General features: G+C 40.7%; 5 protein-coding genes and 1 long non-coding RNA gene across 6 annotated transcripts in view; 4 read left to right on the forward strand and 2 right to left on the reverse strand.

The window, feature by feature from the left end:
* The window catches only part of cacna1ib (calcium voltage-gated channel subunit alpha1 Ib), a 151,925-nt gene extending 95,990 nt beyond the window's left edge, over positions 1-55,935 (forward strand). Inside the window, exons 12-38 of the mRNA XM_088302635.1 lie at positions 1,952-2,137; positions 3,301-3,418; positions 4,638-4,793; positions 4,929-5,016; positions 5,538-5,707; positions 9,192-9,262; positions 9,429-9,900; positions 10,779-10,879; positions 16,721-16,844; positions 17,808-17,876; positions 21,779-21,957; positions 22,055-22,181; positions 23,076-23,201; positions 23,291-23,380; positions 26,249-26,441; positions 27,798-27,949; positions 31,106-31,215; positions 34,667-34,800; positions 38,587-38,657; positions 39,395-39,473; positions 40,537-40,658; positions 43,185-43,625; positions 43,918-44,052; positions 44,113-44,247; positions 44,319-44,508; positions 49,965-50,143; positions 53,161-55,935. Of these exons, the coding sequence (XP_088158761.1) occupies positions 1,952-2,137; positions 3,301-3,418; positions 4,638-4,793; positions 4,929-5,016; positions 5,538-5,707; positions 9,192-9,262; positions 9,429-9,900; positions 10,779-10,879; positions 16,721-16,844; positions 17,808-17,876; positions 21,779-21,957; positions 22,055-22,181; positions 23,076-23,201; positions 23,291-23,380; positions 26,249-26,441; positions 27,798-27,949; positions 31,106-31,215; positions 34,667-34,800; positions 38,587-38,657; positions 39,395-39,473; positions 40,537-40,658; positions 43,185-43,625; positions 43,918-44,052; positions 44,113-44,247; positions 44,319-44,508; positions 49,965-50,143; positions 53,161-53,523 (4,381 nt within the window). The 3' untranslated portion in view covers positions 53,524-55,935. The remainder of the gene's footprint in view (positions 1-1,951; positions 2,138-3,300; positions 3,419-4,637; positions 4,794-4,928; positions 5,017-5,537; positions 5,708-9,191; positions 9,263-9,428; positions 9,901-10,778; positions 10,880-16,720; positions 16,845-17,807; positions 17,877-21,778; positions 21,958-22,054; positions 22,182-23,075; positions 23,202-23,290; positions 23,381-26,248; positions 26,442-27,797; positions 27,950-31,105; positions 31,216-34,666; positions 34,801-38,586; positions 38,658-39,394; positions 39,474-40,536; positions 40,659-43,184; positions 43,626-43,917; positions 44,053-44,112; positions 44,248-44,318; positions 44,509-49,964; positions 50,144-53,160) is intronic.
* Positions 55,936-65,482: 9,547 nt separating this feature from the next.
* LOC148331795 (arf-GAP with dual PH domain-containing protein 1) lies at positions 65,483-76,376 on the forward strand. The gene is made up of 10 exons (XM_088303593.1): positions 65,483-65,781; positions 67,901-68,031; positions 68,141-68,232; positions 68,593-68,675; positions 70,652-70,764; positions 71,555-71,701; positions 71,785-71,868; positions 72,645-72,707; positions 73,635-73,706; positions 74,984-76,376. Exons 1-10 carry the CDS (start codon positions 65,709-65,711, stop codon positions 75,275-75,277), a joined length of 1,152 nt encoding a protein of 383 aa, XP_088159719.1. The 5' UTR covers positions 65,483-65,708; the 3' UTR covers positions 75,278-76,376.
* Positions 76,377-77,870: 1,494 nt separating this feature from the next.
* uts2r4 (urotensin-2 receptor 4) lies at positions 77,871-78,884 on the forward strand. Its single transcript, XM_088302275.1, has one exon. It carries the CDS (start codon positions 77,871-77,873, stop codon positions 78,882-78,884), a length of 1,014 nt encoding a protein of 337 aa, XP_088158401.1.
* A 1,334-nt stretch (positions 78,885-80,218) lies between these two features.
* lgals2b (galectin 2b) lies at positions 80,219-82,653 on the reverse strand. Its single transcript, XM_088303075.1, has 4 exons — positions 82,515-82,653; positions 81,425-81,498; positions 81,178-81,337; positions 80,219-80,569 (listed from the first exon to the last, which is right to left on the reverse strand). The coding sequence occupies exons 1-4, from the start codon at positions 82,515-82,517 to the stop codon at positions 80,423-80,425; spliced, it is 384 nt and encodes a 127-aa protein (XP_088159201.1). The 5' UTR covers positions 82,518-82,653; the 3' UTR covers positions 80,219-80,422.
* Positions 82,654-83,166: 513 nt separating this feature from the next.
* On the forward strand, positions 83,167-93,951 carry LOC148331798 (GTP-binding protein 1-like). The gene is made up of 14 exons (XM_088303696.1): positions 83,167-83,266; positions 83,672-83,863; positions 85,009-85,120; positions 85,199-85,379; positions 86,650-86,833; positions 86,915-87,079; positions 89,201-89,324; positions 90,042-90,156; positions 90,269-90,413; positions 91,373-91,555; positions 91,654-91,789; positions 92,064-92,242; positions 92,315-92,437; positions 93,382-93,951. The coding sequence occupies exons 2-14, from the start codon at positions 83,672-83,674 to the stop codon at positions 93,508-93,510; spliced, it is 1,968 nt and encodes a 655-aa protein (XP_088159822.1). The 5' UTR covers positions 83,167-83,266; the 3' UTR covers positions 93,511-93,951.
* A 16,315-nt stretch (positions 93,952-110,266) lies between these two features.
* Positions 110,267-118,535, reverse strand: LOC148331799 (uncharacterized). Its single transcript, XR_015844601.1, has 2 exons — positions 117,446-118,535; positions 110,267-117,356 (listed from the first exon to the last, which is right to left on the reverse strand). It is a non-coding gene; the product is annotated as an uncharacterized LOC148331799 (long non-coding RNA).
* Between the last annotated feature and the right edge of the window lie 3,361 nt (positions 118,536-121,896).

The following is a 121,896-nucleotide window of genomic DNA, read 5'->3' on the forward strand; positions in this document are numbered from 1 at the left end:
AGTCTGGATGATTTTGAATGTTGACACATTTCTTTGTAAACATTATTTAAAATTAATAAGTCCTGCAGTTTTTAATTAATGGAGAGGGTTTCAATCAAGGCATTTTACTTCAAATTAGGGTTTGAAGCCGAGGTTTTGGTTTAAAAAAATTGCTCGAATATCAAATTTGCTTTACAAAACAATAAGCTTTGTTTGAAACCATACCAGGAGGAACTCTCTGAAGCGCCCATGCATGATGCATCCTGGCGTTTGAACGCTTTTTTTTTTTTTTTTTTTTTTACTGCCTGAGCTCCATCTGGTTGAAACCTTGTCAACTGTTTGAGTGTCAGAGCGTCAAAACACCCCTTTTGGTCTTTTGTCAGGCTTCAGGTGCTTTTCATGCATTTCCTGTTTGCCGCCATTCATTCAATAGCCCCCACCCATCAATGACATGAAAGCCCCCCGAAAGCTCAGCGTGATCAAATGAGGCCGTCATGCCTCTGCGCAGCCTTCAGCGTTTCTGTATCGCCGCCTTATCTGCAATTTGCCGCTCTTGGCCCGCTTCAGTGTGCTCGCTAAAGCGTACATAGCTCCATTGTGTCCGCCCTATTCTCTTGTGATGAAGGAGGCAGTCTTTGATGGCGACCGGATAAACCGGCAAGAAGAGGAGCACCCCGCCTTTAATGTTCATCACTCAACGTTTGCTTTGACGATTTCAAAGATTCAGGATAGCCCCAATTTTCATGGTCACTCGAGGGTCTCACTTTTTAGCATTTTGAAGATTCCTAACTAAGGCCTGACTGATCGGGATTTTATTTTTTTTAATTAAGATAATTTTTTTAGGCTGATTCCGCTATTTGGCAGAATAAAATTTCTATAATCTACTAATTGGATGGTTAATTAAATAAAAAAATATCTATCGACATATCTATATCTACATATCTATATCTACATATCTATATCTATCTATCTATCTATGTATACATATATATGTGTACATATATATATATATATATATATATCTATATATATATATCTATGTATACATATATATGTGTACATATATATATATATATATATATATATATATATACATAGATAGATAGATAGATAGATAAAAAATTTGATTTTTTTACAGATTTTATACTACATGTCTTGTGTCTGGTTAAATCAGCCGGCTACTTAATTGGTCAGTCCCTATTCTAGACCTGCCCAATGGCTAATATTCATGGCTACATCAAACTTGATTTGTCTTTCAGAGATGTTTAAAATTGTGTTTTAAGATATATTTGAAAACCTGGTTAGTATATAGTTTAAAGCCAAGGTTCATGATTCAGATGATGGTTTGAAACCAGCTGTCCAGGTCTGAAGCCTGGGTGAGGGTTTGAAGGATTTGTTTAGAGTTTTAAATTAATGTTTAATGCTAAAATTTCCCCATTGTGGGACTAATAAAGGACATCTTATCTTAATGTTGGATTTCAATTGAGGGTTTCAGGGCCTGGTTAAGGTTTCAAATTAGTGTTTGAAGTCAATGAAGGGGTTTCAAATGAAGGTTTCGGGTCTTGGTTAGGGTTTGAAATAAGGGTTTGAAGAAAATGTTAAAAAGTTCCACCCTCACTCATTCAAATGAGTGTTTGTGTCTACGAATTAAGGGTTTGTGGTAAGGTTCAGGTTTTAAATGAAGCCAATGTTGGGGTTTCAAATTAGGGTTTCAAGTTAGGGTCAGGGTTTCGGTCACTGTTTATCGTTTCAAAATATTATTTAAAGCCACGGTGCCAAGCATGGGCATTATGTAAGAGTTCGGCTATAGTTTACTGGTTGGCCGTTTGGTCTCACTGTCCCAACACTACGACATTCATGGCCTTACATTAAAAAATAACACAACTTTTTTCACCTTCTATTGCCCGATTGCAGCCATTAATATCGATCAGCCCGTTGTCTCCATTTTCTCCATCCTCTGCTTTGCGTCCAGCGTCTGCGAGATCGTGGGTCAGTCTGACGGCGGGCTATCGGTACTGAGGACCTTCCGTCTTCTGCGGGTCCTCAAGCTGGTCAGGTTCATGCCGGCTCTGAGGAGACAGCTGGTGGTCCTCATGAAGACCATGGACAACGTGGCCACCTTTTGCATGCTGCTCATGCTCTTCATTTTCATCTTCAGGTAAGACCAATCAATCAATCAATCACTTTTTCTGAAGTTGGGCTAAAGACCTGGACATGGATCACTTGTTGCTAGGCGGAATTCATGGGGCTCTGTATAATCCATATACCGTATAATCTGCCATATATTGGCAATTAGTGGGTGAGTGAGTGACTGACTGACTGACTAGTGACCGTCGGCCAGTAAATGAATGGGTGAGTTGGTTAATGTGGTAATAAGAAACCTACATGAGTTAGTAGTTCGTCAGTCTATCAGTCAGTCAGTTAGTAAAGAAATTACACAAAAATACAATACAATACAATACAACTTTATTTATATAGCGCATTTCCTATACAAGTCATACATAGTGTATTGTTATAGTTAGTTGGCAGTGAATGAGTGAGTTATTTAACATAGTTATATTAAAAGTATGTTAGTAAGTTTGTTTGTCAATTAGTAAGTTTGTTATATTAAAAGTATGTGTTATTTAGTCAGTCATTGAAGAATTTAAGTAAAAACTGTAAAAGTTATACATACTGTAGTACTCTGTATGAATAAAGTTGTTTTGTATGGTATTGTATAATCATATTGTATAGTTAAAGTTTACTAATAATAAAGAGAGTTCGTTAATATCGTTATATTAAAAGTACGTAAGTTAGTTACTTAGTTAATTATCAACCTTCCATTTTTGTGCAAGGGACATTCGAGGAGAGAGGTAAAGGCGCTCCAATTGTTGGAATGGCCTCGTTAGTGTTCCAATACTTTTGTCATTCAAGTGCATTTAGTCTCTCGTACCGAAACACCATCAGACACACATCTTTTAATTTTTTTCCCCAATTTCAAGTGTTTTCTGCCAGCCGCTATTATGCGTAGAGTGTTTTTGTGTAACTCGCCGCCAAGCCAGCCTTGGAGGTTCACAGTGGCTGACTATTAGCGTCGGATGCAATGAAACGAGCAGACACTTGAGGTCAGTTGAGGCTGTGCGTCACGCTTTAACAAGTAGACACTCCACGAGCAACGAGTGGAGAGCAGCAGCAGTGGCCTAAGGGCCAACGAGCTCCTACACTGGACAGCATGAACAGCAAGAACGATACTTGGTCTTATCCGTAGATGGAAACAGTCAGAAGATATCCAGTGCATGCATGTTTATTATGTGTTAACGAGTGGTGGTCTCTGTGCGTTAGTATATTGGGGATGCACATCTTTGGCTGCAAGTTCAGTCTGAAGACCGAGACGGGGGACACGGTGCCGGACAGGAAGAACTTTGACTCTCTGCTGTGGGCCATCGTCACTGTCTTCCAGGTACTATAGTCACACCTGCGCGCACATGGGCCGCTTCATTAGGGACACCACCATGTCACAGCCAATACAAAAGATGTATCAAACAAAGCTGATGTTAATAAAACAGTCATGGAGGTTTGGTTCATTAGTGAGTGAATACATGACTTGGTTAAACAGGAAATCAGTGAGTCAGTGTTCAAGACAATGACTAAGTCAGTGAGTCTGTGAGTGAGTGAATGCATGACTTAAATAGCCAGTGAGTGAGTGAGTGAGCCAATGAGTTAATTGTTATGTCTTTTGCTTGGTTGCTTGTTACTTAGTGTGTGTGTGAGTGAGTGAGGGAGTGTTAGGGGCCAGTGTGTGAGTGAGTTAGTGAGCCAGTGAGTGGGTGAGCCAGTGAGTGAGTGAGTGTGTGAGCCAGTGAGTGGGTGAGCCAGTGAGTGAGTGAGTGAGTGAGTGTTTGAGCCAGTGAGTGGGTGAACCAATGAGTTAATTGTTTAGTCTTTTGGTTGGTTGCTTGTTACTTAGTGAGTGTGTGAGTGAGTGAGCCAGTGAGTGTTTGAGCCAGTGAGTTGGTGAACCAATAAGTTAATTGTTTAGTCTTTTGGTTGGTTGCTTGGTACTTAGTGAGTGAGTGAGTGAGTGAGTGAGTGTTTGAGCCAGTGAGTGGGTGAACCAATGAGTTAATTGTTTAGTGTCTTGGTTGGTTGCTTGTTACTTAGTGAGTGAGTGAGCCAGTGAGAGAGTTTTTTAGCCAGTAAATGTTTGAGCCAGTGAGTGAGTGAGCCAATGTTTGAGTGAACCAGTAAGTGAGTGTTTGAACCAGTGAGCGATAAAGTGGGTACAATACAATACAACTGTATTAGTAAGTGAAGGACTTCACCATGGAGTGATTGCATGACTTTGCTAGCCAGTGGGTGATTGAGCGAGTCAAGCGAGAGAGTCAGTGAGTGAGCTACTGAGTGAGTGATTGAGTTAGTTAGCCAGTGAGTGAGTGAGTGAGTGAGTGAGAAGATAAAAGCGCCAGAGAATGAGTTAGTGAGTGAATGCATGACTTAGTTAACTAGTGAGTGATCAAGTGAGTGATGGAGTGACCTGGTAAGTGGATGACTGTGACTTTGTTGGTGAATTTGTGAGTGTGAGAAACTTGGCACAATCACACAAAACCTATCTGAGTAAGCGAGTGAGCAGGTTAATTGACAGTAAAGTAAAAGAGGTGTTGTCTTCACTGTTGTTTAAGATCCTGACTCAGGAGGACTGGAACGTGGTCTTGTACAATGGCATGGCGGCCACGTCGCCACTTGCCGCACTCTACTTTGTGGCTCTCATGACATTTGGGAATTACGTCCTCTTCAACCTGCTGGTGGCTATCTTGGTCGAAGGCTTTCAGGCAGAAGTAAGGCATGCATCACCACATCCATCACCTTGTGTCTCGTTTCTCTTCATTAGGCGACATCAAAGTTAGTGTGCCATGTTATTTGGTAAAGCTCGTGTACAAACTCTCCTCTTCACTTTCTCATGTGGCCACCAGGGTGACGCCAATCGCTCCTATTCTGACGACGACCGCTCCTCCTCCAACTTTGATGAGAGCGAGAAGCACGATTCGATAAAATTATCAGGTGAGATTTTTTAAAATTATTATTAGTATTCTCTACACAATTTATTCATTGTAGGATCTCCACATTTCCCAACCATTTCAAACTATTCCAACATAAAAATATTCAGCATGTTTAGAACATCTGATAAAGTATTTTTTGCGTTCCATCCTTCCATATTGCTCTGTTTTTTCGGCTGATTTAAACCAATACATTTTTAATAGGTTAAAACATGGGAAAATATTTGTCCAACTCCAAAAAATGCCACAGATTCAGAGTTCCACATTTTCCAGGACAACATTCTCATTATCAATGCAGACTTTTTACATATTGACCGATTCAAAACATTCTCTTTCATTTCATTTCACTGTCAGCTTTTAGCATTTTCCACGAAAATTGCATTGTCCAGTATTTTTACTCGAAAGTGGCAATGTTAGTCCTTATCAAAATCCTTCCACTTTGTGTTTTACTGTCACATGGTCAACAGTAGCGCCATTACAAATTGATGTTGATAAATTCCTCCTTTTTTTGATTTCTTTTTCCAGACCCCAGGATCTGCACCTTGACGCCCAACGGCCACCTGGAGCTGGGCACCCTCGTTGGGTCCCGGGTGGGGTCACACTCCTCCGAGAAGCGGAGCTTCACCGACGAGTCCCGAAACAGCAGTGTGATTAGTGGGGGAAAGAGGAGCCTGGAGAGACGCTCCCTCTCACTGGTATGTTCAACATCCATTACTTGATCCTGGTACTGCACAATATGTAGCAAGTTAAACTAATCCAGTAGTCTGCATCATCACTCAGAGCTAATTCTTGTCAGGACAAATGTGTCATGTGTTCTCAAAGGCAGTCTGTGAACGGTTAAACGTATAGCCAAGGATCCAAAAAGAAGAGGTATAAACGTAGCAAAGTAGAAACAGCAACAGCACTTCAGTTCGCTTTGACCTTCTGTTAAAAAGTTATTTAAAACAGCGCAAAACAACAGAAACAGCCAAAAAAACACCTTAAATACTTTTGGTAAAGGTTCTGTAATGCCAATTTCAAAGAGCAAAAATTACTTTTAAGAATGTCGTAGGAGGACAACGTGTTGGACAGCTAACCATTAAAAACGTTTGGGCTGTCAAATCAATTAATCAATTGTGCAACACTCCCTGAAAGTGTGTGAAAACATAAATTTAATCGTGCGTTAAACAGTTATTTTATAATCTTTATTTTGCAATGGATGTGGATGACCAAAATAGCAAAAATCCTGGCCTGGAATGTGACATCCTCGATGTCCCTAGCCACTAAAAACCTGGGCTTGAAATCAAATGCATCCATGTATTACCATCCATCCAGTGGCTTGCATAATGGATTGATGTATGCATTATCTGTTCCGCTTCTCCTCACGAGGGTCGCGTGGGTGTTCGAGAAGGCCCAGCCATCTTCGTACAGTAGGCGGGGTTCACCCTGAACTGGTTGCCAGCCAATTGCCGAGCACACAGACAAGTAACCGTCCACGCTCACGATCACACCTAAGGACAATTTAGAATGTTCAATCGACCTGCTATGCTGCATGTTTTTGGGATGTGGGAGGAAACCGGAGTACCCGGCGAAAACCCACGCAGACACGGGGGGATATACAAACTCCTCACAGGAAAGCCGTAGCCTGGGATCAAACCCTGCACCTCTGAACTGTGAGGCGTAAGTTTACAACAATAAATGTCCAGATGCCACTGAAACAGCATATTTCTAGCTCGTAAATGTCTTGATGTTGCAGGGTGATAGTTTTGGAAAGCTCAAATGAAATTGGAAGGTCATACTGCTGTAAAAACATTGTTCGGTTTTCATTTTATATCATATTTGGAATGGAATGTTATCAATCTGTAAAGACACACGAAATCCCCACCTACACAATGTCGTAGAAGGATGGAGGTACTACCTTTATAAAGATCATTCATAAAAAACATGGGAAGACAAGATCAATCAATCTTTCGACTCCCTTTTCGTAACAATGTTATTTCCAGTTCTACTAATCCACGGACCACAGAAGCAACCAAAACCTTGACAGGGACTCCCAGACTTCAAGTTGCCAGTGAATTATGAATGATTAAATGTGTTCATCAATTTGGAAAGCAACTGCTCATCGCAATCGTATTTCATATGACACTTGGTGGATTGATTGAAACATAGCTGCATTGTGATGCATTGCGCAATCTCGGGTTTTAATCACCGCTTTGGTTATGTGTCTGGCACGCTGAAGGTCAGGCACTGATGGATGATATTTGCATGATGATGCATGAGACCACACGCGTCATCAAATGAAGTCAAATAAGATTGGCTCGCATGTTATCCTAATTAGGTTGAAATAATCCCCATGCTGATGACAGCCGCTAGGGGGAATGTGTCATGGGATTATCCCTCCAAATACTTGATTTTTGATTGAATTTTACACAATTATTATTTGGGATACCGATGGTGTGAACGAGCACAGTATTCAAACGACACCTAAAATTGTTGTTTTCTTTATGAATTAGGTTTTTATCAAAAGACAGTCTTGTTGTTGAAGGGTGTGCTATTACATATTTAGAAGAGAATGAAATACAATAGAATACAATTAAACGTAGTGCAACAAAATGGAACAGACATAATTCATCCAATAGACCAACTGGATAAGACAGAACAGGAGTCAAGGAGGAATATTAAAGTCCACCTAGAGAGAGCAGGCTTCACAGTCAAGAGTGCGCCACCACATCCCATTCTGCAGGTGCGCTATAATAAGAAGCGGGAGGGGTTCATGCAAACCAACAAAGGCATTGACAGATGCGATCATGTGAGTGCGTCTGCATGAGTCTGTGTCCTCAGCCCAAGTGCTATGTTGTGCCATGTACTTTTTCTGCAAGAAGTTTAAGAAGTCTTGTTTGGCTGAATTACTATGATCATAAATGTCCAGTTTAAGCTCCTTGCTTCAAGTGGGATTAAATTAAACTCGAATGTAAAGACAACAGCTGTTACGCATAACAATTTTGCAGATTCACGGACGTTGTCAGTATCCTCCCAAGCACTTTCTCCCACCCGTGAACAGCACATACTGGGCTTTTGCTGATGTACAGGTTAGATGTGTGCGGACGTATGTTCATAATGCTGACACCTTATATCCACATACGAAAGAGGTCCAATTGTACTGTTCACACTGCATGAAAACAATTAGATACATGTCGACAAATACGTGGGCAAAAAAGTCAGAAATCAGATGCATTGTGAATATAAAATGCATCTCGTTGAGTTGTTCAATTATATGTATCCAGTTATTAAAGGTATTACACTTTTTAGCAAGAAATTCAAAATCAAAATCATGCCTCAACATTGAGTTACTGTTGTCGTATTAGTTGTCGCCTGTGGGTTGCGGCATACAGTGTGGAACAAATTATCCTGACGGCAAATTGCGGTGTCTAAAACACACTTTAACACACACGGGACTTAACTTCCCGTGTGGCGCACTTTATTACTGTTTCCATAGTGACGGCTATTTGGATTTATTTTCTCCTTCCACCGTACCGTAGCGGCTCAGGATCACGCCTTGGTGAAGGGTAAAACATATAATTAGGTCCATCATGCTGAGAGGATTAGACACGCCAAGACAAACGCGACTGTCTTCTCTTCCTAAGAAAAACATAAAATAGGGATGACACTTGCTGGGGTTGTGCATTTTAAAAGGCACAGTGCTGAGGGCAACCTCATTTGAAACGGCGAGTTTGTATTTCCCTTATTTATTCAGAAATAATTGACCCACTGTATCAGACCTCATTTTCTGTGGAGTTATCCTACTGAGTACTGAAAATCTTCAATGATGACCAATGACTAATAAACTTAACCTGGAAATGGAAAAAAATGAACCAGCCCTTGAAATGGCCTGTGTTAGCATTGGTGACTGATCTGAGGTGCCTTCTGGAGAGCATCAGTCCAAGCAGACCTGGGCATAGCAAAGCGTGGTCATTGTACATACAGTGGTATGACCATGGCACGTAAATGATCAACTTCTCCTACTTAAGAGTCTTTGCAGAGGTAAATAATAAAAGTGTAGACTAAAAAGCAAACATGTGTTTGCAGTGTCAGTAGCCATCATGTCAAAGAAAAGTGATCCACATTTGGTGGCTGTTAAAATCCTGAATAACGTATTTTGACCAGTGTGGAATTTCTTCACCATATTATTTCCTATTTTAGCGACATGGGCGCAGTTCCAACTACCACAATTGGGGGCGCCCATTCCATCCTCATTCTGCTTGGAGCCGCAGGTAAGAAATAACTATTAGTCGACCATTCTCCTTCATGAATTTTTAAGACGTGTGTAGCTGTTTAATGAATTTTAAAACCTTTTCTGGCACTAATAAGCCTGGAAATGTAAGGCCTAATAAAACAAAATTGTGTCAATGGCTTCTGTGTTTATTCATTCATTCAAAGGTCCAGCTCCAACAGCCTAGGCCGTAGGAACTATGGCTTTAGCGGGGCCCCTCTGGTGGGGGGTAGCCTCCGCGTACATAGCACTCGCACCCCTTACTCGTACCCTCAACCAGCCGAACAGGAGTCCCTCCTCACCCGGGCCCCGCAGCCCCACCATGCACCACCCCCTCATGGTCCTCCCACGGCCGGACTACTGCTGTCCAGGAGGGACCGTCGGGCTCTCTCGCTGGAGCTACCAGAGCTTCTCCGAGCAGCGGGTCAGCGGAGCTGCCCACCTCCCATCACCGCGGACTCCGGGAAGAGGAGCAGGGGGTCAGTCACGGGGGCTTCCGGCACGGGGAGCGGAGTCGGGATGGACCATCGGGACTGTAACGGCAAGGCCCCGGGACCCCACAGCCGACTGATGGTTGATGTTTTCCCACAAGTCAACGCACGCAAGGAGCGAACAGACCTGGATGAAGAGACAGACTATGTGAGTGGTGAACGCTACTTTGACAACTTAAGCCTTTTTTAAAACCACTTTATACCCCAACTGTAAACATAAAACAAAGAACACGAATTGGTGTATAAAACCTAAACCTTGGTTTTATACACCAATTCAAAATCCTACCTTGAACTGTTTACCGTTGCTTGAAACCCTCACCTTAGCATCACACCCTAACCCGGTTTTCTAATCTTAACCCTGGTTTAACACCGTATTTTAAACCCTAACCAAGTCTTGAACCACTTCTTTGAAACCCTCACACTTATTTCAAACCCTGAACAAGTCTTGAAACCCTAACTAAAAATTTTATGGCATGAAATATTTATATTTATATTTTGAATCAATGCCTGAAACACTGAGCCTCGTAAACATAATTTGAAACCCTAATCACTTTTTGAAACCCTATCCATGCCTTTAAACCTGAATTTGAAACTCTCATTATGATGCTTAAAAGCCTAATCTATGAAACTTGAGCCCATTGTCCATTGTTTGAAACGTGAACCTTGCTTAAAACCCTAACTTGATACCCTAAACGATGTTCATATATCCACGCAATTCTGGAAAAACCTCATTTGAAACCTAATCCCTAGCTATAGAATCCAAATTTGAACAACTAACAATTGTTTGAACTCATAAACAAGTCTTGAAACCCTGATCCAGGCTTGGAACCCCATTTGAACCCAATAAAACATTTTTTTTTTTTACAGTAATGTTAGGTTATGCTGAAAATGTTGGAAGCCTCCTCAGGCCACTTCCACTTTATAAAATCATTAATCCACCCCAATACTCTCAACATTTTATCGCAAAGTCAGTTATTCTAACTGGAAGTAGTCAAACGTTCTTTTTCTTCTTCTTCTTCCGTGCAGAGTGTTTGTTTCCGCATGCAGAAAATGTTTGAGGTGTACAAGCCAGACTGGTGTGAAAGCCGAGAGGACTGGTCCGTCTACCTCTTCTCCCCGCAAAACAAGTGAGTGAGACATTTGTTGCTACGTTCTCTTTTCATCTTGGTCATTTGTTTGTCTCTCATACACGTACAAGTCAGCACCAAAACACTTGATATTCACCACTGGAGTGCACTGGTGGTAGAGCTTTGGGCACCCCAAAGTATGAAGTTCTCACTTGAATGTCAAGGTCACAGCAAGGTCCAAGAATAAACACAAAATATTCTGCAATTTGTTCTGGAAATGGCAACAGGAGCAAAAATGAGTGCAGTTGTACTTTTTTTTTTTTTTTTACTATTTCAGAATCAGAATCAGAATGCCCCTTGTTGTCATTGTACTCAGTGTACAACAATATTGGAAAGCTCCCTTCTTCAGTGCAACATAACAAATCAATTAATTAAATATATCAATTCAATTAATTAAAGATTAAATCATGAAATAAAAATAAATATGAACGTAAGTTTGAACGGCCTGTTTGTTTTGCTCCAGTATTTACTGGAGGAGTGCCTTTAGCATTGTCAGTCACATCCATCTTTCCTCCGTCACATTTACGGAAATTGTGAACTCATTATTTGGCCCCTCGTCTACTTTGGCGAAAATGTAAGACTTTTAAGTTCGCCAGTTGGTTGTGAAAATACAATATTTTGATGTTATTAAATCGGAAAAATTAGCCAAATTTCAGAATTGGCTCTAGTTTTGGAGAATTGTTTGAAAAAGCCGCTAATGATATGCAAGTTACGACATTGGTATTGTCTTTATGCTACAACTTGTATGAAGTATCTATTTTTTCAAGCATGTCTATATAGCATTTTTTTTGACAATATTGTGAAAAACAGCAATTGTTATTGCAGAGAGTCTTTATCTATGCAAATGTTGTGTTTCTTGGCAAAATCAAGGACCAATTCAGAGAATTTGGCAAAATTAGGAGTAAGCAGCATACTTCTAGTAGCGATCAAACTGAAAATTGTAAATTACCAAAGCATTTGAATTATTAATTAATTAAATGAAATGATCCATCCATCCATGATCCAAACTCGTTATGCTCATGAGACTCGTGAGTTTGCAGCCAATCACTGGGAACACACAGTCACCTTGGGACAATTTAATTCAGTCAATCTATCATGCAAACTTCACTCAGAAAGGCCGGAGCCGCATTCAAATCCACAAGCTCTGCAATGTGAGCGGGGCGTGCTAACCAGTTGGCCACCATGCTGCCTCATTAGAAATTAATTGGCAAAAAATCAAATAAATTAGTGCCATTTCTAAAATGACCTAGATACCATTAAAATATTTTTGGCAATTTTTTGGGCCACATGTCAGGTTCAGACAACCTAGAATATTTGATAAAATAACAAATAAGGAAGGAAGACAAGTGTTTACAGAGGAGAAACTGACAACGGTCTGCTCAGTTTCAACTTTTGGGGGAAAGCAAAATAACGCGTAAATGATTCCAAAACAATAGAGTAGAGGTAGGCGTAAACTTTTAGTAAAGTTCAAATTCCAACAGTTTAGGCCTCAATTTTTTTCAGTCATTTTCCTACCATTGTTACAATTACACCAGTGTGACAACAGGCACACTACCTTTTGGTGCTCCGGTGATACAGCGGTGTCGCCTGCTTTCCGCTTTTCTTGACATACGACTTCTCAAACATAGGTCATTCTGTGGAATAATTTTTTTGCAAAACTATGGGATAATTTATGTACATTTATTCCAACACCATACCATTTTATCAAAAGGATAAGGTATGATAATAATATGAATAAAAAACTCAAAAGTTGTACTCTTATTTACTTCGAATGTGAAATCAATGTGAAACAGTAAACTCAAAACTTAACCCTTGAAATCAAAATTTGAAAACACAACCTTTCCTTGAAATTCTCATGTGACACATTAACCCATGTTGCAAAGCCTAATCAAGTGTTCAAAGGCTAATTTATAACCAGAGGCATGAAAAGTTGAAACCTGGTATGGATTGAACGGGACAAGCTCTGTCTGGATGGACGGGAGCATAGTCTCGAAAACAACTCAGCAGTAAGCGACGTTGAGTTATCTCCCGCCCGCACTAATGATTTGTTAAAACCCAGCCACTGTGCCATCTGAAGAATTTCTTCCCCTCCACAGACTGATATTGACTCACGAGATCGTCTGCACTTTTTTTTTCCCCTGCCGTCGGGAATGCCCCCCCCCCGAAGGCACGGCACGATGGCCACTTAAAGAAAGCCAGGGGGGAGCTGAGATGTGTTTTGGCTAGCTGGCAGGTGCCATCTGTCAAGCAGTGAGTGTGTATGTGTGTGCGTGTGTTTGTAATATTTGCACAGTTTTATAGCATGTTTGTCATTTGCCGTGCTTACATTGTATGTTTATCCGTGCATGAGAAGCGTAACAGCAAACAATTTATGCAACATCAGAGAGAATGTCAGCTCAGGCTCGATACCCAGAGATAAATGAATGGCAGGTCCCGAGGGGAAGTATTGCTGGTAAACTCAGTGATTGGCTCATTATTGCTGAAAACGATACAATAGCCTTGCCGTTATGTATTCAAAATCCTCTTAGCGACTGGTTAGCACGATGGCCTCACAGTGCACAGGTTGTGGGTTTGATTCGGCCTTCCTGTGTGGAGTTTGCATGTTCGCCCCGTGCCCAATATAAAGTATATAGTATTGGAAATTGGTCCACGCTTAAGGCACTCCGCATTATAATTCGCCTTATTGGTGGTAAAAATACAGTCTATGCGGTGCTCGATCTTTGACTTTATCAACTTTTCATGTTTCACTCAGCAATAATATATAAACACTTCTTCCTATATAAACAATATATAAATCGATAATATACATATAGAATATATATAGAATATACATAGATAAAATAAAGCCTATCTACAGACAGAAATGAAATTGTATTTTTTGTCATCCAAATTGCAGCCTTTGAAAATTCCATTCCTCTACATTTACAATTTGAATTTGACTAATTCTTCATCTGTAGTCCAGATGGTGAAAAACACCATATGCTCTTCTGTAATCTAACACAAATGTGTTACTGTACACAGTTGGAATTGACTTTTCACAGCAATCCTCCCCTCCAAAAAGATCAGTCTGTTTTGTGTGTGCATTACTTTTGTGCATAATACGAACACAATCCAGGAGGCTTGGAGGTCGGCGTGGAGCTACTTAACATGCATAGACACTTGTAAATTGTCACTGGGGGGCAGACGACTATGTGGGATTGCCTTTGTTTAAAGTGCTTACAAGTCACCCAGGCCTGGCCTGACAGGCGTGGGTGCTCTCAGTATCTCGCTTCACACCTGCACTGCATTTCGCCTTTAGGAAGGAATCTGCTACGAGGCCAGAAGTGCTTTTTGTTGTTATTGCCTCTCCTGATGAAGTGATGGTTAGAAGTGGATTCCATTGCATCGTATCAAAATTAGACTTCAACCTTTTATATGACATTATAATTGTAGTGTGTCGCATTGTGTTGCGTATATACTCCAATTTTAAAGCAATGCGATTCCCTCCGAATGTTTCAAGATGATTTCCTCCCATGATGAAATCAGATGTTTAATTTCAGGTACAGTACGATGAGGTGCAATTGCATCCAACGCAGACTTTTGTGTCAAAAATAACTCAATATGGGTCAAGAAGGGACTAACACAACTTTTTGGGTTATTCATATTACCCCCAAAAATAGGTCCAAAGTAATGTGGGTTGGTTTTGTACTAAACAACCCACTGAATTGGGCCGTCTTCCGGGCGAGTCATTTGACTGATTGTGTGGTGTAAAATTGTAAAATCAAAAAGTTAGGTCAGCCCCTTTTTGATTTTGGGTTATTTTTTTCCCCAACTATTTTTAGAGTGTACGATGCGCCTCAATGACAGTGCTACGCGACGCAGCATGATAAAACAAACTCCGACTGTGCTACAGTTCAATATAATTCACTCATGTTTTACTCCAATGCGATTCTATGATTCACTCCGTGACGCAATATGAGTCATTCCAAGTACAACATGTCATAATCCACACCGCTCATCCTGTACAGCAGGGGTCTCAAACTAAATTTACCTGGGGGCCACTAGAGGCAGACTCTGGGTGAGGCTGGGCCGCAACAGGTTTTCCGCAAGAAAAAAATCAAAAAAATCTAATCTTCTCAAATGTCTTTATTTTTATTTTTTAACGCATAATAAGATTTAAAAATAAATAAGGAATTAATAAGAAAATTAATCAGTAATAAATAATAATAATAATAATAATGAGTCAAATGTCTGTATTAACAGTTCTTTAATCTTCTTCTGAACAATGAATTGTCCTGAACATGAGTGGAACATTCATCAATCAAACCCTTACTAAAACATCGAAAAAAAATTACAATCCTACCCTCGTTTTAAAGCTGAAGATGTGCCCAACAATAATCCGCGGTTCAATTTTATCCACTGTGACCAGGTAATCCTACATTTTATAATTAGTCCCGTCTGTGCTAGTGCTGATGCAAAGCTCCGTCAGACTGGACATCCTGTTCGCGCATGGGTCTCCTGTCAATCAAATCAAAATCTTGTCAAATAGCAGCGATCCTAAGCATAAACCATAGTTCTGGGATGAGTAGGATTACTTCTGTAGTTATAAAGCTTTAATTACACTGTAATTAAAGCTTTATAACTACAGACTGGCACTTTACACTGTATCAAATTCGCGGGCCGCACGAACATTAAACTTTCCTAATAAGGCGGGGGCCGCAAACTATCATCCCGCGGGCCGCAAATGGCCCGCGGGCCGCGAGTTTGAGACACCTGCTGTACAGGGTCGCGGGAGGGTACTGGCGCCTATCCCAGTTTACTACGGGCGAATGGCGCACTACACCCTGAACAGGTCGCCAGCCAGTCACAGGGCAGACATAGACACCGTCACCAAGTGGGAACTGAACCCATGTTGCCCGCACACAAATCAGGAGAATGTACCACTACACCATCGGTACAATATGTTTGACTTAATTACAATACGTTAGGTCACTAGTCCCTTTACGTTCACCTTGAAAATTCACTCAATTTGAGATTTGTACGAGTCATTCCAGCAACAAAGCGATCTGACACGCTACGCTTTGTAAACATTTGGGTTAAAAATATTCCAATTTGAATCAAAAATTGACCGATCCACTTATTGGCTTAGTTTGATCCGCCTTTTTTTAGTACAAAACAGCACAACTTTTTTGGGATGGTTTAGTACAAAATTATTCATTTTTGATGTCGACTTAAAATTACATCACAGTTGCTCAGGTTTCAGGTCACAACCAATCACCAGCTCACCTGCTTTTTGAAGCTGAGCCGTGATTGTTCGATGGAAAAACAGGAATTAAATATTAATCAGAATGCCATGTTTAGACTATTGGAGGTGCATAGAACATTTTATTGGAAATATTTTTGGGGGGGGGGCTGACTTCCCCTTTAAACCCAAATTAAGACATGGTGCATTTAATGTCAATAACGGTACAATGATCACAACATGATATGATTTGCATCAATTACAATGTTATGTAATCCAAATACTTTGCCAAGAAAATCTTGCATTGTTTTGTGTCCTTTTCAGACCATTCATTGTCGTATTTCAGTCTTTAAGTGACTTTTCTAAGCTTGATTAACTCTTTTGTTTTGGAACATTAAATATAAGACTTCCTGCAGACAGGCTTTAAAGCAAATGAAACAATCTTTTGAGACACAGCTGGCGACACGAGATGCAAAACTATGTCGAATGTACTCTGCCTCTTCTCACCTTCCAGTAAACGATAGCATGGTTGAGTAATGCTAGAAACCCCCCTGGATGCCGCCTTGGACGTTATTAAAGGAACAAATCTTACATGGTCTCTTGTTGTTTTCCTCTGCCAGGTTCAGGGCTCTCTGCCAGTCCATCATCGCTCACAAGCTCTTTGACTACGTGGTCCTGGTTTTTATCTTCCTCAATTGCATCACGGTGGCTCTGGAGAGGCCCAGGATCCTCCAAGGCAGCCTGGTAACATTATTTACGAATACCAGCTATTACTTTTGCATTTTGGATGCCTGCAGCATGCTAGGCGGGGGAGGCAATGTATGTTAGTGCTTACTGGCTGGAGGTCGGGCTGTTGTTATCTACACACTAAAAATTCCGGAATTGGCGAGTGTATCGTGTATGGCGTAATCGCAAAGATTGAAAGCTACCAGTCACCCATGCCAGTCACTGATGCAATCTTGAGAATGATCTACTATTATGAAGTAAAGGACAGGACGGTTTTCTAAGTCAACTGCATTCATGTCAAACATCTCAAATGTGCAAAAGATCTGGAAGATTATGCAATTATCACATTGGTTAGTTTTAGCCCTTACTGAGTCAAATTCTCAACCCAATGCGCTTGGTATAATTAACCCAGCATTGGCTCTGCCCCCTTAGGGCCCTGCATTATTTGGGTTACTTGTACCCAAACCTACCAATCCATGTTTCCAACCTTCTTATTTGAATATATATTATGAAACCTCCCACATATGGCGTTGGAAAAAAATACCGCACAACCCTTGTTCTAAAGAGTTTTGTTGATTTTTAAGCCATGGCCTACCTAAAGGGGCATTTGTTTGGACAAATCTATTGGAATGATGACAACAACTATAGCTCATAATAGTTTAGGAGCTGATATATACCAAATTTCCTTTTTTGTTGTTATTGTTGAATATAATCAAAATCACGAAGTATACAATTAAGCATAAAAGCATGCCAAATAGAAAATAAAATATTATGAAATCAGCTATATTTTGTATTCAGTTATTATAACTTCTACTGGACCACGCATTAAAATGAACAGAACATTTTTTCCGTGACTGTGTGTACCCATCTACTTCCTACTTTGTATTTTCCGACCAACTTTTCCTTTCTAACTCTTTGTCCTTCCGACTTATATTTTGTGCCTAGCTACCTACCCCCCTATTTTTCCATCCTGTGTTCCAGGAAAGGCTTCTCTTGACCATTTCCAACTATGCCTTTACTGCCATCTTTGTGGCCGAGATGACCCTCAAGGTAAGAAACGCCCCTCCTTGCTCTCCTCTTTGACTCTAAATCTTCTTCCTACTTTATCCTCAACACCGGTTCATTAGTGGTGAGATAATCAAGTTAAGTAGTGGGATCTCATGCCTCAGAGGTCTTTAGCTTCTCCTGGTCCTGGTGCGCCTCCCATCTATGCAAACACTCTTTATTCTTCCAAAATGACGTCAGGAAGTGCGATATCTATTATTCATTTATGAAGGGCCTTCATTTCATGGGTGTTCATTTCTTTCCTTCGATGTTCATCATAGTGGGAGGTGAGGCAGAGTTCACATGTTTCTACCAGTTTCTTAACATGTTCTTTTTCCCCCTTTTGAGTACCATTTCCCTGTGCATGTTTTTTCACGTTATATTTCCCCTTTGAAGCTTTGTTTTAATGCCGCCTTCTTTTTGTAACGTAACAAAGCAAGCTCGCATTGTTATTCGCGTTTAAAGGTGGTAGAGGTGGAGGTTTTCTCAAATAGTCGCTGGGAAGGTGCCCTGCTCTCTGGCTGCCTACATACGTGCATCAAAAAACAAACAAACAAAAAAAAGTTAACAAGATTCCTGTTCATCCATCCATCTATTCTCTGAACCACACTTCAATGCGGTCGCGGGCCTGCTGGAGCCTATATCCCAAGCTGTCTTTGTCCTGAACTGATGGTCAGCACAAAATTCACACCTAAGAACAACTTAGACTCTTCATTGAACCTACCATGCATGTTTATGGAATGTGGGACCTGTTCTTTCAGCCTACCCATTTATTTTTCCTGCCTACATTCCTACTTATCCATTTGACTTTGCTGTTTTTCCATTCCATCTATTAATCTTTTTTACACGCAGCTGTTTCACCTCCCGCTTCCTTTTTCTGAACCACCTATCTCAGGGATGGGAAACTTACCATAAACGATAGAGGGAGCCACAAATTTTCATCAGCACTACTGGAGGGGTACAAAGGATCTAAACAGATATATGACAAGAAGCAGCATTTTAAATTTAGACTAAATACGTGCATGTCTGTTTTGTTTTATTGAACCAATGTACATCAAGTGTCATGTTATATTCTCTTATTTATCTAATTTATATATTTAATTGAATTATTGTTGTATTGCACTGGAGAGGGGAGCTCTCTAATCTCGTTGCACACTTGAGCACAATGACAATAAAGGGATTTCTGATTCTGATCTAGCCTTCAACAAATCAAGGGTTTGAAAAATCCCAAAATAATTGCACATAGCTCTCGTGCATAAAAATTAGACCTCATGTGAAGCAAAGTTGGCCAACCAGGTTTTCAGTAATACTAACGGTGAAAACAAATTTGAGCATACAATAGGGATTGTTTACAAAGTATAATTACCCCTCACATTTTTTTTAAATTAATCTTGGGGCCACTCAGAGTGAAAGCGGGTGCCACATACAGCCCTTCCCTTACCTATATTTTGCATTCTTACGACCTACAATTTGTTCGCATCTAGAAATGCTTTTTACTTACCTTATTTTTCTATCCTCCCTACCATACTGAGTTTTTCAGACCTATCCATCCACCTTTTCCTGCCTATACAGTTGAGCTTGTGTCCATTGCATTGGCTTCAATATCTGCACATATTACGTCAAGATAGTGTTTATATATCACACACACAGACACACGCCCAAACACACATGCGCACACGCGCATAGACATAGACAGCAAACTGATCTGTGCAACCTTGACCACAGGCTTCTAATTAGAAACAGTGGGACCACATTTACCCCCCTTTGAAGTCAGAAATTCATCATGATGAAATAAAAGATCTCCAGCATGCTTTCATTTCATGCTTTTCCTTTTCTTTCAAGTGAAAAGCAAAGAAAAGGCCATGAAAGATGCCTGAGGGAGTGTTAAAAATGTTAACACATCCGCAAGCCAAAGTAAAATGTGTTAATGGTCATTGAACTGAGCTCTTGTAATAATGCACATTTGAAAGCACGTGTTCCAACATGTACTTCACCCAAAAAAAAAAGTTTAGCTGTTGTTTCCCGAAAAACCTCCTGACAGAATTACTAGTCCTTTTCCGCTATTCTCTGTTTCCCCTTGAGAATGTAAGCAGCGTTGTGTTCCTGCGTGGCAGTTTTTTAGCAAGCAAGCGTTGGCAGGTGTCAAATGACGCCCCTCTGAAACATCTCACAAAAGCTTTTTTTCTTCCAAGCTTTTCTTTTTCCCCCTCAAACGTTTTCCCCTGTCACAGTCTTCAGCCCGCCGCCCGCCGGGATGCCCGCATTCCTCCCCGGGATATTCTTATTCCTCGCCTTTGTCATGTGAGCTAAATGTTGATGGATTTGTAACATGGTGGATGTCTTGCATGAGCTTGGGAAGAAAGCTAGAATGAAAAGAAAACTGCGCCCACTGTGAAACATGGAGCTGTTGCTGCATCTGGAACAACAAGCTGTGTATCTGTGCTGAGTTGAATCAAAGCCGGTTCAGTTGACATGACCGACGTCTGAACAAAAGTAGTTGCTGCATTGAAATGGAACAGACACAACCCGTCCAAGAGACATAGAAAAGACAATGACCAACAGTTACAGCATCCCGTTTTCGCAGAAGAAAGGAAAAAACACAAGGGAGTGGGAAAAAAAACAACCTCATATTGAGTTCCCCTGAGGGCAATGTAGTATGGATTTCCAAAGAAAAACATCAGTAATCATTCATACATAAATACACAACACACTGATAAGCATAATGTGGAGTTGTGGTGGAGTGTGTCAGGCGTGACATGCTTCACTGCCAACAAGGCACCACCAAATCACGTTCTACAAGTGTGCCATAATAGTGGAAGGGCCAGGGTGGGTTGGGGCTGAAACCAGCAAAGGCATTTAACGCAGAATCCTACTGCATCATTCAGTTGCTCTTATAGCAGAGCAATAAGCTTGCTACTGCTCTGAGTAAAATCTCAGACAGAATTGCTTTTAAACGAAATACAGTATTAGTTTTCATTTCTGAGCTCAGATTATAAACATGCCTACAGGGTGCAGCATTCCATCAGCGCTAACTCAAAAGGATGACGATTAACCCAGAGAAAGTGACAAGAGGCAGACCACTAGATTTCATTGCAGCCTTTGACATCATTGATCATAAATCTTTGTTAGATATATTGGAATGTTATGGTTCTACTACAAATACAGTTCCAGAGCGGTATCTGACAAACTGAAAACAGACGGCCCTCTTTTATTGGACGTTTATCAGAGGTCAGAACAATTTATTGTGGACTTCTAGAGGGAAATTCTTTGGATCCATTTACGTTTTTCAATATTTACTGATGACCTGCGATTCATCTGAAAGAAAACTGAGATATCTTTATTTAAGGCCCATGGTGGGATCCTTTCTTCTGTGATGATGTGCTAAACGTGTACATATAATATGGTACAGCGTTTGAATTTGGCTTTGCAAAATATGCTAATTCAATTTTTGAATTTTTGAGTTAAAATATATAATCTAAAAATTAAAAAAAAATAATAATAATCTTGAGTTCACGCTTTAATTTTGACAGCCCCACCGATTTGCAACAGTGAATTCTGAAGATTTGAATTTTCCAATCATAGGGTACAGGCAGATTATAGCAGCATAGTTTTGGTGATTTGCTAAAATTACCATAACTTGGCTCCCTAACCCAAAGTGCTGCATATGAAAAATGGTAAGCTCTGCTTTCATGTCTCTTTCAAACTCCCACGATGAGTTGGATCTGCTCTGCGTCCATCTTCTAGGAGCATGAAACAAACAAACAAAAAAATATATATATATATTGAAACTGACTAAATGGAGAGAAAATGAGCTTAATATTAAAAGACGTTAACATGAGAACCCCCGCTGAGCTTCCTGTGTGGTCATCATCATCTCCTCATCTTCCCTGCGCCTTTTATCTCCACAGGTGGTGTCCATGGGTTTGTACCTGGGTGAGAAGGCCTACCTGCGGAGCAGCTGGAATATTCTGGATGGCTTCCTCGTCTTTGTGTCGCTCATTGACATCGTGGTGTCCATGGCGGGTGGCGCTAAAATCCTCGGCGTGCTCCGCGTCCTCAGACTATTGCGGACATTGAGACCACTCAGGTTGGTTTGGGGGAACTACAATCTAAACCTCTACCCCAAAACTTGGAACCACAGTTATATTGCTTTGTCTTTTTTTTTCCTCTTCATCTTCTGGCAGGGTCATCAGCAGAGCTCCTGGTTTGAAGCTAGTGGTGGAGACCCTCATTACATCCCTCAAGCCCATTGGCAATATTGTCCTCATCTGCTGTGCCTTCTTCATCATCTTTGGAATTCTCGGAGTTCAGGTATTTTCGGCATGCTTTTAAAGCTTAATGGTTGGTTAGGTGTTTGGGTCAGTGTTAGGTTGTAGTGTTGATGTTTACTGTTTTGGTTAGGGTTGAGCTACTGTAATTATCAGGGGTGAGGGTAGTGGTAGGTCTTAGGGTTGGGGTTGGAGTCACGGTTAAAGTTAGGGTTGTGAGTTCATCTTTAGGGTTGGTTAGGGTTTGATGTTCAATACTTTGAGTTCGGGTAAATGTAAGGGGTTTAGTTTAGGGTTGTGGGTTAGGTTTCTGGGTTAGGGTGTTGACTGTAGGGGTAGTGTTTGGTATTTGAAGTGAGTTTTAGCAACTGGGCAGGGCTTAAAGTACAAGGAGTTATTTTAGGGGTTAATACAGGGGCTGTGAGTTTGGTTTATGGGTTAGGGTTAAGTTCAAGGGTTAATTACAAATTGAAGGGTTAGGGATGGTTTTAAATGTTGTAGAGGCAATATTGGGGCTTAGTGTTAGAGTGTGTATTGGTGCTGAGATTCACTCTAAGTGTTAGCTACTTGGGTTAATGTTAGAAAATGTGTTAAGGTTAAGTGTCTGCGTTAAGGGTACTGTGTCGCTAAAAGGTACTGCTTGAAGCCCTTTAACAAGCGTCTATTTTCATAGTCCTGTTTTCATCAATTCAAAGTTTCTTTTCCTCTGCAATATCCTTCTTGAGCCTTATATTGTTCTCAGTGTACCCATCATGCAACACTTGTGAATGACAATTTTCCTCACGAGGGAAAAGCAGGCTGTCAACAACTGGTGCAGTCAGACTCTTTCATGTGTGTGCTGGAGTTGCATTGGGTGCTAATTATAGAAGCACATCAGAAAAGCATATCACAACAACAAGTGCCTTGATGGAGGCACTTCTGTGTGTGCGTACGGCAGCTGTTCAAAGGCAAGTTCTACTACTGCGTGGGGCTTGACGTGAAGAACATCACCAATAAGTCCGACTGCCTGGTCGCCAACTACCGATGGGTGCATCACAAATACAACTTTGACAATCTCGGCCAGGTACAAAGTGCTTTTAATCAATCAATTGATTCCTAAAGAGCGTTGTCCCAATCCTTGAGTCCACCATATTTTTGTATATCCTCCGAAAGGCTCTGATGTCCTTGTTTGTGCTGGCCTCCAAAGACGGATGGGTGAACATCATGTATCACGGACTGGATGCAGTGGGCATCGACCAGCAGGTAACACACTTCATCCAAGAATGTCATTTGCAAAGACTGTAACATTGAAAATATTGCCACAATGTTTGGTGTTAGAAGTCGGCTCCAAAGATTAACCACCTTCATATATTGACCAACCAAATATTTCATCCTTATTTACCCACGAGTGCCCCTTTCTACAATGCTGCATTATTTTGAGACAGAAGTGGGATCCAGAGGGTTGAAGATCAGGACATTAGCTTTGTGGGACGCAAATTACAGAATTATTTTATTAATCCTCACAAGAGCCTTTGACGGTATAATGAGATATTGCACTACTTGGGAACTTGACACTTCTTGTGTTTGTAACATTAGCTATTACTTTAGAATATCTTGTCTACCACATCAGAAAATGGCTCCAACGGAAATATACAATTTATTATTAACCATGCAAATGGGATCAGTATATGTCAGGTTTGGTATCAGAAGTATAATCTAGAGCAGGAGTGGGCAAACTACGGCCGGGGGGGGCACATGCAGCCCGTTAAACGTTTATATACGGCCCTCCAAACTTAAAAAAAAAATTAAATGAATAAACCTTGTCAATGTTTTATTTTCTTAATACGCCAGTGTGTCAAACACAGATATTTTGTCGTCATGCTTTTGTTCATTTTCATTTTAAATAAATGTATTTTTTTTCTCAGATGAGGTGATGTTACCAAGACACTGCTCCTGGTCTGGCCCCATTGTCAAATTTTAGAACCCATTGTGGCCCACCAATCAAAAAGTTTGCCCACCCCTGATCTCGAGGATTCGATAAAAGTTAATCATAAGATCTTTTCTAATATATTATCTTGATATTTGGTGGTAGAAATGAGATCCACAACATTGAGCGACTGAATAATATGTTGGCTAATTTATTTAGATACACAGCAGGGTCAGAAACAGACTCACCGCATCATTTGGTGTCAGAAGTGGGATCCAATGGACACTGTAAACAATTGTATGTTATGGTCGCAAGGCTTTTTGTTTATTGAAGCTTGCTAGTATAGCATGCAACCATACTGCCACAACATTCTGCATGGTTTTAGAAGTTTGCCTAGAGATTAAGTGCATTTCTTCAGCGCATCAACTTATTTTCTCCTCAACCAAAGTGTCGATTTTTTTTTTTTTGCCTGGCACTTTGTGTTGCCCACAGGCGCTCACACTCCATATGTAATAAGTCAACTGACGTAAAGAGATTCTCCCTCGCAGTTGCTTTCATTTCAAGGCCATTAAGTAATCTACTACAGGGAGATTTTCTCCTTTCTTCTGGATGATTCCGTCTGGCAGCCACGGGGAGGGAAAACGAAGGAAAAAAAGAGACTAATCCAATTTTAGCTTTCAGCTCTTTTTCACACAATTGCACGGCTGCTGCTTTTTTGTGACACTTCAACCGCAATTGTTGTTTGGTAATAATAACTTCTACCTGCTCATTTTTCAATCTTCTGGATGTATTATATATTTATCATTTATATATTTATACAGCATATGTATTTTTTGTGCAGAGCTGGCTGCTTGGCTTTAGATAATTGGCTGACACTTCTATAGAAACCAGACAGTGATCTGACTTTTAAAAATATGAAATACGGGATAGCATATTATATCCAGCATACTTCAATAAGTGGTGGTCTTCCTGGCACAACCACTTCATGGAGAACTCCTGCATAGTCTGATATGGTGGAAATTTAGGACAATATAAATCAGATATCAAGAGTTATGATTAGTGCTTAAGCTTAGATGTTTATAATGTTCATGCAAGTGTTAGTGGTTAAATTAGATTTAGGGAACCCAAGAGGTAGAGCAGGTTCTGGACCTGATATTTATATAATGAAAAAAAAGTCATCTTTTTACATGTTTGGTACTTAGACAAAATAAATTAAAAGAAAAAATGGGAAAAAAAAGAGGGGCAAATGTGTTGTCTTTTTCGAAAAACACATAACTAAAAACAACCACAGCTTCATAGAGAGCAGTGCTGTGCATAAAGTAAAAATCAGACATAAAAGCAAAGGCAGTTAAAATAATAAATAAATAAAATCTAAGCAGTAAACACAAACAAAAAATTCCTCGTCTTATGCTTAGTTGCAAGTCAAAGAAAACAAATGGTGGTTTAAGATGTGTTTCTAAGATGGAGGAACCATCCATTTTATATCTAAAATGCTTTTCCTCACAAGGTTCACGGGGGCGCTGGAGTAGGCAGGGTAAACCCCGAACTGGTTGCCAGCCAATCACAGATGAACAACCATCCGCGCTCACAGTCATAGCTAGGGAAAATTTAGATTGTTCAATCAACCTATCTTGCATATGGGAGGAAACCAGAGTACCCAGAGATAATCCACACAGGCACGGGGAGAACATGCAAACTCCATACAGGAAGGTTTGAAGATTTGAACCCTGCACTTCCGATCTGTGAGGCCATTTTGCTGACCAGTCCCCCACTGTGCCTCCCTGGCTTGGAGGTCACTCCGAATAATAATTAAAAGATGAAAAATCCGATTAAATCTGTGGGTCACATCAAAGCCAGCAGTGCCATTAAAAAAAAAATCATATCCTCGATTAACTCTCTTTATTAACATTTACCCAAAAAGTACTTGTATTTATCAAAATTAGAAAAAAATAGAGGGTGAGGGTTGGTTATTTATAGTGAAAAATCAAATGATAGCCAGAGTTATACAAAGAGGGAGGGAGTAAGGGCTAAGTTAGCATTTGTGCTAGTGCTTATGATGAGGGCATCAAATAACGGATAAGGTGGTGTTTGCAGTGTGGATTAGCAATTACAATTTGCGCTAGAGTTAGGGGTTAAAGTTTGAGTTTAATAACAGTCATTAACATTTTTATCCTCCCACTCATCATTGTCATCCCCACTTACAGCCGGTGATCAACAACAACCCATGGATGCTTCTCTACTTCATCTCATTCCTGCTCATCGTCAGCTTCTTTGTACTCAACATGTTTGTGGGCGTGGTGGTGGAGAACTTCCACAAGTGTCGGCAACACCAAGAGGTGGAGGAGGCCAGGCGGCGCGAGGAGAAGCGCCAGCGACGCATGGAGAAGAAGAGGCGCAGTAAGAAAACACAGAAAAAAAATGATCAATGTGATGCTAATGCTAACAGGGCTCCATTTTATATTAATTTAAAGTCAAGATATGAGGCTGCTTGTGAACTGATTCCAAAATATTGGTGATTTTTTTTCCCTCTCCAAAAAGATGTAGGGGGCAGAGAAAAAGAGGGCAATCGTTTCATGGCATTGCCAAATGCTGGCTTCATGAAAACTGGGAAAGTTGGCAATTCCCGCAAGAAACATGTCTGTGTGACATTAAAAGGGATGAAATAAGAGGTTAGGATGTCAAGAGTGTTGGTCCGACCAACATGCCAAATGTTATGCTATGCTAATGCTATACTAATACTAATAGCTTTGCAATTCATCAGTACATGAAAAGCGTTCTCATTTGGGAATGTTCCAAATTATTAATATATATTAAAATGTTCCTGAATTGAAATCAAAGATAACATGGACAAAAAAAGCAATGATGTAGTTTCATTGCCAAATGCTGTGTTCAATACAATACAATATACAATACAATACATTTAACATAAAAAAATAAAATAAAAATAACTCAACAGAAAACATTGACAATAAGGCAAATTAAGTTTCTGTTCGGGCGCTGGGTGTGTGGAGGACCCAATAGCAAAGATGGAGACGGATTAGCAGAAAAGGTGATTATTTTACTTAACCAAGGCTGCAGCAGGTGATAGCAGTTCAATGAAAGCAGTCCCAGGTCAAGGAAAACAATCAAATTGGTTGCAGGGTGGCAAGCAAAGAGCACAGAACAATCTGAGGAATGCAGGGAATAAGGCAGAGTCAGGACTCTAAAAACCACTTGGTGGAAATACAAGAAAAAATGCCTGGATGTACAAACTCATAATGGAGAGTGTTGATTGGGACACGAGGTGGAGCCTTGGACTAGCTGATAAGTACTGCTGATAAGTTCTGTTGATAAAAATTGGTTGCACCGGGTTCCAGCACCACTTTCTCTTCTGCCCTGAAAGATGCCCCCCAATACACACACGCACACGCACCCGCACCGGCACACACACGCACACACGCACACACACAGACGCACCCCGGCTCAGTCACAAAAAGTGTAAAAGATGTCATTAATTATCTATATTTAACCATTTTTTAATTTCAACATTAAATTGGTTTGTGACAACCGCGAATTTCAGATCATAGTGGTTAGCTATGTTTTTGGTATGCACATAAACTGAAAACTTTCACGTCAAACCATCGTCCTTTTATTGTGCGAATCCCCTAGGGCGCATATTTTGTAACTAGATATATCAAGAGCTCAGAGTAATTTATTCCCAATATCCCATTTTACTAAAAAGCAGCATTCTTATTACTATGTACTCATGTGCAGAGGCTCAGAAGCTCCCTTACTATGCCTCCTATGGCCCGGCACGTCTGGCCATCCATACCTTGTGTACCAGCCACTACCTGGACTTGGTCATCACCTTCATCATCTGCATCAACGTCATCACCATGTCACTCGAGCACTACAGCCAGCCTCAGGTAATCAATCGTGTGCATATAACGTATCTATGATGTCATGTTTTAACATTCATATATAGCATACTAACACCTTGCATGTAAACAACGTGGACGCCTGTTTGTGTTGAGTCACAGAAAATGACCAATTATATAAATAAATATGAAGCTCATTCAATAGATGATTAACGTGTGAAATAATTCCATGAATTTTACTCATGGTAATTCATGAAACAACAATTTAATAAACAAGCACTGATAACCATTTACTAAATTATTATTAGCAATATTTTAAATGAAAGAGAAATAAAATGGTAGTTGAATACATGCAAAGATCATTAAAATGTCATTAAATTGAATTAAGAAAGCCATATGATGAATTTGGAATTTTTTAAATGAAATATCTTGAAAAAAAATCTGTATAGATTGTTCATTTATCTGTAAAATAAATAATTTTGAAAATGATTACGTAAATAAAATAATACAATTGCATAATTTTAAAAGTGTCATGGAATATATAAATTGTTCTCCAAATAAATATTTATTATTATATTTTATTGATATAGCATTTTAATTGACGGATAAATGATTTCATCCATCCACCCATTATCTGACGGTTATCCGGGGTCGGGTCGCGGAGGTAGCAGCTTCAGCAGGGAAGCGCAGTCTTCCCTCTCTCAGCCATGTCTTCCAACCCCAGACGTTCCCAGGCTAGCCGGGCGACATGGTCTCACCAGCATGTCCTGGGTCGTCTTCTGGTCCTTCTGCCGGTGGGATATACCCAGAACACCTCACCAGGGAGGCATCCTAATGAAATGCCCGAGCCACCTTATTTGGCTCTTTTCAACGTGGCAGAGGAGCGGTTCGACTCTGAGTCCCTCTTATCAAGCTTATCATCCTATGTCTAAGGGAAAACACCCTGGAGATGAAACTCATTTCGGCCGCTTGTTTATTGTTCTTTCAGTCACAACCCACCCTATGGTCATAGGTGAGGGTCAACCGGTAAATCGAGAGCTTTGCCTTCCGGCTCAGCTCCTTCTTCACCAATACAGGGTCTGCTTCACAGCGGACATAGCACCAATCCACCTGTCGATCTCACGCTCCATCGTGCAGTCACTCGTGGACAAGACAAGAGATACTTTAACTCTTCCACTTGTGGCAGGATCTCGTCCCCGACCTGGAGAGGGCACTCCAGCCTTTTCCGACTGATGACATTGGTCTCAGATTTGGCGGTGCTGATTTTCATCCCCACCGCTTCACATTCGGCTACTAACCGCTGCAGTAAGAGTTGGAGTTCACAGCTTGAAGAAGCCAACAGTACCACATCATCTGCAAAAAGCAGAGAGGCAATACTGAGGCCTCCAAACCAGACCCCCTCAATGCCTCTGCAAAATGTATATCCACACCTCTCACCTCTCACAACTTCCCGAGTGGAAGAGTGTCCAACCCCTCTCAAGAGGACTGGTACAAGAGCCCAAACTGTGTGTGAAGGTGAGCCCGACTATATCGAGTCGGAACTTCTCTGCCTTGCACACCAGCTCGGGCTCCTTCCCTGCCAGAGAAGTGACATTCCATGTACCAGAGGATCGGACCGCCAAGATCTCTGATTTTTTGCCATTGCGCGGCTCACAGCGCACCCGACCCCTTTGGCCGCTCCCACATTTGAGGAGCCCATGGGAAAGGGGATCCATGTTGCCTTTTCGGGCTAAGCCCGGCACTCGCCAACGAGCCCCACATCCAGGCTTGGCTCCATAGTAGGGCTCCAGTGACCCATGTCCCCAGCAAGAAAAAATGAGGTCCATATATTTGATTAATTTTCAGGGGTCTGACCGCGTCGGTGGCTTAAATAGTCCGCAATCAATGTCTTGATCAGACGCAGCTGTGGCGTTCGTGAGCGCGTCCCGCTCGTGGCCGATTCCAGGAGCGGGTGCCGTCGGACCACGCCCACTCTCTGCAACCACAACAGACGGATCGTGACACAAGCAGCAGCTTTTTACAACCTTAATTAGTTTACAGCTTGAATTTTTTGAGGCATGTACACATTAATAAGATTATAGAACATCCAACTGCGATTAAATTTTGCACCACCAGTTCATTAAACTTCAAGATCAGCCTCGAGATTAAGTTCATCTGTGACAGGCTCTTTGACGGCCTTCAGCAGCATGTTTCTCCCCATTGTATTTGCATTTCTGAGATGCTTAAACTATATATAAATACAAAAACAGATACTTATACTAAACAAATTTCCCTCTTCTTGAGCAGAAAGCATTTTTTTTAATGTAGAAGGTTGTGAAATCAGAGGCGTAAATTAGCATATTGCACTGTGCTAAAGAAAACTTAAATAAACACTTGTATTGGGTTTTGATTGTTTTTTTAATTTAACCTTTATCCAAAACCTTTCTTCATGTCTTAACTAGTATAGGGAATTTAATAGTAGTAAATTTGTTTATGCAATCAAAGAAACGGGGAAACAAATCTTTAATTAAATAATAGGAGAAATATGTTTTTTAAAAATGTTGTTACCACTATAACGTAGTATATTGCAGTAAACTTAATTTTGTGTATTGTTATTGTAATGTGTTGCCAATGAGGGCTTGTGGCAAATATTTCATGTTCCTTTACTAAGGCCTCCTTAAGCCATAGTAGGCGCTAGTGTTGCAGTTACATCACACACACATCGTATCCTGCGTGCGCTAACTACGACTAGCTTCCAGACACAAATGTCCCTGTGTCAGAAAAAGAATAAATGAATAAAATCAGGCATCAGCCACAACATGCTCCATTCCTGCCATAAAAGTGAGGTTTGCATTGCTAGTATTGGCGGGTGAAATCTGCCGTAACTTTAGGACTGTGTTGCGAACACCAGGTAGCCATGACACCCCACTCCATTACTCCTAATGCTTCTGTTTACATCACGGATTACTCAAATCACCACTACTGTGGATATGCGCCCTAGACAGGCCTATCGAGCCATCGAGAAAAGCGTGAAATGAGACCGTTTCGAAAGAAAAGCAATGCGCCGAATAGATACATGAATATACGACGCATTGACTATTTAAATTATTTGTCGACGTGTTTTAATTTTTGGTCCCGTGAGTCAATCATTATAGCAAAACATCGCAAAAGGTGTTATGTTGTTGTTTTTTTAATTGTTTGTATGTATCGTATTGTTTGTCTTAGTCTCTTGAGACTGCGCTGAAGTACTGCAACTACTTCTTTACATCCACCTTTGTCATTGAAGCGACACTGAAGCTGGTGGCCTTCGGATTTCGACGCTTCTTCAAGGACAGGTATGAGAAGAGCGGAGGCGCCCCATACAATATTTGGATAATTCACTTCCCAACATGATTTTTGGTAGACCGGTAAATCGTGAGTTAGACCCACAAAAAAGTCACAAGAAGTCATGCCTGAAAAAAAACAAAGAATCGTTTGCCCATTTTCTGATGTCCTGCAAAGACAAAATCGTCCAAGATCGTCTGAAGAAAAATTCAGTCTACAATGCCACGTTGACATAGCGTATATTTGATAAGCTTCTCTATCGTAGGCAGTCACATCAAAAAGGCTCAAGAAATCATGCCTGACAAAACACAGAAATTTGTTTGCTTTTTTTCCAGAGGTCCTTCAAAGACTAACTTGTCCTCGATCATGGAAAGAAAAATTCAGTTCACAAAGCCTGTTTCACATGAATTTGATAAGCTTAATTGTGTATCATGGACAGACCCACCAAAAAGGCTCAAGAATTTCCAGAGGTCCTTCAAAAACAAATTTGACCGGAAATATGTTGACTTTCATTTCGCTGCGGACTGGTTCTAACAACTCCTTAACTTTTGCGGACTGGGTGCTGGCGGCATAGTGTGACGAGCCAGTGGGGTGCGTGCGTTGTTTCCCGCTCTGTGACAAGCGCACTACTTACGTGCTATCGTTACTCTTATCGCTCGCTTGATAATGCTAAATTACAAATATTATTTGTTTAGAATTGCAAAGAATTGCACAGCACGTATTTACTTTGCGCTAGCGTTGATGTTGCATCAACTGAAGGAAATTACTCTGAAAACAGACTTACTTGTAGAGGGTAACCTGCTGTTGCAGAGGGAGTTGGTATTTATCTGGTATAAGTCAAAAATGTCCTGCCTTTCCACATTTGTGCGCTCCCAAATTGCTGAAGTGAAATGTTTGCCACTAACTAACACGCGTCGTGGAAGTTGTTTGGGCATATTCGGTGCATAAATAAACTCAAACTCCTCGGATGTAGGAAGAAAAAAAATATAATTGTTGTCCTTTGTTAGATTAGGCTAAATGCTATAAATGTGAGTGTGATGTGTGAGTTAGTGCCATATAAAACTGATCAGCTAAAACAGCCCGTTTGAGCATGAGTTGTTTTTCTCCCATCTTTGGGGACTTTAGTCAGGCTGAGGGAATGCTTATTTATGATGAAAACCTTAATATCATGTCAGGGTCCCTTTAAAAGGTCATGCCTGAAAAAACATTTTGGCCATTTTCAAGTTCCTTTGAAGACAACTGAAATTTGCTAAGCTTGTCTATTCTGGGCTGACCCACAAAAAGGTCTTGAGAAACCATGTCCAAAAACACACTGGAAAAATACCCTGTTTGTTTGAAGCAATGATTTTTGGAACATTTCAGTCCTTCATAGATTGCTAGTTGCTGCCAAATTTTAATCACTAATATACTCGACAGATTGGTGATGCTAAATTGGGAAGAAATTGAGATTTAGTCATCGTGTGTGGGCACAGTGACGTTTGATGACTTGGCATAAAATATTGCATCAAAAAAACTGTGTGACCATGAAAATTCAGACCCCAAAACAGTTCTTTTTGTTGCTTTCTCACGTCTATCATAGGTACTCACAAAAAAGTCTCAAAAACTGTGCTATTTTCTTCCATTTGGAGGGTTATCAGGTGCGCTTCAAAAATAATTTGTCCGATTGCTACCAAGAAAGATGGGCAACACCAGATTGCAAAGTTTTTTAGCGTTCATCATTGAGTGTGGGCAGAAAAGACGAAATTCTAATCATCAGCTCCCTTGACATTTGCAGGGCTGCTCGATGCTCAAATGTTTTGCATTTGTTCTTCATATTGAGAGATGGATGGCTTAAAAAACATGTTTGTCCACGCATGACTAATTCATTTGGACCAAAATGACTTCTTCTGTCAGGAAACAAACTGGTGGTGACATTTGTGTGTGTCTATTTTTTTTCCGGAATAATATATATTTTTACACCCACGTTAAAGCTGTGCAGGTGCAAAAAATAGAATTTAATGGATATCAATATCAGCAGAGTCCTCTTCCGTCCAGCGCGGCCGCCGTGTGGAGCAGCTGCTGCTGCACATTACTTCAGCAGTTCCCATTGAGGAAATATTCATTATGACATCAGCTGCTCAATTTTTAGAAAGGTAGATGTACTGAAGGAAGCTTTTGACATATGTCTACTCCCCTTTGCATCTATCTGTGACAATACCCATTTTCTATACTTTATACTGCATTAGTATCCCGTTTTCTGCTCTTATGAGTTTTGCATTTCTCTGGATTTGAGGGTGTTTTTTTACCAGCTGCACTATTTTATATCCTCACCTGAGATAACATCTGGTCAGAGGAAACGTTTACTCCATTTCACAATTCGGCAGGGAATTGACTTCCCCAAAAGAAAGTTATGTTTTTGTGATTGCTTTTCACTTATTTAGATGCTACAACTCATGTCTGGCTGACTGGACCGTGTTTTGGTCGCTCATTGTCACCGCCCCTTTCACACTCCCCTTAATGGACACTTTTTCTCTACACTGCCTTCCATAAAATGTAACATTCCTGGTTACAATGTGTTCTTTAGCTTCAAATATTTAATCTTTTTTGACATAACATACGACCCCCCAAATGCATATCCAATCCATTTAACACATCCTAACAAGAGTGCCAATAATAATGGAGAACATGACCATAAGTCGCCAAGTAGCAAACAAAGACCGAAGTGGTGATTTCTAAATGTGTTTCAGAAAGACTTGGGCCTTCCCCACATAACATAACCAGGATTAAGTGGACAAGGCCCCCCGCGCTCTCCAGGTAGCAGAACAGTCCCAGTGGCCTAAAACCAGGGAGTACTTTTTGACTACCCAAGAGACTACCAAGGCACTCATTCCTAATCCTTAACTCACACCACTTTTTCTTAACCCACACCTCTCACTCCCAAGATATGCCAATTATGCCTTACACCTAACCCAAATTACGTACACCAAACCTTTGGCGTGTAAATTTACCTAACCCTGACCACTTAACATTAACACTTGACCACTAACCACTTTCCAGAAACTGTACAGGCAATGGGTTAAATAACATTTGCACATCCTTAACTGTCATACACACGAAAAAAGAATGACCCTAACCCCCCTTATTCTATCTTGGACTTTTTTAATAAAAACAACACTGACTCAAATGTAATCTATTTGGAGGAAGAAGTAAATGATAATGAGGTAAGTGTTTGGTCCTCGGCGGAATTGACGGCCAACTCGCCGCGTCGGTGTAAATATTCATGAGAGGAGAATCGGCCCTCAGGTGCGATGCTACTGGTGAGAGAATCATGCAAATGATGAATGAATTTAGCATTAATATTCATTGGTGAATTAGCATAACATAGAGCCGTTCGCTGCCTCGAACCTTGATGACACTCACAATTCACTTGCGGCTACTTCTGCTGACAATGACAGGTGTGTGTGTATGTGTTTGCGTCCACAGGTGGAATCAGTTGGACCTGGCCATTGTGTTGCTGTCTGTGATGGGCATCACATTAGAGGAGATTGAGATCAACGCCTCCCTACCCATCAATCCAACTATCATCAGGATCATGAGGGTGCTCAGGATAGCGAGAGGTACACAAATACCACATTGGGATTGAATGGATTGGCGGTGAGATATATATATATATATATATATATATATATATATATATATATATGTCATGTCATGTCATGTCATTATCCACACTGCTTATCCTGTACAGGGTCGCGGGAGGGTGCTGGAGCCTATCCCAGCTGACTACGGGCGAAAGGCGCACTACACCCTGAACTGGTCGCCTGCCAGTCACAGGGCAGATATATATATACATATATATATATACATATATATATATATATATATATATATATATATATATATATATATACAGAGAGAGAGAGATGTATAAATAGATATATGTATATATAGATATATTTATAGAGAGATATATATGGGGCTGACAAGTGTTCACGCTGGAGATTCATTTTTAAAAAATTAACGCAGTTGAATGTTTTGCATACTTTGCAAAGCCAAATTCAAATACTGTTCAATATTTGCTGTACGTCTTTAGCACATCATGTCAGAACAAAACACCCTGGTCAAATTACCTCTGGGCCTTGCAAACCATGTGGGATGCAACAAAATGTATACATTTGGTGAAAAATGCCTGTACACAATACATGAGCAGGCAACAAGGCTTGTCACAAACCTTAGGCCTAGATCCTGTCGTAGCTCTTAAACCGAACTATTTTCCAGAAATTGAACAGATCTTTTAGCTTATTTCAATGTTTTTAACTGCAGTACAAGTATGAAAAGAGTTCAACACAATTAATAGAAAAACAAAACCGTGTCGATTAATTTAGTCACTGTTGTGGACGTATATATTCGTTTGTGTGTACCGCCACCAACTTATGTTTGTCAAGTCCATTTATCAATGGATAGAAGATCTCGCCAAACACTTTTTACAAATTCCTATAGATAGAACCATTGCATTGGTTTTAGGCATGTTTTAGGCCCCGATTCGGTTCCGGATTTTGATTCGATTTTTCGGAATCGCTGCCATGCTTATCTCTGTGCAGTCGTTTGGTGCTGCAGCCATCCACAAACGCAATATGGATTGATGTTTGATTCAAGCGTGTAAATGTTTCGTGTATTTTAAATGGAACCAAAAATTAATTACAATGCTGTGTTGCACTAATAATAGGAAACTGCCTAGAAATACTAAAAGAAATACTTGTAAACATATTTCACTCTACTTGGGCACCAATACATTTTTTGAATGTAGATGGAACTGAAATTATATGAATAAAATTTGGGAACTTTTTTTAAATTTTTGATTGTTTTTATTTAAACTTCATATAAATCATTTGTTATCCTTCTTTATTATGCATACTATAATCTATAGATTCAAAACGCAGTATGTACCTGAATCATGCTGTTTTACACCGCCGTGCGGCTATGACAGGGAGGTTTACATTGTATTGCGTAATTTGGTGAAATGCGCCCACTTTCAGACTCTGTTGCTAATGGTAACACAGTTAGCCATGAAATTCTATTACTCATACAATGCCTTATTACATCACAGATGACCTGGATTAACACTAACGCCCGTGTGCGTTGCAGTTTACAACAGAGACATCAGTGAGCGGCTTTAGTTAACAAGGCGTTGCGTATCGACTCTTTTATTATTTAAATATTTTTTCAGCCGTTTAAATTGATATTATATTGATTTTCGATGAATCTTGACATCCCTAATTGCTTAGTATTTGACATCAGCACGGCTGTGGAGAAGATAAACCCTTGTCCATGCATAGTTGGATTTTTGTTAAACAAAATTTCCTGCCCCCTTCATCTAGAAACAAAAAATGTCACAGAGAATTTAAAAAAAAAAAAAAAAAAACTTGATCAATATCAGTGTCCTGCCTCAGATGTGGCATGGTGGAAAGATGTTTTAGGTGCTTTACTGTACAATATTATTGCTTTAAAGAAAAAATCACTCATAGAATTATTCACTTAAAAGTGACTTTTGCATTTTTCAATAAATGCAGTACCCTATTTCTGAAAAGTTTACTTTGTGCTGCAGTTCACCTCAAGTACAGTTGCATTGAAGCATGGAGAAACTGAGCAGGTCGCAAGGTTTAAGAGATTAGGAAAATGCTACAGTCCCGAACGTCACGATTTCTCACGTTTTACAAATCTGTGATTCTCAGTTTACCTGTTCAGTGTCTTTTAATGGAGTGCAAAATGCTCATTTTAACTCACAAATTGCGATGCAAAACCGCTTGTATTTGAGTCCTTTTGTTTTTTGGGGGTGAGAAACGGGTGTTTTCAGTCAAACTAACCCATATTCTACGGCTGATTATTAATGAACAGAAAAAGCCAGAACATTTTTTTGTTTTGAAAAATACGGTACTCTTTCTTTCAGTAGGTTATCATGTGACAGAAAACAGTATTCTGTGGGTCTTGAAAAATCAATGAAAAAACTGTATAATGGCTTGCAAAATGTGGAAATGCTAAAACTTTGAAAGCGACTGGCAGAGAATGAGGGTTGACATATCATCTTCCTTCCTCTGCTGAGAGAAGTGTCACAAAGAAAAAAAGTCATACGCCGGATGATCCCCTAGATGCTCAATGAGCTGAGGTCTCGCGAGATAAACTGACAATGTGCTTTTGTTCCATTTCCTGCGAGTGAAGCATTAGAATCCCATTTCCAAACTCTTCTCCACCCCGCATGAATCCGCAATTGGCATCTTGGCGCTTTGGGCCCTACCGCTGTAACTCGGAATGGAATCGGATAAAAGCTAATTACGCCAATCGCACTTTATTCCGCGTCTTCCAAGCCATCCCCCCACCGCGACCTTTCACGACAAGCACCGAATTGGGCCCACCGCCGCCACGCACTAATCAAATGGCAGCTGGCGGTAATTAACGAGCGAGCCGGGTGGCGGTTTGATGGCTCGTTGGAGGCTAACCGGCGACCCAGTTCGTGGTTTTATCATCCACGCTATTGTTTAGCGTCTGTCTGTGTCAGAGGGAGACCGAGTTAGCAAGCTCTTTCTTTGAACAACTGATCCTGCAATTTTTTTTTTACTGTTTATCGAACGTGCATATTAAAAAGAAAAGGTAGCTGATCGGGGATATTATGCTAAATTACCCACTAACCTGCAATGAGTATTAGGGTTACCTCCACAAGACCCAAAAAAAATAATAAATAAATAAATAAACGAATTGGATCACTAGAAAAGTTTGGAATGAGAAAGTGTGTAATTTTTAGAAAAGTTGTGATATTATGAATGAAAGTAATATAACAAAATATAAAATTAAAGTTATAATTATGTTAGAATAAAATCCACATTTTAAAAAAAATAAATAAATAAATTCTCACAAACATACTTTGCTTAAAATGTTATATTTTTTGCAATATTTTATTGAGGATGCGTCTAAAAATTTAAATCTTTCATAACAATTTTTTGCTCTACAGATAGTCGTGTAAAATTGTAACTTCATATCTCTAAAATTACAACTTTCATCTTTTAATATATATATATATGTATATATAATTTAACATATTAACATATTTTTCAATAAAAAAAATAATAATACATACAAATAAACTATTACTACGTTAAGTTGTACAAAAAGACAATATCTTCAAAAGATACTCTTGAACTCCAAAGCACCTCCCAAGTGGCTTTGAATGTTTCTCTTCCCGTTCTTACTAACCATTGGTAGCTTTTGGAAATTGGGCCTGCGGGAATTGGAGAGTGTCCATCTATTGATCACTTGTAATCTCCCTCTATTCCCGGTTCCTCTTATTCAGCTTTATCGAGCCAGTGTGTGATTTTTCTTAGTGAGTGTGTGTGTGTGTTCTCTCTTTGCAGTCTTGAAGTTGCTTAAAATGGCAACGGGGATGAGAGCTTTACTGGATACTGTTGTGCAAGCTCTGCCTCAGGTGAGCTCGCACGCACACCCACACACACGCACACCCACACATTTAATAGAACTCCCAGGAGTTGATTAACATTTGCAGAATGGTTCCCCCTTACAATAGTGACCTTCAGGCCAACATCTTTGTTGAAAATTTTCTTACTTTTCCCGTGAACTTTATTCACTTTGGAAAGGGCATTACAGATATTTTATTTTATTTTAGTTTTGTTGTAGAGTAGTCCTTGTAAAATTGGTTGGTCCTAATATCCTCACCACCGTCTGGATAGATAAGTAGATTCAAGATGTTCCTTAGTCTTGTCCACAGTAAATAAAACAAAAAGAAAACAGTAGTAGTCTAGTTAGTGCAAAAAGAAAATGTATACAATATGCAAAGATGCAGGCAGTTGACTATTCAAATATTGCAGGTTGCAGAGCTATTGCATAGCGTAAACATTCAGGTGAGCAGCATTACAAAAAAAGTATTGCTCAGTGTGGTTGACAAATGTAGGTAGATAGAAGCTTTTTTCTTAGTCTTGTTCTATTCTGTTTTACATCAATCTGTCTTTGGAACTATATGGCTTTTTCCTTGAAAAAACAAAAACTGGTACTGTTTTTCCCCATTTATTTTCATTATTTTCTCACAACTTTGTGTTGACAAATTCTGACATAAAGGGCATGTGTGCCATTTTGAAGCTGCCAGCAAGATTTGAATTGCTGCAATGCAAATCAAGCGACTAATGTGCTTGCAATTTTGTGTGTCAGGTGGGAAATCTTGGCCTGCTGTTCATGCTGCTCTTTTTCATCTATGCCGCTCTTGGTGTGGAGCTCTTTGGAGAGCTGGGTAAGAAGTTGCTCGCCCCCCTACTGGTGGTATTAATACTCAAATACAAATTGAACTATGTACAATTAACTCTGATTAGATTCATATCCACAATTGAGGTACTGTCATCATCATCTTAATTGGATGAATGCCAGTCAGTATCATCTCAGTTGACTGAAAGTAACTGCCAAGGTGAAGTAAACATTTTTCTGAGGCAAAATCGTTTGAACGTATTTAAATATGTTTGAACCTATTTGCAAGTACATTTGATTTTCGCTTGCTTACGTATGTATTGTATTTAAATACTTGCAAATGTGTTCAAACAAATTTGCAAATGCAAATATATGCATGAACGCATTTAAATGCACTCAAACATACTTGTTTTTTCCCATAATGCTACTGTGTATTGACTTGCGCAAGTGCAAATAAAAAAGATATATTACATATATAATTTATAATATAATATAGAATTATTACCTATTTATTATTTATTTATTATTTAATATTTTATTGTAATTATTTTTTTATTTGCCCTACATTATACCAACACGTTCATAAATGAAAATTTTTCTTTATTTTAATTATGGCTGCAGTGCATTTTTCCCATTATCCCGTCAGCACAAGTCAATACCTCGTGGCAATTTAGGGAGAAAAATTCAAACATTTTTAGCATCCAGCCTACATTTAATCGTACTTACAAATAGGTTTGAACTGATTTGCAAATTGGTCCAACCTATTTGCCAGTCAACAATGTTTACTCCACAATAACATTGCTTCCATACAAATATGTCAGTAAAATATGAATGAAGATAAATAACAGCCACTTCTACGAACATGCAGATACACGACCGCACCCAAGATAAATCTTTGTCAGTCTTCTTTCTCAACTACACTTTCTGGAATGTTACAGTCAAAATTGAATAAAAAAAAATGCAGTGCAATAATCAAGTGCATTAACACCTTTTCTGCAATCATTTCCTTACATTTATTCAAATGAACAAAAATGACGCTCATCCACTCTTGTTATCAGTGGCTCTATGAGAGCGAAAGAAAGTTTTTAAAAAATCCTTTTGCCCAAAAACAGTGTGCAACTTCGACTATCCGTGCGAGGGCATGAGCCGTCACGCCACCTTCGAGAACTTCGGGATGGCCTTCCTCACGCTCTTCCAGGTCTCCACGGGCGACAACTGGAATGGCATCATGAAGGTTTGAATTTGATGTTATTCACGGTTGCGTACAAATACCTCCATTGCAACAACAGAAAGATAAAGTACTTGGTGGTAAAGTCAATGTTTTTGCTGTTTTCTCCAAAAAATGACTTTGTTTTTCTTAAAAAGAAAAAAAAATCAGTTTTCCCTTTTTTAATCTTTTGAGATTACAATGGAAACATAAGATTTTTTTTAGCAGAATATTTTTACTTTTATCTTAAAAAGATTTACTTTTTTAATAGTATAAAAATTATACTTTTCAATTCATAATACCAGGTCTTTTTCTCTAAAATATTACTTTATTCTTGAAAATTAGGACTATTGTTTTTTTAAATAATAACCAGATTTCTTCCCAAAAATATCCCACAAAACACAACTTTTAATTCTATAATTTACACCATTTTCCTCTCTAACAAATGTTACTATTACTTTTTCATCCACCTTCCTCCAAATTACAGCTTCATTCTATTTTTTTTCTTTAAAAAACAGTTTGTTATATAGCAAAATTTGTAAAACACAACAATTATCAAATATTTTTTCTAAAAACACTCTGTGATATTAGAAGGTATTTTGTACAAATTATGAATTTTTTTCTTGCAAAAAACTAAACTCAACTTTATTTATAGAATACATAAAAATATTCAGACAAGAGCTGTATATGGTAAAAATTAAAAAAAAAATTAAAAAGTAATTAGACAAAAACAGACTTTTATTGTAGAAATTAAATTAAATTAAAAATCCAGAGAATAAATTGTGTTTTGAAGGTCTAGTCAACCAACAAAAGGTATCTGCAACAAAATGTTCAATGTGCCTTCTCTAGTCTAAACACTTCATTCTGATCCTGTTGTTGTGGAGTATGAGTGAAGCAGCAAAATGCACCTGTCTTTAGCCATTTCATTTTGTCACTTCTTTTGACTGAAAATGCCATCACACTTGCTCAGGGCTCAGGTAACAACCAATCACAGCTCCCCTGTTTTCTGAAGCTGAGACATGCGTAAAACATTTTCTTGCAAGACATTTTTGGGGTTGACGTCCCCTTTAAAATGAGTTTTAAAAATTGGGTACAGAGTAACGTTTAACAGGAGGTTATTACAAAGAGAGCTAGACGGATTATTTATTTTTAAAAAATATATATGATCAATATATTAATCAATTTTTTCCCCTCATAAGTCAATTTTTTTTCCTGGGGGAAAAAAAGGACAAATTTTGTCGAAATTGTCATTATCGTGGTTGAAGTGTGCAATGGTGTACAACCAAAAAGCATCACCCTCAGAGCTCTGTGTGTTTTGTTCTCAATCCACACTTTGTGAGAGTGGCGCCGAAGTGATTGAAAGGGAAAAGGTCAAACATTGGTTCACCCACAACAAACAGGTATCCGTGCCGGATGGAGTGAATAATGAAAACAAAGACGGAGTCAAAAGGCGAAACAATCTCTCAAGTACACAACACACTGAAGATTACTAATCAATGGTTCGCCGTTCAAAACATTCTGCTCATGTTCTGCTACATGACTCAACCAGTGGTGAAATGACGGAGGAAACTTAAGATGCTAATGGGGGAACTTCAACTTCTCATGTACAATATGATACTAACGATTGCGGCTGCTAAAAGCCAAACTTCCAGACATGACTCTGATGTCATGTTAAAGTATGTCTTTACACTAGAATTAGAAATCCCTTTATTGTCATTGTACTCAAGTGTTACTTTTTACTAATTTTTACTAATTTACTAATGCTACGTGCTGTTATTATGCTGACATTAGTTATGATTTAACCAGGACCGGCTTGGTTTTGAGCTTTGTGTCCCGTGTCCCGGCGGATCCTGCCCCATTGTTTTGCCCACTTTTACATTTCCTGTGTTAAATGCGGGACCGGCGCAAGATAAACACAGCCATCTTCCAGTAGTTGCCCAAAAAAAAAAAAAAAGGTTGGATAATGGTGTGTGCATTGACTTGTTTTCTGTTGACTTGCTGTCAACCAACATAGCATTTTGCATTAGCTAGGGCTGTCAAAATTAAAGCGTTAACTTGATTTTTTTTTTTTTTTTAAATTAGCCAATTAAATACTAACTCAGTCAACGCAATTTTATTTCCTTCAAAATAATTTGTATACTGTGCAAAGCCAAATTCAAATAATGTATCTTATTAGCTGCACATCAGCTCAGAACAAAATACCCAGCATAAGTTACCTGTGGGCCTTGCAACCCAACACTGCTGGAGTGTGGCGCTTAAAACTAAATGTACTGTAGAAGTTTTGAAAATTGTTTCTAAGAATAATTCCTGAAAAGATGACTCCGTTTAGATCGTATTCAAGGATCAATGAAAGAAGGAACAGTCTCTGATTTGAAATATACTTCATATTTGGCTGTTTTACATTAATTACAAGATATTATTCGAGTAAATACGTGACGCTCATGATAACAGGTGACTTTTTTGGTATGATGCAGACATAATGCTAATATTGACTTTACGTTACTCTTGACTTTTTCACATAACTTAATGGTGTATCCTTCTCTCTCTCCTCAGGACACTCTCCGAGAGTGCCCTCCGGGGCGTCCAGGCAGCGACTACGGCTGCCATGCGGGGCTCCAGTTCATCTCTCCATTGTACTTTGTGTCCTTCGTGCTGACGGCTCAATTTGTCCTCATCAACGTGGTGGTCGCCGTACTCATGAAGCACCTGGACGACTCCAACAAGGAGGCGCAAGAGGATGCCGAGATGGACGCAGAGATTGAGCTGGAGCTGGCGCAGGGCGGCCTGTGCTGCATGATGGGAGGCATCGGGGCCATCGCCGGGGCAACCAGCGTGGGTGTCGGCGCAGTGGGCGGCGGAGCAGGGGTGGCGGCGGCTGTGATCGGGGATCCGAGCGGAGCTTTGATGGTGGTGCCAAAGGACGGAGGCGGTGGTGTGGGGGGCCTTCAGGAGGGACACACGAACCACAGATGTCGACTTTATTCTCCTGCTCAGGTACAAATTATTTTGCTTCATCGTGATGATTATTTTTAATTGAAGCTGCTAGCCGTTTGTAGATATGCCGCAGATGCTAGAGTTTCAAGATTCATTTTAGGTTTCGCTACTGCAGCTCCAGATCTAAGTGCCCAGGCCTGCTCGGCTTCCCCCTGCCCCGTCAAGATGGGCTTTGGATCGTGTCCCTACTGAATCCTCACTCTACCCTGACAACCAAACCAGCACAAAATCAAATATTGACAACTTGTACAATATTCGTGTGTGTGTGTGTTTGTGTGTGTATGTGTTAAAGGAGAGTCAGTGGCTGGACAGTGTGTCTCTGCTTATCAAAGACTCAATGGAAGGTGACATGATTGACAACCTCTCCGGCTCTGTCTTCCATCATTACTCCCCCGTTTGTAAGGACTGTGATGGACACACACAAGAGGTACACACACACTCACACACGTAAACACCTATCGGGGGCTCACTATGTTGGGGGTCTTAGGTCCGTCTGGCAGAGGTGGAGCGGACCTCACTGATGTCGGAGCAGCTGTCTGACAAATCATCATCTCTAGCACTTCCCGATGATCTCAGTCTGGATGAACATGCCAGCTACCAGATGCTACTAGGAGGAAGCCAGGTCCACACACAAGGCAATATGCGCACACACGCACATGAATTCCCAACCTCACTTTCTCTCCTCAACTTCAGGGGAGCAGCAGTGGTGACTACCATAGTTCGGATGAGTTGCCCACCGAGGGGCAATACGGGGGGCTCCCTCGTTCATCTGCCTTCAAAGGAGAAGAAAAAGAGGAGGTGGTCCACCAGCTTTTTGAGGCGAACGTCCATTCTCACTTGTGTCCGCCCTCAGTGGAACGACAAAGCCCGACGCATTGCTCAGGTACCAGCACACTTGTGCCCTGTAAAATGTTATCCATCCATCCATAATCCAAGCTGCTTCTCCTCACAAGGGTCACGGCTGTGATGGAGCCTATCCCAGCTGTCTTCGGGCAGTTGGTGGTAGGCCTGCACGATATGCGCATGCGCAATCGTCACATCTAGGACGTGCGATGTTCCTATGTTTTTGGGGGGGTTTTTTTAGAACACGGAAACTTCTTTTTTTTTTTTTTTCACAAAAGCAGCACGCTACACTATGCTTTACAATCAGGCGTGGGCAAACTACGGCCCGGGGGCCACATGTAGCCCATTAAACATTTTAATCCGGCCTGCCGAACTCGTAAGAAATTAAATGAATAAACCTTGTTAATGTTTTCTTTTCTAAATACTGTGTTTTTTTTCAAAGACATATATATATTGTTGTAATGCTTTTTTTCACTTTCATTTAAAATTAAATTTTTTTTCTCCGACGCGGTTAACCAAAACACTCCATCCATCTGCTCCTGGTCCGGCCCCTCTGTCAAATGTAAGAACCCATTGTGGCCCGCCAATCAAAAAGTTTGCCCACCCCTGCTCTACAGTGTAGAGAGTACACAGACCGTCTTGCTCAATCCAATGCTAATTAGTCCCCCCCCCCCCGCCTCCACTCTCACAACCACTGCAGTCTGCCTTGAAAAGAGGAGGAGAGGACGGCAGCAGAAGCGCCAGTAGATTTAGTCCCAAAAGAAAGTCAACATCTGAAATAGGGATTTATTTTGGCTATAAAAAGGAATATACAAATATACAAAAAAAATAAACCTCCGCCGACAGTGCCTCGCCGTTGTTGCTGCAACACGAGGTAATACAACAAACGTGTCCGACCATTTGAATCCCTATTACAAGCTCCTGTATAACCAGTTCAAACTCATTAGTGGGACCCGAGGTGAAACCAGCTACTCAAAAAAACAATGGCAGACGCCTTTGCCATTATAACACCTTATGATAAGAAGTCCAAACAGCATTGACAAATCTTGACTGCATTAACTTTTCACGCCAAGACACCAAGCAAGCAACTCAACGCAGTCACGAATGAGGGGTTTAAAAGAATTATCCGCACGCTCGACAAAAGGTATAAAAAGCCGTTGCGCACGTATTTCTCTCAAGTGGCCATTGCAGTGCTGTATAAAAAAACAGAAGGTACACGTTGAAGATGATCTATTGCCAGCAGCGCATTATGCAGTTACAACGCCGGACATTAGCGCCATACATCCGTCTGACAGTCTACTTAATTAATAAGATGTTTGAACTCAAAAGTCTCTGTTTGCAAACTGGATTTTTCACGAATCAGTGGACACATGCACCTCCTCATTTATTTTTTTACATTTTTGTTCTAATTTACTTACAACTTTGCTACAGTAATACACCTGCTTTTTAATTGTTTTATATTTTAGTTTAAAGATGTTTATAACTGTTGCTGCTTTTGAGGTTTTTTTATTTTCTTCTCTTTTTTGTAAAGGAGGCAACGAACAAGTGCACCTGCTCTTTTATTTATTTTTTTGTTTAAAATATGTTGAATATTTTGCTGCTGTTTACATTGAAGGGGGAAATACAAATATGTGAATATCTGAATTATTATATGAATCCAATGGTGTCATGGTGAGTTACCCAAATTCTTCCCAAACAGAGCTATTTGAGTCATCTGGTTAAAATTTTTCTAGTTTCAATATCACAATATACATCGCAACCTTCCCACAAATCGCAGTGTCAGTTTTATGCAATACCGTGCAGCCCTAGTAGGTGGGGTACGACTTGAACTGATTCCCAGCCAATCGCAGGGCACAACCATCCGCGTTCACAGTCATACCTAGGGGCAGTTAAAGAGTGTCCAATCAACCTACCATGTATGTTTTTGGAATGTGGGAGTACTCTGAGAAAATCCATGCAAACACAACACAGGAAGGCCGAGGCTGGATTTGAACCTACGACCTCCGCATTGCGAGGCGGACACGGTAACCAGTCGATCAGCGTGCCATCCATCCATTATCTGTACCGCTTCTCCTCACAAGGGTCGCGGGGGGGTACTGTAGCTTATCCCAGCTATCTTCGGGCAGTAGGCGGGGGCCCTGAACTGGTTGCCAACCAATTGCAGAGCACACAGAGACAGACAACCATTCGCACTCACACTCATACCTAGGGGCAATTTAGAGTGTCCAATCAACCTGCCATGCTTGTTTTTTTGGAATGTGGGAGGAAACCGGAGTACCCGGAGGAAACCCACGCAGGCACGGGGAGAACATGCAAACTCCATACAGGAAGACCAGAGCCGGAATTGAACCCACAACCTCTGCACTGTGAGGCCATCATGCTTACCAGTCGGTCACCGTGCCATCCTCGGTAAAATGATGAAACCACAAAATGGCATAACATGAACTTATTTTAAGCAAAACAGCAAAAGCTGACATGTTAAAACATCAACCAGTGAAATATGAAACAGCGAAACATTGCTCTGTAAAGTGCAGAAAAGTGGATCATCAAATGGAGTAGCAAATTCTAAAATAGCAAAATGGAAAATGGCGAATAATTAAAGGAAAACAACAAAGTAGTGAGACATGTAACAGCTAAATGTGACACTGTAAAATAGAAAAAGGTAAAATGGAAAACCCTGAAACGGTAAAATATGCATAAGCAAAATGGAAATTGTGAAATAGCAAAACTGCAAAACCTGAAACAGTGAAACCTAAAATAATTCCATGTTAAATAACATGACAAAACCTGAAGCAGTGAACGTGAAGCAGCATAATGTGAAACTGCAAAACTTAGAATGAAATATTGTGAACGCAAGGAAATTGAAACTAGTAAAGTAAAAAATGGCGAAACCTGAAATTGCAAAATCCAACAGTGGACGTGAGCTTATGAAAAATGAAACGGCAAGAGGTGAAATGGCCAAACGTGAACTAGAAAAAACGTCCAGCAGCCCAATAGGACAGCAAAACTACGAAAGGGAACAGAATTTGGAACAGCAAATACTGAAACAACAATTCATAAAACGGTCAAATGTGAAGTAACAAAGTGTGGAACAGCAAAACGTGTCACAGTTAATTAAAAGAAAATACAGTAAACCCCCGGTTATCGCGGTTAATGGGGACCGAGACCACCCGCGAAAACTGAAAATCCGCGAAGTAGCGGCGCACCTTCAAAAATGCTTAAAAAAAAAAATTATATATACATATATATATATATATATATATATATATATATATATATATATATATATATATATATATATATATATATATATATATATATATATATATATATAAATATATATATATATATATATATATGGGTAGAGAGAGAGAGAGTGAAATTCATGTTATAACAAAAAAAAACAAATTATTAATAAAACTTATTTTTTTATTCCCCAGCCATTATTTTTGTATTTATTCAATTACTTCTTTTTGTATTTATTTAATTACTTCGACTTTTACCTGCTGGTACGCCGTCCGGTGTGCCCTGTGAATGTTATGATCCTCCAGCAGAGCTGGAGGATTGAGCAGGACTCTCCAAACGCAGACACGGGAAAAAAGGTGGTGATACAAAGATATTTATTATAATCACAATATAGTCAGTGTAATCAGCGCGTCTCGCAGCAGCTGACGGCATGGCGCGAGACGATCGCTGGAGGAACGCCCACACAGCTGAAAAAACAAAAACACACGCGGCATGACAGGCACGGATCATGACAGTGAAATGAAAGGTGGCATTCTTCATTTATTTATTTATTCATTCATAACTGACAGCCTCACACTCCGCTCGTGCCCGGGCGGAAGAGGTGCTCCTATTCGGCTTAACTGTGACACACGCCCGCCCTCCTCCACCGGAGCTTCCATTCGGTGAAACTTATGGGCCGCTTGGAACCCCCCGTGCCCGGGGAAGGTGCTCCTCTTCGGCTTACTGTGACGCGAGCATGCCCTCCTCCTCCGGAGCTTCCATTCGGTTAAACTTAGGGGCCGCTTGGCACCGCCCGTGCCCGGGGAAGGTGCTCCTCTCCACTGCCTATATTGAGAGAAGGCGGGCGTGGCTAAGATAAGATAAGATAAGATGTCCTTTATTAGTCCCACAATGGGGAAATTTGAGGTGTTACAGCAGCAAAGATATAGATCACACAGAGTCGGCGGCGTAATGTAGCCGTTAATGTATAACATTAGCAGCAGACATTCATAAAAAGCATGCAAATATACACAGTATAAACGTATCTAAGTGTAAGGAAACACTCCTAATGTTTGTCCATTACACGGAGGGGGAAACGCTGTAATGATAAAAACTACTGAATGATTGAAAATACTGCAATCATAAAAATATTGCAATGATAAGAGTACTGTAATGGTAAGAGTACTGAAATGATAGAAAAGTACTGCATGATAGAAAATACTGCAATGGTAAAAGTACTGTAATAGTAAAAGTACTGCAACGATAGAAAAATACTGCAATGATGAAAGTACTGCAATGGTAAAAGTACTGCAATGGTAAAAGTACTGTAATAGTAAAAGTACCGCAATGATAGAAAAATACTGCAATGATAAAAGTACTGCAATGATAAAAGTACTGTAATAGTGAACATCCTGCAGTGGTAGAAATACTACAGTGATAGAAGTATTGTAATAAGAATACTGTAATGGTAAACAAAATACATCATTGGTCAATATTTAAGTACACCCTTGGCTGAAAGTACAGTAGTAGTTAATATTGCATCCTAGGACTGCACAATTGCACTAATGCCCTCCCGTTTGTAGGCTAATGACAGCAGGCGGACGTGAGAGGGGAGATGGGCGTGAATGACAATGCAAAGGCACGCCCCCAGTGCAAAGCAGCCCCCCCATGCCCCTATATGGGCAAACGTGTCTGCTAGCTCTGTTGTTCGGGCTTTCGCAAAAGCCGGCATTATGAGGAGCCGCACGCAGCAGCGACACAGCGACACGGGGAATCTGACAATGACAATGACGAGAGGGAATCTGGTGTGTTTCTGGCAGAACTTGCCCAGCTGTTTATTTCTGATACAGAAGACGATTTTGATGGATTTGTGGATGAAGACTGATTAATAATAATGTGAGTACATTGTTAAATAGTTCAATAAAATACAACCAAACTCAGTTTTGCTCCTATTGTTGTTAAAAGCTAAAATAAAGTACCACCGAACTCCCGCTGCCATTTTAAAAACACGCTAGCGCGACTGAGCAGCCAGCACGACTGCTCGGTTGCTCAGTTCTGTTTGCGCCCAATGATACGGTGCGTATGTATCAAATACAGAAATAGCACCCTCAACTGGTACTGCGCCCTTTGATACGGCGCGTCTTTTGGCCGTACAAATACGGTAAATAAATGACACAATATGTGAAACATTGAAAGTTGAAACACTGGAACAGCAAATAAATAAATGAAAATACTGTATGTGAAACGATGACACTTGATTGTGTTTTGCAGATGAGCGCGTAAGCTGCATGGATGGAGGCCTCAGGTCTTCGTCGCTCCTCCAACTCCCGGCTGACTTCTTTCACCCCACGGCCAACCCCGGAGACGGGCCTGCGCCCCGGCTGGCTTCCCCGGCCTCCTGGGCATCCCTCCGCTCACCCGGAGCCAACAACGAGGCGACGCACTCACGGGTATTAAGACCGGATGATTGGCTTGACGAGTGTGTGCACGAATGGATGGGTGAAGAGCTGACATCTGCATCAATTTGTCAAACTGTTCGAGACAACATGCATTCCTTTTCCGGGGTCAAAAATTCTCAAATTGTGCAAGTGTGTGCATCCAGGAGAAAATATAATTTTGATTGGAGTACTGCGAAGTAATTGCCTCAGTACAGACCACTGGGATTTTTTTTTAATTCAGCCTCTGCAGCCATTTACAGTCATCAATACAAAAATGGAAAGTATGCATCATTAGAAACCACACCAAAAAGTCTAAATTTTTCTGTCATTCTGATATTTTGGTTTAACCCCCAAAAATTATTTCCTTTCAATTTGAATTTCATGAAATGTATACATAGTTGTTTATTGCTCTCAGGGGCGAAAGGCAGCTTTTGTGAAAATTCAGCCCACTGAGCAACATGAAATTTGTTATGCATTCACACCATCAGTAGACCCACATCAATGTCTCAAGAAGCCAAAAAAGTTGCAGGACAGGACAGGGCTGAGTGCTCCATGTTGCGCACCTTCCAATTTCGCTTTTATTATTATTAACATTTACCCAATCCAAGCTGTATCCACATTGCCTCGCTTCCCTCCGCTGGCATGTGCACAAAACAAGAACAAAGAGCTTCCCAGTCTTTTTTTACGCCTTGTGTATCCATGGCGACCCATCCCTTCCTCTCTCTACCTGGTGGCTTTGTAAAGCTCAGTGCCTCTGTGATCCGGTCTCGCTCAGTGGCGCTGAGCTAATTAGCATGGCTGCCGCTCAGCTTTGTTGGCTGCCATCGTACTTGGCTCGCACTTACATTCACATTCTTCTCTCCGGTTACCATGTTTTTCCTTAATCTCGTTACATCTCTTACGGGGTTTATTCTTTGTGGTCTAAAGCTCTTTTCTCCCCACCCTGGCTGTCTGCTTTTGATTGTTTTTGCACCAATCCCTCAATCTCGCCCCTCTTCAAACCCCCATCTGACCTCCATGCTACATGTCAACAAGAGCGCAGAGGATGCGGTGTGTCTTTCACAATCCTGTGACACCAATATATCCAATAGAAAGCATTTTTGGTCAAAGAGATCCTTTTCTTAGATGTCAGTGCGTGAAGCTAAAACCGAGTAAGGTACATAAATTAAGATCAGATGAAAAATATGATGAAAATGCATTTCCATGTCCATGATATTCAATCGATGGGATGATTTAAAGCTCCAATTAGTTGCTGGTCACTCAATCATTTGTTTGTTAATTAATTTTGGTCGTTACTTTTGTTGCTTGATTAGCTTTAGTCAAGTCAAGTCAATTTTATTTGTATAGCCCTGAATCACCGACAGTCTCAAAGGGCTTTACATAACCACAATCGACATCCCCGATCTTAACCCCCAGGAGGGCAAGGAAAAACTCAAAAAACCTCATTAGGGGAAAAGTGAGAAACCTTGAGAAGGGACCACAGATAGCGGTAATGCCATTCCAGGATGACCAGGCTGCAATGGTGGCTAATTGGGCTACATTTTACACATAAAATGATGCTATCCAATGTTAGCTGAGATAATGTGAGAGTCTATCAAATGGCGTAATGCAGAAAGATGACTTTAGTGAAGCGTGTCCTCGTCCAGTTGATCAGGGCCGTAATCTCCATGGCAGCACCTCCGAGGATGTAGTCAGCCTTCAATCTTTTACCGGTCAGTTGCTGTAGAATCAGAACAGCTACTTCCAAGTGAAGCACCATCTCCTAATTCCCAAGCCGGGGGACTGAGGACAGAAAAGAGAACAGAAGTAGTAAGCAGGCCAACAGGTAATTCAACTAAGTGCTGAAATATGTACGTAAATCAGATGAAGCGCTGCACAAAGACGACTGTGGCAGAGCTGGACCCTGCCGGTTGGTCAGTGCCGTAATCTTCAGAGGGCGTCACCATTACCTAATTCCCAAGCAGGGAAAGAGGGGGCAGAAAAGAGAAGAAGCGGCAGTAAACAGGCCAACAAATAATTCAAATAGGATGTTAAAGTACAGAAATAAATTGATCAGAAAACGCGCTGCAGGAGGATGACTTTGGTGTTAGTTAGTTAGTTAGTTAGTTAGTTAGCTTCCTTGTTCATTTGTTCACTTGCTGCTTTCAGTCTTTGGTTGGTTAGCTGGTCATTCATTTCATATTTAGTGAGTCCATTTTTTTTTTTTGCTTGTTTCGTCCAATGGTGTGGTGAGAGATTTTTTTTTCTTTTGGTGCCCCTTCCAGTGTGCCACCATGAGAAGTGAGGGGCTATGCAATTTAATGTGTAGTGTTGATTTAGTTAAGTTTAATTCCTGCTGCCGCTACCAATGGACGTGCGCTAACAGCATTTGATGGTGCTAAATTGGCCACGAGCATATTGTCATCTGTGCCTGTTTATCTCAGTTAATTTCCCTTATATCTTTTTAGTGTATTCAATAAGCACTCACTTGCCCATCGTTTGTCCAGTCTGTTTCATTTATTTGTCCATTAATTTGTTTCTTTGTTAATGTGCTAATGACTTTGTTTGCAAGCGAATGTCGGAACTACAAACCCCTTCCCACAAAACATGGGCCAAGGAAGAAATTAATCACTAGCCAAGTTGACATGGAGCTATGAATTCCAATTACAATGAATCGGAATGACCAAACGGAATGAAAATATATCGGAATAAAAAGGCAGAATCGAAATGGAATTTCATTCAAATTCCCAGGGGTTGGCTAAAACAATGTGTGAACTCAGATAAGTCCCATGATCACATTTCCATTGATCGTTGCATCATCTTAGGTCACATGTAAACAGTGACCGAAGTTCTTCGGAATGATTTCAATCAGAATGACAAAAAAACTCTTCATGTAAACCCTGTTAATGTTGACTGACGTAGGTCCAGAATGGAATGGAATGGTATCACACATCTCAAGTCACACAGTCAGATTATGGATTGTTTGGCTTTGGCAGAGATCCAGACTCAAAAGTAAACTCTTATTTTTCTGCATGCATCACCTATCCCAGAGTGACTCGTCATTGAATGCTGGAAGTCCGGAGAGCAGCCTGCAGATGACACCAGAAGAAAGCCTCAGCTTCAGCATCTCGCCACCTCGGCATCTGGATCCCCAGTGTCACTCATCAAACCTCAGTCCTCCAATCCAGTATGAGCACTCTACTGCAAAGAGCCATGGCTCTACTTCGCAACCCCCGGCCACCAAAGAACTCCAGAGGAGCCCTGGCCACCCCCACCAGGACTCTGCGAAGCCCCCCGGCGAAGATGCGGGGGAGAGTCTTTCCGACACCCTTAACAGCTTCTCACTGACCTGTCAGCAAACAAACACAAAGAACAGCCGGGAAAGAGACGCAAACTCGCGAAAGAACAGATGAAACTTTTTTTCATCCCACAATGCTCAGAACTCTTCCAACTCATTCTGGGTCGACCCAACTCGCTCGTTTGTTCTCTCTCGCTCAGCTGCTCAGAATTGGTCGTCTAAAGAGCGACGTGTTTTTCCTAATTCCGAGGTGATGGGTAAAGAGTTGAGGGCCATGGGATTTGGGCTCTGAAAGATGATGGGAAAATGTTCTTGAAGCTTTGAAATCTGCCAGTGATTCAGAACCGTAGTCGTTCGAACTGAAGCCGCCACTGTCAGACTGCAGCCGGTGTCCACAGTTTTTATAGCGCCGTCACTAACAATAGCATTGACCGACAGATGGATTTTGTCGTGGCCAGGTTATTTGCTGTATGTGAACGTCCATGTATTTGTCCTCCAAAGACACATTTCCATCAAGCAGACTGGCCCAGTTGGTGGATTGGAGAGTAATCTGACACCCTGACCATGCACTTTAAACAAGTATTGACAAAAGACGCTATGTTTCATTTTCTTCATGGTTACCTTGAGACTTTAGACAAAGGAAAGCCAAACCGTACTGCTGCTTGGTGGAAATGGCACTTCAGGTATTGTTGGGTCTGAAAGTGAACCCCTAAAAGTTGTTCGGATCATTAATGTTTGTATGTTAGCCAAGCTTCATGGTAAGGTGGAGTCTCCGGACAATGTTGAGACTTTAGGTCACATAAACCCAAAAAATTGTGTACTGTACCGCTGTTTAGTGGAAACAGGAATTTGGAGTTCGTCTAGTCTGAAAATGAAGCACTAAAAGTGGTATGTATTAATTATTTGCACCTTTAGTTTCCTTCACAGTTAAATAGAGCCCTCAAAAAACAGTAACCCAAGTGTGCCGAACTGAACCAAAACCTTATTGCTGCTTTGTGCATACCAAGTTTCAGTGTCTTTGTTGGGTCTAAAAGTAAACCCCAGAAAGTGGTTTGAACCAGTTATATTTCAGTTCCTTTCTATGGTTGGGTTCAGACTCAGAAAAACTGAGACAAAAATATATACAAACTGAAATGCACTGCTGCTTTTTAGAAAGAGGTATTCATTGTCGTCATAGAGTCTGGAATAAACCACTAAAAGTGCTTTGGATCAATAATATGTCAGGACCTTCCATTTCTTTCACGGTTAGGTAGCGATTCTGGACAATGGAATCCCAATGATTATTATATTTGACTTCCATCGTGGTTAAGTTGCGAAAACCCAAATAATGCATTCATAACGGTACAATACTGCTCAGTGGTTGAAACAGGACTTTGGATTCCGTTCGGTCTGAACGTGGACTACTAAAAAAAATACATGTGGGCTCCTCGGCCGTGCATGCAACCCCACGGAAAGGCAGGAAAAGGGCTAGAAATGTGCGTTAAAAGGAATGCAGTCGTGGGCCACATACTGTTAGCATCAGTCTTTGATGCGCAAACGTGGTACGGTAGGTAGGGCGTCAAAGGGGTTACGTGGAAATTTATCTCCCTCCCATATGAGACCCAAACAGTTTTTACACAATCCTAGCTAGTTTTCCACCTTTGCTCGTTTAGTTGACCTGCGTTGCGCCCTCTGTCGGCGTCCTTTGAGTAGTTCCACGCACAAATGGTGGCCTTGCTGGTCTGTCCCTCTGCATTTTTCAAGGGAACATATTATGGAAAAGGGACTTTTTAATAAATTCATATCACTCTCATTTCATAAAAGCTGAGCAGAGCTGCACCGATCCTGGATGCACAAATAAGAATGTTGCGGAAAAAAAGCAGAAGAAGTCTGCATTACAACTATGAACCCAATGCTGAAAACGATCCGTCACGGTTTTTCAAACTCTCATCTGACTCAGATCTGCCGACGTGTAGCAAGAGAACAAAATCTATGCCAAGCGGCGCGAAACAAATGACTCCCATTTGTCTCATCGGTTATATTGTATTGCTGGTGGCATGTCGGATCGGGTCCAAGCCTCCTGGCTGAGTGTTTTTTGCAAAGCGCCATTGCGTAGACCTCTGGTGGACACACACGCACGTATGTTTGATGAGCGGAGACTTCATTATCGGTCTTCCTTGGAGAAGCCACTAGGATTAATTAAGTCTTGAGTCCCCCCCCCCCAAGACCCCATACCCCACCCTATCCCTACATGCAATATGCAATATGTTCTAGTAGCTGTACAGTTAGATGTCTGAGAATAGAGAAGACAATATTTATGTAATAGAATACAAATGACAGTTGGATTGAAAGGTCACAGAAAGGATGCTGTTGTGTTACATGTGATGTGTATCCGAAACTTGTCCCCCTGGACCACACCTCCCACCTCCCCCAAGCCAGCAGACACCCTCACCTCCTGCCCCTCCACTCCCCAAATTGCATGTGCGGTTCTGTTTCTGTTATCCTGAATGTCACTCTGGTGTCATATAAAATGAGCTTTTCAGCATTTGACCGTCTCCTAGCCATCATTCGCGGCTTACCGAGACATCGGTGTAGGTCTCTTGGTTCTAGGCAGCACTCAAGCAGCAGCAGAGACAACAAATAGTTCTCCTAGTTCTGTGCAACCCTACTGCTGTAGTTTTCTACACACTGTCAGAGTATTGGTAGAACAAACTAAGCTCATATAAAGTATTTGTTTAAAAAAAAAAACGCAGTCCTGGTAGTTCTCGTCAGCACTCGAGCAGCAGCAAGAGCATCATTTTGGAGACCTTCAGCAACTTGATGGTGGAATCAGCAAATTATTCTATCAAAAAAACACAGTTCTCCTAGTTCACACATGGTACTTGAACAGAAGTAGTCTGAAGGCATTAAGATACTTGCTGGTGCAAACTAAGCAATTTTTTTTCCCTAAGTCCTAGTTCTTGTGTGTGCTCGAGCTGTATTATGGAAGGTTCCACAGACTCGGAAGAGCATCTTGTAATTGCAGTCTAATGACAGAAAGCCAATATTTAAAGACATCCTATAGTCAGCACTTGAGCAGCAACAAAGATTACGAAATAATTTCTGATAATTATATTCAGTTCTCAAGCAGCAGTACTGTAAATACTGTCATAGATTTGGTAGTGCAAACCACATTTATTTGTTTAAAACAAAAAAGGATGAGGGCCTGCTGTTTCGAGTCAGCATTCAAGCAGCAGGAACAGCAGTATTTTGGAGACCTTCATCGACTTAATGGTTAAACTATCAAAATAAGAAGTTATAGTGCTAGTCAGCACTCAAGTACAAGTAGCAGCATTAAAAATTAAAGCAACTGGTACCATGGTACCATCTAGTACGAAACTTTTTTTTTTTCAAGTCCTAGTTCAAGGAAGCACTCGAGCAGCAACATTATATCAATAATCACAACTTTTAGCAAATGTTCAAGTTTATGATCAGTCTTCATCGGTGCGAGAAACCATCTATTTTGAACGTTAGCCGAAAACGACCACATTTTTAATTTTGTATTTGTTTTCTTATTTAAGTAATCGCTGCGTGTTTACAAACTGATGTTGAATGGCATGCTGCATAGAAAGACACTTAATATGCGCGGCACCATCGAAAGAGGCGGGGCCATGTAATTAGCCTCGCTGCCTCCGCCGTCGAGTGTGTCTCAACGCTCGAGCCCCCAGTGTGAAACGATGTGCGACAATAAAAGAAGGTTCTAGAAGACTAAAAGAAATGCCCGCATTTTCTTTCGATCATAACGTCCCAAAAATGTTTTTGTTGAAGTCCAACAAGGCAAATTTTATGGTCACAACAGGCCTCCTAGTTCTTGTCAGCACTTGAGGAGCGCTCAAGCAGCAGAAAGAGCATGAGCCTTTGCTAGTGCAAACTAAGCAGATCTATTTACAAATAACAAAAGACTATCCTAAAAATTCTAGTCAATACTTTGAGTAGCAGCCATCTTGAGACTTGCTGCCAACAAAGAAAATGATTTTGTCAAAGATCTGACTAATCGTGCTTAGCAATTGAACAGTAGCAGTAGAACAAGAAGAGAATTAGCGGTACAATAATCCAAGTACATCAAATCACCGCTTTGTTCTATGTGAAAAAGATAAAGCCAGCAATCTAGTCAGAACTCAGACAGCAACATTCTGGAGATCCTCAGAGATGTGCGAGTGCTGCTGGTCGGAATAGAAATACAACAATTCTAAAACACCAATTCAACAGTTTCTTGTATATGAAAAAGATAAATCCAACAATCTAGTCAGCACACGAGCAGCAGTATTCTGGAGCTCATCCCAAATTTGATGTAACGGCTTGTCAAAAGAGAATTACAAATAATTGTAAAACACCAAATCACCAGTTTCTTGTAAATGAAAAAGAGATAAAAGTCAACATTCTAATCAGCACTCGAGCAGCAGTGTGGGAAAACTCTGAAGACTGCAACGCTGTGAGGAAGCAAACACCCTGCCAATTAATCCACATGAATGATTAAAATGCATCAAAGTGGACATAAAAACAAAATATCGGCACTCTACGATAAGTTTTATGAATAAAACACCACGGGCGAGGAAGCCGCCTTATCGTAAAACGTCAACACAATCAATCCAATCCAATTTCAATGACGATGATGGAAAAATCGCCTGAAAATCGAGCAGCAGTCCCAACGCACATGTGGCAGATGTTGGCCGCTAACGAAACAGCTGCTCGACAGGTCGAGAGGAAAGGCGGTTTTATTCATGCACTCACGCATTCACACTGTGGTGGCAGTAAACTACGTTGTGTAGCTGTGGCAGGCTGATGGAAGCGTTGCGGCCAGGATGCGCCGACAGCATCCCCGACTGACCACCAGCAAACGTTCACACCAGTGTGAGTGGCACTGGAGGCAAGGTGGGTGAAGTGTCTTGCCCAAGGATACAACGACATATGATTCTGACGGTGAATTCCCCTATCTGTCACCTCTCTGTTGTTTTGTTTTTTTCTTGGTTGATTTTCTTATTGTGTCTTTCTTTATACATAAGCATTCATTTTCATTTTATTTCACAAACGGTTTTAGTTTTATCATTTGATTTTGTGAACTAACGACAATTACCTCATTCTGAGGTACATGTTGCTTTTTAACTTTTGATTGATTTTACAAAGGCTTATGGAATTTTGCAGTCGCACTTCCATGATATCAGCGCACAAACTCAATGGCTTGACAAAGTTTTTTCCGTCTTTTTTCTGCATTCTTCTCCTTTATTGATCTTGAATGCTCTCCAACCCAATTGAATTGATGTTGTTGGCTGGAAGGAACATCAAGCTGCCTTTGCGACACGTCTGGCCCCCTTTAAGCCTGCTTGATGATGCCTTGGCACGCCTGTCCATATGTGAGCTTTGCTTCCGTGTCCTTCATTTACACCCTTCAAGCACACGCGTGGGACTTGGCCACGAGGGAAGCATTTGGAATTGTCCCAAAAAATGGCAAGATCTGTACAGCCGCTTGGTTTGAAGCATTCCAGTAGCATTTGTTCATGATAGGAAATGAGTCGTGTCCCCTAAGGGTTTTTTTTTATTATTATTATTCTGTAGGACCTGCAACCGTAATGATGTACAGTAATCACCACCACCATCGGAGCCTCACACTTGTATTGCAGATTTTTTTTTTTTTGTACTCTCTTTTAGCCTGCCTCATGTTTATTTAGGGTGCCATTCCACTGCCGACTACCAGTTGATGGCACAATCTTTTGTTTTAAACTGTTCAGTAAATTGTACCACAGAAGAATAAAAGAAGAAAACCTGAAGTCTTTCAGCTCAGCTCTTAAATATATATATATATATATATATATATATATATATATATATATCTTCACATGGTTCTAGTCAGCACTTGTGCAGCTGGAGCAAATTGACATCACATGTCCAGTTTGAGTCAACACTGAAAGAGTTGCAGAAAGAGCATAACAAATCCCCAGTAGGATGGGACTGCTGAAAAAAACATTTTTTCACATTTTCTGCAAAGCATGACATGTCCAGTTAAAAGTTCCAACCTTCTCGCCGTTCGAGTCAGCACTTCGGCAGCAGCAGATTTATGATGATGTTACTGCTGAAACCATCAGTGCGTTCTCTGACTTTTGACTTCCTCTAATCATGTTTAATATCAAGTTATGTGTTCCCCTGCGTTCCCCGGATGAGTAAGTGGAGTATCATCCTGCGCTCTGGTGCCTTCATGTTCCGAACGAAGATTGTTTTGACAGTCGCGCTCGCTTTACGTCTTGTTTGTTGTCACAGTGACAGAGGCCGCTTGCCAAAAACTGCCAGTCAAAGTCAATTACCCTGCTTGTTATTTCCCTCAATTATTTATGTCTCTCAACGCTTTTGATCAAGTGATTACTGTCATCCCTCTACAATGCTTTTCCCCCAGAAAACATCAAATGCTAATCCATCCACGTTTTACCACGTGTCAACATCTACAAGCTCTCAATAAATTGGCCAAGGTTGTCAAAAGGTCTTTTTCTTTTATAACGTCCGTTTGACTTTTGAGGCAGAACTTTACTGAAACTCCAAATGATCCCACTGCAATTCCGTCCACTCTGGAGATTTTTCCTCTTCCTTTGACCAAGCATCAACTTGTCAAAGCTGGGGACAAGGTTGGCCCAAGGTTGTGAAACCTCATTAGCGCATCAAGAATCCAACTTGGCAGATGGCCCTTCACCACCATATATATATCATATATATATATATATATATATATATATATCCATCCATCCATCTTCTGTACCGCTTCTCCTCACTAGGGTGGCGGGGGGCGCTGGAGCCTATCCCAGCTATCTTCGGGCAGTAGGCGGGGGACACCCTGAACTGGTTGCCAGCCAATTGCAGGGCACACAGAGACGAACAACCATCCGCGCTCACACTCATACCTAGGGGCAATTTAGAGTGTCCAATCAACCTGCCATGCATGATTTCGGAATGTGGGAGGAAACCGGAGTACTCGCCGGAACCCACAACCGATGCTGTCTCTCACTGTGAGGCTATCGTGCTAACCAGTCAGCCACCGTACCGCCCAACATACATAGATAGATAGATAGATGTGCTTACTGTCTGTTTGACATACAGTCAATTTACTGTATGTGTTTATTAATATAAAAGTATTATATCGGCCCACTCATCACCCTCCTAGATGACAACCAATCGTTTGCTCACCACCTTACATAAACAATGTGAAAAGAAATTGTTGTATCCTCTACTATTAATTCGGGTAAAGATGAATGAAGGCTCAGGTGTAGACGGAAGACTTTTTAATTACAACGAAGCAAAACAGGAAGACTTGAAGAGCTCTCATTTACATTGCTCAATCGCACGCACTGCGTGATGACGTCACGCATAACCATGTGATTCAACATAGACCACAAATACATAACAGAAATACATTTTAAAAAATAGATAAACGTTCCGCTTCTCAGGATGAAGGTGGATAATCCAGAGGGAGGAATACCTCGGCAGCAGCATTTTATTCATATATTGCATTTAATAGTGGGAGAGAGGTTTTTAACCAGCGTTAGCTGACACTCAAGCAAAGGAGAACGAACATGACGGAGAGAAATAATCACATCGCCTCCTGAGTGTGGAGACGCTGTGCAGCTCATTAAAATGTTCTGTTTTTTCTTCTTAATTGAATGCATAATTCTGTGTTTAAAAATATGATCTGAAAAAGGAAAGGTTTTATAGAAGCATGTTGCTTCAATCTAATGATAAGCAGCAATTATTTTGATGGCACAAAAAGTAATAAAGTAGATAGTATATGAACATGGAATTTATTTTTAGATGTTCCAATTGCTGTTTAAAACATTTCTTTAAGAGGAAAAACACTAATTTCACAAGTATAAAATAAAATATTTTCAAAGTTTTATGGATATAGACGTTTAAAAATATTTCAAAATAATACAGGAAATGTATTTACTAATAAGAAAAGGGTATTTAAAAATACAGGGACATTCAAAAATAATATAATACATGTATTTAGTCAATTTAGATTTTTAATTACAAAGTACAAATTTTTGAAAAAAATAAACATTCCAAATCGTAAATTTTAATTCATCAATTTGATGCAATATCAATGACCTGCTCAGATCCAGATCGGATCCAGAATTAGAAGCAATGTAATAGCCCCACGGAACATTTTCATGCACTTCATCTGATCAGCTTGTCTTTTTGTTCTGTTCTTTTTTTCTGCTATTTCATGACCTCCTGTTCCCTCGAACACAAACGAAATTCTGCATGTGGATGAAATCTGAGCCGCGTGAGCGCTCTCGAGAAATATCTGTCTGCTCGCCTCATCACGGTCGTATCCACATGACCCAGTCAGGCCAAAATGAGATTTGGGGGGGGGGAAGCATTGCTGACGCTAGGCCTCATTAAAGCTCCCTCCACCTTTGCCCTAAGCGCTCGCAGGCGAGTCCTTGCAAAGGTCAGATGAACTTCTCACTTCAGCAACGCTCGGAACCGTCAACCTGGGGGAACAAACGAGGATGACTGGAAGCTCGTTTACGCCATGACACAAAATCACGTGAATGTCCTTTTTGGCCCGTGTGTTGCTTACTGCCCATTTTTTCATTGTATTGTGTTTTATTTTGTTTTGACTTCCTTGGTTTACATTTGTCTCTTTATACAGGAGCAACGATTAACGGGGAAGTAATAAATTCTCAAATAATGAGAATTTTGGTAACCGATTAAACCTTTTGAGACCTTGTGTAAATATAAATTTGCCCAAATGCTGTGAATCTCAGCCTCTCAGCAGTAAATCTTCTCAGAATTCTCTACTCATCCATGAAACACACTGATTGTCTTTATATTGAATCAGAGTACAAATTTGCATTTAACGTTGTCTTACGTGTCTCAGACATATTTTTTTCGTCTGGACTGCTCAGTTTATTACCGCAGGCCATCCTCCACTCGCAAACACGATGTCAAGCCAGCCGCCACTGTTATTTTTAATACTGAGCATCACGGTGCATTATGGTAATGCGGCGAAAGCGCTTGCCGTTGGCCACCTTCAAAATAAAAGCTCTCAAACTCATGCATGCACGTCATCCACCCATCAATTATCTCCTCACAAGGGTCGCGGGGGGTGCTGGAGCCTATCCCAGCTGTCTTCAGGAAGTAGGCGGGTACACCCTGAACTGGTTGTGCCAGCCAATCACAGGGCACACGTAGACGAACAACCGTCCGCGGGGAATTCAGAGTGTCCAATCAACCTGCCACGCATGTTTTTGGAATGTGGGAGGAAACCGGTGTACCCGGAGGAAAGCCACGCAGGTACGGGGAGAACATGCACCCTCCACACAGGAAGGCCGGAGCCGGAATAGAACCCACAACCTCCGCATTGTGAGGCCACTGGGCTTACCAGTCGGGCCACAATTGCCGCCCGCATGTATGTCAGTGGTTTGGATTTAAAATAATGTTAATAAATTTCTCTGTGGACCGAACCATAAGTTCACCCAAGGGGGAATGAAAACTGTCTCAAGATTGTACAAAGAAATGTTCTGAATTGAGATAGAAATAATTTAATGTTAACTGTGCATCAATGATTGACGGTACAACTGATTTAAAAGAAATAATTAAAAATTTAGTTTTTGTTATCCCGCAACCAGACTACTGCTGGGACACCCCAGGTGTACTTTGAATGAAATGGGATGTGGCATTTCAAAATTAAAGGCCAACAAAATCTCAAACTTTGACCATAAGACCCAAATTTGAAAAATCATTGAAAATTAAGTTTTCGTTATCCAGCAACCAGACTCGGGGTGGGGCACACTTGGCCACCTCAGGCCTCCAACCAAAATACTTTGAATAAAATCAGATGTGGCATTTTAAAATAAAAGGCTAAAGAAATCTCAACTTTTGACCTTTTATTCAGATTTTGTGTTGCATAAAAACAAAACAAACAAAAATAAGATGCTGAAATCTGCCAGTTTAACTGTTGACCCTTCTTTTAAATATTATAGTAAATTACAGTTGTTCCTCTGAAGGATTGTATTGTGTTAGTGACATTATCTTAAGCATTTACGTAGCAAAATGTTGATCATCAACATTAGCAGGTTCATATTTGCTGCATTTATTTAACAAAAAGCATTTATCAAATGATACTGGAAGCACCCTGAACAGTAATAACAAGTGATTGTGTTTACTTTTTTATATTATTCTCACATGTTATATTTGAATATTACTTAGTTTAAAGGTGTTGAATTCTGTAGAATGCTCATAATCTGCACTCCACGTTTGCACCACGCACACACACGCACACGCACACGCACACGCACACGCACACACATGCAAAAAAAAGGAGCCCAGATATCAGACTTCTACTATTTTCTGAACTCCAGAGATTTAAAGAGACTATCTGAACAAATTTGGATCAGTTGTTGAGTCTTTATTTGAACATTTTCCTTCTTTAATATAAAAACGATAAAAATACTGTTTTCATTGTGAATGATGTCAAACTTTCCTGCTTATTCCAATGTCTTCATTAATAATGGGATGACCGCGAGGATTTATTTAGTAATATGCGCCACGCGAAAAAAATGCAAGTCGAAAGGTGATGCAATGTTCCCCCCTATTGGGCAAATTTTCTATTACATACCTCTCAGTGACTAATTTTAGAATAGCTTAATTTTTTGGGTGCTTTTTCGCTGTTATAAATTACTTTTTTAATCGTTTTATATATGAAGTTGTTGAATTTTTTTTATTTTTACTATTTATGTAATCTATATAAAGTTCAAAAGTACTCACCAAGGTCCCATCCAAGGCTCTTTAAAAAATAACAATCTTATTTCTTTATAAGTCCTATTCATTTTTATATTTAATTAGTTTTTCTATCTGAAGATTGTAACATGTGCCCTTCTTACGTTTAATTTTTGTTTTTTTTTATTTAATTTGAATTGGAACTTTAGAGCATGTAGTCCTCTGGCAAAGCTAGAGGCTGGGCCGTGGGGGCACAGGGCCTCCCTAAAATATTCTTGGATTCCTGGGAATCTTTTCCCAAATTTTGCTTCCTGATTGTTTAGTGGTGTTTCTGATAATTTTTGGGGGGTTGAAAAAAAACAATTGTGGGGGAGGAGAAGATTTCAAAGGGTCGCTCAAATTCTGGCCAACGGGCACATCCGTGGTCTACAATCAGTCAACCAGCTGAAAAGTTTGAATATTAAATCAAGCAGCTACGCGAGTCTATTTTTCCTGGGTTTTTTTAGGCTGAAAGTTGAGCTTTTATAACACCGCATGACTGTTAGTGATACCAGCCAAGAAGTAACAATAGGCTTCTGTCCTTTCTTTTTAATGGGGTTCATAGAAAATTAAAAGATTGGGAAATATATCGGGGTGGTTACTAAAGATAAACAATATAAATTACATCTTAATGTACATTGTTATTATTCACATTGTAGCTATTGAAAAATATTTTGTCCATATTTGTAACTCGTGTTGCCAATTTTCTAGATGTGTGTCTAATAATAATAATAATAGGAAGAAGAAGAAGAAATTTTATTTGGAAGTGATTTTCAAAGTACTCAAATACACAAAAATAAAAACATACAATGTAAAGGATAATATACACAAGTTTAAGAGACACAAATGTGCCAAAAAAAAAATGGTTTTGTGCTTGGTCACGGGAATGGCAAGAAGGTTTGCGTTTGAGGAGCGGTGGGGGCGGGAAGGAGTATAAGGGTGGAGAATATGGAGAGGTTGAATGTGGCCTGGTTGTGAAGTGCTTCGTAGGTGAACTTGAGGAGTTTAAATGATGTTGATGATGTTGTCCAAGTTGTTGTTTTTTTGTGGACCCCCTGAGATAGCCCTGGCCACCCCATGCATACCTACAAGGAGAAAAGTCGAGCACTGCCTCTGGCCGGGTCCACCCAGTCTGAGTTGTTGTACTTAAGCCTACCTTCTTTTTTTTTTCTTCTTTTATTTTAGGTGCAATATGCGCAGTGGTTTTTTGCGCAATCATGCAGAAGAAAAAAAAGTCTGCACAGCCCTTGGCAATGCACTTCCTTGTACAAGATCAGGTTACACACACACACACACACGCACACAAAATCACAGGCTGCGTCACCGGTGGAATTTACTCACCAATTGTGTCTCTCCAGCATGGAGGCGCTCCCCCTATGAGGATTTATCCATTGCGTTAACCCAGTCTGAGGTGCACTTCCGGCGGGGGAGCCAGGAGGAGACACACTTTAGAAGACCCCCATCACCATCCATCACCAACCATCATAATATATTCCTCTCTGTCTGCTCGTAAGAAGAAGAAAATTCCATCTGTTCGCTATGTCCACTCGGGCACTCCGGGAAATCCTGCAGAGGGCAGGAAATGACACCTGTGCAGACTGTGGGGCAGCAGGTGAGCGTGACATTTACTTTACAAGACATCTCACATTCTGTCAATTGGTGAGAGTCTTTTATTGCAGGAAAAGTCATTACCAGGTTGGGAAAATGTTTTCGGGGCTTCACGACGTGGAAGCTCCAAAAGGATTTGCAGTTGAGAGCAAGTCCTGACATGCTGCACACGCCCTCGGCCTGTTGCGCTCGACTTTGCTGGCATGCAGAGAAAGCTGCAATTATTTATTTCAAATCAAAATGAGACTCCTCTGTCCAATATGTATCCAAGGAGCTATCAAGAAGGTGACAGTAAAATAACAAATACAGCTTTGCTTGTAGTTGAAAGGCCAAAACATTCTTCAAAAATGGACCAAAGCAATTGAAACCATCTTAGTGTACATTTTCATGCCTAACTTATAAAGATAAAGACCAAACCATTTTTGTTTAATAAATCTGATATTGTCTAATGTAATACAGATTAATTTGTTGCTTGGTTTGGTTAAAAACAAACACATGGGAAGAAGACCCTGTCAAAATAATTGTATCGTAAACCCCAATCACAATATCGAGAAGAAATGAATTGCAATTAGATAATTTCTCCAAATCTCTCATTTACATGTCAACAGTTTTGCACAAAATGTTCTCTGTTAAAGCAAATCAAGTGGAACTATGTTGGTGTACATTAATACAACAACTACTACCATGTACCAACAGTTTTTTTTCCCGGAAAGCTACCTGGAAGCCAATCTGGCATATGACTACAATCGCTAGGCTAGGCCGATGAAGATGATTTTAGTGACTGAAAAACATGCAACATACTTCTATGTTGTACAGTCTATATTATTAAAACAAACTAAAACTAACAATCATTATAGTGGAAAATGTCCTTCGTTTTCATCTTTGGGATCAGTTCATTTATGTAAATTATTTTGGTGTTGCCGTTCGGCAGCACATAAGAAGGAACATCAAACAGTTGTTTGGGAATTGCGGTTTACTTCATTACACAATGCTCAATGGAAACTTTTTTTTTTATCTTGCACTCACCAAATACTACATATATACTGAATGTTAAATAAAACTAATACTAACAATAATATGGTTGGCAACCAGTCCAGGGTGTACCCCGAGATAGCTGGGATAGGCACCAGCACCCCCGCGATCCTTGTGAGGAGAAGCGGTGCAGGTAATGGATGGATGGATGGATAACAATAATACAAATGAAACTAAAAGCATTTTTGAAAAATTAAAAACGTCCCAAACTGTTTTAAAACAAACTGAATTGAAAAATAGTCTGGTTCAGTCTCCTCGAAGGAATGCTGCGTTCTTCTGTCTTCCAAGATAAGTAGACGATAAGAACGTTTGCTTGCCTGATAAGAAAAAGGCAAAGTTGAAAAAACAGTTGAAACACGTTTCTCCCGCCCATTTTACATAACCGCCCAATAGTTTGGCTGAATATGCAGATTGTGTGATGCTGTTGTACTGCCAGATCGATTCCAATGCTGAAAAGTTGCCTCATCGTGGCATTTCAGCTTCCAGACCCCTCTGCTGAATTGCAACAACATAATGAGACGAAGAACCTTAAAAAGGGTCCTCTGATGACCCCAAGATGCATTTGTGCTAGTTTTCAAATATTGCGCAATATGGGCAAAGTGTATTGACTCATGTAATGTACAAGTAAAAAGCATCATGAGACAATATGTTGCAAATCATGAAGCGGTCAGGATGTTTTGACATTAAAAGCTTGAATAATATTACTTTTTTTTGTTATTGCTGTTGAAATAATTATAACTTCAAATAGTTCAAATACTCATATCAGGAAGAATTTACTAAATTTGAATAGGAAATCCAGCTGGTTATCTCTTTACCATCCGTCCATCCATTTTCTGATCCGCTTCTTCTCACGAGGGTCGCGGGCGTGCTGCAGCAGGCACGGGGACAACATGAAAACTCCACACAGGAAGGCCGGAGCCCAGAATCAAACCCTTCATTGTGAGGCCATAGTGCTAACCAGTCGGTCACCATGCTGCCCGTCTTTACTATTATCGGTCAAAATATATGAAAATGACCCACAAAATACAACATTTCAGGGGATGAAATTTTCCACTTCTTCTATGAGTTGACATCCTGTTGTGGTGACGCAGATCCCGACTGGGGTTCAACGTCGTTGGGGGTTTTCATCTGTCTGACCTGTTCCGGCATCCATCGGAACATTCCTGACGTCAGCAAGGTCAAGTCGCTGAGTCTTTCCCACTGGGAGGACCACGAGGTCCAGGTAGCGCCACTGAGTTCTGGCAATTTCTTTGAAATGATGTCCATGATCTCATTTTGAAGTGGTGTCAGTGCTCAATGTTTGTTTTGATTTTTTGTTTTTCTTTTACCAGTTCATGGCGCAGAATGGAAATGAGCGGATGAAGAGCAAATACGAGGCCGCCGTTCCCGTCTACTACTACAAGCCGTCACACAAAGACTGCCAGTGAGAACAGACATTTTCAAAGATTTTCAAGACTTAAGTTTGAAGCAAAAGTTAGCACTGATGCTAGTAAGCTAATACAAAATTTAAATCCATGCATGTCTTTTACGAATCCAGACATTTGATCATGTTTATATATATTTTTTTTTAAAATGTCACGCACGTCTGGGGTCTGGGTCTGAAAATGTCTGGCGCTGAATGAGTTTATATTTCCTGGCTGGTTCTCCAATAATATGTGTCACAAGAGTTGGCAATGACAACGGGAACTTGCAACAAGCTAGCACAGCAACCTTATGATTTCCGATGTCATGTTAAGCAAAGACTATTTTTTACGTGATGTTGCTATAATGTGTCGTTCATAAGGGTGCTGAAGGAGCAGTGGATACGAGCAAAGTACGAGCGCACGGAATTCATCGAACCAGGCAACAAGTTTACGTACGAGGAAGGCAAGCGAACACACACACATGCTGATATATTAAAAACCTTAAAGAAAGTGCTTTTGTTTTTTTTTCTTTTTTAAAAAGAGTTTGTAGCCATGTAGTCTCTTTTGCACAAATATAACATATATAACATTCATTTTGGGTTATTTTATATCTTAAATTGTGATTAGATGTTTTTTTTTTAATTCTAGAATAAAAATGGGGTGAAAAATGTTTCAGAAAAAGTGGTACTTTTTTGTTTGTTATTTTGTTCATGAAAAAAAAAACATTTCTAAAATGTAATATTTTGTAATTGTTGAAAAAAAATATTTTTTTGAAAAAGCTGCTTTTATTTTGAAAAAGTAGTACCGCATTTTTACGGCCATAAGACGCGCTTGCATCAAAGGGCGCAACACCAGTTGAGGGTGCTATTTCCATATTTAAAACATATACTAGGCGCGCCGCACTACAAGGCACCCGCGCTAGCTGCTCGCGCTAGCTGATACCAGCTCACCGGAACTCAATCCCCTAAGGCAGGCGTCTTCCATCCTGTTCCTCGAGGGCCGGTATCCTGCCCGTTTTCCATCTTACCCTGCTGCAACACACCTGAACAATCGTTATCTAACTTTTGTAGACCATGCTGATTATCTGATCATTTGAATCAGCTGTGTTGAAGCTGGGAGAATTGGAAAACCTGCAGGATACCGGCCCTCGAGGAACAGGAATGAGGACCCCTGCCCGAAGGGATCGCTGTCAGAAGTATCACCCCATTTCAATGACAGATGTCCTGAAACTATAAGAAATCACTGTCAATATCGCACTAGCTGATGCCAGCTCACTGGAACTCAATCCTCTAAGGGATCGCTGTCAGAAGTATCACCCCATTTTAATGGCAGATGTCCTGAAACTATAAGGAATCACTGTCAATAACACTGATTCTAACCAATAAAAGGTGTCATGGTAATAGTCTACGAGACAATGTCAGGGGAGGGACTTCACTGGTCACCACACTCCTTAGAGTCACGGTTTCAAATCAAAACCAAAAAAAAAATTAAGCATACAAGCAAACAAAGAAATAAGATAAACATAAAACATGTGTCTCCCATGCCATCTATATACCCAAAAGAAATAAAAATAACACAAAAAGATTATAGCAATGGCTTCTTGGGAGCCATTCAGCCTTAGCCAATTACAGCAATGGTTTTTTGGGAGCCACTCAGACTCAGCCAATCACATGGCTGTTTAGAGAGATGTGCTGTTGTGCTTTGGGCTTTTTGCAGTCTGTTGTCTAAACCTGGGACGTTTCTTGCTTGCAATAACATAAATGATAAGACAGACTACAACATTGTGGACAGCTGCCCTTTTGTCCAGCTTTCTCCTACACCATCACCCAAACAACATAGTCACATAATGTATAAGTCACGGTCAATTTGAAGCATAGATGACTCAGACTTTGTCCAGCAGGGTATGCTACCATGCACTCCGAACAGCCCAATGAGTAAAAGGGTTGATGGTCGCGAGTGATGCTTAGTCCATATAATGGGCGCGTCGCTTTACAAGGCGCTTTGTTTATTTTGGGGAGTATTAGGGACTTTAAAGAGCGCCCTATGGCCCGGAAAATACGGTAATCGTTTTTTTACCTTCTTTTTTACAAATGTGTGTTTGAAAAAATATTTTTTTTTAAAGAGAGTTGTCTTTTGTTTCATTGTGAGTATTTTCGCTTCTTTTATGTCATTAAAGATGTAGGGATCTAGTATTTTTAATTAATATTATTACATTTTTTTAATTTATTTTGAAAATAAATACTTTTTGAAATTGCATTATTAAAAATATGTTTTTGAAAAAATCAGCAATCAATAAATCATATGTATGTTTGTTTAAGATATGTGTGCTCCCTTGTTAACACAAAATACTTATTTTGAGGGGGCAAAATGATTTCTCGACCGTGAAAACATGTTGGGAGAGATAAAACAACAGTGCTAAATATGACTTTTGCCCTGCAGCCACCAGGGATGGTACCTTGATGAAAAGGGGGCGGGACAACGGGCAATTCCTCAGCAGGCGATTTGTTCTCTCCGAGCGAGAGGGCACGCTCAAGTACTTCACTAAGCATGACGTAAGCAAATGTGCACACACGCCACATGCACAAAATAATTGACGAAACCCAAAAATCAACACAATAAAAATTCAACCGTATTCTCTTCTTTTTTTAAACCCCCAAAAATATTGAAAAAGTAGGGATATACAACCAATATGCATTTTCCACAGAAAACAAGGTTCGCCTCCCCCCAAATAAGTGAATACAAATAATATAAAAAAAAAAACATGAAAAAAAAATATTTATACGAGTATTGAAAAAAATTAATATCGGAGTAGACAAATCTGTGAATGCTGAAATTTGTTTTCCCAAATGTAAAAAAATATTTGATTGCTTAGAAAACAGATACTAAATACCAGAACTGGGCAGTTGACCCTTTTTTGTTGTTCAGTCCCTCGCCCTCCGGCTGCAAACTAGGTACTGTTACGCCCTTGACCCTCTGGCATTCTTCATAGATATTGTCGGTTCAGAAAAGATCACGTCGCATTTAAAGAGGTGACCAGAGATTTCAATCAGAATGACCGGTTAGAAGGTGTTTTTCTCCTCCTCCTCCTCCTCTCATTTTTCTTCTTTCTTCTTCTCCACAAACATGCAAGTACGTACACTGAGTAGGTTGAGATGAACCTTTGGCCGCCACATGGCACGCATGAAGGCCGGACTCAAATCCACCCTGGCCTTGCTTAATTGAGTCCTTTTTATAAAATTTGTCACCCCAGCCCGCGCCAGCGGGCCGGACCGTTCCGCCTCCGGGACAGACTGCTCAGCTCTGCTGAATACTCATAAGATCTTGTATTGTCCGCCCCTACAGGCCAAGGAACCTAAAGCAGTGATCAAGGTGGACAGTATCAACGCCACCTTCCAGCCCGACAAGATTGGGCACCCCAACGGTCTGCAGATTACGTACCTCAAAGACTACAGCACCCGCAACATCTTCCTATACCACGACAGTGGCAAGGTCCGCCTCAGGGTGGCGCTGCAGCAAGCATGGGGTGCTCCGTGCTTTTGGTCCTAGCCTGATTCTTTGCTTCGTCCCCACAGGAGATCGTTGACTGGTTCAATTCCATCCGAGCCGTCCAGCTTCACTACATGAAGGTGGCCTTTCCTGGTGCCACTGATGCCGAGGTTAGTACACACTCGAGAGCGCCCCCAGGAAAGTTTCAGAGTTTGGCACGAATTTGGGGGACTATTTCTATCATAACAGGACACACAAAAAAGTCTCGAGGACTCCTGCCCGAAATTGAACAGGGTGTCGGCCAAATTGCAATGCATGTTCTTCCTATGCCTGCATGGGTTTTCTCCGGGTAGTACGGTTTCCTCCCACATTCCAAAAACATTTATGTCAGGTTGATTGGACACTCTAAATCGCTCCTACCCAGAATGCATTGCGCAGGTTAAGTTACTAGAAGACCGTAACTGTAACAAGCTTTTTGTGAGTTGAGCATTTGTACTTGAAAAGATAAATTGGTAGAATCAGTCAATGTTTGTAAAAGAAAAAACTCATAACATGTTGTCTTTTCTACATGGAAATGTCTGATAAAGACATGACATTATCAAGTAAAATTATATACTCAGAATTTTATTGTTAAATTTACAGATTTAACTCACGTAACATAAACATATTCTCTGAATCAGTTTTATCAGTGTAGGTGTGATTGTGAGAGTGAATGGTTTTTTTGACTTTGTGTCTTGCGATTGATTGGAAACGAGATACACCCTGTATCTCGCCCACTGCCTGAAGGCCGCTGGAATGGGCTCCAGCATGCCAACGGCCCGCAGGAGATAAGCGGTTCAGATGATGGATGGTTGGTTGGATGTTTAAAATGGGCATAGCATGGCGTTCAAGTTCGAAGCCGGTTTGATAAATTACTTTTTTATTTTTGCATGTTTGTTGTTCTCAGTTGGTTCCAAAACTCACCCGCAACTTCCTGAAGGAGGGCTACATGGAAAAGACGGGTCCCAGGGTAGGTCAACTCTTCCGGGAGGACACGTATATTTTCTGTGTTCTGTTGCTTTGCGTACATTAAAGGGTTACTTGCTAGAATTGTTGTAGGAGGAAATCAAACAAAAACTGCCGTAGTTTGGTCTTTGGAATTGAGGACGATAATTTCAGTCCCAACACGAACAAAAATAAAGCGAAAGTTGGAGAGATATTACAAATAGGTAAAATTGATTTATAAATAATATATATACATATATATATATGTATATATATATATATATTTATATATTTAGGGATGTGGCTCTCTATCTCTCCAACAATAGATTTGATGTGCATCATGAGGCATGCAGTGAAATACATTTCAAGGATTTTACGTGTAAATGTGGAACGATTCAATTCAACGCAGTCACATCTTTTAAATCAAAACTGACTTTCCGTTTCAAATTGCTTTTTGTCACCCTATTGTCAAAATAACACAAATCCATGTCCATTTTCTATTGATTGCATTCCACCACTTTTTATATGAATTCCTACTAAATGATGGCTAATGGGCCCCACACAATTGAGTCTTGTATTGTAACAAACGACTTGAATCAGAAATGACTTGCACGTATGTGCTGTATGCTAACAATGCCTCTTTCAACATTTAATCTTTTAGAAACCTGAACCGGCATTTAGCTTACACCTGGATTCCCCCATTCGTCTTTCCACCTGAAGGATGACAAGGCTCCATTATATGTCGGACAAAAATGTCGATAAACCAGCAATAGTCCCACAATAGAAAAAACTCTTCCTAGTATTTCATTTTGACTTGGACAACCTTTTAGTGGCAGCAGTCATATAACTTGAAATCATTCTCTTACAAAATCACAAAAGTGGTATTTACACAATTGAGTTGTCAGTAGCTCAATTTGACCAAGTGTATTTTGTTTTTGTTGTGGTTTGCTAGCAAACAGAAGGCTTCAAGAAACGTTGGTTCACTTTGGACCAGAGGCGACTCATGTACTACAAGGACCCTCTGGTACGACAAGCACGTGTAATGCACATGTTCATAACGTATTAAAAAAATCTGATTAAAGTGACTTTATTGTTATAATATTTTAATTATTTCCCGAAATTGCACAGTTTTCCAACAAAATGAACCCACCCAAAAAATACATTTAATAATAATAAATTTGAAAATGTTCCACACAAAATTGCAAACCATTCTCAGTATTTTTATAGTAATAGTATAATATTTTCCCCATTCTATCACAAAAACAATCAGACATGTGATCACAATTCATATTTTTATGAATAATTCATAAATGTTTCAAAAAATGTCAATTCAAATGTTGCATAATTTATTCATTTTACTCACAATTCCAAAGATTTCCAGCGCAATGTTCAAAGCTTTAAGCAAATTCTAGTGAGCTTGTACATTTTTCCTTACAAATTACACACATGTTGTTGCAAATTACACAAGAAATACCAAATTACTCTTCAATTTAAGTTATTCTATCCATCCATCTATTATCTGTACCGCTTCTCCTCACAAGGGTCGCGGGGGGTGCTGGAGTCTATCCCAGCTATCTTCACACATAGACAACCATCTGCGCTCACACTCATACCTAGGGGCAATTTAGAGTATCCAATCAACCTGCCATGCATATTTTTGGAATGTGGGAGGAAACTGGAGTACCTGGAGGAAACCCACACAGGCACGGAGAGAACATGCAAACTCCACACAGACAGGCCGGAGCCGAAATCGAACTCTCGACCTCTGCACTGTGAGGCCATCGTGCTAACCAATCGGCAACCGTGCCGCCCTTAAGTTATTCTTTTTTTAATAAAAAAAAAAAAAAAAAAAAAACACACAAATTCTCCCAAGATTGCAAATACTCACAAAAAATACCAAAAAGTTTACAAATTTTGACAATTCTACTCACAAAATTCTAAATTAATTCAAGCTCAATGGCCATTTTTATAATTAAAATTATTTTTGAACATTTCATGTGAAATTTTTCTATTTACACTAATGTTCTCTTAAAATTATCATTTTTTCCTCATAAGGTGCAAAAGCAAATATTACGCCATTTCTTACCTACTTACAAAAACGGTCCCACACACACACACACACACGCACGCATGCACGCACACACTCACGCGCACGCACACGCACACGCACACGCACGCACGCACACACAGACAAAGATCCCTGAAAAATACAGAATCACCAAACCCTGAATGTTTTTGTGCTTGTATTTGCATTGAGGATATGTCAGCCCTTGAGCTGTCTTTCTTGCGTTGGCTTTGCAGGACGCTTTTGCCAAGGGCGAGGTGTTCCTGGGCAGCAAGGAGAACTATAGCGCCTCAGCCGGCCTGCCCGCCGGCACCTATTGCAATGGCGCGTGGCAGCACGGCATCACCATCGTCACGCCCGACCGCTGCTTCCTGTTCACGTGCGAGACCGAGGCCGAGCAGCTCGACTGGCTTAAGCTTTTCAATGATGTCATGAACGCTCAGATGTCACCCCAGGAGTACACCAGTAAGAATTCTGCCTTGTTTTTTTCTTATTTAACCCAAACTTTGATGTGGCCAAACTCGGCTTAGATGGGACCATCTCAACCAAAAGACAGTTGGCGTCTCACACCAGTACACTGATTGTTTTAATGGAACGTGTTTAGTCATTTGAGGGGGCTCGTACTCTATATTGTACTTTATCAATTTTATTAAACCATAGAAGAATGAGTTAAGGAAGAAGCAGTTAGCCACAGAGAGACAATAAAAGAAAAACAATGTTTCTGATAAGATTACCAAAATTACAAAGATTTTATTTTTACAAATTACAAAACAATACACATTTATGTTTTGGTATTGGAAAAACTACAAACTTTTATCGAAAAATACAAACAAAACCTTTTTAGCAATTTATTAATTTTTTTGCATATAGTTAAAAATGTGGCAAAAACAAAGACAAAAAATGGTAGTCAAATTTACCAATGCATTTTGGGTGTATCCTAATGTGTGTGCGTGTGCGTGTGCGTGTGTTTCCAGTGGAAGCTTTGTTCAAGCACAGACATTGATGCAGCATCAGATCGCCAACCAGGATTAATTTCGCCCGACATCAAGAGCTCAAAAAACGAAGACTGAAAATAACAAGCAAAAGCATTCCGTCATCGCAAGCATTCAACAGATCAACAGCGCCATCCTGTGGCTATTTAAAAAAACAAATGCTTACCCATAACAAGTCTCTTCCATTGTACTTTTGCAGCTTTGTCTATTTTTCAAAATTGTTTATTTTTTTGTTCTTTTTTTTTACTTCTTACGGACGCATATTGCAACAAAAAAAAATGTTCTATATTTTTTCTATGATTGTTTTTGGGGGGGCTATGTTTTTTTGAGAGATTTGTTTCTGTTTGATGGATTTTTTTCATTTTTTTTTTCTTTTCATTGGTTTTGATTTTTTAAAGCTTTTATTATTATTTTCATTTATTCCCATTTTTGGGAATATTGTTTTTGTTTTTCTGAAAAAAATTACAGTGACAGAAAAAACACCCAAATATTATTTAAATAATACACAAAAATCAAAAGCACAAAATAAATTACTCTACAAAAATGAAGTGAATGCAGTACACTTTCACAACTGTTATTCTTTTTTTAACATGCAAATTGATTTATACCAAATAAAACAGTTTGTCATCTTAACCAATTTTATTTTACTGTCCTTCTGTGTTCCCGTTTATTTAAAAACACTTTTAAAAGAACACAAACAATTCATCCAACATTCCTCGAATACTCAACCAAACAGACTGTTTAAACAGGGAATTGAGGCAGTTTAAGTTGTTTGTGAGGTGGAGTTTTGGTAATGGGTTGAGGGGTGGGGTGATGCAGTGGCAGTTTAACAGCTGACTGACAAAAAGGATGACAGAAAGGAGAGCAGGGGAAATGAAGAACGCTCCGGGAAGTCGGGATCGATCGACAATATCGGCACGGATGGCACCAAAAATCTGATGTGGCCGAGCGTGACACCTCATGCTTCTCGTGGGACATCTACACAAGGTTTCTCGTTGTTCTTGGTTTACTGCGTCATCTATTGACTTTTTCATGGACAGATTTTGACTTGTTCTTCTCATATTGCAGAGCTTGTAATATTTTCTTGCACATTTATTTCAAAACAAGCAAAAATATTTGAATTGTATAAAAGTCAGTGACATTTCTACATAAACTTTTAAAAACAATTTTTTTCCAATAAATTTAAATTTTCACTTAAACAGTTGTTCAAATTTGTCTCTCAATATTACACAACATTTTTCCTGAATTGCCGGCCAAATTGCACTTATTCTTATTATTGTGATTATTTTCTGACAAAATGACATTCATTTTGCATCATTTAAATTATGCTTATCTAACGAGTATATGTATGGGGCACATCCTGGCTCACACCTGGACACAGTGTTGTCCTTTTTCTTTCGTATTTTTTTTTTCGGCGCTAAATTTAAAAAGGCCAAAATGGGATTTGGGACTTGTGTTATCTAACTAATTCATGGAGAAGTATAGATTTTTGATTTCCTTAAATTCTCATAAAAACACAAAACTTGTTTATCTAGTAAGTAGAAAAAGTGTGTGACCTATTTTCGTGACAAAATGACAATGATTTCTAAATTGTTCTTGTAAATTACATATCTTACAAAATGAACATGTTCTCTAAAAATTACATTTTTAACAAATGTACAATGATTTTTTGCAATATTGTGATTTATTGGGGGGTTCAGAAAACTGCATTTAGTTGGCCAAATGTAAAGACACATTTTTGCCAAATTACTCAATCTTTCATGCTGGATATTGTTTTATAAGTATTTAAGTAAGAGTGTTTTGTCGAACCAAATAAAACAATTCTTGCAAAAGTATAGATTTTTTTCTCAGAATTGAAGAAAAAAAGTCTTGCAGTAGCCTACTGCGAAAAAAAGATTCTAAATTAGTTAAGTTTTATTGCAAAATTGTGTTTTTATTGAATATAAAAAACTGCACCATGTGGTGTTTTACTACACGACATTTTTTTACACTACATTACACAGTTTTCCCAGAAAATATTTACCAGTTTTTTGTTCATGTCCAGGACTCTTAACAGATCTCATGGGACACCCTTGAAGTTTTCTTGATGGCGTTGATGTCAAAATGATTGAAATTCCGACAGTGAACCACAATGAACTACAATGCCACCAACACCACAGGAGGCCCCTTGGACAATAACGTCGGCAGTGGCACGGACGGACTTTGGGTGACGTCCCTGCTGGGTGCTACCTTGACGGTCATGTGGCTGCTGGGCACGGCGGGGAACGCGTACACACTGGCCATCACACGCTCAGCGGCGCTGCGCCGCATGGGGTCCGTCTACATCTACGTGGTCAACCTGGCGCTGGCAGACCTGCTCTACCTGTCCACCATCCCCTTTGTGGTGTGCACCTACTTCGCCCATGACTGGCTCTTCGGAGATGTCGGCTGCCGGGTACTACTCAGTCTGGACCTGCTCACCATGCATGCCAGCATCTTCATCCTGGTAGCCATGAGTTTGGAGCGCTACCGCGCCGTGGCACGGCCCATGAGCGCCCGCAACACATCCCCACGCAGCCGCAAGATGGCGGCCGCCGCCATCTGGGGTACTGCCTTCGTGCTTACGCTGCCCATGATGGTAATGATCCAACTCAAGCAGGACAAGCCGTCTCCGGCCGGCGTGGTTAAACGGATGTGCTTCCCGACGTGGACCCTGGAGGCTTTCAAGGCCTACGTGGGCATCCTGTTCCTGACCAGCGTTCTGGTCCCCGGTCTGGTCATGGTTTCGCTGTATGTTGGCCTTGCAAGGCGCTACTGGGCCACCCAGGACCGCCTGGGAGGACGCGGACGCTCCTCCAGACGGCGAGGGCTCAAACAGCGCGTGGCAGTCATGATTTTCAGCATTGTGGTGGCCTACTGGGCCTGTTTCCTGCCTTTCTGGGGGTGGCAGATGACCCAGCTCTTTTCACCGGAGTCCCTCAAGGCTCTATCCCCGGCCACTCACAACTACGTCAACTTTTTTGTCACCTGTCTGACGTACGGCAACAGCTGCATCAACCCTTTCCTCTACACTCTGCTCACCAGAAACTATAAGGACTACCTGGCCCAGAAAGGCCAGGTCAGCAGGATTAAGACCAACGAAAGATCACCCTCACGGGTATCATAGTCTGTCGAATCTTGACTGACAGGTAGAATGACGATTACGGTTTCAGTGAGAGTCATACATGATGATTCAACCCCTGACTGATCACATTTCAATCACAGGACTGAGAAACAGCAAAATACTAAAAAATAAATACATCTAACAAAATTATTGAAAAAAAATGCTGAATTGCATTTTCTTAACAAATTAGTTTTCAATTTGGAAAAATGTTTTTACAATGCTACATTTTTCTCACGTCTCTGATAAAAGTACAAAAAATGTTGGTAAAAGTACAATATAAAGTAAGATTTTTGTCAGCAATAATTGCACATTTTTAGTACCACATTTCACACAGAAAAAAATATTATTGGGGGGATATTACACATCTTATAATATTCTGCAAAAAACCCTAAATATTTTTTTTCTTGCATTATATTTTTTCTCAAAAAATCCTGGTCCCCAATAAATCCTAAAATTTCTCCCTCAAAAGTAAAACATTTGCTTGCAAAAGTAAATTATTTTTGCAATGCAAAAAATTCTCTCAAAAGTACAACTTTCTCACAGTATTGCATGCTCCCGTTTGCATTTTATTTCTTTTCGCAAAAGTGGCATTTATTAGATCCCTCGGCTTTGTCTTTAATCGGTTCAGGAGAAAACAATGCATTCACTAATTTGCTTGTTAACACTTAGTCTTAAATCTTTATGAACCAATAATAAATCATTTGCTGTATACAAAAACAAAATCCATTAATAAACCTCTTTTGATGGTAAGCAATATGACTAAAGATGAACTCACTTCTTCATATTAAAAGACCTTTCACATTCTTCTTTCTGGGAACGTAGTCACGATGTGCTACATTCCTCAGCCTCTGCGCACACTTTGGAGTCCTCCTGCTAATTATCTCACATGCCCCTCGAATTCTTTTTTTTTTTTTGGTGTGTGTGTATGTTACATACAAAATTGCCTTCTGACCCCTTTTTTTTCACATTTGTTCCTAGCAATTGAAAACAACCGGAAATTACTTTCTTTTTTTTTTTTAATCCCAATCTTATTTTAGAGAGAGAGAGAGAGAGAGAGAGAGTCTGCTTCAGAGGTGCAGGGTCCAATTCTGGCTACGGCCTTCCTGTGGAATTTGCATGTTCTCCCCGAGTCTGTGTGGGTTTCCTCCGTGTACTCCGGTTTACTCCCACATTCCAAAACATGTATGGTGGATGCTCTAAATTTCCCCTAAGTGTGATTGTGAGTGCGGTTAGTTGGTTGTTTTTGTGTACCCTGCAATTGGCTGGCAACCAATTGTGTGTGTGTGTGTGGGGGGGGGGGTGTTTGTGTATGTGTGTGTAAAAAGAAAATAAAGTCATTGTCCATTTTGAATTGTATTTATTCTCAAACCAATTGACCATTGAACCAGGCTGTTCGCCGGCTCTCTCTTGAGGCATCTTCTAATCATTACAAGATCTAAAATGTCAAAAAGATCATTCCAAGCTTTCCAGGAAAGCCAGGATGGATAATGAAGAGTCACGTTTTCCAACGTCAAAGCGATCATTCCTCCACTAAGGGCTCCCTACTTGATCTTGATGCCGACGATCCTGGCGTCACCACCGACCTCAAAGTATTTGTACTTGACATCGCCCAGCCGGTTGGGAAAGCTCATCATGGAGCCGTCGGGCATCTTGATAAAAAACTCCTCATAGTTGAAGTTGATGTAGAACTGGAAGAGAGAAAAAAAAGCTGTTACTGGACTTTGAAATGCTAAATGGTACCCCCGTATCTTTTTAAAAGGCTTTTTATGGCCCAATAAAGCGGCATGTGATTATGTAGTCGTTGACCTAGCGTAGTCGCAGTACAGACCTTTTCCACTAATAGGCTTCATCTTGGGAATGGCATGTAAGACAAATAAAATGACTATAATTACACTGAAACGTGTCTTAAACACTTCTTTACAAGCACAGTTCAGCAGCTTGAAAGTTAAGAAACAAAAAGGTGTTTCTTGCATCAAAATGTACCATTGGAATTGGCATTTTTAATACTGCGCTAAACTTAATAGAAATTAATTCAATCCTTGTTGAGAAGATTTGAATGTTTCAGATCAAGCTACTGAAGTTATAAGCATGTTCCGTTATTTCCGTTAGATAATGCTATGTTAGAGGAGCTAGCCTCAAATAAATCATGAAAGATCTCATGTATTCCAATTTACAATATTCCAAGAAAATCACAATGTCTCTTCACCAGTTAGCTATTTTTGGAACAGACGCACGGGCTACTGGTCTTGACGAGTTGACGTATGTCTAGAGTTGAAGAGCTCGAGAGTTGTCATACCTTGCTCTCCTCACCACGGGAGAAGCAGAAGTTTCCGTCGCGGTGCTCGTCGCCCCAGCACCCTCCTGACATGGAGTTGCAGACGATGACGCTGTCGTCAAAGCGGGGGTTGAAGTGCAGCGCGATGTTTTCCGAGTCGTGGCCAATATTGATGGAGAATCTGCAAAATGTTGCCATGTTGTTACAGTGAAAAGCAGTACAAAAATAAATCAGGTAGTTTGAAAGCGTAAATTGATGGGGGACTGACCTGCTGCAGTCATCTTTAGGCTTGATACGGATCTTGAACTCCTGCCCCTCCTTAAAGGTCATGTCCTTGACTTTCTGTGTTGAACAAGGAAAAACGATGGATGGGTGGATGGATAGATGGATGCAGTATATTTCTTTATGTGGTGTCATATATATATAATATACATTCATGTATGTGTTTTAATTTGTGTTCTAATTCACTGCTAATTTATATTACACCATATGAAAAGCACTCTGTTACAGCTCCAGCTGTTGTGAAATGCGCCATATAAATAAAGTTGTATTGTATTGGATTGTATTGAATTGTATTGTATTCAAAGTTGACAATGCCTACCTGTTCAGTGAAACAATACAACGCTACATTCTGCTAATGATTATGCGAGGTGTTCTTATCATCAGTGTTGATGATCAACCAGGTCACCTCATAATAATCTCTAGAAACAGGAAGTTGCCGTTTGCACACCGCATTCGTGCTCATCACATAAATCCATAAAGACACGCCTCACCATAAAACATCAGCACTCCTCTGACCAATTGGTATACATTACATTTATATATAGATTATTTACGATATCTTTCCATGCTTATGAAATATTAAATGCTTTATCTATATGTTTAATGAATGTTTTTTTCTTTAAACATAATCAATAAAAGTCACATGTTATCTCCCACATCCTGCCCCACACTCACACATGCGATTCGCTATACTATAACCTATTAAGAGCATGCAGCTTGTTTATCATTGACTATACAAGGATGGCTATATGCAGGAGAGTGATTAGAATTTATATTCACTATCTTTCATAATTATTTGGAAGTATTTACAATGAGCTTTTACTGACTCTTATCAGTTAGACAGTTTAGATTGTCCACCTCATAGTGTTTAAATAAATGAAATGACTGTATGAAAAAAACATTACAATGATTACAACCATTGAAATCAGCATCAGTGTTGAGGAAGTAACTTTTATTATCTTAACTTATGTAATGGAAAAGACAACATCATTTGTGTTAACACAAAAATCAAGATGAATTGTTAGAAGCAAATTGAAACGAGAAATGCCCCGTATTAATATTAGTTCGCCACTCACCATCTTGGCTGTCTTAAGTGGATCTTGAGCGGGTCGTGCCTTGAGTGACAGGAGCCTGCAATGGATGGTTCTGTGGTTTATATAACACAGGTGGGGTGAGAAGAGGCGGGGGGCAGGAAACGGCAGGGTAGTAAAACATTTCCCTGCCTATTACCTGGAAAAAGTAAATGACAAAAAACATTTGATTGCAATACATACACGATTGGGTTTAAATCAATTAAATACAGTGGCACGCACAATATGTCAAAATAACCAATTCATTAAGGAAGAATTTAGCTCATTTTACTTATTGAACCTATATAACATTTTGAATATCTTTCAATTCAAATAGTTATTTTTTTAATTGCTATTTTTAGATAATGATAATAGGTCACCGGGTCTCTGACGTCACCTACAAACCAGAGACACTTCATTGGCCGAATGGTAGGCGTCACCTAAAAGTGTAGTTGCGTATGTGTATTTTGCGATCGGCGTTAAACATATTAGTTTCCCTTCGTTAACATTATTTTTAAATTATTACAATCGTTTAGTTTTTTAATTTTTTTTGTGTTCTGTCATCCACGCATGGGAGCCTGAAAGTCTGTCATGGCGTACAAGTGGATACACCTCATTGGTTGATCCCAAATGCAGTGGGCGTCACTAAAATATCTTTCAGCCAATGGTGTGTGCATATTTTTAACATGGGCGTCCCTTCGAGTCCAACTAATACAGACCCAAGCTAATAAACAACTAACAAGTGGAAGCTAAAGGAGGTAGCTAGCACATTATTAAATATATATACAGTATACCCCATTCTACAAGAAAGTTGTTCAAAGTTAATTAAAAGTCGATTCGTCAACAGTTTGGACACCAGTCAGTGTGATTAGGCAGCTAACACGCAATGACACTCTCGAAAAGTGTTGATTCTCGTTGAAATAAATTGTGTTTGTGTTCGTAACATTACCTCGCGGACTTAACTTAACTGAACTTGAACAAGTATTTCGTGCCTAGCGGCTAATGGCTAATAGCAGCCGTTGACTTGTCTCAACTTTGTCTTTTGTTTGTTCGTTTGTTTTGGGCCGGTATTTCATCAACTGGCGGTTGATTGCCAATAACAGTCGTGGACATGTCTCAACTTTGTCTTTTGTGTTCTTTGTTTTGTTTTGTGTGTGTGACAGATGGCGTCGTCCGTGACGACAGGAGTTGCAACTACAGGCGCCGCCGAGTGCACTGTGCCGGCTTGTATGTTCGTACCGGATCGGAGCTTCTGCACCGCCGCCTCAGACGACGATGCATGTGGGGGAGAGAGCTTCGAGGATGGAGAGGGCACCGACAGCGAGTCCGTGGATATTTTGGATTTCAGCAATAAGGTAGGCCTCCCTACACAACTTTTTCAAAGTTCTGAATTGATTTGTAAAATACCTTTCTATACATGCGTGTCACATGTTGTGAGTTGGCAAGTGAAACATGAGACAAGTGACACGTCCCCCAATCCAGCCAAATTTTAAGGGACGTCCTATGCTGGACACGACATACGCTCTATCTTTTTGTACAAAAAATAATTAATTATGAATAATGTATTTAGTTAAAATTTGGAATTGATAGAATTGACACGGTGCTGCCTGCTAATTCCAGATTTAATATTGTAAATGTGTTTAAAAAAATAGTGTATCATTAAACGCATAAAACATTTTTTCCCCAAAAGACCTTGAAGATTGTCATTGTAACTGTTAATTTGTTGTCTTTGTTTTAGAAACTAAATTCAGACCGCTACACAGATATGACCCCCCCCCCAAAAAAATGTATAGAAATACATAAATAAGAAAGAATCGTGCGACATAAAGAATGGCCTTTTTATTATTTTCTTTTTAATCTGATCGATGGGTATGGTGTATTTCTGAATAAATGTGTAATTTCTCATAAATAAATGATCTGAGAAGTGTGTAAAATAGATCTTGAACTCTGTGGTTTAAGGGATGCATTTCAATATTTACATACTTTCAAAAATATTTTTAAAAACACAAGCTTGGTCTTCATCTATGACCTTATTTATTTATTTTCTTCTTTGTGATGTGATTTTTCTGAAGCAGTCACAACAGGATAGTAGAGATGGATCCATTTGACACGCTCTGTCTTCAATTTTACTTATATACTTTTAAAAACATTTCAATATATATTTTACTCACTATTTCACTTTCTGTTTGAATTTTAAGTATCTGCATTGGACGATTTGTGAATGTGTGTATCATTGCAATAGTACAATTTGTGGTTTTTTGTCTTATAAAATTGTGACTACTCTCAAAATAAAAAAATGTTTTTTCCAATTCAATTCAAGTAACTTTTTTTGTTTGTTTAATCTGCCATATTTTTCTAAATCGTATAACTTGTAAAATTACGTTTTCTTCTGTAATATTACCAGATGATTCTCATAAAATCACATTTAATTATTTGTTTTATTTTGGATCTGATGTAACTGCATAGTTTATCTCTATTTTTCCCTGTTTTTACTTCTCAGATGGTCTTTGTGAGTCCGACGGGTGAGCAGTATGACGCGCTGCAGCGACATCTACGGGCGCGGCTAGATGAGGGCTGTGGCGAGACCATCTTTGTGGTTGGAATGGGCTCAGGTAAGTTTGTCAGACTTCATCAAATGTGATTGAATCGCTGATATTTTTTTTTTTTTTTTATTACACGCTGGTCTTCAGACGGCGGTGACTACGGCCTGAGCGACAGAGACATGGAGGCATCAGTGGCCACAGTTCAATCGCTGTGCGAGCAAGTGGAGGCCGACCTCATCCCGCTGAGGGAGCGCACGGAGGTGGGCGGCAAGATCTGTGACTACCTCATCCGCCGCCGCGTGGGCGAGCAGGATTTCTTAGAAGTCAGGTGGGCTGTACCTGCTATTAGTTATCCTGTCAGATTTAAGTTTTCCTGTCTCTCTTTTGTGCCCAATCCTGAAAATGTTGTTTATTTACAACATCAAATGTATATTTGTTTACCAATCCATGCCAGCAACATATCCTGACAGGCAGAACAATTGCGATTTAATAATTTTTTGTAAAGGTCCTCTTCTCACTTGTTAACAACTCGACAATAATTTACAAGCAGTAAATAAATTCCTTACAATAAACAATATTATATTGTTAGACATTAATGCATTTTTTTTGTCATAGGTTGGGCTTATGCTAAAACCGAGGCAAATTAACCGTGAATTAATATGCAAGACAATTAGAGTTGTTTACTTACTAAACTACATATGAGCAACTGAAATGCTGGAGGGTCCACAATTTTTAATCAGTCCTTTTCGGTGACACTTCCTTACCAGCTGAAGGACAAAAATACCAGTTTAAATATGGACAAAATATGCATATGTGCAAAGTATGTACTCTTAATGTATTTAAGTAACATTTCTCAATTTTTGTATAAAGGCCAACTATCCTAGCACAACAAAAATGGTTTGAAGCAAACAAAATAACTACATACTGATTTAAATGTATTTATTTAAAAAACAGGACTCTTACATAAAAATTACCATTCAATGGGGCACAAAACTGCTGAACCGCAAGCCCACATTAAGTGGAAAAAATCATTTTGTGGATTTTTTCTCTAAAACCAACTGACTCAAAATGTTTACATTATTGAGGTACGATGTTGTTCCTGCATTTAATTCCAAATCCGCAAAAAAAAAAAAAATATTTGCCTACTCGCGTTGTTGTGTAATGCCGTATAAGACCCAGTGAAATTAAACCATGTCTGTCATCAAGTGGTGAATGGTGATATTACACCTACAATCGACCCCTGCATACCCGCGGTTCGCCACCCACCGATTCACAAGTTAGCATTTTTGTCATGTCATGTCATTATCCACACCACTTATCCTGTACAGGGTCGCTGGAGGCGGCTGGAGCCTATCCCAGCTGACTACGGGCGAAAGGCGCAATATGCCTTTGCAATGTTAAAATTGCACTGCGATGTTGGTTTGAATTTGATGAATTGTTCTGCACCAGTATCTACTGTCTCTCCCTCTATTCCATGTCTGTATGATGTGTTACTTAGCTCAATAAAGTTTGGGAACACTAAACAGATGACCAACACGATTGTGTTTTTCCAAGTACTTCAGCTTGAATTTTTCTTGATTCCTGTTTCGTGGGTGTAGGGTAGCGGTGGTGGGTAACGTGGACGCCGGCAAGAGCACGCTCCTCGGTGTGCTGACCCACGGCGAGCTTGACAACGGCCGAGGCTTTGCGCGCCAGAAGCTCTTCAGGCATAAGCACGAGATGGAGAGCGGCAGGACCAGCAGCGTGGGCAACGACATCCTGGGTTTCGACTACGAGGGCCAGGTAGTGTACGCACGGATCACCAAACGCTCGTAACGTCCCTTACCCTGCAAGAAGTCACCATGCGCCGTCTTGTTGCCTCAGGTGGTTAACAGGCCCGACAGCCACGGCAACAGCCTGGACTGGACCAAAATCTGTGAGAAGTCCTCCAAGGTCATCACCTTCATTGACCTGGCGGGCCATGAGAAGTACCTGAAGACCACAGTATTTGGCATGACTGGTCACCTGCCCGACTTCTGCATGCTCATGGTGAGGTTGCGGATCTGCCACCAGTGCAGCCCGCGGGCCCATTCGCTTCTTTAATCCAGCCAACTGAGAATTTACAAATATATACTAGCCAGAAATTGAATATGATGAGTACGAAAATGCTACCTACAGTGGACTCCCATATTCACAGGGAAGAGACCCATAAATTGCAAAAATCCGCATATAACTGACGTCTTTGAAATGCATTGGGGGAGAAGGTTTTTTTTTTTTTTCAACCCACGGAATTCTTCAAAAAAAATGCTGATGAACATTTAATGTTTTCCATGAAAACGGGGAGAAACTACTAGTGGAAAACTCATTCCTCTAGCTGTGGCCATCTAAGATTTCATTTTGTTTCTTTTGTTCTTCTTAAGAGTAAAAGTAAAGCGAAATTTGCCGGTCCCTTGCCAGTTTATCATTCAGTCCAAACTTGCCCTCTACTGCTAGATTACGGTTCAGTTTTTCTGAGTTGTGGTTGTAAGGAGTAGGAGATATCTGTACGTAATTCTTGAATGCCCTCTCGTGGCTGTCTTTGAAAAGATAAAGATAAAGATGTCCTTCATTAGTCCCACAATGGGGAAATTTGAGGTGTTACAGCAGCAAAGATATAGATCACACAGAGTCGGCGGGGTAATGTAGCCGTTAATGTATAACATTAGCAGCAGAGATTCATAAAAAGCATGCAAATATACACAGTATAAACGTATCTAAGTGTAAGGAAACACTCCTAATGCCTGTCCATTATACAGAAGGGGAAACGCTGTAATGATAAAAACTACTCAATGATTGAAAATACTGCAATGATAAAAATATTGCAATGATAAAAGTACTGTAATGGTAAGAGTACTGAAATGATAGAAAAGTACTGCAATGATAGAAAATACTGCAATGATAAAAGTACTATAATAGTAAAAAGTACTGCAATGATAAAATATACTGCAATGGTAAAAGTACTGTAATAGTAAAAGTACTGCAACGATAGAAAAATACTGCAATGATAAAAGTACTGTAATAGTGAACGTCCTGCAATGGTAGAAATACTGCAGTGATAGAAGTACTGTCATAAGAATACTGTAATGGTAAACAAAATACATCATTGGTCAATATTTAAGTACACCATTGGCTGAAAGTACAGTAGTAGTGTATACTGCATCCTAGGACTGCACAATTGCACTAATGCCCTCCCGTTTGAAGGCCTGACCCAATGTTCTTGTTAAGAAGTCTGACAGCAGTCGGCAGGAAGGAGCGGCGAAATCTCTCTTTGGTACAGCGAGGGTGTAACAGTCTATCACTGAAGGAGCTGTGGAGTGTTCTCAGAGTGTCATTGAGTGGGTGGGCTGGGTTGTCCAGCATTGATGACAGTTTTGCCGTCATCCTCCTGCCCCCCACTGAGTCCACAGAGTCCAGGGAGCAGCCCAGAACAGAGCTGGCCCTCTTCACTAGTTTGTCCAGTCTCTTTTTGTCCCGGCCCGAGATGCCTCCTGCCCAGGAGACCACTCCATAGAAGATGACTGATGAAACCACAGAGTCATAGAAGTTCCTGAGGAGTGTTCCCCGAATGCCAAAGGACCTCAGCCTCCTGAGTAGGAAGAGTCTGCTCTGACCCTTCCTATAGAGAGCGATTGTGTTGTCGCTCCAGTCCAGTTTATTGTTCAGATGAACACCCAGGTACTTGTAAGTTGAGACCCTCTCAACGTCTGTTCCCTGGATATTCACTGGTGCAGGTGGAGAGTGCCGACGCTTGCGGAAATCCACCACCAGCTCTTTGGATTACCCAGCGTTGATTACCAGTGCATTAGTTTTTTCGTGTGTACAATACCATACAATAATACATAGTGCGATTTATAGTCCAGAAAATATGGTATTTAAAAATGGTAAAATATTGAGGGGGAAAAAAATGACAAAAAATTCTGTGAATGGGAGACTCCATTGTTTAATTATGGTCATTTTTTTATTGTAAATACTAATATAATCACATTTTGATTTAACACTTTCTATTTCCATCTATCCATTCTCTTACCTAGTCTGATCTTCTCTCTTATCCTCACTAGGGTTTCTTGTTTTCTCGGCCTTGAGCACGTTGTGTTTCCAAGATATTCAAAGGTCTTCTGCATTTTCACGTAGGTGGGCAGCAATGCCGGCATTGTGGGCATGACCAAAGAGCACCTGGGCCTGGCGCTGGCGTTAAATGTCCCCGTGTTTGTGGTGGTCACCAAGATAGATATGTGTCCCGCCAACATACTGCAAGGTACGTTGTGCTCCTCTTATGCTTTCATAACTTTCATGTTTTTAATCTTTACCGCATGAATACATGTGATTTGGTGCATTTATTCCATAGCAGTGTATTCAGAAAATGTGTGAAAACAACTCAAAATAAAATTTGAAATAAAATTGACAAGTTATACATTAAAAAAGAAATAACATGAAGATAAAATTGCACAATTTAAAAAAATAAAATAAAAATTTAAATAACCTTTGTCATTTTCCCCACGAATAAACAGACACAATTGTGAGCAAAAAAAATCTCAATTATTAGTTTCAAATTATACAGAACAAACAGGAAAAAAAATAACAAATTCAAATTAGTTATGTCTATGTTTGTATGTCCAAAGTGCATTTATTTCACGAATGATCATTAATTGACTCCGGAATTTAATGTATAAAAATTTGTATTGAAAAAAAAAAAATATATATATATATATATATTTATTTGAAAACTAAATATCAAAATTACAAATGTTACATTTGATATGAAAATTTTTTTTTTTTTAATTTTGAAATCTGCATCAGAAATACATTTCGGGACACATGAAGCCATCTGATTAAAATGTTAATATGAACAGTGTTATTAATAAATATAGACAGCAATTGTATCAAATGAGTATGGGAAGTGTACAGTTTAAAACACGACCACATTTAATTTTTCTATTCTCCCAAAATGACTTTTTGTTTCTCTTGTCTCCAGAAACCCTCAGGTTACTCCAGCGCCTTTTAAAATCTCCCGGCTGCAGAAAGATTCCCGTGTTGGTCCAGAACAAGGACGATGTCATCGTCACGGCATCCAACTTCAGCTCGGAGAGGTAAGCTTGTGCGCCCTGCGATGTGACTCAACATTTCAAAGAATGGCCAGAATGTCTTTCTTTCCAAAGGCCACTGCTTTTATTGCACTTGATGTGTCCTTGATGTGTGCAGGATGTGTCCCATCTTCCAGATCTCCAACGTGACGGGCGAGAACATGGACCTCCTCAAGATGTTCCTCAACCTGCTCTCGTCCAGGACCGCCTTTAACGACGACGAGCCAGCTGAGTTCCAAATCGATGACACGTATTCCGTGCCAGTGCGTGGTGAAAAAACACACATAAAGGAATCAACACACCAATCCGACGTCGGCCATTGGAATGTCGATACACGCTGTCTGTTTTGATTAGCGAGCAACGGCGGAAACTCTGAGCCTTTGTAGGGGCGTCTGGGGGGCATGTTCGTCCGATTCAACATGTAGAATCAGGTTGGGACAAATGATGACTATGATTGGCTTAGCGAATCAATGCACAGGATAAGAACGAGTAGTGATGAAAGCAGACAATCTGTGATTATTTGAAGTTATTCCTCAAGAACGAAATCAACTTGGCTCATTTTTCACATCTCCTCTATGATGGCCGGTGTAACAGAAGAGTGCAAAGACGAATTAATCACTCTCATTCACGAAAGACCCCCGTTATTGGACATCACCGTGAAAGGCTCCGCATTCACTCTCAGCGCTGATATCATGGAGGGTTACGACAGCTCACGCGTGTGCAGAAAGCCCGGAGTAGTTGGCGTCTCTATCGGATTTTGCGGTGTGTTCTTCTGTCATTTTGCGACGTGCCGATGCGACACTTGGCCACAACGGCCGACGTCAGATTGGTGTGTAGAGGCCTTCAAGCATCCTGGTACTCCTCTTTATTACGATTGTGTGAGATGTGGTTACCAGGAAATAATCATGAATAATTGGTGCGACTGTTGTCTCAATCTGTTATTGTCACTTTTTTTATTCTTACTTTTGTATAATGATTCACTTCACTGTAATCTTATGCTCATCAAATGAAGCTTCATCTGACGTTCTTATCACTCACAATTTGCTGCAGGTGAAATATGACGCTGGACACGCAAGGAGAAGTGTGACCCACTAGAAACTTTGTCTTTGCAATGTAAATCACAGAGCTCTAGTGGACATTTTTCTGTTTTACTTACTATTTCTCATATTAATTTCAATTGTGCAAACGTATCCCTTATATTGGATGACTTATGTCTTGCCAGGGCGTGGGCACGGTAGTGTCGGGCACGACGTTACGCGGCATGATCCGACTCAACGACACACTCCTCCTGGGTCCTGACCCGCTAGGGGCCTTCATCCCAATCGCCGTCAAGTCCATCCACCGCAAGAGGATGCCTGTCAAGGAGGTGCGCGGCGGGCAGACTGCATCCTTTGCACTCAAAAAGGTAAAAAGGAGAACATTTGAGCCCGGGTGGCATGCCCACCCGTTTGTACTGTAATTCTGGGTTGGGTTTTGCCGCCTCTCCATCGCTGTCTCCGTTAGATCAAGCGCTCATCGATACGGAAAGGTATGGTGATGGTCTCCCCCAAGCTGATGCCGCAGGCCACCTGGGAGTTTGAGGCAGAGATCCTGGTGCTGCACCACCCCACCACGATCTCACCACGCTACCAGGCCATGGGTAAGTGCTCACACGGTCTGACAGTCCTGGTCTAACCTGTTTTCTGCCGCCGCTCATGGAATGACAGTGAACATTTTTTCCATCTCTGCCATTGCCGCTTCTTAAATCACGCTGAAAATGTCCTTTCCCGTGCTTCTGGAATGACACTTTATCTTTGCCACTTTGCTACCATCGCTTAAGGAATCATGCTTAAAAAGTTCTGCATCTTTGTCGTCACTGCTATGCTTTCACTTCTGGTATCACTCTATAATATTTCTTCATTGCCTACTGTCAGTACACTGCGGCAGCATCCGTCAGACCGCTACCATCCTAACTATGAGCAAGGACTGCCTGCGAACCGGCGACAAGGCAGCCGTCCACTTCCGCTTCATCAAGACGCCCGAGTACTTGCACTGCGACCACAAGCTGGTTTTCCGGGAGGGCCGCACCAAAGCCGTGGGCACCATCACCAAGGTTTGCCGTCTTGGCGCCATCCCATGACGGTGGTTGAACTTAATAACACCGACTCTACAAATATGCTTTCAGCTGGTGCAGTCAGTCAACACGCATGCGGCCAAGCTGCAGCAGGCCAAGATGCTGGCTGGCAAGAAAATGTACAAGGATGGCACGGAGGAAGCGCGACCGCCCAGTCCCAACACCACAACACCCGTATGCTTTTTATTTCACTACCTTTCCATTTCGCATTTATCATTAATAACTGGTGAGAAGAGGGATTATAATAATTATATGCCCCCCCCCCCAAGATGGATTATTTCTAATCATGTTTATTTCTGTTGTGCAAGGTGGCAGTTATAGGATAAAATAAGTGGCTGAAGGCTGGGTCACAATAATTCTGACTCATATATTGTGTGTGTGCATTTACTGTGAGAAGGTTCTTCTGTGGAATTATTGTACAATGTGAGGAGGGTGACTCCAAGTGGACAAAAATAACTTTACACACACTAATGTAAAAGGCAGTGAATCAATTCTGAAAGTATCCTATTGCTGTAGTCCTGTTTTAACTCAATTATTGGTTTATTATGATGCACATCTATTTACTGAAATGTCACAAAACTGACAAGTCTGGTAATTTAGATTTGAAATTTCTTGGAATTTGGGCAGCAACTAATGATTATTTTCATAATCTGTACATGATTCTGTTGATTAATCAATGAATCTTTGAATTTTTTATTTTGCTTGCAATTTAAGTATTTTCCATCCCTTTATTCATAAACAGGTCATTTTTCCAAATCAGCAGTGCAAAAAAATGCTGATTTAGTTACAGCTTTGGTCTGTCACATCCGTCAGAAAATTAGCAAAAGTTTTAACATTTTCCATAGTAAAGATGTTGGTAATGGTCTTATTTTCAAGAACACAAACATATTCAGTCTGCTTTCATGTTGGATGACAGAAATCAGAGAATATTTACTTTTGAGAGGCTGAAATTCCAATCATTTGGACAAATTTAACTATAACAATGTCTCTTATTGATTCATTGATTTATCAAAAACATGATTGATTTATTTTATAATTTCTTAGTTGTCAATTAATCGTCGCATCTCTTGCTGGGGCCCTGGATGGTGTCATGAGTGTGTTTGTCGTACTGTTGTCAGCTCAAATCAGGAGGCGGAGGGCGACGGCGAGGTGGCCAGCGGCACAGAGGGAAAGGAGGGGCCAATGTGGCCGCGACAACACCGGTGGGCCCCTCGACAACGGCAGCGGCGGCGGTGGGACTCGTTTAGACTTGACTACGCAGGTCCACTACATATTCAACACACAACACACACAAAGAGCATAGCATGTCACAGAAAGTGAATGCAACACTATGCAAGAAATCACATGAAAGTTTCTTGTGCCCAGATATGCTAAAAACAACCATGCATCAGGCAGTATTTTTGTACAAAGTTATTCAAAACCACTAACAGTACATGAATAGGATTTTTCAAGTTGCCTCAGTGAAATGTTTTGCATGGCACACTGAGGGGTTCACACTTTTATTATTAAGCTACAAAGATCGTCGCCTCTGGAAAATGGCGCAATCTGTCTTGTGCTCTTTTTCATCCCTTAGAAAGCTACAAAAAAGGGTTGTTTGTTTTTGAAAAGTTTTTTGTTCAAATTGTAGCATTTAAATTAAATGGCTGCAGTTTGTCTTGTAAATAAAGCTGCTGTGATAAACAACTGAAGCGGTTACTCAGCGTTGTTTGTGTGCTGTTTAAGGTGTGAATAATTAAAGGTGTGTAACATAATCATCTTCAAATTTGATTTTAGAGTAGATTTGGTGGCATCATACAGTGCAGCACATTATCTTCTTGCCATCAGGTTATTCAGGCGGGAGCCTCACTGATTAGATTCACTGTTGCGCAAAAGCACAATATGTAGACAAATTGACTCCAAAACATACAAATAAACAAAAAATGTCAAGGCTTAACTCACACTTTTAGAGTTGAATAGCAATGATGTGGTTCTTCCATTGGAATTGAAATTCCATTGGTAATGGAGTTGGTTAAAGTTAGTTACCTTAGTTACCATGTTGAAAATGTAATTTTCCGTATTTCAGTTACGTTCTTAAAAAAATCTAACAAATTATATTTGCGGAGATGGGCATTCAGTCCCAGGTCGGAAGCTCATTTTGGGGGTGGAGGCAAGTACCGATGGACGGCCATTTCACTGACAGAAACACGCCCAGCTTGTCTTGCATGTGCAATCCGCCAATTTACTACTTCAGACCGAATGTTAAATATCACGACACACTGCCTCGCCTTGATTGGGCTGAACATTGGCACTTATATCTTAGGTATTCATGTAAAAATTACATCAGTAGTAAAATGCACCCCCCCTGAAAGTCTCTATAGTGATTTAAGGGCTTTTTTGTGATTAGCTTTAGGACAAATTGGCACGCCCCCTTTTGGAGCTCGACTTATTTTTTTCCGGCCCAGCTGGGAGGCACGTCTTGTAATATTGCTTGGTTTGTCAGTTCTGTTCTCTAAAACGGCGACTGATCGCCATCAAAATTCAAACCCACATTACTCTTCTTAACACCTACAACCAGCGTTCTGCACAATATTTTGGATTTATTGACATCAAACGCAAGCTCATGTGAACACATCCTCAAAATCAAAAATACCTTGCCAATCACTTCTCCACGTATACAGGCTAAAGCCGACAAGTGCATCGATGCGCAAATGAACCCAGACTGTTTTTTTTTCAGACATTCTACTACGCTAAAGTTTTGTTAAGTTTCAGCAGGCAGCCGACAGCCAGGAATGGATGGAGACACCCCCCACAGGTAGCAGTAGGTGCTACGCTGGTATTAAAATTGGCAGCAATTAGCTTTTGGCCGCTAAACAGATGATGTTAGCGCAACAAAATTAGCTTCTTGCCATCCAGGCCAGCGTCGTTTTGCCACGGATGCCTGTTGCCACCGCTAGTAACCATTTCATGAAGCTGTCAGCTTTGCGGTGTGAATTGGCATCGATTTTGGATAAACATCTCATTGAAAAACTCTTGAGGTGGTCTTTTTTTTATATTACGCGTCACGGAATGACGTGCTTTTAAGCGGGGCCGCTTTGTGAGCGTCAATGTCAGATAGCGAGCTTCACGACCACACCGGTTGTCGTGTCTTGATGAGAAGTTGGACTTTTAAACCATCCAACAGGCCCTCACACGCCCATAGTGAGGATATGCAGTGCAGAAAATGCATGAATGGCTGGTTGGACAGAATGAAAAATTCTGAGCACCAGAACTCCACCGAGGAGTCCGACTCCACAGCAGTGTGGGCGCACTGGACGCGTAGCCCAGAGTGCATTTGTTCCAAAAAAGTAAGTCAAGCTAACGCTTATGGTTGAAATTGTAATACATAACGACCTAGTAACAACCTTATCAAAAGCTTATTGGATGCATTATGTTTGCGTATGTTGTTGACTAATTAAAGAAAACAGACAATACATATAATTTCTTCAATTTTAAGTCAGCCATGGGAAGGTGAATTGTTTTGACGTTTTTAGAGATTGAAGTGGGCCTAACCCCTCCATGTGCTGTCACCTTACCGTGATGGAGGGGTTTGCATGTCCCAATGAACCTAGAAGCTAAGTTGTCTGTGGCTTTTTGCCCCCGTCAGCGTCACCCATGGCAAACGGGTCATAGGTGAGCGTCCAGAAAAAGCACGGCTCTCAAGACCCCTTATGCTGCTGAAAATAATTAGACCTCGTTTTCCCTTACCCGGATGCGGGTCACTAGGGCCCCCGCCTGGAGCCAGGCCTGAAGGTCAGGCTCGTTGGCGAGCGCCTGGTGGCCGGGCACCCATGGGGCTCAGCCCCAAAAGGCAACATAGGTCCCACTAACCATGGGCTCACCACTTATGGGAGGTCCCAAAGGGGTTTGGGTTGGACACTCTTCCATTCTGGAGTTGCTGAAGGTAAGAGGCGCCAAGCAGTTGTGGGCATACATATTTTCCCCCGGCTGTACACCTGTACATTGGGGTTGTTCCTGGTGGACGAGAGGGTAGCCTCCGCTTTAGGATAGGGGGACAGGTCCTGACTGTCACACTACGCACCCTTTTTGGAGTCCTTGGAGGGAGTGGTGGAGAATGTTCCTTCTGGGGACTCCCTCGTTCTGCTGGGGGACTTCAATGCTCACGTGGGTAGTGACAGTGAGACCGAGAACGGCGTGATTGGGCGATTGGTGGTGAGTTGGCTCCGATGGTGGGGGAAGATGCTGGTCCGACCTGGCCGACCCAAACATTATGAGGGTTTGCTGGGAACGTCCAACAAAGTCCCCCATTTTTTTCAACTCGCACCAATGGCAGAACTTCGCCCACTTTACGGAGGGACACGGGTGACATTGAGTGGACCATATTTTGTGCCTCCATTGTTGAAGCAGCCAATCAGAGCTTTGGCCATAACGTGGTTTGTGCCTGTAGTGGCGACAATCCCCGAACCTGCTGGTGGTCACCGGCGGTAAAGGATCCTCTCAAGATGAAGAAAGAGTCCTATCAAGCCTTTTCGGCCTGTGGGACTCCGGAGGCAGTTGCCAGGTACCGGCTGGACAAGCGGAATGCAGCTTTGGTGGTTGCTGAAGCAAAAACTCCGGGGTGGGAGGGGATCGGTGAGGCCATGGAAAACAACTTCAGGACGGCTTTGAGAAAATTCTAGTCCACCATCCACGGTGTCAGCAGAGGGCAGCTGTACACCAGTAACTGTAGTGGAGAGAGGGTGCCATCGACTCTGGCCGTTGTGAGTCAGTGGTCACACTCTTCGAAGACCTTCTCAATTACCCCGGCACGACTTCCATTGAGGAAGCAGAGCCTGAAGACTCTGAGGTGGATTCTCCTATCTCTGGGGTTGCAATAACCGAGGTGGTTAATAAGCTCCTCGGTGGATGAGATCCGCCTGGAGTTCGTAAAGGCTCTGGATGTTGGGGGCTGTCATGGATGACACGCCTCCACAACATTGCGTGTTCATCAGGGACAGTGCCATTAGATTGGCAGACCGGGGTGTGTTCCAATCTAAGAGGAATCACGCTTCTCAGCCTCAGTGGCAAGGACTATTCAGGGGTTCTGGAGACGAGGCTTCAAAGTCATATTTGGAAACATTGGCTTGTTGCAGAGAGAATGGCACATGACAAGAGACAGTGATCTGGAAAAATAATCAAAGCTTTTGCGAGAACTTTCAAATGTAACTAAAATAGTAACTAAAATGTAGATTTCCAAAATGAACTGGAATTTTTATTACACAAGTATGTCAAGAATTTCAATTAGAAAACATTTTGTAATCAAATCAGTGGCGCAAAAAATATGCATGAGGCATATGGGGGCGCATAGGGGCGCCACGCTAGCGGAGGGACCAAAGCGATGGCCGCAAAATAATTTTGGAGTGGGCATTTTATGTACTAAACGGCGGTTTGTTCACGGGTATTGTGATATCTTGAGATATCAATGAAGAGATGCACCCACACAACGGCTCACTTTATGTCGGCTGTTTTAATGCAGCACTGAACATCATACAACAGGCCTGACTAACGGTTGTTGTTACTTCAAGTTCCAGACCTTCCTAACTCTGACATATATAAACCACTAGCACCCTCTATTGGCAACAATCAGTAACTCCGCCTAACCACTATATAACATCCCTCCCTTCTTAAATCTGAAACATACTATAAACAGTTAAACTCCAAAATATACGTATGTGTAAGCATGTTTAGCCATGTAATTACTAACAAAAGACTACTCAGCCCAAAACTCTGCCACTCCCATGTAAACTACATAGTCACACCTTTTTTTTTTTTTTTTTATGCACATATTTTACATCACAAAGTCTGTCAGATAGGCCGGAGGACTCTTGATTCGTTGAGATCGCCGCAACTCATGTGTTGGTGCACTGCTGGCCTCACTGCACTCTTCCTCTAGAAGCACTGGAGGCCCAACCTCTTTCTCCACTTGTGATGAACTCGCCTCCTCTCTCCGTGCACCAGTGATTGGCGCTGGCAACACACCGCCCTCCTCACTTGTCGAGTCCCGTAGCCGAACAGACGCCTCTCCGGTTCTGTCGAACAGTTGATCCACATGTCGCCGAATTATCTTCCCGTTTCCCAGCAGCACTGTATACGACACCGGTCCCGTGGACTCCTTTATGAGTCCCGGTATCCATTTTGGGCCTGCCCCATAATTCTTGGTATAGACAGTGTCCCCAGCAACAAAACTGCGTTCCTTGGCGTGTCTGTCATGATAAGATTTTTGACTTGCCTGTTTTGCTGCCACTCTCTGCTTCATATCTGGGTATATGAGATCAAGTGTACACCTCAACTTCCTTCCCATCATCATCTCAGCAGGCGACAGTCCCGTTGTGGACTGTGGAGTAATGCGGTAACTAAACAAAACTCTGTTCAGTTTTGTCTCCAGATTTTCCCCGGCACTTTTTTTCATAAGTCCTTTGAAGGTTTGTACAGCTCTTTCCGCCAACCCGTTAGATGAGGGATGGAACGGCGCAGAAGTGACGTGTGTGATTCCATTTCGTGCCATAAATTCCTTGGTTTGCTCACTCACAAAACACTGGGCATTATCAGACACAATCATTTCTGGAATCCCATGTGTACTGAAACTGTTTCTCAAACTGTTTACTGTTGCTGATGACGTTGCTGAGTTGACTGGATAAACGTCGAGCCACTTGGAATGCGCATCCACAATAACTAAAAACATCTTTCCCATGAATGGACCAGCATAATCAATGTGAAGTCTCCTCCATGGCTTCTCAGGCCACTCCCAGGGATGGAGCGGTGCACAGGCAGGTGCCTTTCTGTGTTCTTGGCATGTGGTGCATGATTTTACCATATTTTCCACATCATTGTCCATTTGCGGCCACCACATATATCCTCTTGCCAGTCCTTTCATACGGCTCATCCCGGGATGTGACTGATGCAACTGTTCCATCATGGAAGCTCTTCCCCTCTCTGGTATCACAATGCGGGCTCCCCACATCACACATCCGCCTTGCACACTCAACTCAAGTTGTCTTTGTTTATAGGGTAAAAAGGCCTTATCTAGATTGTCTGGCCACCCTCTCCAAATGTACTCACGTACTCTGGAAAGAATGGGGTCTTTTGTTGTCCATTTCTGCAGTTGGTGTGATGTCATCAGTGGAAGCTGTTCTTGCTCCAGCATTAACACCACTTCCTCAGATGATGGATCTTTGGGTGTCTCCGGCAATGGCAGACGACTGAGCGCATCTGCATTACCATGGTCTTTACCGGCTCTGTATGTGATAACATACTCGTAAGCTCGCAACAAAACAGCCCATCTCATGATCCTTTGTGAAGCCATCTGCGGTACTGCTTTCATCTCATGGAATAAACCTATGAGAGGTTTGTGGTCTGTATAAATCACAAATTTTCTGCCATATAGATACTTGTGGAAATACTGTACTCCAAAAATCACTGCTAGTCCCTCTTTATCAAGCTGGAAGTAGTTCCTTTCTGCCGCTGACAGTGTTCTTGAAGCAAAGCCTATGGGTTTCTCGTCCCCATCACTCATTCGGTGAGCTAGTACTGCTCCCACTCCATATGGTGATGCATCACAAGACAATATCAGTTCTTTTTTTTTCATCGTAGTGTACTAACACACGGCTAGACTGCAAACATACCTTTGATTGCTTGAAAGCCTTTTCTTGCTGTGGGCCCCAAGACCACAATTCATCCTTCCTTAATAGTTTGTGCAGGGGTGCCAGCAACGTAGATAAGTTTGGAAGGAACTTATTGTAGAAGTTCAACAGTCCCAAGTACGCCTTGAGCTCTGTCACCGAAGTGGGTGGGGGTGCCTCCTGTATGGCCTTTACCTTTGCTGGTAGTGGATGCAGCCCTGTCTTGTCCACTCTGTGTCCCAAAAAGGTCACCTCGTTTTCCATAAACTGGCACTTGCTCCGTTTCAAACGCAGTCCTGCACTTCTCAGTCGCTTCAGCACTTGATCCAATGTGTGCAGGTGATCGTGGTCATCTTTGCCTGTCAGAATAATGTCATCCAAATATACGGCAACTTTTTCGATTCCTTGCAGGACCCCTTCTATGGTACGCTGAAAAATGGCTGGACTAGAACTTACGCCAAAAGGTAATCTGGTGTATGTAAACAGTCCCTTGTGAGTGTTAACTGTTACATATCTTCTTGATTCTTCATCCAGCACAATCTGTTGGTATGCGTGGCTCATGTATAACTTAGAGTACTTCTCTCCTCCCGTTAGACAAGCTATCATATCTTCCATTCTGGGGATGGGGTACTGTTCAATGGCTGAGCATTTGTTTACTGTCAGCTTATAGTCTCCACAAATTCTCGCTCGTGAGTCTGGTTTGAGAACTGGTACAATGGGTGCTGCCCATTCAGAAAACTTCACTGGCTCAATGATTTTCTCCTGTAAAAGCCTCTCCAACTCCTGTTCTACTTTTCTTTTTATGGCAAAAGGAACGGATCTTGGCTTGTAAAAACAGGGTGTGGCATTTCTAGGTACATGGATTTTAGCTGTGAAGCCCTTCAGCATCCCTAGCTCATCTTTAAATACTTCTTCATGTTTAGACAGTATTTCTTGGAGAGGAGTTTCTCTGTCCTCTACTCTGTGGACCTCCTCCAGCCAGTCTAACTTGAAGGCTTTGATCCACCCACGCCCTACTAGACTCGCCCCAGTACCTCTAACCACGACCACCTCTAACATCTTGATGGTACCTTCATGTTCAACTTTCACTTTCGCTGCACCTATCACCGGCACTTTATGGCCACCATATGTCCTGAGCTTTATCGAGCACTTGGCTAGCTTTGGCCTCTGATTGTCAAACAGCTTGTAAAAAGTCCTACTTGACATTATGGTGTATCCACATCCAGTGTCCACTTCAAAAATTACTTTTTTGTCATTTACTGTTAGCACTTTTTTAATTGGCTCTTCTCGAGGGATCACTATCACTTCAATATCCTTTATGTTGTACATAGTCTTGTTATCCTCCTTAAAGTGATACATAGTGAAAACTTCTTCCTTCTCACTATCTCCCTCCTCTTCCTGTATGAAATTAGCTGCTTTACTTTTCTTCGGTCGCCCCCATTTTTCATGCGAACCTGTAGCCCTCCCCAATGACTTACTTCTGCATGCTCTTTTTATGTGGCCCACCTTACCACAGTTGTGGCACTTCTCACTGGCAAATCTGCAATCCCTCGCCACGTGGTTGTCTCCACCACACCGATAACACCGTGTGTCCCTCTGGGGTTCCGAGCGGGCCTCCTCGACCTTGTTGACAGACTCCATCGGGCGACTCCATTTGCCATGTTCCTTCATGCCATGCAAATCCACAACGTCCCTGTCTGCAGCCTCCATAGCCTGTGCCAACTTGAGTGCCTTGTCAAAAGTCAATGCATCCTCTGACAACAACCTCCGCTGTATCCTGTCGTTGTTTATTCCACAGACTAAGCGGTCCCTCAACATCGTGGTCAGCGATTCCCCATAATTACAGTCCAGCGTGAGCCTCCTCAACTCCGCAACATAGTCACTCACACTTTCATCCATTTTCCTATTCCTGGAATTAAACTTCCACCTCTGCATTATTTCACTCGGCTTGGGGTGAAAATGATCCGTCAACAGTCTCACCAGTTCCTCGTAAGTCCGTTCTCCAGGTTTAGCCGGACTGAGCAGGTTCCTCATCAGTGTGTAGGCCTGGGAGCCCACACTACTCAGCAACACAGCCCGTTTCTTGTTCGCATCAACGATGTCGTTCGCCACAAAGAAATGGTCCAGAATCTCACAGTACTCCTCCCATGACTGTGAGTTGCCATCAAAAGGAGCCACCGAGCCGACCGTAGTAGCCATCGTCGTTCACAGGACGTATTCCGGACACACGTCGAGGCAAAAAAAACCTAGCCGCTCACGTTGCTAACACGCACCGCTGCCGTCATCCTGTCACTTCAGAGACACGTTTTCTTCGCTCTCATCTCAGGCATGTATCCACGACTTTCATCCTCGTCGCCATATGTGATATCTTGAGATATCAATGAAGAGATGCGCCCACACAACGGCTCACTTTATGTCGGCTGTTTTAATGCAGCACTGAACATCATACAACAGGCCTGACTAACGGTTGTTGTTACTTCAAGTTCCAGACCTTCCTAACTCTGACATATATAAACCACTAGCACCCTCTATTGGCAACAATCAGTAACTCCGCCTAACCACTATATAACAGGTATGGTTTGATCTAATCACTAATACTAATCGAGGCACGTCACTGATAGGCGCCCCACTGCTCGGTGACTGTCACCGGCGCTCCCCTCCCCTCCCGAGCGCACACGCAGACACAGGGTCCAATGCGCGCGCCCTCAAAACGCGAGCGGCGAGTGTTTACAATTACAATGATGTTGCTAAAGATGGAGAAGCAAAATAGAAAGTGTGAGGGGCACAAAACCGAAAAAGAAACGGGGAGAGGGATAAAGACTATACGATCATTAAAAACAGCTTTTCAAAGTGGTTAAAAGACAGTAGGTAAGTTGAGATGTGTCAGTGTAGGAAGAGCCACACATGGCTCAATTAAACATTCAATAAAAGTTTGAAATAAAAGTGTTATATTCCCCCAAAAAATGTATTAATAGGCTATATATAAAATATGAATGAAATCGTTATTATTATTTTTAGATTTTTTTCTGGATGGGGGGGGGGCGCCTGTTACGTGTCTGCATACCCCCCAGAAAGTAGGTAATTGCCCCCTGAATCAAATTACAGAATCCCTTTTCAGATTCGTGTTGAGTTTTTTTCGAACAAACAATACATTAATCGGGATTACAACAAACAATATCAGATTTATTATATAGAAATATCACAAAGCCTTTAAGATTTCCAAATTGCATCTAACTATTTTGCGATTTGAATTTGATTAATTGTTAAACCCGAGTTTAGGGATGTTGGAGTTCAGGATTATCACCGGGTTGGATGGGCTGGATTCTGATGGACGATCGACCACATAGCTCCTCGCCGTGTTCCGTTTCTCAACACTTTCACGGCCTGGCTGTTCCCCTGCTTCTAATGAAGTATCTCAGGCATATTTCCTGTTTTTATGGCGTCTGTAGACGCTTCCTCCGAGGGAGGAGGAGCTGATTGAAGCACCAGCAAAGCCATCAGTCGTAACCGACGTCCAATACGTCGGCTAATTAGACGTGGATGGTCGACTCTTTGTGAGAATGTTTGATTGAAAGTCGCTTGCAGAGTTTTTCTGTCCTCTAATGAAATAGGTGTGCTGGCAGCTTTAATTATAATTATCATCATCATTACAGTCGGTTCCATCTCATCGCAAAAGTTTGTCGCCGCTGCCGAAGTCGCGCCCAAACATAACCCAACTTCCTAGACGTTTATAATGAGGCGAGCCAACATTATGCGACAATTAATCAGCCGAGGTAAACAACCACCCAAAAAGGCGGATGAAACCTGGCGGTGCACAAAATGAATGTCTTAATAAATAAAGATTCACATACATAATTGAATTCGGCTCTCGGCAAAAAAAAAAATCTAAAAGACGGTCGTTGGTAATAATAGCAGCTCCAATTAGAATACTTGATTTGGTCCTCACTTGTTTGGATTATTTGAAATATTCACAACTTCAAGTACTTGGATTTCCTGATGAGTGTGTGTGGATGTGTGTGTTTTTTTTTTTTGGGGGGGGGGGAGGGTCAATTTTGTCCCTCGGCCAGCAGATGGCATTGCTGCGTAAATTGTAGTCAACGTTCACTGTTTGGATTTGATAGCCAAGAGCATAAAGCAATAAGAAGTGCAATTTTATTTCCATCTTATCATAATTGTGCAAGAAACAAAAATCCCAACAATGCGTAATAACAACAGTGTTGTTTACTGGACTCAAATGCAATCCCAAGACGAAATCACTTAGACAGGCCCTTTGCCCCGTTTTTTTATACTCATCTAAATGTTCCTCATGGCTGATTGTGGCTTTGGCGTTAACATGGCGAGTCTCACCAGTGTTGACGTTGGCCTATCTAAGCTCCTATTTATTGTATTTGTAGGTGCTATTTGTTAATTTGTCAGCAAGTAATAGAAAATGTGTGTGAAGTCCATTTGAAACTGCAGACACCCACAGGTTTTTTGGTGTAGCTGGTAAGAAAGTGCTGACTGGGCGGATTCAATTCATCATGCTGGTATCAGATGAAAAAAAAAGAAAAGAAGTTTGCTGACTCAAGTATACGCCGGCAGTCATTTTGCTTGCGGTAGATTCCAAATGAATAAATAAACACACCTGGAAGGTAGCAGCTTGTTCTTCTTCCACGTGAATAAGATGAACATTAAAAGCTTCCTGTCCTGGAAGTAGAACAAAAAACAAGTCCGTGTTTGATTTTGAAAATAAGAAGCTACAGCCAAGACAATTTTATGATCTTATCACATTCATGGAGCAGGATGTTATGTTTAATGTGTATTACACAAACTACCCTGTGAATGTCTACTGTCGAGCAGGAATGGGCAACTGAAATGCTTGAAGGGGCCACAATTTTTCATCAGTGCTACTGGGGGCTACTAGGGGGACTTCACAGGACCACGCACTTCCTAATCAAATGCAAGACAAAAACGCCACTGCAAATACGGACATATTAAGTGCATATGTGCAATATACATAAACTTTTTAATACATTATCAATGCATGTATGAAAGAGCCGCTTATCCTAAGGCTTTGAAGCAAATAAATTAATTACATCATGATCCCCCCCCCCCAGTGCAAAGGGCTTCTTGCATAGAAATGACTAAGGACAATACAAAACTGGTGAACAAGAAACCAACGTAAGTGAAAGAACTTTTTTTTTTTTAAACAAAAATCAACTCACTCAAAATTGTAATTTTATTGCAGGAAAGTTTGTCCTGCATAGCATTCAAAGTCCAAAAAAAAAAAACGTCTGCCATCTAGTGGTCATAGGTAATATTGCAATTTAAAGCGACAATTGACCTCTGCAGAGTTTCAGCATTATTATTATTTCTTTAATTCATCAAGAAGCAACTCAGAAGACCATATGGAGCCCGCGTTTGCCCATCTCTGCTGTGGAGGGGAAACGTCTTTTTTTTTCCAAATACAGTCATGGTCTTACAAAAAAGCTTTTTTTTTTTTTTTTTTAAATGTACGACTTAAAGTTCCAAGAAAAAAGTAAAAATATTATAATATATTTATATAAAGTCTTATATGTAACCAAAATAATCGACTGAAAATACATCTTATTAAAGGGGTATTTTTATTTGAACGGAGTTGTATTTTTTTAGGCAGTTTTCTTTCTCAGAATTTTCTTTTTTAATTTTTTTTCAAAATAAAACTTGATAAGAAAAAATTGAAAATCTTTTGGACATTAAAAACTGCTACATTTCCAAGAAAATCAGTAAATGAATACATACATGAACAAAGTATTTTTTAATTTTATTTTTACATTACTTTAGTCTGACAAATCAAATCTTCAAAGGTAAAGCTTTGTATTTTTCCAAGAAAAAAATAAAAATATGACATTCACAAAGTAGCATTTAAAAATTACCGTCATATCCTTTGAGAGAAAAAAAAAGGTTTAAAAACTTAATTTTAAGCTTAACTTTTTTCTTTGTTTTGTTTTGTTATTTGAGTCAAACCTCTGACATACAAAGTATTTTTTTTTTGAAAAATGGTTGGGTTTTGCTGGATTAAAAATCAGGGTTTTTGCATGAAAAATTAGTCTTACTGTAAAAAATTATATATTCTGAGGAAAATTCCAAAGTGAAATGGTTTTTTTTGTTTGTTTGATTTTTTTAAATAAAATGTATCCTTTGAAGACAGAAAAGATTGCTAAAGTTGCAATTGTATTTGAATGAAGTCAGAATCTAATTAGAATCATGCTTGGTTAGTTTGCAAATACATTCTTATTTTTTTCTAGAAGAACGGTTGAATTGTTTGCAACTGAGTTTCTTTTTTTTTTTTTCTTTTTTCTTAATAAACTCTATTTTTTGCAAATCCTTTTTGCTGAATATATAAATTTACAACCAAAGTTGTACATTTTTCAACATGCCAGGGGACCTTTATATGGTGCAGCTGGTGATGAAAAATGGCAACGTCAAGATGGCACTTGTTCAAAGCGCTCGTGGAAACACCACTTTTGGGAGAGAACAGCCGCCGTTTATTTGTGGCGTGAGTTAGCGTGATGGCGGTGTGTTCATCTTTTTTTCGTGACATTTTGAAACGGGCCCACCTGCTAACGGGAATTTGCTGTGCAGCCAAATTAATGTTCATCTCTCCACAGGTGATGACAACCCGGGTTTTCTGTGCAAAACATTACCACCGCACGGTTGGTAACTATCCATCCGGGTGGCGCGTTTTATTCTGCGTGATAAAAAACGAACACGATAGGATTCGTCATATTTGTAATAGAGCGCGACCCATCTACATGACATATGCTGGACGTTTTACATGCCATGAGAGACATGGGCCTACACAACAGAGAGGCTAAAGATCCTATAAAACGATGACGTACAGTGTTAGAGTCGAATTAAGAACCAGCAGGCTAAAAAAAGCAGCCAAGAGCAAAACGTTCTGTTTTTCTTTTGAGGCCAATTGATATGCAGACATACGATCATCAGAAGTTGGAAATCAGAAGAAAAGTAACACCGATTTTGTTTTTTTTTCATCAAGGAAATGTTTACATTGGAAAAGTTTCACTTTTTTTCCAAATGTGCCTCAACTTTTTACATTAAAAAAACAATACATTACTGTTGTAAAAGATCAATATTTGTTGTAAAGAAATCATTCAAGGCATAAATTTTATTTGATGAATTGTGTCTTGACTTAAAAAGATTGTAATTTTTTAGACCTTTTTCTGAAAAAATACTTTTCCGAAAAAAAATTGAAAACTCTGACATAATTCTCATGAAATATATTTATATTTTCATTCATTCTTAATGTTGAAAAAGTACAACTTTAGTTTGATAATATTGAAACAAATGTCTTATTGTATGATTTGTATTTAAAGCAACAAAACAATTTTAGAATGCTTACATTGAAAAAGTACAAATTGTTTTTATTTAAAAAATAGAGTTAGGTTTTTAAGCAATGCTTTGTGTTTCAAAGTTTGGGGTTTTTAATGAGGTTTTCAAGACAGAATTTCTGCTAAGATTGCAATCAAATATCAGGTGTTAAACTGAGTTCAGTGTATCAATTTAGTTCAGAATTACTGGCAGTTAAGAAAAAGGCAGCGCTTACTTATTTTAGCAGCTGATAGATGAGAAGACGCTGTGAGGAAGGGAGAAAGAAAGTAAGAAAGAGAAAGAAAAAAGAGAGTGTGAAGAAGTCCTTAATGAAGCGAGGAAGGACGCCATCCTCTCGCAGGATCAGATGAACACTGCCGAGTAACGCCAAAATTCAAAGTCTTTTCAAGCTTTGAAATGGAACCCACAGGTTAGGACAGAAATACCTCGAGGAGAATTCACCAGTATTACAAATACTCTGCCGTCTTCTTTTTAAATTAAACTCAGAAGGGGTAAATGTATGGATGTATATATAGAGAGAGATTTTTATTTATTTATTTTTTTATCTCAAGTTTTTTGTTTTTAAAAAAAAAAGAGAAGACCAAGACAAGTAAACATCATCCATCCATCATCTGTACGGCTTCTCTTCACAAATAAAAATAATTTTTACAAGTATAGTCATATTTTTATGTGTGCAATTTGTTTTTTGTTTTTTTTTTACTTTTGGAAAACTATTTGGTGAGTATTTGTTTAGACATTCAACGTCACGTTTTCTGAGTCCTTTGGGAGAGATGGAGGGAAAAAAAGTACTGCGGTACTTTCCAACATGAATGTAAATCTGAAAATTAAAATATATTAAATGCATGTGAATGTATTATTATTTTAGTGCCTGAGTGAGGTTTCTCTTATTAAATCGTTTGTGCAAACACAGCGTCCTTCGTCTTCCAGATGAAAGCTCCAAATATTCCCTCTTCGGGCTCAATCCTCTCGTTAGCACAACGCTTCGCAGCCAGCTAACGCATCAACTTCTTCCGTACGTCTATACATATTTGATACTTTACACAGCCCAGCCTCTTTGGACTCAATAGCATCGATCCTTGGCTCTTGCGTGAAAAAGCCTCAACGGTCCTAATTAAAATGAAGTCGCTGAGTAAAAGTGACAGTGGCGATCACACAGAATTTTTTCAATTGACTTTTATTTTTTTGTATCATACAGCAGTCAGCGAAGGGCCCTTTTACAGCCACCCGCAAGTAGCATCATTAGATTTTTTTGTCTTTTTGCTGTAATGCAGTAATTTAAATTGGGATTCATTCATAATAAAATGTCTTCTTGGTAACTAGCGAATGCCAAATGTGTGGCATAAACTTGCGTTGCTGTAAACATCAAAGACGAGGTTCAGTCAGCAACAAATTGAACAAAGATGTTTTTGTAAACAATTTTGAGTCTTGCAGAATCCTGAAGTACATCATTGTAATGACTCAAGAATTTTTAACGAGATTAACTTCATCTTGTAAACATCCAAGACAATATAACCCTCAAGGAACCTAACGTATGTTTTTGCAAAAAATGTTGAGTCTTCAACCAAATTAATGTAAGTTTTTGGTATCACAAGAATTTTCAATGAGTTTAACATACGTTTTGAAAAATATCAAAAACAATTTAGGTTCATTTTCATGAACAATCAAAGACCTCATGTAAAGTAAGTTCGGAAAATGCCAAATTGAATATTTTTGTGTCACAAGTAAAGTAATTACACCTAATACAAATAATAAAGCATTAAAAATGGTTTTTATTTGGTATACATGACAAAATAACAGTTTTGCTGAAGTGAGATTCCGCCGAGTGACAAACACAGAAGTGTGACGTCATTCCAAGAGTACTATGGCAGAGCTTGACATAGAAAGTGTATTTAGCCAGTCAGAAATTGACTCATAAAGCAAAATCTCAAGCTTATCTGAGGGGATCCAGGTATTTGAAGAGTTGGTGGAAGAGGAGCTAAATGTTCGTTGGACCATACATTTACGAGCCAGATGCTCAGGAGACAGAAAATATTGTGCGGCTGTCAAATCAGCCTCCAGTGGGACGATTCACACGGGCAGGACATTTTGGCAGAACTCCAATCAGCCCAATGTATACGTTTTGTCGTACGACTTGAAAACAGGTCAGAATCTTCAACAAACATCAAAGACCTCAACGTTTTTGTAAACTTCAAACCTGATTTAGAGTCTCCAATGATTGATACAAACATGTTCCCCCAAACTCCCTTAATGGCCCCCCCATGAAAGATCAACACGAAATGCAGAGGACATGGTCATCATAACGCCAACATTCAAACAGAAAGTCACAGATTTTGATTTTAAGATGGTGGGGTTTTTTTTGTTGTTTTTTTTTGTTACATTTTTCTTTTTCTACACTGTCCAAACTTTTACGCTAATTTGGAGATCCAAGGTAAGTAAGTCTACTAAGATCATTTTGGAACAAATTTGGCCAGATTCTTTAAGAAACATTGGAAGAGAGAACATCTTTCTGGAATGATTCAAGCTAATAGAAAGATGAGCAAGTTAACATCATTGGAATGTTAATTATGACAAGCGAGGCCGAGGCCAGGCTCCGCGGGGGCATCTAAATGTAATTGTGTCGGCAGGTTTGAAGTTTAATATTCTTATTGAGTTTTTGTTAAACCGACTTAATTGGCCAGGGTCCCACCTGCAGGAATTTCCTTCATCTCTCCAGCAATGGAATGGCTTCCTGCGTCCTGTATGTCGCCGTCCGCCTTGTGTGAAACAAATCCACAACTTGCAATTAGAACACTTACTTATATTGTCGTCTGTCTAATTTGAATTCACTTTTCTTCAATTCAGCATTGTTGGAGTTTTTAACTTTAAATGTACCAAAAGTTTACCAAAATAGTTCGAATTAATTATCTGACTCCATTAATGGTTAACCAAACACAACCTCCATTCTTCCAACAATTATGCGCGCTCGTTTTGAGAGAAAGATGACCAGGATGCCGGCAACTTCACACGGGAGTGGATTTATTCTTAACAGGAGATCTAATACAAAGTCTGAGAGGCCCGGTTACAGCAACCAACAGGAAAAAAGACAACCCCCCCTAAGTTGCCCAGGATCATTTATACATTACAGCAAACAAAGCCAAGACTTCCTACTCTTCCCCTATTGGCTATGTGTCATCTGCAGTTAACTTTAGCTTTCTCTTAGTGGACGTCTTCTGCCCGCAAGGTGACGTGTCGGCTCTTCCCACGGTGCGCGCCATGGCAGTTGTTTGTGCGCTCCACTGCCGATGAACCACTGGATCTGTTATTCTGCTCTCACGGTCGACCGTGTGACCATCTCACACAACAACAGACGGGTGGCCTTGATCGAAGTCCGGGACCCTTCGCATCTGCACACTCAGTTCTCCGACGTGCGGCTCATCCTGCACAAAATATCTGCCACCCATGCATTTCACACAGCCTGGCCTGACCTTTTCTCATGCATTGATTTAAAGCCCAATCAGTATATATCTTTATTGCATTAAACTGAATACATGTCACTTGTAGTCAAGCTTATAAAATCCTTTAATCCCTCTCATGGCCTCAGCGAACTGAGGCCATCACCCCCGCCAAAATAATAAGAGAAAAATAATAACAGTAAAAAATAAAAGATGTGGAATGATATATAAAATTTTAATCCCTCTCATGGCCTCAGACAACTGAGGCCATTACCACTTACTCCGCTGGACCCCATGGACCTTCTGTTTGCCAGAGGAACCGGCTCTGGGTCCGACAGGGGGATCATGCACTTGCCACTCGGTGGCAGCAGGCCCAAGGTGCGCTCGAGGGTTTTAACTGTAAGAGATCTGATACAAGGTATACAACAACATCCGCAAAGCACCATAATAGCTGTAAATACTGCCACTACGATTAATATAGAGCTAATCAGACCTGTCCATTTAGCAAAGACATTCAACCATCCTGACCACATTTCCGAATCTCCACCTGAATGTTCTTTCATCCCCTTGTTCAAAGTTTGCAAACCTTCCAATGCCTTGGTGAGACGCCCATCCGGTGCCGTGTTGTTTGGGATGAAACTACAACATTGATCCCGAAATATCCCGCACACTCCTTGTTTTTCCGCCAATAACATATCTAAAGCAATCCTATTTTGAAACATTATTAATAAGGTTTTTGACAATTGTTTATGTACCGCCTCTAATTGATCCCAATTTAACTGGTCCAAATCTACAGGTGTCGCACTCACCGGCATAATTAAAGTCACCAGGGCACACCTGCCAGAGGCATTGGTCGGCAGCCTGTCGTATAGAAATTTTCCACCATAACACAACCAGACGTCTGCACGGGAAAGCGGGGGTCCTGCTGGAAGAGACACATTCGTTTCACACCAATCCCACGGTATTTGTCCAATTGTGTGTCCTGCTCCATTCAACTTCAAACACGTAAAATTTTGCTTGGCCACCTTATTATCAATCACTTAAATTCTCTAAATCAATTGTGTGATTGAATAATTTCGCATATATACCAACCTCGGGGTCTTGGTCACAAATTTTATAAAACAATATCACCTGTGCGTCTGTCAACCGATCCGAGCTGTCCTCCCGTTCCTCGTACATGACCGTCTGGTTGCAGTGGTACTGTAACATCACAATTTTTGTCTCCCCTCCGTCTGTCTAAAAAACAGTCTCATAGATTAGAAGCAAACATACTAAAAGCGTAGAAAGCAAGCCTATCATTCAGAAATAATAAGGAAAAGGACAGCCGTGTCCATTTTTATGTTTGATTTGTATGTGTTTCAATTGGTCAGTATCTCCCCCTCTCTTGACCTGCCCATCCGGGCGGTCAACCTTCAGGCTCACCATATCGGGGAAAGAACTCCGGTGCGGGTTGAAGTTGTGTTTATTAGAACCACTTACAACCTTTTGTATCTAACTGCACCGTATTTTCATTTGATAAATGCTTTCTGTTTAATTAATGTTTAACATATTTAGTAAATATGAACATGCTAAATTAAATATTTGACCTTCTGTCCCGTACGTGTTTACAATAATGCCAGCAATCGTTATACAATCCTTCAAAAAATGCATGCTAAATAATCGCAATAATACCCTAATTAATTGTATTCAATCACCTTTTTCAATTTGTTTGTGAAGCTTGTATCAGTCACTTGAATAATATATTTTAATTAACGTAAACTCACCAAATATTATATCTATTTCAATTCCCAGACTGTTGCAATAGCTTTCTTCGAATATAATCTAGACCGTGTCATCCTCACAGGCATTAGCCCAGAAACAATTCTCCAACGTATAAATTTAGTTTTGCTGATAATCACCACAAGCAGTGTTGGTTCGCAATAATGTCCTAATGATATCCAGCTAATATGGCACAACACTAGAATCTGGCTTCGCAACATGGGCAAATCATTCCTGAATTAAATAAAATTTAGTTCACTGAGTTCAAATATCTAACTGTGTTTAGAGATTACAATTTAAGCCTCGAGCTAACGCTCTAATTTTGACTGTTTTTTGACAAATATTTAAAGCAACCCAAATGAAATAGTAACCATTTATGCTTAAAATAAAAAATCCCAAAACTATAATAACGGGAAGAATAGGTGCTCTCCAAGACATAGACAGCTCCAAGACCGCTGCAGTCTTCACCTCCCATTGTCTCCCGAATGCTTCAATCCACCTCCAGGCCGTGCCCACACTGCTTCTGTCAACTGGGGAGGGTGTAGAGACAGTAAAAACAATACACACACACCGAATTACCTCTTCCGAGTGACCCGTCTTGTGAAATTTTGGATGCTGCCAAAACCGAAGAATTTGTAGTGGGTGTTAAAATATGATATTCTGATAGTGATGCGGAGTATTCAACAACTATGGGGCCTAGATCTTTTGTATGATTGATGTGCATCGATATTCAATGTGATATGTGGCTCGGTGAAAGTAAACAATTCATACCATTTCCGCTGCTCAGGGACAAGGCAGGCGTACGAGGCAACGCCGGTAGACATAACAAATATATAATCCTAATGGAAGATCTACTCCTGACTAAATTTAGATGAATGCATTTTGATAAACCAAACCATGTGTGACCACATGTACAATGTAATGTCAATTGGTGAATTGAATGGGTGGAGGTTGCTACACCACTCAGACCAGAGCAGGAACAGGGCATACCCACCGCGGGAGGATGAAGAACCAGGTTTCAGAGCTGCCCTCAGATGTTTCAGTTTAGTTCAGCCACTGGGAAGGAAGAGAGCACGACATATGCTCCCTCCGAACGATGTGCACAGTCAAGTTCAGTCCCATCCAGAAATGCCACTCGAATTCCAGTGTTCGTTTAGTCTAGGGCAGTGACTCAGGCAATCTCGAGAGTCCACAAGGCTCACTGGGAGATGCGGAAGGAGCTCATAGCTCGCCCTAATATCCAGCACCATCGAAAACTTGTCCATCCACCGTCCCCGGAATGCAGGGACCTGCCAGTCCTCGAACGCTGACGCTCCGTGGCCCCCTGTCATGGAATGGGGTACCAGCGGGTTGGTGTCAATAGTGCGTTGGGAGTGGGTAACGGTGGCGCCCCCTGCGCTGGTGGAGCGCTCCTTGCGACAGATATGGCACCGGACCAGAGGATGGCACATTCCAGAAAGTGGCTCAGCATGGACAGCCCATCACCCAGTGACCCCACACCCCGCAGCACGAGCACACCCCACTCACAACCCCTGTCTATAACCACCCCTACCTCTGTTACCGCAATCCCGACCTCGTTGACCGCCCTGCTATGGACAGCCGGTCCGCTGGGGCGCCGCGTCACCCGAACCTTGCCTACGAGCAGCAGAAGTGGAAGGAGCAGTTCCAATGGCAGCCATGGGCTGCTGCCTTCGCTGCTCCCCCTTTTTTTTTGTTTTTTTTATCTCTCTTGGCCTCCTTAACCTGCAAGTACAACAATTTTTAGTAACGCTCCTTAATCCACTCCCATATTTTCCTTTTCTGATGTTGTGCAAAATTATGTACAAAATGTGCTCTACTTAGACCGATTTAGCATTTTTTCATTGATGGACTGTTTCGCATGATGTCTGCACCCGGAAGGGGCACGCCCATGAGGACGGCCCACTGGAACAGCTGTGTCATGACGACATTATTGGACGGGTCACTTCCGGAAGGCTCACTCCATTCACGTCTCGTCCTGGCCACATAGACCAGGCCTGTCTCCTCCCCTCCCCATCTGAAAGACACAGCAACATCGGCCCCAACGGGGCCAGAAATACTCTGATGCACGGCACGGCCAATCTCACCTGAGGTGTCCCCATTCAGCCGATGACCATCATGCTGGTCTGTAAGTCTGGCCTCGGCCTCAAGTGAGGACAGTTCCTGACAAGTAAATTTTGTCCCGAATGTAACTCTCGCATCCCCCTACGGAGGACCAACCCTCGCATTAAGTGAGTAATTTTTCATGAAAACAGCGCAACTGCCCCACTTAACTGACATTAACTTCAAGTATCACTGCTGTGGTGCCATATTACATGGAAACGTCTAAACAATCCAACAAAATTTTGCCCTATCCTGGACTGGGTGTGTGTTATCTAGTCGTGCACCCGATGTGAATCATAAAACCTGCTGGGCACAAAAGCAGGCTAAATCAACAACTATCTTATTCTCCCTCTTTGTTGAGGAGAACCTGGGCGTGATGAGGCGCTATTTGAAGCGTTCTCCGGCCTTCTGGACACACAGGTCACATGTCACTTCAAACCTGTGGAGAGAGCTGGAGGAGTAGCAATTGCCAGTGAGAAGGGCCAAATTACCTCCATTCTGAAACTTTCAGTTTTGCATACATTTTGTGTAATAACGTCAATTAACCATTCACTTGATGCTTGAATTTAATTACTCCAATCTGTCACCAATAATAATTTGGAAATCAATACTCGGGAGTGCAATAGGGATTCAGGTTGATCAGGCCTGTCCGCCCATTGCACCCTACGTACTGTAAGGGCTTGTCGGTGCACTTAATCAGGTTTCTTTCCTGAGGCCGCCCGTCCCTTAAACATTCACTCAAACCACATAGACATACAAACACTTTTTCTTTCACACTTTCGTTCCCCTCTAGGTATCTAATTCCTTACCCAAAAAGATAATTTCCACTTTCCAATTCCACACCGAGACCCCTCCCTTGGCGCGTCCGCCTTGGTTTCACTAAGACTTGTGCTGGCAGATCCATAATTTTGCCTCAATTCAGCCAGCGTATGCCGAAATTTACAACTGTGGTTCTCTTGATTTTACCGTTCAGTCCCCGTGATGTCGTTTCTCCTGGACGTGGCTGACGATCCTGCACCTGTGACATCAAACACCTCATAGATGTGGATGTTAGCAGTCCGGCATTTATGGAATGCTGTCATGTCCTTAAAAGTTGTCATGTCAGAGTTCGCGTCGTACAGTCATAAAACATCTGTCTTCCACCTTTGTCACATTTAATTCACATCAGTTAATAAATCATCTACAGAACTTTTTAATCCAACTTTATATTTGGTAAACCAATCTCCTATCAAGGCTCATATTTTCTTATGGGGAACACGAATTCCTCTTTATTTATGCCAATGGATCCTTAAAAATTTTTCTTCATGCCACATCGCAAGGAGAATCAAATTAACAATAACCTACAGAGAGTAGGCAGTAAAGAAAGTAAACAAAACTATCGTAGACCAAACAACCAGCTATGTTTATCAGCCAAAGGGAACACAGACACACACACCCCCACACACACACAGTGAGGAGCTGAGTGTCATGAAAAGAGACAAACTGGGCTGTGAAGGGATGGGTTGTATGGAAACAAACATAGGGGCCGTGGGCCACTCAGGGCCTCAGTGTTTTCCCCTCCTATTTGTCTAGAATTCATCAGGGAAAAATCATAACTCAGAAAAATCATAAAGAAAATAAATAATATTATCTACCGATAGAACAGGAACATTTTACGTGACCAGATTTAGAAAACTACTAAAATACTAGTAGGCCCATATCAATGACAATAGTCTCAAAATAAGTAGTTTTAAACTTGTCAGTTTTCAAACTGTAATATTCCGAACAGTATTCCTAAAACAACTCCACTCTGGATGGCCGCAGCCACGTGCTAACCAGCCGAGCCGAGCACCAACAAGCAAAGTGAGCTCAATCAATAATATAACAAAACTGGAATAACTTTTGCCATTTTCTTTTTGCCTGGAAACCCCTGACATACATGATTGACTACAAATATACGCCAAAGGTTCAACGACCAGTTCAATATCACCCTTTACCAATCTTGTCACTTGCACAACCCTCCACAACATTCAACATCTCCTTTTTCTCACGTGCCTCTCCTTCTTATCCACTTTCACAACCTTCTCAACCTTTTCTTCCAATTTTATGTTTGCCAATGCTGTCGCCACTGTCGCCAATTGATGCACACTAAGTCTGTCCTCCTCCACCATTGCCAATTCTTTTTCCATTGTACCTTTCCGAATCCATTTAGCTTTATCTTTTGCCCCTTTTCAATTGTTTGATGTCATTCAACATTTTCCTCTCTTTCTTTTGCACCTGCTTAGCCAACTTAATCATATCCCATGTGGTCATCCATTTGTAATTTCAACAACACCTTCCGATACCTCTCTTTTGCTCTTTCTTTTTTTTTGTTTATCTTTTTTCTCCTCAATTCCACTCATTAATTGCGTCTCCAACTTCACATAATGTCCATCAATTTCTTGCCTCACACCATCACTTTCATACGGTTCATCGCAACCGAGCCCCATATCTCACCTATCTCCACTCCTCCTGAACAATCCACTCCCGTGCGTCCCAGCCAAATATCAAACAAAACAGTCCAAATTATATCACACCAATCACACTGCTTACACTTGCACACAAATTGCGATACGTAAATCCCAGATTTTACACCGTATCAATACCACATATAGTCTCAGACTATTTTTGTAATAAGTAAATCCCAGATTTTACACCTTATTACGACTTTGCGATACGTAAATCCCAGATTTTACACCGTATCAATACCACATATAGTCTCAGACTATTTTTGTAATAAGTAAATCCCAGATTTTACACCTTATTACGACTTCGCGACACGTAAATCCCAGATTTTACACCGTATCAGAACCACAAATTTAGTAATAAGTAAATCCCAGATTTTACACCTTATTACCGTGATACGTAAATCCCAGATTTTACACCGTATCACCGTGACACGTAAATCCCAGATTTTACACCGTGTCACAATCCACACTTTTAATATTTAATTTCCCAATTATCCCCGTTTTCCTCTGTTACATTTATTTTTCCCCAATTGTGCAGAATTCAGACATGTAGTAACAGGTATTCTGCTTACCTTTTAGATGTGGTACCACCAGAGGAAAACAGGTCTAAGTCGGGATTTCCTTTCCGTTCAACAAGTCGTCACTTGGTGTGGATACGGGTCCCTGACCCTGGGTCCCAGACCCTGTGGTTCTCTTATTCGAAGTCTGTGGATTTCTTTTGTAGTCCTCTCCCTCCGATCACGTCGGGGTCACCATAAATTGTTGGAGTTTTTAACTTTAAATGTACCAAAAGTTTACCAAAATAGTTCGAATTAATTATCTGACTCCATTAATGGTTAACCAAACACAACCTCCATTCTTCCAACAATTATGCGCGCTCGTTTTGAGAGAAAGATGACCAGGATGCCGGCAACTTCACACGGGAGTGGATTTATTCTTAACAGGAGATCTAATACAAAGTCTGAGAGGCCCGGTTACAGCAACCAACAGGAAAAAAGACAACCCCCCCTAAGTTGCCCAGGATCATTTATACATTACAGCAAACAAAGCCAAGACTTCCTACTCTTCCCCTATTGGCTATGTGTCATCTGCAGTTAACTTTAGCTTTCTCTTAGTGGACGTCTTCTGCCCGCAAGGTGACGTGTCGGCTCTTCCCACGGTGCGCGCCATGGCAGTTGTTTGTGCGCTCCACTGCCGATGAACCACTGGATCTGTTATTCTGCTCTCACGGTCGACCGTGTGACCATCTCACACAACAACAGACGGGTGGCCTTGATCGAAGTCCGGGACCCTTCGCATCTGCACACTCAGTTCTCCGACGTGCGGCTCATCCTGCACAAAATATCTGCCACCCATGCATTTCACACAGCCTGGCCTGACCTTTTCTCATGCATTGATTTAAAGCCCAATCAGTATATATCTTTATTGCATTAAACTGAATACATGTCACTTGTAGTCAAGCTTATAAAATCCTTTAGCATTAATTAAACAGCTTAGCTCCAATTTACGATGGCGCGTATTTCAAATCAGAAGAAAAACATTTGGAGTTCTTTTGTTTGCATACAGTGGTGGTTGTCTTAAAGTGCTTTGTAAATACAGTTGAGTAGAGAACATTAAAGACAATTTAGAGACATCAAAATGTAATCAAAGCCCATTTTAGAGTTCTTACCAACCTTTTTTTCCCATACAAATTAAGGTCAAGGCTGCATCTTCAAATTATCTGTATTTTCGTGGGTATAACCAAGTTAAAAATACTCAAAACATTTTCGATTGAATGCAGTTTAATGAGTTCATCATCTAAGTTATAGAAATGTTGCTAAAAATAAAAATATATATGCCAGGCTAGAGAGGCGCTACATAAACATTAAAGATATCTGACTTTTTAGTGACTCTATTGTAATTTTATTTAAACATTAAAGATTATTTTGAAAAACAGAAACTATGTTTCATTACACAACAAATCTTCAAACAAACAAACATCAACAACAATCTTCAATGAAGCTAACTATGTGAAAGATAAGTTTGAGACTTCAATAAGCCCAACGTACACAATTTTATAATCATCAAAGACAATTTTAAAGTCTTGGACTAAATTAACATGTGTTTTCACAAGCGTCAGAAACTGTCTACATTAACCAACCGAAAAAATTAATTAAAAAAAAAATTGTTATTACTCATTGACGTATTGACAGTACGGACACCCTGAACTGGTTGCAGCCAATCACAGCCAATCGCAGATAAAGAACCTAAAGTACGTGTTTTTAATTTTTTTTAATATGAATTTCAAATATTTTACATCAAGATTCAGTGTTCAGTAAACTAAAGTATATTTTATAAAGACACTTGAGAATCTTCAACAGACGTATTGCAATTTTGCAATCATCAAAGAGTCTCCACTGACTGACATGTCAAAAAGAATTTAGTCTCCTCAACAAACCTAATGTATATTCACAAAAATATCAACTTCAACTAACCTAAAGTACTTGGATATGGTGCAATGAGAATATGAGTAAACTTAGTAATGAATATGGCATATCCTTTCATAGATTTATTACACGCACGCACCCCCCCCCACACACACACATATATATATATATATATGTATATATATATATATATATATATATATATACATTAGCTGTACCGGGTCGCGGGGGTGCTGGAGCCTATCCCAGCTATGGGCAGTTGGCGGGGTACGCCCTGAACTGGTTGCCAGCCAATCGCAGGGCACACAAAGTCGAACACAACCATTCGCGCTCACACTCATACTTAGGGGCAATTTAGAGTGTCCAATCAACCTGCCATGCATGTTTTTTTTGGAATGTGGGAGGTGACCGGAGTACCCAGAGGAAACCCATGCAGGCACGGTTAGAACACCCAAACTCCCCACAGGAAGCCTGGAGCCGGAATTGAACCCACAAACTCTGCGCTGTGAAGCTATCGTGCTAACCAGTTGGCCATCGTAAACATCAAAGACAAAATAAGTCAACAAACATGCTTTTTTACATCAAAGACAATTTACATTTTGGTATGTTTTTTATTCTTCAAAGAAACTACAATCTTCAACAGACTTAACGTGTTTTTGAAATATCAAAGAGTTTGCAGTGATGCTTATGTTTCTATTTGTGTACGTTTAGAAAACAATGTCTAGAGTTCTCAAAAAAATCTAATGTACAGAGCGATTTAAACTTGGGAGTCTAGCTGCCATTGTGCCCGTTGGTGTCTTCGATTGAGATTATAAAAGGGCGCCCCCTGAAGGCAATGACAGTCACGGCTTACCATGGCAAAAACAGAGGTCACGTAATATTTACAGGACCTTTTTAGTGCCACCACTCATTTCCCAGCCACAAATTTAAGCGTCTGCAACCGTGCCTGTCATTTAATGCTCTTCTTTAGTCGCCGCTCACATTTTGTTGTTTGTCTCAAACCTGCTACCCGGCCCCCGACTTCTTCCTTTGGCCTCCCCCTCAAGACCCTTCTCGTTCCCGCCTGTTTGTCAGGTCCATCAAGGGGAAGGCGGATGGGGGAGCCACCCCAGCGTTTGACCCGAGCCGTCACTGGACGGGTGCCGAGAGGCTCTCCGGGAAGGTGATGGCTGTGTGTGTGGGGGGGGGGGGGGGGGGGTGCGTAAAGGCCCGGCCGCTCAGACGGTAATTGGCTGGCTCGGATCCGTGCTACGCAGCCCCCTCCTGACAGCTGGTAGGTGGATGCTGAAGACCAATTAGAGAAACACTAAGGAAAGGTTGCAAAAAGGATGAGAAAAGACGGAGCCAGAGAAGCAGTTTGTGTGATTACGCATGTGGCACAGGCTGAAAATGTGAGACAAGACGAGACCACTTTAGGAGAATGTTGAAGTTGTTCGTCACGACTCAGCGACATACGCGCACACACACACACACATATTTACTACCCATTCAACACGCATTTTTCATAGAGAACACCAAAGACACAGTCGTCAGTAAATAATAATAAATAATAAATCAAACTTTAAGTTCATCCAAAACATGCTTTTTGGTGTAATATCTCTTAATGTTCCAAATTAACAACTTTTCATAAAATCAAAGACAATTTGGAGTCTTCGACAAACTGAAGATTTCTTGAACATAAAATACACTATGTCTTCAATCATCAAACTTATTGTTTAAGGCACTTTAGGGCAAGGCTGTTCAAGTCCATGTTTCCCTCCTCCAACACAGCTGATTCCAATGATCAGCTCATCAACAAGCATGGCAGAAGCCTGATGCTGATCATTTGAATCAGTGTTGGAGGAGGGAAACATATAAAACAGGCTGGATCGGGGCTTTCAAGGACCCAGATTTGGGCACCCCTACTTCAGTAAACCTTCGATACACACATGGACAAAATTGTTGGTATGGCGTATTTAAATGGTGACAAAGGAAGTGAAGGAGAGAGTTGTCTCAGGAGATTAGAAACAACTTTGAAGACATTAAAGGATAATGTAAATGGCAGTCAATTTAAAACTGAACAAAGGTTAGACTGCTCGGAGCCACTTTTGTGATCCTGGCATGGAAGTCCATTGTTTCAGAGGGGTCTCGTTCACACCTCCTGTGGTGCAGCTGTGATCTAATCTTCCTGCATTCATCTCCTGAGTGTCTGGTCATTAGCATGGTCTAAACTTCAGTTACACTTAAAGGATTTCATACTTTTGACTATTAAAGGAATATAAGAGTTTGAGCTTAACATAGTTCATTAGATGTTGGTGCATCCAATGTATGAAAATGTGATATTGTAAAATGCTGAGAGTGTGACTGGTGGCGCGAAACTGGTTGCGGGGGTTGTGCAAGAATGGAATGTTTTAGAAACAGAAGGTG

The sequence above is a fragment of the Idiotropiscis lumnitzeri genome, chromosome 8 (genome assembly GCF_059441095.1).
Source record: "Idiotropiscis lumnitzeri isolate Australia: NSW breed Sydney's pygmy pipehorse chromosome 8, RoL_Ilum_1.0, whole genome shotgun sequence".
In the NCBI taxonomy this organism is placed as follows: Eukaryota; Metazoa; Chordata; class Actinopteri; order Syngnathiformes; family Syngnathidae; genus Idiotropiscis; species Idiotropiscis lumnitzeri.

Bases quoted from the DNA above. Each gene is read 5' to 3' on its own strand.
- LOC148331795 (XM_088303593.1), top strand. From the start codon at position 65,709: ATGTCCACTCGGGCACTCCGGGAAATCCTGCAGAGGGCAGGAAATGAC. The intron at 68,032-68,140 runs GTAGCGCCACTG...TTCTTTTACCAG, and splicing joins GGGAGGACCACGAGGTCCAG to TTCATGGCGCAGAATGGAAA. The intron at 71,702-71,784 runs GTCCGCCTCAGG...TCGTCCCCACAG, and splicing joins TATACCACGACAGTGGCAAG to GAGATCGTTGACTGGTTCAA.
- uts2r4 (XM_088302275.1), top strand. From the start codon at position 77,871: ATGAACTACAATGCCACCAACACCACAGGAGGCCCCTTGGACAATAAC.
- lgals2b (XM_088303075.1), bottom strand. The intron at 81,338-81,424 runs GTCAGTCCCCCA...AACATTTTGCAG, and splicing joins CCTAAAGATGACTGCAGCAG to ATTCTCCATCAATATTGGCC. The intron at 80,570-81,177 runs GTATGACAACTC...TCTCTCTTCCAG, and splicing joins CCCGTGGTGAGGAGAGCAAG to TTCTACATCAACTTCAACTA.
- LOC148331798 (XM_088303696.1), top strand. From the start codon at position 83,672: ATGGCGTCGTCCGTGACGACAGGAGTTGCAACTACAGGCGCCGCCGAG. The intron at 85,121-85,198 runs GTAAGTTTGTCA...GCTGGTCTTCAG, and splicing joins TGTGGTTGGAATGGGCTCAG to ACGGCGGTGACTACGGCCTG. The intron at 90,157-90,268 runs GTAAGCTTGTGC...TGATGTGTGCAG, and splicing joins TCCAACTTCAGCTCGGAGAG to GATGTGTCCCATCTTCCAGA.